Source organism: Oncorhynchus tshawytscha, linkage group LG03 (genome assembly GCF_018296145.1).
Source record: "Oncorhynchus tshawytscha isolate Ot180627B linkage group LG03, Otsh_v2.0, whole genome shotgun sequence".
Taxonomy (NCBI): Eukaryota; Metazoa; Chordata; class Actinopteri; order Salmoniformes; family Salmonidae; genus Oncorhynchus; species Oncorhynchus tshawytscha.
The window spans coordinates 3839449-3961948 of NC_056431.1; the positions used below are offsets into that span (position 1 = coordinate 3839449).

The following is a 122500-nucleotide window of genomic DNA, read 5'->3' on the forward strand; positions in this document are numbered from 1 at the left end:
CTATGACTAAATATGAATGTTTTGACCCTCAGTCCTATAAACAACCTGTCTGTCTGTTCCAAGGAAGTGTCTGTTGTGATAACTAACCAGCAGTCGACGATATCTCAACATTTAAAGTAGACTCAGCGATATGATGTAGATGCAGAAAGTAAACAGCATAGTGGGTCAATTTTCGCAACAACTACTGTCATTGAGCATTGGCTCAACTTCTCTGTTTCGATGCCCTGGCTACCACTCTGTGAACAGCGTGAAGCGAACCCCTGCACATGCGCAGATACTTTGTGTGACTGAGCGAGTGTGAAGTCTTGCATCTTGCTCTTCTCAATATCTCCGGTGTTGCTTGTGGCAAAGTCATTTAGCTCAGTCTGCCTTTAAGCAGCGGGTCTACAGCTATTGCAGATGTCAGAGTGATGGATAGACTTGACACTATTATCATTGTGATCCTCAGCACTCAACAAGCAGTGGGTTAAATCATTGTAATGGCCCTCTCATATCCAACTATCTCCATCAGACTGTCACTGTTATCAGCCATAACTACTAGTACATTAGCATCTCTATGACAACACACTACTGACAGAGCATCCCATTATTCGCTATATATACAAAGGTATGTGGACACCCCTTCAAATGTGGGGATTCGGCTATTTCAGCCACATCCGTTGCTGACAGGTGTATAAAATTGCGCACACAGCCATGCAATCTCCACAGACAAACATTGTCAGTAGAATGGCCTTACTGAAGAGCTCAGTGACTTTCAACATGGCACCGTCATAGGATGCCACTTTTCCATCAAGTCAATTCATCAAATTTCTGCCCTGCTCGAGCTGCCCCGGTCAACTGTAAGTGCTGTTATTGTAAAGTGGGTACATCTAGGAGAAACAACGGCTCAGCCACAAAGTGGTAGGCCACACAAGCTGACAGAATGGGACCTCCGAGTGCTGAAGTGTGTAGCACATAAAAATCATGTCCTCAGCTGCAAAGCTCACTACCGAGTTCCAAACTGCCTCTGAAAGCAACGTCAACACAATAACTGTTCGTCAGGAGCTTCATTAAATGGGTTTCCCTGGCCGAGCAACCAAACACAAGCTGAGCAGCCAAACACAAGTGGTGTCCATACAGAAATGGTTTGTCAAGATCGGTGTGGAAGAACTTGACTGGCCTGCACAGATGGAGTACAGCAAGGATAACATTCATTTTTTGGACCTCGACATTAGTAAAAATGACAACGGTTATTTGCACACATCAATCTTTAGGAAGCCTACAGATGGGAATACCATTCTGAGGGCAGACAGCTTTCACCCCCGAAGGCTAAAAGAGAATATTCCATATGGCCAATTCCAAAGAGTCCGCAGAGTTTGCGATCAGGAAACAGACCACAGTGTCAAATCTGCTGAATTGGAGAATCGCTTCTTGAATCGGGGCTACAGCATTCAGGTCCTGAAAGATGCCAGTATAAGGGCTGGATTACTTGACAGAGAGAACTTGTTGCGAAGGGGAGTGCCTCGTGATACATCGGAGAGAGTGTATTCTGTTACAAAATACAGCACTGAAGCAGAGAACATTAAAAGAATCATTAAAAATAATTGGGGAATCATCCAAAGTTATACGCTACTATGCCAAGTCTTTCCTGAGCCACCAGTCATAAGCTTTAAGAGATGTCCTACCCTAAATGACAAATTAGTCCACAGTTATCTTCCGGGTGACTCTCAAAAAAACTTGTCTTGACCACAAACCCAAGGGCTCCTTTAAATGTAACCATGGCAACCATTGCAGTAATATTGTACAGAAGAAGTATTTTGTTGACACAGCTTCCTAAATGGAGTATTACATCAAGCATTTCATTAACTGTAAAACCACTCATGTCATCTATAGATTGGAATGTCCACAGTGCAAGGTGTTCTACATTGGACGGACAAAGAGACGCCTTCAAGGCCGCTTAGCGGAACACAAGTACGCCATACGGGTAGGCAATGAAGTCTACCCCATGGCAAGGCACTACAAGTCCCTACACCATTGCAACCCTGCCTCCCTACAAGCTATGGGTATTGATCATATTCCGGCCTCTATTAGAAAAGGGGACCGTCTTAAACAGTTAAACCAAAGGGAACGTTTTTGGATTTACAAACTACAGGCCACTAAATACTCTGGTTAAAATGAATATATGGATTTCTCACCCTTCCTGTAGGGTCGTGATAGGTCCATTTGCTGTCATCTAGTGGACATTTTGTTTAGACTGTTGTTGTTCATGTTTTGCTGTGTTCTAGTGTACTATGGAATATATTGCTTTCTTATTCTTGACACTTCTCCCAGTCATATTTAAGGTTAGAACTACCTTTTAATGTTCTGATAATTCTAGCTTGGAGCTGTATTTTTATAATAACATAGCTACAGTATTTCACTTTTTAATGTGTATAGTATTGCTTACTAGATGTGTCCAATCAATTGTGTAACCACTCCCTCTTCCAATTAGGGCTAATTGGAAAAGCTGTTCAAAAGAGGACATTGTATTCCTTTTTTTTGTACTCCCTGATGAAGGCCATGCAGCCGAAACACAACTTTGTTTCTATTGAACATGCCATACTAATAAAGGCATTTTAATTCATTATATGAAGAGTGCCTTGGTCCTCCTTTCTTTTTGATGACCTAGTGAAAAGCCTTCCAGAAGGCTGTTATAGCAGCAAAGGGGGGCGGGGGGGACCAGATCCATATTAATGCCTATGACTTTGGAATGAGATGTTTGACGAGCAGGTGTCCATATACTTTTGGTCATGTAGTGTACATGATAGTGATCGGTTGAGATAGCAGGATACTAAGTGGTACCGCTACTCCATACAAGCTGATGAGACACACACAGAGAAAAGTGGTCATACATCCTTAAAAACATAGGTGCTGGGCTAATAAAAACAGTAGTAAAGAACAAGAAGACCCTCACACTGTTAAAGCTCCCAATTCACAGCTTTATTGACAACGTTTCCATCTGAAACGGATCTCCGTCAGGTCAAACAAACTGAGTGTTCACCTCACATGACCATTACACACATGACACATGATGGGTGCAAAAACTATTTGTGCATCTCTAATAATTTGATATCAATGAGATGGGAACGTGTAGTAGTTACAGAAAATAATATATATTTACAAAATGACCAAGTAGGAGACCTGGAAGGCAAGATAAATCAAAAGTGATATATTCATGTAAGAAATGGTCTGATATCAAACTATTGGATCAAACCTTTTGGAGACACACACAGACGATGAATCCAATACAATTACATTCTCAATAATATATTATCAGTTCCCCCCAGGAGTCTTAACATGTTCGTTACCAATGTATCTCAGAGAGCTAATGTTGTGACACACGCACACTCTCTGCCCTTTTCTTCACAGTTATTACTGGCTGCATCAGGCTCTTGGTCGGTGGGTCGTACATTGTGTACCCTGGTCGCTACACTGGCTGGCTGATCTAGAGCGGAGGGATGTCCAGTACCGGACTCACTTGTGTGCTCTACCCGCGTTCACGGTGTCACTGTCATGTCAACATTACGCACTAGTTAATTTTGCGAATGGCGATGCAATCGTGTGAACTATGGTAGCTTGTAGGCATTACGCACAGTGCACACATAACGTAGGTGATGACATGACACGTGCTATTGTTGTTGTCATTCATATAGCCTATTTCATAGAACATCTGCCAATAAAACATATAATTGCACAACGGTTTGAACCATTAAACTATTACATGTCTGTCAGTTATCACAATTCTCTATGGTGATAGAGTATTTTTTGTGTGATGAGTCCATACCCCTTTCCTCGCCCTCATCTATCCTCTGTCTGCCGTATAATACTTGTGTCAGCAACATTGGCTTAATAAATATAATCACAGTCTGTTCTGGGAAAATTCAACCCTGGTCCCACACCCCCATAATACATGATATGATAGATGCCATATTGTTGCAACGCTGTGATACAGCACGCTAGCATATACTTACTAACTAACATAACGTGATGGTTTGATATGTTACAAAATTAGACAGATTCGTGCTACTTACCGAGCGTGCGCGTCCCAGAACTGCGTTTAGCCTATATTAGACAAGATAAGAGAGATTGGTGATTACTGTCCTATCCTCTCGACAACCGTCAACAATCATGCACTGTATTTAGATATTGGTTTGGTTACATAACTAAAGTCGCTAGGCCTACTCCTTCTAGGAAACCCTACGCATAGGCTGGCTGGATACAGAAGAGAACAACATTTGCGCGGCGGTTTTCATAGCGCTCGGTTGAAGACTCTACAGCAGCATTCACCGTAGGAACTTGTCTCGACAGCTAGGTGGAGAGCTAGTTACAGTACTGCAGGCGAAGGCAACTAGATTCAACCGCGGAGTCGATGGTTATGGGCCGGGACATCATTATAATAATGCTGCAAATTCACTACAACTAATACCAATAATAGATTGGATTTTGAAAATAACAATAATTTCATACCTTGATTACATTGAGACATGATCACATGCAAAAGACGTCTCGTTTTTAATTTGTGGTATACTTGGGAACATATTTTCTAAATTAAACAAATGTGCAGCTGAATTCCTTGTCATTTTATTATTTTTAATTTTTTTACATAAACAAAATCCTATGTTTTATTATAATAAAAAATGGGGGAGATGGGGTATCACTCGCGGGCCAGTTTTGTTTCGTTTATTTTGTAACGGTTTCTCAGCCAGCTAGGAAAAGGGAAAGTTAGGCTACATTGTTTCCTTCAGACTGATCAGATCTTGCACTGTGCTCGAGAACGGTGAACGCCCCCCGCGAGGCTGCGTCATTCTGTGCCAAAACATTGTTGACAGCTAGGCTTTCTATTAGATTGCATCGTTGCGAGCTTCACTCGTAATAAATGATGAGCACATACACAAGCAATCTCTTAGCAAAGGCAACTTTCATTAGAAAATCTATTCAGAAGCTATATGTGCAGTTGGCCGAAATAATAAAATACCTCAACAGTTCAATGTGCATCTAAATTATTTTTAAAAGTAGCTAAAAAACGTATGTTCACAAAATAGACTAAATGATTTACAAATACATAATGATATAAAAAAAAACTAACAAAATGGCGACGACATATCAAGCCTGGCTTTCTCTTGGCCCTTCTTTCCCAAGCAGTTACCTGTTTGCATATCTGAATTCGTTCCTTGCGCTACCCGGGCACGGTTGAAGTCAGAGCGGACTGAAGCCCATTCACAAAACGGGGGCTTCTGAGCAGAAAGCGCCCGTAGTAGAAGCACTGAGTAGAAGGTTACAGCAGTCTCAAACAAGCTGAAAGCAACACACGGCACACTCTTTCAGGAGCTCCAAGAGGCGGGAGAGAAGGGAGGGAGAGAGGGTGATTGATGTGCGCTATGTGAGATCCAGTAGATTGTAAGCCTATACAGCCAAAGCCTACTGTTTTTTTTATTGTTTAGAAATTGTATTTCATTTGAAAAATGATCTCTATCGAGCATTATTGTGGTTGAATGTCAAATATTAGGCCTAAGGCTATAATTATGTTTACTAACGAAAACAATATATTTTTTTGGTTTCATTCCCGCATACTCCACTTTGAAATTTATGGGACCATCTGGCATAGAATCGTCCTGAGAATGTTTATAGAGGTTTTTCCCCCCTCCTGTCATAACCATTGCAAACCTATAGGCCTAAATCCTAGGTCCATTGACTTAAATCTATTTTAGGCCAACTATTCTCATCACCCACCATTCGGTTATCCAACTGTAGACACTTATTTATTTTGTATATATAGATTTTTTTTTTTTTTTTTTTTTTTTTTTTTTTTTTTAAATCAGACTGGTTCTAAATAAGACCACCTAGCTCTAAAAAAAACTGTGGATGACGTCTGGATTTGCGCAAACGATGCGCATATTTGAGCTCTCTACGTAACATCCTTCGTCTACAAACCAAAATGGCGACTACCACGGATTTAGGCACCGTGACAGTTCGACCGAAATTGTGAAACTCTTCAGTGTTTTCAAAATAGACCTGAACCGTCTAAAACTACATGACCTTGCCTGTTTGGATTTTCATTTGGAATTTAATGAATGAATTGGTTGGTAAATTATTGTTGTGTACCTACAGTTGTTGTAGACTTGCTGCAGTGTAACGTTACTGTAAAACAAGGATGCGTGGTGCAGTGTCTTGCTAGCAGATATCTAGCTAGCTAATGCAAGGTTAGCTAGCTATTGAGCTTAGATTACATTGCTAGTCCTAATAACATAGTCATTATTTTACAGTGAAGGTCGCCCCTGCAAGGTCGCCCCTGCAATAGTACTGATGGCACCAGTGTAACTGTGTAAACTGACCTGGGTTTATGTACTTATTCATGTTCCAGACCATGGCCCTTCACAGACTATCCTTGAGATTACGACAAACGGTGAGACAATGGTGCAAGATCCCATGACATTCATAGCTTTATTTATTCTATTTAACTAAGCAAGTCGGTTAAGAACAAATTCTTATTTACAATAACGGCCTACCAAAAGGCAAAAAAGCTTCCTGCGGGGACGGGAATTAAATATATGTATATATAGGACAAAACACACATCACGACGAGAGACAACACTACACAAAGAGAGATTTAAGAAAACAACATAGCAAGGCAGCAACACATGACAAATCAACATGGTAGCAGCACAAAACATGGTACAAACATTTTTGGCACAGACAACAGCACAAATTGTCAAGAATGTAGAGACAACAAAACATCACACAAAGCAGCTACAGCTGTCAGTAAGTGTCTATGATTGATTAATAGAATGAAGAGAGCTTGAGGCTTGCACTAATACTATAGTCCCTTATACCTAATTGTTATGTGCTGACTCAACTCTCATTTCCATTACACATAAGTCATTGGACGAAGGCATCTTCTGTATGGGGATGTTTAGTTAAGAGCCCCGACGCTCAGTCTGAACATTAACCTGCATCACTTCCTTATCTTGCATATCAGCGAGAAACAATAAATAAAAAAATACAGTACCAGTCAAAAGTTTGGACACACCTACTCATTCCAGGGTTTTTCTTTATTTGTACTATTTTCTAAATTGTAGAATAATGGTGATGACATCAAAACAATGAAAAGCTCTGCACACTTGCCATTCTCTCAACCAGCTTCATGACATCGTCACCTGGAATGCATTTCAATCGAGAGGTATACCTTGGTAAGTTTATTTGTGGAATTTATTTCCTTAATGCGTTTGAGCCAATCAGTTGTGTTGTGACAAGGCAGGGGTGGTATATCGAAGATAACCCTATTTGGTAAAAGACCAAGTCGAATTGCTGCAAAGAAACAACCGCTAAAGGACACCAATAAGAAGAAGAGACTTGCTTTTGCCAAGAAACACGAGCAATGGACATTAGACTGGTAGAAATCTGTCCTTTTTGTCTGAGTCCAAATTTGAGATGTTTGGTTGCATCCGCCATGTCTTTGTGAGATGCACAGTAGGTGAACGGATGATCTCCGCATGTGTGGTTCCCACCGTGAAGCATGGAGGTGTGATGGCGTGGGGGTGCTTTGCTGGTGACACTGTCAGTGATTTATTTAAAATTCAAGGCACACTTTACCAGCATGGCTACCACAGCATTCTGCAGCGATACGCCATCTCATCTGGTTTGGGCTTAGTGGGACTATCATTTGTTTTTCAACAGGACAATGACCCAACACACCTTCAGGTTGTGTAAGGGCAATTTGACCAAGAAGGAGAGTGATGGAGTGCTGCATCAGATGACCTGGCCAAAACACAATCACCCGGCCTCAACCCAATTAAGATGGTTTGGGATGAGTTGGACCACAGAGTGAAGGAAAATCAGCCAACAAGTGCTCAGCATATGTGGGAACTCCTTCAAGACTGTTGGAGAAGCATTCCAGGTGAAGCTGTTTGGGAGAATGCCTAGAGTGTGCAAAGCTGTCATCAAGGCAAAGGGTGGCTACTTTGAAGAATCTCAAATATAAAATGTAACACCTTTTTTGGTTGCTACATGATTCCATGTGTTATTTCATAGTTTTGATGTCTTCACTATCATTCTACAATGTAGAAAATAAAGAGCCTTGAATGAGTAATCGTGGCTAAACTCTTCACTTGTACTATATACAGTGGGGCAAAAAAGTATTTAGTCGGCCACCAATTGTGCAAGTTCTCCCACTTAAAAAGATGAGAGGCCTGTAATTTTCATCATAGGTACACTTCAACTATGACAGACAAAATTAGAAGAAAAAAATCCAGAAAATCACATTGTAGGATTTTAATGAATTTATTTGCAAATTATGGTGGAAAATATGTATTTGCTGCGCCTTCTTCACGACGCTGTCTGTGTGGGTGGACTAACTCAGTTTGTCCGTGATGGGTACGCCGAGGAACTTAACTTACTAACCTCTCCACTACTGTCCCTTCGATGTGGATAGGGGGGTGCTCACGCTGCTGTTTCCTGAAGTCCACAATCATCTCCTTTTGTTTTGTTGACGTTGAGTGTGAGGTTATTTTCCTGACACCACACTTCGAGGGCCCTCACCTCCTCCCTGTAGGCCGTCTCGCCGTTGTTGGTAATCCAGCATACCACTGTAGTGTCGTCCGCAAACTTGATGATTGAGTTGGAGGCGTGCATGGCCACACAGTCGTGGGTGAACAGGGAGTACGGGAGAGGTCTCAGAGCGCACCCTTGTGGGGTCCCAGTGTTGAGGATCAGCGGGGTGGAGATGTTACCTACCCTCAACACCTGGGGGCGACCCGTCAGGAAGTCCAGTACCCAGTTGCGCAGGGTCTCGAGCTTGATGACGAGTTTGGAGGGTACTATGGTGTTAAATGCTGAGCTGTAGTCGATGAACAGCATTCTCACATAGGTATTCCTCTTGTCCAGATGGGTTAGGGCAGTGTGGTTGCGTTTGCGTCGTCTGTGGACCTATTTGGGCAGTAAGCAAATTGGAGTGGGTCTAGGGTGTCAGGTAGGGTGGAGGTGATATGGTCCTTGACTAGTCTCTCAAAGCACTTCATGATAACTGAAGTGAGTGCTACGGGGCCGTAGTCGTTTAGTTCAGTTATATTAGCTTTCTTGGGAACAGGGACAATGGTGGCCCTCTTGAAGCATGTGGGAACAGCAGACTGGGATAAGGATTGATTGAATATGAACGTAAACACACCAGCCAACTGGTCTGAGCATGCTCTGAGGACGTAGCTGGGGATGCCGTCTGGTCCTGCAGCCTTGCGAGGGTTAACACGTTTTAATGTTTAACTCACATCGGCTGCAGTGAAGGAGAGTCCGCAGGTTTTGGTTGCGGGCCGTGTCAGTAGCACCGTATTGTCCTCAAAGCGGGCAAAAAAGTTATTTAGTCTGTCTGGGAGCAAGACATCCTGGTCTGCGACGTGGCTGGTTTTCTTTTTGTAATCCATGATTGACTGTAGACCCTGCCACATACTTCTTGTGTCTGAGCTGTTGAATTGCGACTCTACTTTGACTCTATACTGGCGCTTAGCTTGTTTGATTGCCTTGTGGAGGGAATAGCTACACGTTTGTATTCGGTCATGTTTCCGGTCACCTTGCCCTGGTTAAAAGCAGTGGTTCGCGCTTTCAGTTCCACGCGAATGCTGCCATCAATCCACGGTTTCTTTTTTGGGAATGTTTTAATCGTTGCTATGGATACGACATCGTCAATGCACTTTCTAATGAACTCGCTCACCGAATCAGCGTATTCGTCAAAGTTGTTGTTGGACGCAATACGGAACATATCCCAATCCACTCCAGTCTTGAAGCGTGGAATCAGATTGGTCGGACCAGCGTTGAACAGACCTGAGCGCAGGAGCTTCTTGTTTTAGTTTCTGTCTGTAGGCAGGGAGCAACAGAATGGAGTCGTGGTCAGCTTTTCCGAAAGGAGGGCGGGGGAGGGCCTTATATGCATCGCCGAAGTTAGAATAACAATGATCCTGGGTTTTACCAGCCTTGGTTGCGCAATCGATATGCTGATACAATTTAGGGAGTCTTTTCAGATTAGCCTTGTTAAAATCCCCAGCTGCAATGAATGCAGCCTCAGGATATGTGGTTTCCAGTTTGCATAGAGTTAAAGTTCTCTGCTGCCAATGACTGGAATGAACTGCAAAAATCACTGAAGCTGGAGACCCATATCTCCCTCGCTAACTTTAAGCACCAGCTATCAGAGCAGATCACTGCACCTGTATATAGCCCATCTGTAAATAGCCCATCCAACTACCTCATCCCCCATACTGTTATTTATTTTGCTCCTTTGCACCCCAGTATCTCTACTTGCACACTAATTTTCTGCACATTTATCACTCCAGTGTTTAATTGCTATATTATAATTATTTCTCCACTATAGCCTATTTATTGCCTTACCTCCCTTATGCTACCTCATTTGCACACACTGTATATATACTTTTTTCTATTGTATTATTGACTGCATGTTTGTTTATTCCATATGTAACTCTGTTGTTTGTGTGGCACTGCTTGGCTTTATCTTGGCCAGGTCACAGTTGAAAATGAGAACTTCTTCTCAACTAGCCTAACTGGTTAAATAAAAATATACAGCAGTGGAGGCCACTGAGGGGAGGCCGGTTCATAATAATGACTGGAAAGGAGCTAATGGAATGGCATTAAACACATGGAAACCATGTTTTATTTATTTGATACCATTCCACTTATTCCATTCCAGCCATTAACACGAGCCTGTCCTCCCCAATTAAGGTGCCACCATCCTCCTGTGGTGTACAATATGTGTATATTTTGCATTTGTTAAATTATTTTGATGTGATATAAAAGTAAAGGGCTTTATTTTTCTAGTATCGCATTTGAGAATCGATTGGCGTTTAGAGGTTTTGGCTGCCAGAGCCAGTCTACCTCTGAAAATAACATAAGGTCCTTGGACCTTAAGGAGTAACGGGGAGGTTAGGCTCCTTAAGAGTACATCTTGAGCTAGTGCTAGCTATGAATATTTATTAACATTTAAGATGCATTGGGATGTCAGTTTCCATGTGATCAATGCATTTTGAAAAGTCAGCGCTACATATACAGTACATGTCTTTCTGGAGATGTCTTTCTGGTACTAGTAAAAATGTGTTTTGAGCTTCACCACTGTACTGTAGTTCATTCTAACGGTCCTAAATTCTAGAACACTGCTGTGTTTAGGCGTACACGTTTTGGACTATGATAGACGCTCTACACCTGCCTCTTACCTGTGGAATGTGATGATGTCACGGACAGGTAGCGCAGGTGCGGCCGCTCCATGGCAGTGGGTGTGGCCAGCAGCAGGAGGCGGTTGGCATGGAGACGAGACCGGAGACATTCTCCATCTTCAGAACACAGGAGAACAACCCGGTAGATGGAATAATCAACCACACTTTATTCTGTAGCATGTGGTAATAAGTGTGGAGGGTACTGATGTTTCATCTCCCCCTGTCCCCAGGCCTGTCAGTCAGAACAGCACCTAGGGCAGTACTACACTGTGCCCCCCTCCCACTTCCACACTGTCTTCCCCCATGGCCTGCCTCCACGATACCAACAACAGGTATTGTGTGTGTGTGTGTTACAGTATGACTGACTGTCTGTACCCGTGTCCAGGTGAAGACGTTTAATGAGGGCTGTGTGATGGTGAGGCAGCCTGCTCTGGAGCTGATATCTCACCTGAAGAGAGCTGACTACAGCAAGCCCACCCTGCGCTACCTACTCTGTATCCTACCCTACCTAATATACCTAATCACACCTCAGTGTACCTTTACACATTTAATATAGTTGTGGCCAAAACATTTGAGAATGACACAGATATTAATTTCCACAAAGTTTGCTGCTTCAGTGTCTTTCGATATTTTTGTCAGACGTTACTATGGAATACTGAAGTATAATTACAAGCATTTCATAAGTGTCAAAGGCTTTTATTGACAATTACCAGAAGTTGATGCAAAGAGTCAATATTTGCAATATTGACCCTTCTTTTTCAAGACCTCTGCAATCTGCCCTGGCATGCTGTCAATTAACTTCTGGGCCACATCCTGACTGATGGCAGCCCATTCTTGCATAATCAATGCTTGGAGTTTGTCAGAATTTGTGGGGTTTTGTTTGTCCACCTGCCTCTTGAGGATTGACCACAAGTTCTCAATGGAATTAAGGTCCGGGGAGTTTCCTGGCAATGGACCCAAAATATCAATATTTTGTTCCCTGAGCCACTTAGTTATTACTTTTGCCTTGTGGCAAGGTGCTCCATCATGCTGGAAAAGGCATTGTTCTTCACCAAACAGTTCCTGGGTGGTTGGGATAAGTTGCTCTCTGAGGATGTGTTGGTACCATTCTTTATTCATGGCTGTGTTCTTAGGCAAAATTGTGAGTGAGCCCACTCGCCTTGGCTGAGAAGCAACCCCAAACATGAATGGTCTCAGGATGCTTTACTGTTGGCATGACACAGGACTGATGGTAGCGCTCACCTTGTCTTCTCCGGACAAGCTTTTTTTCCGGATGTCCCAAACAATCGGAAAGGGGATTCATCAGAGAAAATGACTTTACCCCAGTCCTCAGCACTCCAAGCCCTGTACCTTTTGCAGAATATCAGTCTGTCCATGATGTTTTTCCTGAAGAGAAGTGGCTTCTTTGCTGCCCTTCTTGACACCAGGCCATCCTCCAAAAGTCTTTGCCTCACTGTGCGTGCAGATGCACACACGCCTGCTGCCATTCCTGAGCAAGCTCTGTACTGGTGGTGCCCCGATCCCGCAGCTGAATCAACTTTAGGAGATGGTCCGGGCGCTTGCTGGACTTTCTTGGGTGCCCAGAAGCCGCCTTCACAACAATTGAACCGCTCTCCTTGAAGTTCTTGATGATCCGATAAATGGTTGATTTAGGTGCAATCTTACTGGCAGCAATATCCTTGCCTGTGAAGCCCTTTTTGTACAAAGCAATGATGACGGAACGTGTTTTCTTGCAGGTAAGCATGGTTGACAGAAGAAGAACAATGATTCCAAGCACCGCCCTCCTTTTGAAGCTTCCAGTCTGTTATTCGAACTCAATCAACATGACAGAGTGATCTCCAGCCTTGTCCTCGTCAACACTCACACCTGTGTTAACGAGAGAATCACTAACATGATGTCAGCTGGTCCTTTTGTGGCAGGGCTGAAATGCAGTGGAAATGTTTTTTGGGGGAATTCAGTTAATTTGCATGGCAAAGAGGGACTTTGCAATTAATTGCACTTCATCTGATCACTCTTCATAACATTCTGGAGTATATGCAAATTGCCATCATGCAAACTTTGTGGAAATGAATGTGTCATTTTCAACTTTTGGCCACGACTGTACACACAGTCATCCCCGTACCTCTCTATGACCTGTGTTGTCTACCTGTATTGTGTTGAATTATGTTGGTGTTGACCTTGACTGGTTGTGTAGATGGGGTGAAGGGCAGTGGGAAGACCATGTCTCTCTGTCATGCTGTCCACTACTTCTCCAAACAGGGATGGCTAGTACTACACATACCAGATGGTGAGTAACACACACACACCCCGACATGGCATACACACAGACACACAAAATAATGATGATGATGATGATAATAATGATTGTGATAATAATCTCCTCTCTATAGCCCACCTTTGGGTGAAGAACTGTAAAGAGCTGTTGCCCTCCTCCTACCACGCCTCCCGCTTTGACCAGCCAATACAGGCCTCCAACTGGCTACGCAACTTCAGAACCACCAATGAACACTTCCTCTCCAAGGTAGCCCCTCCTCCCCAGATAGATAGTGGGCGCCAGGTACATTGCCTGTCAAAAGTTTGGACACACGGTGTGCAAAGCTGTCAAGGCTTTGCACAACGTACAAACCCAAAAAGCTGTAATCACTTTTTGGGTTACTACATGATTCCATATGTTATTACATAGTTTTGATGTCTTCACTATTATTCTACAATGTGGAAAATAGTACAAGAAAGAAACAAAAGAAACCCTGGAATGAGTAGGTGTGTCCAAACTTTTGACTGGCACTGTATGTGTTGCCTGTAGGAACAAATCTAGGATCAGTTTACCATCCCCTAATCCTAACATTAGAAGTAAGATACAGTGCCTTCAGAAACTATTCACACACCTTGACTTTTTCCACATTTTGTTGTTACAAAGCCAGATTAAAATTGATTTAATTGTTGTTTTTTGTCAACGATCTACACAAGTTCTCAAAGTGGAAGAAACATTTTATTTTTTTAATTCATGGAAAATAAAAAAAGTAATATTTTGATTTGAGTTAATACATGTCAATCACATTTGGCAGCAATTACAGCTGTGAGTCTTTCTGGGTAAGTCTCAGAGCTTTGAATACCTGGATTGTACAATATTTGCCTATTATTTTTTATATTTTTTTAACTAGGCCACTCGGGAACATTCAATGTCATCTTGGTAAGCAATTCCAGTGTATATTTGGCTTTGTTTGTTTCCCAGTGTCGGTTTATTTTTATCCTAAAAAAAACTCCAGAGGCCTTGCCGATGACAAGTATACCCATAACATGATGCAGCCCCCACCATTCTTGAAAATATGACATGATACTCAGTGATGTGTTTGTTGTGTTGGATTTACCCCAAACATAACACTTTGTATTCAGGACAAAAAGTTAATTTCATACCACATTTTTTTCAGTATTACTTTAGTGCCTTATTGCAAACAGGATGGCTTCCTTCTTTTCACTCTATCAATTATGTTAGTATTGTGAAATAACTACTATGTTGATCCATCCTCCGTTATCTCCTATCACAGCCTTTAAACTCAAACTTTATTTAAATCACGATTCGTCTCATGGTGAAATCCCTGAGCGGATCCTGCCTCTCTGGAAACTACGTTAGGATTGCCGCCTGTATCGTTGTGGGTTTAATTTTACACTTTGGATGGTGCATCAATAATAGCTCCACCATACTCAAAGGGATATTCAATGTATGTTTTATTTGTATATTTACCCAACTACCAATAGGTGCCCTTTGTGAACCATAGGAAAAGCTCCCTGGCCTTTGGTTGAATCTGTGCTTGAAATTCATTGTTTGACTTAGGAACCTTACTGATAATTGTGTGTGTGGGGTACAGAGATGTCATTTTAAATACTGTTGCACACAGTTGTTAAGCATATTTTTACTCCTTGAGGCATCCTGTATTTGTGACTGTCTCCCCTTGTTGTTTTAGATCAAGTTGAGGCAGCGGTACGTGTGGACTAAGAGAGAGAGCACTGAGGAGGGACGGCCACTAGGGGAGCTGGTGGACATGGTGAGTCCAGTGTCAACGTGCCCTTTATTAAGGCGTCAGCATCCTTCAGTTTGGCCGAACTTGGCTAGGCGAACCGAACGAGTGTGCTCGCATGCTCCCTTAAAAGACCTTCATTTGAAAAATGTTAATAGTGCTGTTTGTCCATTTTTAAGATGCCGTAGTCAGAATTAATCTGTTATGACGTTTTTGCCAAGGAGATCTTAGTCATGCAATTTTATATTTAACTAAGATGTATTGTGCAGTATTTTTCAATTTAAAAATGTGCATGAAAACAAGTAATCTCTTGTTGAATGACAACAAAGACTTTATTGCAGAATCCCTACGAAGGGGTGTAGAGTTCAGCTACCGACTTCGGCTTGCCTCCAGCAAAAAATGAACACAAACATCACAATGTAGTCATAATATATGCACAAACTGTTCCGACCTGGTTTGGCTGGGAATCATGTGGACGCCTTGCGTCTGGGCTCCAGTTCTGAAACATAATTGGTTCAGTGCACTTCTCTTAAGAATCTCATACCACGTATCATTGTTAAGCTGTGTTTTTTTCACCCCAGGGAGTGTCTCATGTGAAGAGCAGCAGTGATGTGGTGGGGGCAGTTCTAAAGGAGCTGAGGCTACAGGCTTGGGGGACAGAGGGGGGCTTCAGGATGGCTGTGGCTGTTGGAGTCAACGGCCTCTGGGGAAGGACTACGCTCAAGAAGGAAGAAAAGAGCCCTGTACTTATACATTCATTCACCTCACTGGATCTATAAAAAAAATGTTGATTTCTATTGCTTCCATTTTTGTCTTTGTAATTTCTGTGTAAAGATTGCTTACTTGACTGACCTTTATCTCCCCTGTCACTTTTCCCTTCTCTCTCTGTGTCTCTCCTCTCTGCCAGGTGGCTCCAGAGGAGTTGACATTGGTTCATAACTTGAGGAAGATGATCAACAATGACTGGGTGAGAACTGCATGGTGGTTATCCTCTGTCTAATAGACATTAGAAAATTACATGATTGTGATTTACGCCCCTCTCCTCAGTGTGGAGGGGCGGTCATCGCCACTCTGTCTCAGACAGGATCTCTCTACGCTCCTAGCTCTGCCTACCTGCCCCAGGAGCTGCTGGGAGAGGTCAGGAGTCATGATTACATCCTGGTTAATGTTATATGTCCAGTCCAAAAACTACCTCTAACCCTTGGTGTCTATTGATCTGGGCTAACAAGGGAATGATCTAGATGTTTTTGGACAAGACCCTTCTGATGTGTTTATATGCATCATCAGTCAAATAGAAACAGAAGTTCACCTATTAAAAACATCCTCAGTGTTCCTCCTACAGGAGGGCTTTGACAGCATGGACCCGTTTGTCCCAGTACCAGTCTCCCTCTACAGTGAGAAGGAGTTTGAGAGCTGTTACCTCTACTACCTGGACCGCCACTGGCTACAACACCCACACAGTAAGAGATATTCACTTTCACCACTGTTTGTGATGGTTTAGATTATGACGTTGAACTGATTGAGAGATTTCTCTATAAAAGGTCAGACAGAGGAAGGGAAGAAAGAACTGATCTTCCTCAGCAACAGAAACCCTTCTGTACTGGAGAGACTGTGTGCCTTCCTGTAACATCACACATGGGCCCACACACCCATAGAGATAGGACTCATCTTTATATCTGTGACAGCATGGGCAGCGCCATTGAGGCTACAACCCATAGGAATCCTCACTCAGTTGACTACTTTGACCACTTTAAAATGGCGGAAGCCCTCGATGGTGCTGCCCATGCGACATCAAGGCCACTAGCATTCTCTATGGGACAAACGCCAATACAGACTCATACATGGATTATAACATTGCAGTTGTGTATGTGTCCCTCCATAAATTATTCTGTTGTGATGCATGATAGTGTCGTTCATAATAAAAATATACATGAAAAACAGTCAGCTCTCATGTTCTCTTTTATATGAGCCAATAAAGCTATTTTCTTCATGAAAAGTTAGTGATGTTTGTCTTTTGAATATAGAGAGTATCTGACACAATGCACTTAATTACAACAAACTACTACTTTAAGTCAATACATTTTTATTTGACCAAATCAAAGGGTTAAAAAGCCTCAAGGCTTTTGAATACAGTTTAGTGGTAGATGTAGACAGGTATGGTAAAGTGAAGATGTTACTCTGCCTCATTACTAGTGTCCTCACGAGAGCACCAGACCACATTTCTGGGACTGTAGAGCATCAGGGCACCTTCGTCAGGGAGGGTGAGGTGACCTCTTTGTGCATTGTTGGGCCGGTCGATTTTACGATGTCCAGATCACCTCTCGGTCTCTGTAGAGCTCCAGGGTACCTTTGTCAGTGAGGGTGAGGTGTTCTTTTTGTGTATTGTTCCCTTGGGCGGTGTTACTTGACCAAATGGGATGGTCCTGTGTGGTGTAGATGACCAGGTTGCCATCCTGTTGGAGGATGAGCCTCTGAGCATCTTTGTTCACAGTGTTTGATGCCCAGACAACCTGACCCCATCCGTAGAGCACAAAGTTGCCATCGGTCTGCAAAGAGAAAATTAATTAGCATATAAAACATGTTAGACAAAGATGATCTCTGTTGTACTGCTGTGCATTCCTTTCATCCACTTCTAAATGATTACTTTAAAAAGTTATAGGGTGAAAAATATTTCCCAAATTATTTTTCAATATTCTCGGCAAGTGTTCGTCAGCTAAATCAAAATATTAGGGGTGTGCATTTATTCCATTCGATACGTATCTAGATGCTTGGTCTGCGATATGATACAGGAATTACGTTGTCATTTGAAACAATTCGATGCGGTTTGATTAGAGAATGGTTTGATGCGATGTAAATCGATGCACTAAGATTTGTTTCATTTCCCATTCTAAATTAAAATCTGCAATTCGTAACATATCAATCGAAATGTATGATGGACATCCACAAATTAATACACACATTAGGAAACGTAACATATCAGTGGTGACCCGTCATTCAGATCAGGTGGGGCAGAACCTGTTTAGCATGTTATTTTGGCATTAATACGTGTCACATATCAGTTTGCAAACAATGTAAAAAATAAAATTAAAAGTTCATAAATCCGCATACAAACATGGTCTCTTTTTTGCTTTCTTGAGTAAGGCAGCTTCAAACTGCAGGTGTTTCAGCATAGCTCATTGCTTTCTGTGGTGGTGGGACAGCTTTGGAAAATACAGAGTTTAGGGGTTGGTAATGTATTCTAGTTGTGCAGTGATTGGCTCAATGTTCTGTCACTCATTGGACACCACATAACCGCAAAATATACATCGAGACCTCAAATTCAAGTCCCATGGGTGCTGCCAAAGTTACATTAGAAGTGCCCATCCAAGAAGGCGCAAGGTCGTTGGCCACAGATAAATTGTTAAATCACGTTATATCTACCGTAGATTTGATTAGACTGATCATGTCAACATCATACTTTCAAAATTTTAGCTAGCAAGCTAGACAAGCAGTCATCTTCATGAATCACGGTGACAGTCTGCTGGCAAATCCTTTTCAATCCTTGTCATATGAAGAGAAATTATAGATAAAATGTATTGCTGCTTATCGACCATAAACATTACACAACAAGTTGGAAATTGCAAATTCAACGATGAGTGGTTTGGAAGGAATCAGTAGCTAACTGCAAGCGTTGCAAAGCAATCATTAGCCTGCTATTCAGTGGAGAGGGTGTGCGGTCCAAGTCTGGGTTTAAGGGTCTCTATTCCAAGCTTAAAAGGATAAACATTCAACACCATGGGCCAGAAAAGTTTGAATATATTGGCCATGCTGTCAATCCAGCATGCCTTCTGCCGCATTCAAAACAACTGGAAACTTGGAAATCTCAGACTTTAATGAGTTCAAGACAACAGGGATCTCTGAAAAAAACAAGCTCAGACTGGGAAAATACATTTTTGAACGGTCATTCAACTCGGAATTCAAAGTTGTGAACTCGGACCTCTTTCTAGAGCTCCGACCTGAAGATCACTGACGTCATGATTCAACCTTGTTTTTTCCCACGAGTTCCCAATTGTCTTGAAAGCACCATAAATCCAGGAAATGCCAGACTGATGAAAAATTTGCCCACAAGGACCGCCGCGCCACCTTCCTGTTCAAGTGCGCACGGCATAACAAGGGGAGTCCAAAAATGTCTTGTTTGCAGCTGCATAAATTATGTAATATGACAGGGAGATATGTATACTGTAGCTAAGAAAGTACTATGTGTATTTTGTGTAGTAAGCTGTTAGTAGCCCATGTGCCTCACCCTAATAATTTGGTCCCTTCCCCCCCCCTACTGTTCTGACTTGGTGGTGCCCATGTAGCCTATTTTAGAGTAATGTAATCCTTGAATATTGTAAGAGCTTTCATTGTCTGCTTATATGCCCCCTTTATCCTATGGTACTGACTTGGTGTACAGGGAGAATGCTGTAAGAACGGCCCCTGTTATGAATTCTGTCGCTGTACATTTCAAAAGTGCTGAACAAATAGCTATATTGACTGCGTCCGCTCATTAATGTTGTACTCGAAATTACAGATGGCCTCTTATCTGCTCGTTGTCCCCTTATGCCATAGTTTGTACAACTCAATTATCAGTAGAAACCACATTTGTTTAAGCAAGTCAGCCATATCAGCTATGTTTTTTTAAAGGGCAGTAAATGAGGATGAATTAACCATTTCGCTGCCAGACAAGGCTCCACTGATAGCCTGGTGTAGCAGTGATAATGATTTACGCAATTGTGCTGAAAAAAAAGCTCCGCTGCTGGGACAGTTTTATGTAGGCCCTAACAGTTTGTGGGCACCGTTTGTCACCATTATAGTGCAATTCGTGTATTGCTTAGTGTTGTATTGGCGTTGCTGTCATGCATCTAAAACATTTTTTGTTCACCCACCAAGATTTACATGCTAAAATCGCCACTGCATATCCATACTAAATGCAGTGTCTTGGATTTACTTACAGAATAATACGAAATGCTCGGAGACCACATTGAGTGGGGTGGTAGATGCCTAGTCTCTATTGCTCAGCTCAGGTGCCTATATAGACATACATCATTTACACGCACGCACACACACAGAACCCAGGTCCTGCGTGTCCCCAGGCATTCATTTGTTGACTTCGAAAAAGCCTTGGTTTCATGCATGTTATCAGAAGTCGCCTCCCTACATTTGTTTTACTCACTGCTTTAGCACACTCCACCAACCCTGATGTCCTTGCCGTGTCTGAATTCTGAGATTTCCACACCAAACTACAACATTTTCCATCAAGATAGAACTGCCAAAGGGGGAGGAGTTGCAATCTATTGCAGAGATAGCTTGCAAAGTTCTGTCATACTTTCCAGGTCGACGCCCGAACAGTTTGAGCTTCTAATTCTAAAAATGAATCCCTTCAGAATTAAGTCTCTCACTGTTGCCGCCTGTTATAGACCCCCCTCAGCTCCCAGCTGTGCCCTGGACACCATATGTGAATTGATTGCCCCTCATCTTCAGAGTTCGTTCTGTTAGGTGACCTAAACTGGGATATGCTTAACATCCCAGCAGTCCTACAATCTAAGCTAGATGCCCTCAATCTCACAAATTATCAAGGAACCCACTAGGTACAACCCTAAATCCAAAAACATGGGCACCCTCATAGACATTATCCTGACCAACTTGCCCTCCAAATACACCTCTGCTGTTTTCAATCAGGATCTCAGCTATCACTGCCTCATTGCCTGTATCTGCTATGGGTCCACAGTCAAATGACCGCCCCTCATCACTGTCAAACGCTCCCTAAAACACTTCTACGAGCAGGTCTTTCTAATCGACCTGGCCAAGGTATCCTGGAAGGATATTGACCTCATCCCGTCAGTTGAGGATGCCTGGTGATGAAATTACTTTTAAAGAACGACCATCTTAAATAAGCATGCCCCTTCCAAAAAAATGTAGAACTCCAGACCTGACTGCCCTCGACCAGCACAAAAACATCCTGTGGCGGACTGCACTAGCATCGAATAGTCCCCGCAATATGCAACTGTTCAGGGAAATCAGGAACCAATACACGCAGTCAGTCAGGAAAGCAAAGGCTAGCTTTTTCAAACAGAAAGTACAAAATGTTTTGGGACACTGTAAAGTCCATGGAAAACGAGAGCACCTCCTCCCAGCTGCCCACTGCTCTGAGGCTAGGTAACACGGTCACCACCGATAAATCCATAATCGAACATTTCAATAAGCATTTCTCTACAGCTGGCCATGCTTTCCTCCTGGCTACCAGCTCCGCAGCCCCGCAGCTACTTGCCCGAGCTTCCCCAGCTTCTCCTTCACCCAAATCCAGATAACAGATGTTCTGAAAGAGCTGCTAAACCTGGACCCGTACAAATCAGCTGGGCTAGACAATCTGGACCCTCTTTCTAAAATGATCTGCCGCCATTGTTACAACCCCTATTACCAGTCTGTTCAACTGCTCTTTCGTATCATCCGAGATCCCTAAATATTGGAAAGCTGCCGTGGTCCTCCCCCTCTTCAAAGGAGGCGACACCCTAGACCAAAACTGTTATAGACCTATATCCATCCTGCCCTGCCTGTTGTCCGGAACTCTGGCAGTCTCTATGGGGGTGCCACAGGGTTCAATTCTCGGGCCGACTCTTTTCTCTGTATATATCAACGATGTCGCTCTTGCTGCGGGTGATTCCCTGATCCACCTCTACGCAGACGACACCATTCTGTATACATCTGGCCCTTCTTTGGACACTTAACTAACCTCCAAACGAGCTTCAATGCCATACAACACTCCTTCCGTGGCCTCCAACTGCTCTTAAACGCTAGTAAAACAAAATGCATGCTTTTCAAACGTTCGCTGCCCGCACCCACCCGCACGACTAGCATCACTACTCTGGACGGTTCTGACTTAGGAAGTTGTAGTTGTCCACATTCTAGGTGTCTGGCTAGACTGTAAACTCTCCTTCCAGACTTATATCAAACATCTCCAATCTAAAATTAAATCTAGAATCAGCTTTATATTTCGCAACAAAGCCGCCTTCACTCACGCCGCCAAACTTACCCTCGTAAAACTGACTATCCAATACTCTACTCAGCAAACTGGATGCAGTCTATCACAGTGCCATCCGTTTTGTTACCAAGGCCCCATATACTACCCACCACTGCAACCTGTATGCTCTAGTCGGCTGGCCCTCGCTACATATTCGTCGCCAGACCCACTGGCTCCAGGTCATCTATAAGTCTATGCTAGGTAATGCTCCGCCTTATCTCAGCTCACTGGTCACGATAACACCCACCCGTAGCATGCGCTCCAGCAGGTATATCTCACTTGTCATCCCCAAAGCCAACACCTACTTTGGCCACTTTTCCTTCCAGTTCTCTGCTGCCAGTGACTGGAATGAATTGCAAAATAAATAAATAATTTAAAAAATATATAATCATTTAAAATTCGCTGGAGACTTATTTCCCTCACTAACTTTAAACATCAGCTAACCTATCGCTGCAGCTGTACATAGTCCATCTGTAAATAGCCCACCCAATCTACCTACCTCATCCCCATATTGTTTTTATTTACTTTTGTGCTCTATTGCACACCGGTATCACTACTTGCACATCATCATCTGCTCGTGTTAATCTGTTAAATTGTAATTACTTCGCTCCTATGGCCTATTTATTGCCTTAACTCCTCACGCCATTTGCATACACTGTATATAGGCTTTTTTTTCTATTGTGTTATTGACTCTATGCTTGTTTATTCCATGTGTAACTCTTTATCTTGGCCAGGTCGCAGTTGTAAAGGAGAGTTCTAAACTAGCCTACCTGGTTAAATAAAGGTGAAATAAAAAATAAAATAAAATCTAGCTCATGATCTACATCAGCAGCAGATATGAATTTAGAATGGGAAATTAATGTGTTCATGCAACAGTGCATAGAATCGCATCGAACTGAATCTCAATTCGTTCTCTAATCAAACCATATCGTTTCCTACGAAAACAGAATTTGTGTCTCATATCGGAGCCCATGTATCTAGTATACACTGATTGTTTAAAGAAAAACTACCAAAACTATTTCTGATCGTGAACCTGGACAATAAAAATGAAATATATTTTAAGTCCATTCAGCAGGTAATTCGATGATAAAGCTATCTATTCCTGGTGCTTTTTCTCAACGCGAATGTTTTAAAAGCATATTTTTCGTCTGCTGATAATTGCTTCAGGGTTGTTGAGTCTAAGGCTATAGGATTCGTCCACCTGTTTAATTCGGATTTATATCCATTTCCATAGGGCTTTTAAACTTGTCATTAATTGCGTTGTTTTTAATTAACATTAATTTGTATATTTTACAATTATAACTGGTTTAGCGTGTATTCGTTTTGTGAGATATTTACCAGGGTTATTTTCCATTAAGTAATATGCTTTATTTGAGTTTAACCTGTAGTTGTTGGCTCTCTTCAAAAGTAAAAGATCATATTCCTGCGTAAATTCAGAAAATGTTATTTTCTTCTTTTTCTTGTAAAGATTTATGGGCTTTCTAAGATTGTGATTTATTTATCTTGCATTTTAATTTCTAAATCAGATGTAACTTTTTGCAGAGTATGAGATTATCATTCCCCTAATGTTTTTAAAAATGGTATTTAACTAGACAAGTCAGAACACATTCTTATTTACAATGACGGCCTAGGAACAGTTGGTTAACTGCCTTGTTTGGGGGCAGAACGACAGATTCTTTCCTTGTCAGCTCAGGGATTCAATCTAGCAACCTTTCGGTTACTGGCCCAACGCTTTAACCACTGGGCTACTTGCCGCCCCAATGTACACCTTAAAGGCATACCAAATGCCTTTAAGGTGTCTACATCTCTGTCTACATTTGTAATGGTAAATATTTTAATTTACGTATTTAATACATTTCGGATCCAGAAGATGCTCGCTGATGATTCTCCTACTACAGTTGCTGTGTAGGAGAAAAAATGAAAAAGTGTATTTTTCTGTTGGTGTAATTAATCAGAATGATCATTATCATTTTTTTTATCCAGTAAATTGTTGAATGCATTTTTGGAGAGAAAGAAATGTAGTCAAATCTTCAATAGCTTTTCTTACTTGGAGAAAAAACAGATGCCTCGATCTTTAGTTTCTTGGCAATTTCTCACATGGAATAGCCTTCATTTCTCAGAATAATAATAGACTGACGAGTTTCAGAAGAAAGTTCTTTGTTGCTGGTCATTTTGAGCCTGTAATCGAACCTATTTCTGATCAATTTGATGTTGTTATTTTAATGTACTTATCTTTCAAAAACAATGACATTTCTAAGTGGCCCCAAACTTTTGAAAGGTAGTGTGTGTGTATATATAGATATAGATATAGATATATATATGAGAATAAAAATAATGTTTCAAGATTAAGGTTCAGCTGAAGGCACCAGAGTTAAATCCTCTCACTTTGCCAGTAACTTTTTCTGCTACCATTAATGTCAAGCCGTCTACACGTACAGTTTGATGCATACGTTTGATAAATCCAACATATGCAACATAATTTCCAATTGAACGCTGCGTTTGCCTTGCAGCATTGCGTTGCAGAGCCAGTTGCAGTGAGTTTTGTGTGGTGCATATGTTGGATTTATCGAATGCATCAAACTGTATGCTAGATGGCTTGACGTTAATGGTAGCAGAAGGTGAATGTTGAACTTTTGTTGTACACATATGCATTAAACATTTTTTAAATATATAAAGTTTGACTACATAATGTATTACACAGCATTGATTTAATGACACTGTCTGTCTGATCACAGCTTGAATCGTTACATCCCTACAAAAAAAATTCTAAGGTCAAAATAAGTTGCAGAGCAGATATCTAATGTTAATATAATTGAAATGTAAGTGTTTCACTAACTATTGTACCTGAAAGATAGCTTTAAATTGTCCATTGTTGGAGAGGAGGTAGTCCCCTTTCAGCAGAATCCTCTCGGTGCTCATGTAGTTCTTACTCATGATTCTGAAAGAGAGAATTTATATTGTTTATTTGCTGCAGTTTATTATAGTAAACACCCACACAAACAGGAAGGAGCAAAACACATTTAGACAAAAGGAAGAGAGAAAATGTGCCTAAACACATTTTATGTATGTAAAATGTAAAAAAACAACTAAATAATACACAAAAGTAATAGAAATGCATCTCATTAAGACCTAATTTAACTGGCTATTCCCTGTACATAAATAAAAAAACACACGTTAAAATAGGAGTTACCTCAAATTCTTAAATGAACTTACAAGTATTTAGGAGCAGTCGATTGAAGAGGTGAATTGCCGGTTGCAGTTGTGCGGTGATGAAGCAGCTCTGGCCTTATATCCCTGCTCAGGTAAAGGGGGTGGAGTAATAAGGATGAGGAAATGGGTGGTGTCCACTGTACATTAAATTTGAAGCCAAATGCGGGGGGCTGTTGGCCGAGGTTGGAGTAGCCAGGAGGAAGGCATGGCCAGCCGTTGAGAAATGCTTGTTGAAGTTTTCGATAATCATGGATTTATCGGTGGTGACCGTGTTACCTAGCCTCAGTGCATTGGGCAGCTGGGAGGAGGTGCTCTTGTTCTCCATGGACTTTACAGTGTCCCAGAACTTTTTTGGAGTTAGAGCTACAGGATGCAAATTTCTGCCTGAAGAATCTGGCCTTGGCTTTCCTGACTGACTGCGTGTATTGGTTCCTGATTTCCCTGAACAGTTGCATATTGCGGGGACTATTCGATGCCATTGCAGTCCGCCACAGGATGTTTTTGTGCTGGTCGAGGGCAGTCAGGTCTGGAGTGAACCAAGGGCTATATCTGTTCTTAGTTCTGCATTTTTTGAACGGAGCATGCTTATCTAAAATGGTGAGGAAGTTACTTTTAAAGAATGACCAGGCATCCTCATCTGACGGGATGAGGTCAATATCCTTCCAGGATACCCGGGCCAGGTCGATTAGAAAGGCCTGCTCGCAGAAGTGTTTTAGGGAGCGTTTGACAGTGATGAGGGGTGGTCGTTTGACTGCGGATCCGTAGCGGATACAGGCAATGAGGCAGTGATCGCTGAGATCCTGGTTGAAGACAGCGGAGGTGTATTTGGAGGGCCAGTTGGTCAGGATGACGTCTATGAGGGTGCCCTTGTTTACAGATTTAGCGTTGTACCTGGTGGGTTCCTTGATGATTTGTGTGAGATTGAGGGCATCTAGCTTAGATTGTAGGACTGCCGGGGTGTTAAGCATATCCCAGTTTAGGTCACCTAACAGACTCCTCTAACACCTCTAGTCAGGTGATGAAAACTAGTATGAGCTATACACTATGGTGCAATACATCAGATTATTGTTTATTAAATGTGTTAATGTGTTTGTACCTGTCGCTATTCAAATAAACCAGAAAATACCACATTCACCACTATAAAGCAGTTCATTTCTGCCACGGTTTGAGGAAAGAAAGATAGTTGGTGAAATCCCATGTCTAGAGAATCCTGTGGTAGCCTATCAGTTTTTCTGTGATGAAAATAAATCTGTTATTGAATGTTTTCCTGCAATGTTTCCTCATTCTCAAAGTGTCACTTTCTCCTCAACATGCCACAGCATTACTTTAGGACTCAGGAGTGAGGAAAGGACTTGGTAAGAAAGGGCCTTAAACCTACCATTTCTAGAACAGACGCTTAAAACTAGCGTGTGTTAATTGATAGAATGCTTCAGATTGTTTATTCAATGTGTCGATGTTTGAAGAATAGGCATGACTCCCACCCACAATGGTTCTCTGGAAAGTGTTTACTCAACACCCCTCTATGCAAGTCTCATTAGGATTCTGTGGCAAGTTAAAGGAGGATGTTCCTCAGTAATCGCCCACATTTCTTTATCATTCCATAACATCAGGTAGTAGTCATTTCCATAGAATAACAGAAGACGAGTAGGCGGCCAGTATGTTGCAATAAGCCTTGGGGAACAATTAACAGAAAAGTGTTTCTGAAGAATTTATGTGTTATTCCCCACCCATCTTAAAGTGTCAATCCGCAGTTGAAACAACCAAACGTCATCCCTGGCCCTGTTTTGGTAAAAAGCTGAGGGATAGGGCTGGATAAATGTAACCACTCTTAATTTTTTTTTGAGGAAAGAAAGATAGTTGGTGAAATCCCATGTCTAGAGAATCCTGTGGTAGCCTATCAGTTTTTCTGTGATGAAAATAAATCTGTTATTGAATGTTTTCCTGCAATGTTTCCTCATTCTCAAAGTGTCACTTTTTCATCAAAATGCTTAGTCAGGCTGGTCCGTCTTACTGACTGGTCTGGCTGGTCCGTCTCCTGGTTGTCTGCATGGGATGTTGTTTTACCCCAACCCGGCTTAGTTTCCCAGATGCCAGGAAGATGAGACAATGAGGCATTGTTCTAAACTCTTCAGGCTATCTCTATCTCGGGTCACACATACCACATCTTGTCTATGGAATGCCAGCTTTAGGTTTTAAATCATTGTCAGCTCAATCTATCTCTAGCAAAATCTAATTTCCTTGAACATATGCCCAGACAAACTGCAGGAAGCTAGAGTGGAAACCATCTCTTTATAGAAACGCATAATTTAACAGAACATAAATGTCCTACTTTTTGTTAAGTATATAACCGTTAACTATTAATATCAAACAAATCAGGTAAATATGTATTTTTTCTATCACAAGAGACATGGACTCAAGGCTCAAGAGAGACAAGGACACAAGGCTCAAGAGAGACCTCGATACAAGGCTCAAGAGAGACCTGGACACAAGGCTCAAGAGAGACAAGGACACAAGGCTCAAGAGAGACAAGGACACAAGGCTCAAGAGAGACCTGGACACAAGGCTCAAGAGAGACCTCGACACAAGGCTCAAGAGAGACCTCGATACAAGGCTCAAGAGAGACAAGGACACAAGGCTCAAGAGAGACCTCGATACAAGGCTCAAGAGAGACAAGGACACAAGGCTCAAGAGAGACCTGGACACAAGGCTCAAGAGAGACCTCGATACAAGGCTCAAGAGAGACAAGGACACAAGGCTCAAGAGAGACAAGGACACAAGGCTCAAGAGAGACCTGGACACAAGGCTCAAGAGAGACATGGACACAAGGCTCAAGAGAGACATGGACACAAGGCTCAAGAGAGACCTCGATACAAGGCTCAAGAGAGACCTCGATACAAGGCTCAAGAGAGACCTCGATACAAGGCTCAAGAGAGACCAGGACACAAGGCTCAAGAGAGACCAGGACACAAGGCCCAAGAGAGACCAGGACACAAGGCCCAAGAGAGACCAGGACACAAGGCCCAAGAGAGATCTGAACACAAGGCTCAAGAGACCTGGATACAAGGCTAAAGAGAGACCTGGACACAAGGCTCAAGAGAGACCTGGACACAAGTCATCTTAAATGTATCTACCCACAACACTTCCTGTTGTTGGTCCAATCCCAGATCCCCTTGCTGCAGCGAGCCTAGGTCCTGTCACTCCGCCCCCTGTCTCTGCTGGCCAATTCCTGGAGCGTCCCCGCATGGTTGCAGACCAACAGTGGTCTCTCTAGCAAGGGTTCTTTGAAGGGCCAGCCTGGGGGCAAGGAGCACAAGACCTGGGCTAAATACTATGTCAGGTATCATACAGTATACACACCTTAACCTGGACTAAATACTATGTCAGGATTCATACAGTATACACATCTTAACCTGGGCTAAACACTATGTCAGGTATCATACAGTATACACACCTTAACCTGGGCTAAATACTATGTTAGTTATCATACAGTATACACACCTTAACCTGGGCTAAATACTATGTCAGGTATCATACTGTATACACACCTTAACCTGGGCTAAATACTATGTCAGGTATCATACTGTATACACACCTTAACCTGGGCTAAATACTATGTCCACTCACACAGACAGCATCGTGAGGAAGGCGCAGCAGCGCCTCTTCAACCTCAGGAGGCTGAAGAAATTCGGCTTGTCACCAAAAGCACTCACAAACTTCTACAGATGCACAATCGAGAGCATCCTGGCGGGCTGTATCACCGCCTGGTATGGCAACTGCACCGCCCTCAACCGTAAGGCTCTCCAGAGGGTAGTGAGGTCTGCACAACGCATCACCGGGGGCAAACTACCTGCCCTCCAGGACACCTACACAACCCGATGCTACAGGAAGGCCATAAAGATCATCAAGGACATCAACCACCCGAGCCACTGCCTGTTCACCCCGCTGTCATCCAGAAGGCGAGGTCAGTACAGGTGCATCAAAGCTGGGACCGAGAGACTGAAAAACAGCTTCTATCTCAAGGCCATCAGACTGTTAAACAGCCACCACCAACATTGAGTGGCTACTGCCAACACACTGTCAATGACACTGACTCTACTCCAGCCACTTTAATCATGGGAATTGATGGGAAATTATGTAAATATATCACTAGCCACTTTAAACAATGCTACCTTATATAATGTTACTTACCCTACATTGTTCATCTCATATGCATACGTTGATACTGTACTCTATATCATCGACTGCATCCTTATGTAATACATGTATCACTAGCCACTTTAACTATGCCACTTGGTTTACATACTTATCTCATATGTATATACTGTACTCGATATCATCTACTGTATCTTGCCTATGCTGCTCTGTACCATCACTCATTTATATATCCTTATGTACATATTCTTTATCCCCTTACACTGTGTATAAGACAGTAGTTTTTTTTTGGAATTGTTAGTTAGATTACTTGCTCGTTATTACTGCATTGTCGGAACTAGAAGCACAAGCATTTCGCTACACTCGCATTAACATCTGCTAACCATGTGTATGTGACAAATAAAATTTGATTTGATTTTGATGTCAGGTATCATACTGTATACACACCTTAACCTGGGCTAAATACTATGTCAGGTAGCATACAGTATACACACCTTAACCTGGGCTAAATACTATGTCAGGTATCATACAGTATACACACCTTAACCTGGGCTAAATACTATGTCTGGTGTCATACTGTATACACACCTTAACCTGGGCTAAATACTATGTCAGGTATCATACTGGGCACATCGAGCCTTAGAGGAGTTGGACTTTTCCCCCTCTCTCTGAGTATTCATTCTACTTCCTCCCCCTCAGGTTCCTGGAGGAGTATGCCAAATACAACCTATCATTCTGGGCTGTGACCACAGGCAATGAGCCCTCTGCTGGACAGATGACCAACTACAGGCCACATCTCACTTTATATTACATGTGTATCTAAGACAGGTACATAATTTACAACAGGAAAAAGTGATATTTAGTTAGTAGTTGCATTCTGGTAATGAAGTTGGTTATAGAGGAAGTCCATGTTACAGGTTCTTTTATCTCAGTTGGTAATGTATGGAGCTTGTAACGCAGGGTAGTGGGTGAGATTCCCGGAACCACCAAAATACCTCAAATCTATGAAGGCTTTGGATAAAAATGTCTGCTAAATGGCATATATTATAACAGTAATCTATTTTCTCTGCTCTAGTTTCCAGGCTCTGGGCTTCACAGCAGAGGAGCAGAGGGATTGGGTGGGCCTGGACCTTGGCCCCGCCCTGCACACCTCCACACACACCTCTGCTACTGCCACACTGGGCTAGAGTGGTGAGAGAGAGGCACTCTGAAAGAAGAGGGGGGGCTTTGAGAGAGGGAGGAAAGGAATTAGAGATGATGGGGTAAGGTAGGGTCAAAGGACAGAGAGAGAGAGAGAGAGAGAGAGTCAAAAAAAGAAGGATGCATGGGAAAAGGGGAGAAGTCCATAAAGAAATAGTGAAATGTTGAAATTGTACATTTGGACAATATTGAAGTATGCTCCTCCTCCCCCCCAGGTCCTCAGTGATGTGCGTGCTGGCAGGTATATCCATGGTGTTGGAGTCCACTGGTACCTGGACACCCTGGTGCCGGCAGAGCTCTCCCTGGGCACTACCCACCACCTGTACCCAGAATACTACCTGTTTGGAACGGAGGCCTGCGCTGGCTGGAGCCCCTCAGACAGAGGAGTACGGTTGGACAGCTGGGAGAGAGCGGAGCAGTACGCACACAGCATCATACAGGTAAGACATATGACCTAGAATGAGGATCGTCAATACTCTTTCTTAGTCGTATGGCTAACGGGTGAGAATGACATCGTACAGGTGTACAAGTGAATGTGTTACTGTAGCAGTTAATTGAACAGGTCAGAATCAGACAAATAGAAGTTGAGTGTGACCTCAATGTTTTGTCAGGTTCCTGTGTATGATCTAGTTAGTAGCTTAGGTGCTGGTTGTGAAATGTTACAGGGGCCAACTGATGAATTGAAGGTGTGTCTGTGAGCTTTCATAGCATGGCCCACTTTAGGTACTGTACTGTCCTTCCTTATTTAGCATTGCCAACTTTAGGTACTTTACTGTCCCATGTTCTATAGCATGGCCCACTTCAGGTACTGTCCCATGTTCTATAGCATGGCCCACTTCAGGTACTGTCCCATGTTCTATAGCATGGCCCACTTCAGGTACTGTCCCATGTTCTATAGCATGGCCCACTTCAGGTACTGTCCCATGTTCTATAGCATGGCCCACTTCAGGTACTGTTCCACCTTCTATAGAATGGCCCACTTCAGGTACTGTCCCACCTTCTATAGCATGGCCCACTTCAGGTACTGTCCCACCTTCTATAGAATGGCCCAATTCAGGTACTGTCCCACCTTCTATAGTATGGCCCACTTCAGGTACTGTCCCACCTTCTATAGAATGGCCCACTTCAGGTACTGTCCCACCTTCTATAGCATGGCCCAATTCAGGTACTGTCCCACCTTCTATACCATGGCCCACTTAAGGTACTGTACTGTCCCACCTTCTATAGCATGGCACACTTCTATGGTACTGTACTGTCCCACCTTCTATAGCATGGCCCACTTCAGGTACTGTCCCACCTTCTATAGCATGGCCCACTTCAATTACTGTACCACCTTCTGTAGCATGGCCCACTTCAGGTACTGCACTGTCCCACCTTCTATAGCATGGCCCACTTCAGGTATTGTCCCACCTTCTATAGCATGGCCCACTTCAGGTACTGTCCCACCTTCAATAGCATGGCCCACTTCAGGTACTGTACCACCTTCAATAGCATGGCCCACTTCAGGTACTGTCCCACCTTCAATAGCATAGCTCACTTCAGGTACTGTACCACCTTCTATAGCATGGCCCATTTCAGGTACTGTACAACTTTGTATAGCATGGCCCACTTCAAGTACTGTACCACCTTCTATAGCATGGCCCACTTCAGGTACTGCACTGTCCCACCTTCTCCTTCTATAGCATGGCCCACTTCCGGTACTGTACCACCTTCTATAGCACGGCCCATTTCAGGTACTGTACAACTTTGTATAGCATGGCCCACTTCAAGTACTGTACCACCTTCTATAGCATGGCCCACTTCAGGTACTGTCCCACCTTCTATAGCATGGCCCACTTCAATTACTGTACCACCTTCTATAGCATGGCCCATTTTAGGTACTGTCCCACCTTCTATAGCATGGCCCATTTCAGGTACTGTACCACCTTCTATAGCATGGCCCACTTCAGGTACTGTACCACCTTCTATAGCATGGCCCATTTCAATTACTGTACCACCTTCTATAGCATGGCCCATTTCAGGTACTGTACCACCTTCTATAGCATGGCCCACTTTGGGTACTGTACCACCTTCTGTAGCATGGCCCACTTCAGGTACTGCACTGTCCCACCTTCTATAGCATGGCCCACTTCAGGTATTGTCCCACCTTCTATAGCATGGCCCACTTCAGGTACTGCCCCACCTTCAATAGCATGGCCCACTTCAGGTACTGTCCCACCTTCTATAGCATAGCTCACTTCAGGTACTGCACCACCTTCTATAGCATGGCCCATTTCAGGTACTGTACAACTTTGTATAGCATGGCCCACTTCAAGTACTGTACCACCTTCTATAGCATGGCCCACTTCAGGTACTGCACTGTCCCACCTTCTATAGCATGGCCCACTTCAGGTACTGTACCACCTTCTATAGCATGGCCCATTTCAGGTACTGTACAACTTTGTATAGCATGGCCCACTTCAAGTACTGTACCACCTTCTATAGCATGGCCCATTTCAGGTACTGCACTGTCCCACCTTCTATAGCATGGCCCACTTCAGGTACTGTCCCACCTTCTATAGCATGGCCCACTTCAATTACTGTACCACCTTCTCTAGCATGGCCCACTTCAGGTACTGTACCACCATCTATAGCATGGCCCACTTCAGGTACTGTACCACCTTCTATAGCATGGCCCACTTCAGGTACTGTACCACTTTCTATAGCATGGCCCATTTCAGGTACTGTACCACCTTCTATAGCATGGCCCACTTCAAGTACTGTACCACCTTCTATAGTATGGCCCACTTCAGGTACTGCACCGTCCCACCTTCTATAGCATGGCCTATTTCAGGTACTGTACCACCTTCTATAGCATGGCCCACTTCAGGTACTGTACCACCTTCAATAGCATGGCCCACTTCAGGTACTGTCCCACCTTCTATAGCATAGCTCACTTCAGGTACTGTACCACCTTCTATAGCATGGCCCACTTCAGGTACTGCACTGTCCCACCTTCTATAGCATGGCCCACTTCCGGTACTGTACCACCTTCTATAGCATGGCCCACTTCAGGTACTGTCCCACCTTCTATAGCATGGCCCACTTCAATTACTGTCCCACCTTCTATTGCTTGGCCCACTTCAGGTACTGCACCGTCCCACCTTCTATAGCATGGCCCACTTCAGGTACTGTCCCACCTTCTATAGCATGGCCCACTTCAGATACTGTCCCACTTTCTATACCATGGCCCACTTCAGGTACTGTACTGCCCCACCTTCTATAGCATGGCCCACTTCAGGTACTGTACCACCTTCTATAGCATGGCCCACTTCAGGTACTGTACTGCCCCACCTTCTATAGCATGGTCCACTTCAGGTACTGTCCCAACTTCTATAGCATGGTTCACTTCAGATACTGTCCCACCTTCTATAGCATTGCCCACTTCAGGTACTGTACCTTCCATAGCATGGCCCACTTCAGGTACTGTACCACCTTCTATAGCATGGCCCACTTCAGGTACTGTACCACCTTCTATAGCATGGCCCACTTTAGGTACTGTACTGTCCTTCCTTATTTAGCATTGCCAACTTTAGGTACTTTACTGTCCCATGTTCTATAGCATGGCCCACTTCAGGTACTGTCCCATGTTCTATAGCATGGCCCACTTCAGGTACTGTCCCATGTTCTATAGCATGGCCCACTTCAGGTACTGTCCCATGTTCTATAGCATGGCCCACTTCAGGTACTGTCCCATGTTCTATAGAATGGCCCAATTCAGGTACTGTCCCATGTTCTATAGCATGGCCCACTTCAGGTACTGTCCCATGTTCTATAGCATGGCCCACTTCAGGTACTGTTCCACCTTCTATAGCATGGCCCACTTCAGGTACTGTCCCACCTTCTATAGCATGGCCCACTTCAGGTACTGTCCCACCTTCTATAGAATGGCCCAATTCAGGTACTGTCCCACCTTCTATAGTATGGCCCACTTCAGGTACTGTCCCACCTTCTATAGAATGGCCCAATTCAGGTACTGTCCCACCTTCTATAGTATGGCCCACTTCAGGTACTGTCCCACCTTTTATAGTATGGCCCACTTCAGGTACTGTCCCACCTTCTATAGCATGGCCCACTTCAGGTACTGTCCCACCTTCTATAGCATGGCCCAATTCAGGTACTGTCCCACCTTCTATACCATGGCCCACTTAAGGTACTGTACTGTCCCACCTTCTATAGCATGGCACACTTCTCTGGTACTGTACTGTCCCACCTTCTATAGCATGGCCCACTTCAGGTACTGTCCCACCTTCTATAGCATGGCCCACTTCAATTACTGTACCACCTTCTGTAGCATGGTCCACTTCAGGTACTGCACTGTCCCACCTTCTATAGCATGGCCCACTTCAGGTATTGTCCCACCTTCTATAGCATGGCCCACTTCAGGTACTGTACCACCTTCAATAGCATGGCCCACTTCAGGTACTGTCCCACCTTCTATAGCATAGCTCACTTCAGGTACTGTACCACCTTCTATAGCATGGCCCATTTCAGGTACTGTACAACTTTGTATAGCATGGCCCACTTCAAGTACTGTACCACCTTCTATAGCATGGCCCACTTCAGGTACTGCACTGTCCCACCTTCTATAGCATGGCCCACTTCCGGTACTGTACCACCTTCTATAGCACGGCCCATTTCAGGTACTGTACAACTTTGTATAGCATGGCCCACTTCAAGTACTGTACCACCTTCTATAGCATGGCCCACTTCAGGTACTGTCCCACCTTCTATAGCATGGCCCACTTCAATTACTGTACCACCTTCTATAGCATGGCCCATTTCAGGTACTGTACCACCTTCTATAGCATGGCCCACTTCAGGTACTGTACCACCTTCTATAGCATGGCCCATTTCAATTACTGTACCACCTTCTATAGCATGGCCCATTTCAGGTACTGTACCACCTTCTATAGCATGGCCCACTTTGGGTACTGTACCACCTTCTGTAGCATGGCCCACTTCAGGTACTGCACTGTCCCACCTTCTATAGCATGGCCCACTTCAGGTATTGTCCCACCTTCTATAGCATGGCCCACTTCAGGTACTGTCCCACTTTCAATAGCATGGCCCACTTCAGGTACTGTCCCACCTTCTATAGCATAGCTCACTTCAGGTACTGCACCACCTTCTATAGCATGGCCCATTTCAGGTACTGTACAACTTTGTATAGCATGGCCCACTTCAAGTACTGTACCACCTTCTATAGCATGGCCCACTTCAGGTACTGCACTGTCCCACCTTCTATAGCATGGCCCACTTCAGGTACTGTACCACCTTCTATAGCATGGCCCATTTCAGGTACTGTACAACTTTGTATAGCATGGCCCACTTCAAGTACTGTACCACCTTCTATAGCATGGCCCATTTCAGGTACTGCACTGTCCCACCTTCTATAGCATGGCCCACTTCAGGTACTGTCCCACCTTCTATAGCATGGCCCACTTCAATTACTGTACCACCTTCTCTAGCATGGCCCACTTCAGGTACTGTACCACCTTCTATAGCATGGCCCACTTCAGGTACTGTACCACCTTCTATAGCATGGCCCACTTCAGGTACTGTACCACTTTCTATAGCATGGCCCATTTCAGGTACTGTACCACCTTCTATAGCATGGCCCACTTCAAGTACTGTACCACCTTCTATAGTATGGCCCACTTCAGGTACTGCACCGTCCCACCTTCTATAGCATGGCCTATTTCAGGTACTGTACCACCTTCTATAGCATGGCCCACTTCAGGTACTGTACCACCTTCAATAGCATGGCCCACTTCAGGTACTGTCCCACCTTCTATAGCATAGCTCACTTCAGGTACTGTACCACCTTCTATAGCATGGCCCACTTCAGGTACTGCACTGTCCCACCTTCTATAGCATGGCCCACTTCCGGTACTGTACCACCTTCTATAGCATGGCCCATTTCAGGTACTGTACAACTTTGTATAGCATGGCCCACTTCAAGTACTGTACCACCTTCTATAGCATGGCCCACTTCAGGTACTGTCCCACCTTCTATAGCATGGCCCACTTCAGATACTGTCCCACTTTCTATACCATGGCCCACTTCAGGTACTGTACTGCCCCACCTTCTATAGCATGGCCCACTTCAGGTACTGTACCACCTTCTATAGCATGGCCCACTTCAGGTACTGTACTGCCCCACCTTCTATAGCATGGTCCACTTCAGGTACTGTCCCAACTTCTATAGCATGGTTCACTTCAGATACTGTCCCACCTTCTATAGCATTGCCCACTTCAGGTACTGTACCTTCCCACCTTCTATAGCATGGCCCACTTCAGGTACTGTACCACCTTCTATAGAATGGCCCAATTCAGGTACTGTCCCACCTTCTAGAGTATGGCCCACTTCAGGTACTGTCCCACCTTCTATAGTATGGCCCACTTCAGGTACTGTCCCACCTTCTACAGTGGGGCAAAAAAGTATTTAGTCAGCCACCAATTGTGCAAGTTCTCCCACTTAAAAAGATGAGAGAGGCCTGTAATTTTCATCATAGGTACACTTCAACTATGACAGACAAAATGTTTTTAAAAATCCAGAAAATCACATTGTTGGATTTTTAAAGAATTTATTTGCAAATTATGGTGGAAAATAAGTATTTGGTCACCTACAAAAGCAAGATTTCTGGCTCTCACAGACCTGTAACTTCTTCTTTAAGAGGCTCCTCTGTCCTCCACTCATTACCTGTATTAATGGCACCTGTTTGAACTTATTATCAGTATAAAAGACACCTGTCCACAACCTCAAACAGTCACACTCCAAACTCCACTATGGCAAAGACCAAAGAGCTGTCAAAAAACACCAGAAACAAAATTGTAGACCTGCACCAGGCTGGGAAGACTGAATCTGCAATAGGTAAGCAGCTTGGTTTGAAGAAATCAACTGTGGGAGCAATTATTAGGAAATGGAAGACATACAAGACCACTGATAATCTCCCTCGATCTGGGGCTCCACGCAAGATCTCAACCCGTGGGGTCAAAATGATCACAAGAACAGTGAGCAAAAATCCCAGAACCACACGGGGGGACCTAGTGAATGACATGCAGAGAGCTGGGACCAAAGTAACAAAGCCTACCATCAGGAACACACTACGCCGCCAGGGACTCAAATCCTGCAGTGCCAGACGTGTCCCCCTGCTTAAACCAGTACATGTCCAGGCCCGTCTGAAGTTTGCTAGAGAGCATTTGGATGATCCAGAAGAAGATTGGGAGAATGTCATATGGTCAGATTAAACCAAAATATAACTTTTTGGTAAAAACTCAACTCGTCGTACCAAAGAATGCTGATTTGCATCCAAAGAACACCATACCTACTGTGAAGCATGGGGGTGGAAACATCATGCTTTGGGGCTGTTTTTCTGCAAAGGGACCAGGACGACTGATCTGTGTAAAGGAAAGAATGAATGGGGCCATGTATCGTGAAATTTTGAGTGAAAACCTCCTTCCATCAGCAAGGGCATTGACGATGAAACGTGGCTGGGTCTTTCAGCATGACAATGATCCCAAACACACCGCCTGGGCAACGAAGGAGTGGCTTCATAAGAAGCATTTCAAGGTCCTGGAGTGGCCTAGCCAGTCTCCAGATCTCAACCCCATAGAAAATCTTTGGAGGGAGATGAAAGTCCATGTTGCCCAGCAACAGCCCCAAAACATTACTGCTCTAGAGGAGATCTGCATGGAGGAATGGGCCAAAATACCAGCAACAGTGTGTGAAAACTTTGTGAAGACTTACAGAAAACGTTTGACCTCTGTCATTGCCAACAAAGGGTATATAACAAAGTATTGAGAAACTTTTGTTATTGACCAAATACTTATTTTCCACCATAATTTGCAAATGAATTCATTAAAAATCCTACAATGTGATTTTCAGTATTTTTTTTCTCATATTGTCTGTCATAGTTTAAATGTACCTACGATGAAAATTACAGGCCTCTCTCATCTTTTTAAGTGGGAGAACTTGCACAATTGGTGGCTGACTAAATACTTTTTTGCCCCACTGTATAGCATGGCCCACTTCAGGTACTGTCCCACCTTCTATAGCATTGCCAACTTCAGGTACTGTACTCTCCCACCTTCTATAGCATGGCCCACTTCAGGTACTGTACCACCTTCTATAGCATGGCCCACTTCAGGTACTGTACCACCTTCTATAGCATGTCCCATTTCAGGTACTGTACCACCTTCTATAACATGGTCCACTTCAGGTACTGTACCACCTTCTATAGCATGTCTCACTTCAGGTACTGTACCACCTTCTATAGCATGGCCCACTTCAGGTACTATCCCACCTTATATAGCATGGCCCACTTCAGGTACTGTACCACCTTCTATAGCATGGCCCATTTCAGGTACTGTACCACCTTCTATAGCATGGCCCATTTTAGGTACTGTACCACCTTCTATAGCATGGCCCATTTCAGGTACTGTACTGTACCACCTATAGCATGGCCCATTTCAGGTACTGTACCATCTTCTATAGCATGGCCCATTTCAGGTACTGTACCACCTTCTATAGCATGGCCCATTTCAGGTACTGTACCACCTTCTATAGCATGGCCCATTTCAGGTACAGTTCCACATTCTATAGCATGGCCCACATCAGGTACTGTACCACCTTCTATAACATGGCCCATTTTAGGTACTGTACTGCCCCACCTTCTATAGCATGGCCCATTTCAGGTACTGTACTGTACCACCTTCTCTAGCATGGCCCACTTCAGGTACTGTACCACCTTCTAAAGCATGGCCCACTTCAGGTACTGTACTGTCCCACCTGGACAGGTCTGACACCCTGTACCAATACTTTATAAAATTAACCCTTCTTTCCTAACTTACTTGTTGATCACTCATCTGTATGTGTTTTGAAGTAAATTAACTCTGCTACACAGTAAGTTCCTGTGGGAGGGGTCTCAGAGTGGGTGTGTCCTTCAGTCAGGAAACAAAACTGGAAAGCTCTGCCTTCATCAGGCCAGACGGGTCAGTGGTGCTTACCATCCTCAACAGGTGGGTGAAAGTGTGTGTGTTGACACTTGATATGTGTGTTTGCGTGTGTGTTACCTTGATGTGAGACTGTGTGTGTTGCAGGTCGTCGTCAGAGGTCCAGTTTGAGGTGTATGATCCTGCTGTGGGTTTCATCTCCTCCAGTGCTCCAGCTCACTCCCTGCTCACACTCGCTTGGAACACACTCTGACCGCACTGGAATGGAACACACACCTTTAACTGCCAGGGCCAAAGCATTGTCACAGTCCCCACTACCAGGTCTGCTACATTTCCACCACTACACACTCAACTCCCACCACCATCCGAAGCCCAATGTGCTGCCTTCTCAGAACAGCATATCTAATAGATAACCTGCAGCATCGGGGGCTCTGGCATTTCTGGGATCAGAGCTTGAAATGTGTGTGTGGTTTAGCCAATACAGCCAAATATGTTGCGTGTTCCTATGTATGCTGTGACTATCTGCACTGATCTTTATCACGCTGGGAGAAGCTCTGGAATGTGTGAATATAGCATGTGATCAAACCAGGACCAGGTACACTAACTACTATGATCAGACACTGCTGCTGTTTGAGACGGTCTGACCATTACACTGCTAACAACCGTTTCTAAACTGAAATCTGGTTTAGAAAAGAGATCATGTTCCGAATCTATTAATGCCGTTTAAACCATTTGCCTTTTGAATAAATGATTTCTCTATAACGTCGTCACACAAGTATCGGGACGTTTTAATGGACAGACGGACCCGATAAAAATCAATGTTAATGGTTTTTAATATTTTTGTTGAATTATTAATACATCATATATATATAATAATATACACAGACTAATACCCAGGGATTCACATTTGTCTCCATTCTCAATATGCTTTGTTGTTCTCTTCTCAAACCAGAAGTTGCTGGACTAAAAGTATTTACATTAAAAAAATAGTGATAGAAATGTGAAACAAAAGACAAGTCATCAACGGAGGAGTAAAATGACAGAGCGATGCAATCTGTTTAATATATACACCAGAATGACAGCGAAAGACAGTAGATTGTGGAGGGCCCCGTCTCAATAGTCAAAATGATGTCTCCTTTCTGCACTGATGTGACAGAGCTAGAAAAGCTAAATCAAATTCCTGGTGAGCATCCGCCATGTTCAGTGATGAGGAGAGGAAGCCACTAGACTATTGAGATGCATCCCAGGAGTAGAGAGGTAGGGAGAGACATTGTTTTACAGCAGTGCTTTTCAGAAGGATGGAAAAAGAGGAATATGGAGAAAAGAGTAGAAAAAGCGAGATGTGGTTGATGTTTGAAGCGAGGTAAAGGCAAGTGCTTGGTCATGATGAGGCAGCTAATGGATCATGATGTGTGCGTGTGTGTGGGGTTCTACCGAATCATGATGTGTGTGTGTGTGTGTACTCTGTGTGAACATGGTTCCAGGGGCATTGAGACAGGAACAGCCATACTGAGATGACCATCCTATGACTGTAGATGAAGAGATGATTCAGAGAGGAGGAGTGAGATGAAGGAATGACACGGAGGAATGAGGCAGAGATGGAGGTCTATCCTTCAGAAAGTCCTTATCTCCTGTGTGCAGTAGTTCGTAGAGAAGGGGGGGTGAGGGTCAAAAAAGTGGAATGAAGGACAGATGAGAGATTAAAAGGAGGTCAGAGAGGTGCGATAAGGGGATGAAGGGATGAGGGGGAGGTGTATTTCAGAAGGACCATCTCTCCTGTGTGCGGGGTCCGTGTTTAGAGAGGGGGATTCTGGGGGGTTCTGGGTGTTGCTGTCTTCTCCATTCAACCCCTTCCTACACACAGGACACGTATCATGCTGCAGAAAGAGAGAGAGGAGAAAATCAGTTACAAATGTCTTCAAAACATTCCTCCTACTAAATATTACCCCACCCTCCTCACCATTTCCAGCCAGGGTACTATACAGTCTGAGTGGAAGAAGTGGTTGCAGGGTAGCTGTCTGACGGGCTCTCCCACTGCAAAGTCCTCCTTGCACACCGGACACTCCATACTGCAGTCTGGAGACACACACACCCCTTTTTATTATCTAGTATTACATTCCTGTTATAAATGATCATACATAACTATCTTACACGCAGGAGAAATACTCCATATTACAGTATACAGAGAACAGGGGAGGAGAGGGAGAGATGGGAAGACTGAAGGGATGATGAAGCTGGGGCTACATTAGATGTTTTTATTGAACCTTTACGGAACTAGGCAAGTCAGTAAAGAACAAATTCTTATTTACAATGACGGACTATCAGACATTAAAATAACTGAAGCCTAGCATCTGATGCCAAATTCCTGAGTGGCTGGTTGAGATGTTGTAAGAGTAATAAGTAGCACTCTTAATGACAAGAGATAGTGAGACAACAGCTATGTGGGCCCTGAGCCAGGGGAGACAGAGAGAGGGACAACAGCTATGTGGGCCCTGAGCCAGGGGAGACAGAGAGGGAGAGAGAGAGACAACAGCTATGTGGGCCCTGAGCCAGGGGAGACCGAGAGAGGGAGGGAGGGAGAGAGAACAGCTATGTGGGCCCTGAGCCAGGGGAGACAAAGAGAGACAGCTGTTGTCTCACTCTCTCTGTCTGACCCAGGGCCCACATAGCGATTGTCTCACTCTCTCTATGTGGGCCCTGGGCCAGGGGGAATAGAGAGTGACAGAGAGAGAGACAACAGCTATGTGGGTCTTGGGCCAGGGGGAGACAGAGACAGACCAAAAGAGAGAGACAGAGTGAGACAGAGAGAGGAAGAGAGAGTGAAACAGAGGACAGATGTATGTATGTGAGAAAGATGAGGACAGGAGACAGCAGCTAGGAGTCCTCATTTACCCCAATGAGTCAGCTGTCAGCAGCACAGCTATACTAGCTTATTTACAGTACCAGTCAAAAGTTTGGACACACCTACTCATTCAAGGGTTTTTCTTTATCTTCACAATTGTCTACATTGTAGAATAATAGTGAAGACATCAAAACTATGAAATAACACATATGGAATCATGTAGTAACCAAAAAAGTGTTAAACAAATCAAAATGTATATTTTATATGAGATTCTTCAAAGTAGTCACCCTTTGCCTTGATGACAACTTTGCACACTTTTGGCATTCTCTCAATCAGCTTCATGAGGTAGTGACCTGGAATGCATTTCAATTAACCGTTGTGCCTTGTTAAAAGTTAATTTGTGGAATGCATTTCCTTAATGTGTTAATGAGCCAATCAGTTGTGTTGTGACAAGGTAGGGGTGGTATTCAGAAGATAGCCCTATTTAGTTAAAGACCAAGTCCATATTATGGCAAGAACAGCTCAAATAAGCAAAGAGAAACAACATTCTATCATTACTTTAAGACATGAAGGTCAGTCAACCTGGAACATTTGCTGTGCTGTGATGAAACTGGCTCTGAGGACTGCCATAATGCCACTTTCATAATGTTTACATATCTTGCCTCACTCATATGTATATACTGTATTTTATTGCATCTTGCCTATGTCGCTCTGTCGTTGCTCATCCATTATATATTCTTATTCCATTCCTTTTTGTGTGTATTAGGTATGAAATTGTTAGATTACTTGTTAGATATTGCTGCACTGTCGGAACTAGAAGCACAAGCATTTCGCTACACTCGCATTAACATCTGCTAACCATGTGTATGTGACCAATAAAATGTAATTTGATGGGAAAGGAAGACCCAGAGTTACCTGCTGCAGAGGATAAATTCATTAGAGTTAAATGCTTCAGAGTTCAAGTCACAGACATCTCAACATCAGCTGTTCAGAGGAGACTGTGTGAATCAGGCCTTCATGGTCGAATTGCTGCAAAAGATACCACTACTAGAGGACACCAATAAGAAGAAGAGACTTGCTTGGGCCAACAAACACGAGCAATGGACAAATCTGATTTTTGTATCCAACCGCCGTGTCTTTGTGAGACGCTGAGTAGGTGATGGGATAATCTCAGCATGTGTGGTTCCCACCGTGAAGCATGGAGGAGGTGTGATGGTGCTTTGCTGGTGACACTGTCTGATTTATTTAGAATTCCAAGGCACAGTTAACCAGCATGGCTACCACAGCATTCTGCAGCGATACCCGATGGTTTGAGCTTAGTGGGACTATCATTTGTTTTTCAACAGAACAATGACCCAACACACCTCCAGGCTGTATAAGGGCTATTTGACCAAGAAGGAGTGATGAAGGGCTGCATCAGATGACCTGGCCTCCACAATTATTTGTATTTGATTTATTTTTAGTTAAGAACAAATTCTTATTTTACAGTGACGGCCTACCCCGGGCGACGCAGGGCCAATTGTGCACCGCCCGATGGGAATCCCAATCACAGCCAGATGTAATTCAGCCTGGATTTGAACCAGGGACTGTAGTGACGCCTCATGCACTGAGATGCAGTGCCTTAGACCGTTGCGCCACTTGGGAGCACAATCACCCGACCTCAACCCAATTGAGATGGTTTGGGATGAGTTGGATCGCAGAGCGAAGGAAAATCAGCCAACAAGTACTCAGCATATGTGGGAACTCAAGATTGTTGGAAAAGCATTCCAGGTAAAGCTGGTTGAGAGAATGCCAAGAGTATGCAAAGCTGTCAAGGCAAAGGGTGGCTACTTAGAATCTAAAACTTTAAATATATTTTGATTTGTTTTGGTTGTAACCAAAAAAGTGTTATTTCATAGTTTTGATGTTTTCACTACTTTTCTACAATGTATAACATTTAAAAAAATAAAGAAAAACCCTTGAATGAATAAGCGTGTCCAAACTTTTGATTGGTAGTGTATAGGCCACGGCACTATGGAGAAACTGGAGAGGAGGTAAAGGACTGACCTGCTTGATCCTGAGACACGTTGACTGTAGGTATGGAGGAGATCTTCTCTTTCTCTGCAGGAGGAGGGCCCGTGTTCTCAAACTGACCTAACAACTACACACAGGTAGACAGAGAAGATACATCACAATGGTTGCTGCAGGAACTATAAGAACAGCTTTACAATTCAGCTTTGTGCTGTAAACTGTGTGCTAACCTAGCATGATACAACAAGAGTAAAACCATCAGAAACATCCTGGAAAAGATAGAGAGAAAATAACAAGAGAACTGCTAAACCTTCATTAGCATTCTGGGTCTACCAACATCCATATAGCATACTACGTAGTATGAAGTAATAGTTGGTTAGTGGCCATCCATACCAAATCAAGTGAATGGGGTCCCTGTCCGGGGGTGTCCTCGGATGGGGCCACAGTGTCTCCTGACCCCTCCTGTCTCAGCCTCCAGTATTTATGCTGCAGTAGTTTATGTGTCGGGGGGCTAGGGTCAGTTTGTTATATCTGGAGTACTTCTCCTGTCCTATTCGGTGTCCTGTGTGAATCTAAGTGTGCGTTCTCTAATTCTCTCCTTCTCTCTTTCTTTCTCTCGGAGGACCTGAGCCCTAGGACCATGCCCCAGGACTACCTGACATGATGACTCCTTGCTGTCCCCAGTCCACCTGGCCGTGCTGCTGCTCCAGTTTCAACTGTTCTGCCTTATTATTTGACCATGCTGGTCATTTATGAACATTTGAACATCTTGGCCATGTTCTGTTAAAATCTCCACCTGGCACAGCCAGAAGAGGACTGGCCACCCCACATATGCTCTCTCTAATTCTCTCTTTCTTTCTCGGAGGACCTGAGCCCTAGGACCATGCCCCAGGACTACCTGACATGATGACTCCTTGCTGTCCCCAGTCCATTTGACCGTGCTGCTGCTCCAGTTTCAACTGTTCTGCCTTATTATTATATGACCATGCTGGTCATTTATGAACATTTGAACATCTTGGCCATGTTCTGTTATAATCTCCACCCGGCACAGCCAGAAGAGGACTGGCCACCCCACATAGCCTGGTTCCTCTCTAGGTTTCTTCCTAGGTTTTGGCCTTTCTAGGGAGTTTTTCCTAGCCACCGTGCTTCTACACCTGCATTGCCTGCTGTTTGGGGTTTTAGGCTGAGTTTCTGTACAGCACTTTGATATATCAGCTGATGTACGAAGGGCTATATAAATAAATTTGATTTGGGTTTGTGCGTGCGTACCTGTGTGATGACTGCATCCAGTCCCCCCTGTCCCCAAGCATAGTCCCCTGGGTTAGAGTGTAGCATCCCCGTCCTAACACACAGAGAGGAGGTCAATTACAGTTAAAGATGAAACATTCAGGAAATATCCTGTTTCACACATGATGAACAGCAACAATATGGGTTGTGATTTAGTTTGGGTTTAAATTACAGGGTCCCAGGGGTGCTGGCTGAGGCACACCCATAACAAGTCAGGGAACCTTCAAATATTCATGTTGATCCACCTCACTATTTGTAAGGAATCCACAAGAGAAAGTGTGTAAGTCAAACTATGGACTTACATACTGTATAACCACTGCTTACATGGCAGTAAGAAGGTTCTTACCAAGAGAGGGGAGGTGAGCCAGGAACTCCAGAGTTGGCAAATAGACCAGCCAGAAACTGTTGTACTATCCTACAGAGAGAGAAGGCACACACATCAGTCAGGAATGAGATCAGCAGAACACTGAAAACTTTTAAAAAAAAGACTACATTTAGAACCTGCAAATCCTGACTGATTAAAACAGCCATATGAATATCAACATGGCATCATAAGGAGAGGAGTCTCACCCCTCTACGGCAGGTGAGCGGTCAGGTCTGCTGCTCCCTCTGGAGCGGTACCTCCGCTGACTGTGCAGGCGAGGGGGGCGACCGGGCCCCCAGTGTTCCCCCCCTCCCAGAGGACCCCCCAGGGGTCCTCCTAGGCCAGCAGGGACTGACCCTCCGATAGGACCTCCTCCCAGGCCTCCTAGCCCTCCTAGCCCCCCAGACCTAACCCCCGATCCTACCCCAGCCCCTCCACCAGGGACCCGGGGCTCTGAGTCTGGACTGTCACCATCCACTGTGAAAGGCCTCTCTACAAACAACAGGTGCCACAGCTGCTGAGAGAGAAATGAGGGGTGAGGGTGAAAACAGAGAGGGTGGGAGAAGGGGGAATGGAGAGAGGGACAGTGGAAGGGAGAGAGAGATAGAGAAAGCATGTGAAAGAAAGATGGGATCACAAAAGGTACATTTAGTACAGATGAGATCACAGTACACATTTGCATCCCCCCACCCCTGTACCCTCCAGGCCACAGTGCACTGCATATCATACCTCTGCAAACTGTGTGGCTGTGTCATCTGTCCCGTTAGTGCCACCCTCTAGCAGACTGAGGGAAACAGCACACAGAACACAGCATTAGTAACATCCAACATCTATACACAGTCATTCTCCACCACCTTCCATTCACTCTGCCTAGCCTATGTCTGGTAAATTCATTAAAGCTACAGACATAAGAAACAAGATCTTCTCACCTGGAATCTTCTGTTACCTCTTCTATAAAGCCAGACTCACACCTGGGACAGATGTACTCCTGCAAACACACACAACACCACAAACTCAGAGAGTACATGAGTCACACTGTGTTCTATACAGGGCTGCTGAGGCAGCTATGCAGGGGTTTCTGTCTGTAGAATGGGGAAATGTCTAGTAGAGATCTGTGGCAGAGTCAGGATATAGCCTATTTGAACATAGCATTAGGCAGGAACATAAACATGTAAAGTGGAAGTTGTCATCGAGAATTATTCTTCCCTGGCACCAGTGTTGAGTTCACTCACAATGGGATTAGGCCTATGACACAGACATGTTCTTTATTCCACAGAACAAAAAGGACACTTAAACATGAAGTGAACCTCATTCCAAAATTGTTAAAAACCTGTATTGCTGTATGCAATATTGTGTGCAGGCTTAGGATATGCCTCAGCCATTGGCATCTGGTGAAAACATACAGACACTATGCCTGAAAGAAGAATGCTTCACATGGACAAGCACAGGGTTCTGTATATTCGAGGCATGCGCGCTCTCTCTTTCAGTATATGTCTTGGGGAGGTGAGACAGATGAACTGCTTATATGCAGTCAGTGAGTGGGCATGGCTGAAACATGCCTCAGCAGCACAGAGAGAGAGTGTGAGACAGTGAGACCAGCAGGCAGGGTTAGCCTGTACGCAGGCTAGATCAGACCCATCAGACCCGAGTTTGGGAAACCCTGGGCTAGATGGATCAGACCCATAGGCACAGATCTATTTCCCAATAAGAGGGAAATCTCAAAACTGGCCTTAGGTCCGTTTCTATGCCTACTTCAGCCTCCTCCCAGATGTAGCTTCAATGGCAGGTAGGGAATAAACAGGGGATTACCAGCCTGCCTCTCACTGACCAGCCTAACATACACAAATGTATCCTAGCGAACGTTGGTTTAGACAGGCAGACTGAATGACTTACTGACATATTGACTGACTGCCAGAGACTGCGAGTCAATAACAAACAGATAGCTACACGACTGGCTAGCTAAATGTTAACGTTAAGTGTCATAACTTTGTAGGCCTAGAAGTAGCCAGACTGGCCTAGTTACGTTTAAATATCCATCAGATTTCCATATAGCTACCTCCTCGAGGAATTCAGGAAAAGCACACAAGACCCATCTCGAATAAGGTTAACATCACATCAAATAACACCAGCTACTCAGTAACTACAGGTACGGTTATTCAACCATGCCAGTATAATCTTTAACAATTACTGTACATAATGTCTTTGTTAAAGAAATTAGTTGACAAATCCTATTGTAAAAGCGAGCAACAACAAATATCAACATTGTATGCTAGCTAGTTAGAGCCAGTGCCGAGGGCCCTACTGGCTATCCGTCTACAGTTAGCAGCTAGCTAGTTAAACAACTTCTGCTATTTGCTGGACTCCGATTCGGTTGTCAACCGACGGAAAAGAACAAGACCTGCTTTGAACAGACATGATCGGGACACGGTGAAACGACTGACTTACCGGGAGCTTGGGGCTTACTTCTCCCTTACAACAATGACAGAAGAACCGATGCGGGGGAACCGCCGCAGCTTCCGCCATCTTCCCCAGAATAGCACAAACAGTGACGTCGGTCCTCCTGCATACCAAAGAGGGTGGTCCGCCAACATCCCTTCATGCAAAGCGCAACTCTTTGGGAAAATTAGCTTACTTGTGAGGGCGGAAATTCGTTGTGTTGTGGCGCTGGCAATCATATGTGTTTGGGATTCTGAAGTTGTTTTGCGAGGATTCTCCCGAAACTCATTTCATGATCTGAAAGGGGTGTTTTGCAAAGGTTTGTGAGCATGGCAGTTAAGTTATAAAATTAAAGTTGTTAGTAAACGTTGTTGAATAGCCGTGATTTGGTTACTGGTTGTGAGTGTCATCATACTTCTCAGCATAAGTATGATGAACAGTCCAAAAACGTGTTGTTGACCTGTTCCGCGGTTCTTCCTGTCTCAGCATATGACTGCCCAGGAGGTGCGGCTGTGTGGCCTGCTGCTACAGGAGCACTTTGGAGAGGATAGGCACTCACCTGCTCAGAGGAGGGGCACAGAACCTCAGGACCATCGCCAATGAGACCAACACACCACTGGACCTGGTACTAAACAAACGCACACACATAAAACATTGTTCAACCTAGGTGGTGACCCTGTCTCTTCTGCAGGTGAAGAAGTCTCTGTGTTTGTTGGTACAGCACGGTGCTTGTGAGTTCGGGCCGGCGAGGCCCCGGGAGCCCAGTGGAGTACCGGGCCAGCTGTGAGCGTGTTCTAAGGGTTCTGCGGTACCCGCGGTACATCTACACAGCTAAGACCCTGTATGGAGACACAGGAGAACTCATCGTGGAGGAGGTCCTACAACGAGGCCATATGACCTTGAGCAACACAGTCAAGACTGTAGCTGACCGACTCACTCATAACATGGAGGGTGTGTGAGAGAGCGATTACAAGATTTATGATTGTTCTATATTTTCTTCTCCTTCTATCCTCATGATTTTTCTCTCTGTAAGAGGGTCATAGTATGGAGTACAGTGAGGTGGTCTCAGCCTTCTCCATGTCACACTCATAGGTACCGCAAACACTTTGTCTCATATAACACGTAGTACCTTTTCACCTGTGTGCATACCCACATGTAAACCTCCTGCTATATGTAATTCAGTAAATAGTTGCTATACACTCACTTGTTGTGTTTGTGTGGCAGGTCGTGGGAAGCGCAGACGCTCCAGTGACGATAGTGAGGAGCAGAGAGGAGGGAAGAAAGCCAAGATGGACTCAGAGGTCAGACCCTCTACTCTTGACACTCAGAGATAATGGGCTGCCATAGAGAATCAGAGAACCTTGTTCTGTTTTTCTTTTACTCCTCTCAATAAGGAATGGAACCGTTTTGAATGACTTGTGCCTCCTATCTCCTCCCTCCCTCTCTTTCCAGTCATGTGGTGATGAGGGGATCTACTGTCTGGTGAACTTTGAGAGGTTCCATCAGCACTTCAGAGACCAGGCCATCATTAGTGCTGTGGCCAGCAAACTGGACCAGGTCAGTGTCACAGACCCCTACAGACCACCTCCGTATGCTTGTAGACCAGGAGAGATGTAATTGGGGGGTCTAAGTCAGTGATTCCCAACCTGAGGGGTTAGCAGGGAGGGCGTGGCCTAGTTAAATAAAATAAAAAATGGCAACATTTTCTCTGCACTTCAAGACAAAATGTGTAGAATTGCAGGAAAGCTTTAAACCTACCAGATGTTTTCTCCACCAACAAGACGGGTGTGAACTAGAGGTCGACCGATTATGATTTTTTTTCAACGCCGATACCGATTATTGGAGGACCAAAAAGCCGATGCCGATTTAAAAAAAAAAAAAAAAAAAAAAAAAAAATGTATTTGTAATAATGACAATTACAACAATACTGAATTAACACTTATTTTAACTTAATATAATACATCAATAAAATCAATTTAGCCTCAAGTAGATAATGAAACGTGTTCAATTTGGTTTAAATAATGCAAAAACAAAGTGTTGGAGAAGAACGTAAAAGAGCAATATGTGTTATGTAAGAAAGCTAATGTTTCAGTTCTTTGCTCAGAACAAGAGAACATATGAAAGCTGGTGGTTCCTTTTAACATGAGTCTTCAATATTCCCAGGTAAGAAGTTTTAGGTTGTAGTTATTATAGGACTATTTCCCTCTATACCATGTGTATTTCATTAACCTTTGACTAGTAGATGTTCTTATAGGCACTTTAATATTGCCAGTGTAACAGTATAGCTTCCGTCCCTCTCCTCGCTCCTCCCTGGGCTCGAACCATCAACACAACGACAACAGCCACCACATCTAACCAGCAAACACAACGACAACAGCCACCACATCGAAGCAGCGTTACCCATGCAGAGCAAGGGAAACAACCACCCCAAGGCTCAGAGCGACTGAAGTTTGAAACGCTAACTAGCCAGCCATTTCACTTCGGTTACACCAGCCTCATCTCGGGAGTTGATAGGCTTGAAGTCATAAACAGCTCAATGCTTGACGCACAACGAAGAGCTGCTGGCAAAACGCATGAAAGTGCTGTTTGAATGAATGTTTACCCGCTTGCTTCTGCTATCATCGCTCAGTCAGATACTTAGATACTTGTATGCTCAGTCAGATTATATGCAACGCAGGACACGCTAGGTAATATCTAGTAATATCATCAACCATGTGTAGTTAACAAGTGATTATGACTGATTGTTTTTTTATAAGATAAGTTTAATGCTAGCTAGCAACTTACCTTGGCTTACTGCATTTGCGTAACAGGCAGTCTCCTTGTGGAGTGCAACGAGAGAGAGGCAGGTCGTTATTGCGTTGGACTAGTTAACTGTAAGGTTGCAAGATTGCATCCCCCGAGCTGACAAGGTGAAAATCTGTCTTTCTCCCCCTGAACGAGGCAGTTAACCCACCGTTCCTAGGCCGTCATTGAAAATAAGAATGTGTTCCTAACTGACTTGCCTAGTTAAATAAAGGTGTAAAAAAATATAATTTTTAAATCGGCGCCCAAAAATACCGATTTCCGATTGCTATGAAAACTTGAAATCAGCCCTAATTAATCGGCCATTCCGATTAATCGGTCGACCTCTAGTGTGAACTGTTTGTATCATGAACAGTGCTTGTGCCCATAGAAATAGATGTGTCATATGGGATGTTCCCCAATGCTGGAAGGGGGGCCTGAGTGAAAAAGACCGCTATCTTCCCCCCCCCCACAGACCAGTGGTGAGATGGTGAGGACTATGTTAAGGATGAGTAAGGTTACCACCACACAGACTGCCGCCGACACTCAGCCTCTCTCAGCCAATGAGATCTTCCGCTCCCTCCCACCCAACTACAGCATCAGCAGACCAATCCTAGACCAGTACCTCTCCCTTCTGGTGGATGACCAGGTAGGAGCAAATCAAGGATCAGATTCCCTTCCCCATATCCCAACCGTAACGATTGGGAGGTCAATTGCAGAACTGACCTTGGATCAGTGCCTAGGGGGCTGGTAAACTGATGTTTCTCCCTCCCTCTGTTCCTCAGATGGAGTTTGTGGGGAAATCAGGTGACAGTGGAGGAGGAATGTACCTGGTCAGTATCCTTTTACAACCCTGATGAAACCTGTTTTGAGTTTCTCATCCACACACCACACACTATTGTATAATAGGTCATTTCCAATATTTCATGATACACTTGTAAGTGGTCATTTCTTGACTGACCACTCAGATCTCCAAAGAGCCCTGGCCAACCTGGCGAGAGCCACACTGGAGTCTGCGGTACAGGAGAGGTCGGTGTGTCTGTGTTTGTCAGAGTTGGTCTGTGTCCATTTACTGTGTTTAGCCCACGGTGGCTACATAACTTGTAGGGTGTCATTCATTCATTGTCAGGTTTGGCTCGCGGTCGGCTAGGATCTTCCGTCTGTTGCTAAGGAAACGTCACCTGGAGCAAAAGCAGGTGGAGGACTTTGCTATGATCCCTGCCAAGGAGGCCAAAGACATGTTGTACACACTGCTGTCAGAGAACCTGGTACAGCTACAGGTAACACACACATTATACAAACCATACATTATCATGCTCACCTGTGTTTTTCCACCCTAGGAAATCCCTAAGACTCCTGACCACGTACCTTCTACCTGTACACTGTCAACCAGCTGCCTACTGCCTGCCTACTGCTACAAGGTACACATTCAAACTAAGCTATACTATGAGCAGCAGGATGAAACGCTGATATTGCAGATGAGTGTGATGCAAGATGTCGCACTCGGGCCAAAATATTTGCAAACCTACACTGGAGTCACAGCGGTAGTGCTGTAGTTTACTGAACACATATTGTCCACATTGACACATTAAATCCCCAGCCTCTTTCTGCCGTTCTCTCTTCTACAACTGTACCTTTACATCTACATTTTAAACTGTCTAAATAAAGAGGAAATACGGAAGGAGAACGAGTCAAAAATCTACTTTCAGTTTATTAGGTACACCTGTCTAGTACCAGGTCGGACCCCCCCTTTGCCTCCAGAACAGCCTGAATTTTTCGCGGCATGGACTCTAAAAGTCGGAAAGGTTCCACTGGGATGTTAGTCCATGCTGATGCGATGGCATCACACGGTTGCTGCAGATTGGACAGAGGTACAGCACCACCACCAGCCTGTACCGTTGACACCAGGCAGGATGGGTCCACGGACACATGCTGCTTACGGCAAATCCTGACTCTTCCATCAGCATGACGCAACAGGAAATGATTTGTGGATGTTTTTACACTCATCAATTGTTCACTGTTGGTGATCTTGAGCCTACTGGAGCCACTTCTTCTTGTTTTTAGCTGATAGGAGTGGAACCCTATGTGGTCGTCTGCTGCAATAGCCCATCTGTGACTGGGACCGACGAGATGTGCATTCCGAGATGCCGTTCTGCACACCATTGTTGTACTGTGCCGCTTTTTGCCTGTTTGTGGCCCGTCTGTTAGTTTGCATGATTCTTGCTAATCTCTTTCGACCTCTCATCAACAAGCTGTTTTCGCCCACAGGACTGCCGCTGACTGGATGGTTTTTGTTTGTCCATTCCTGGGAAACCGTAGACACTGCTGTGTGTGAAAAGCCCAGGCCAGCGGCCGTTTCTGAGATCTGGCATGCCTGACACCGATGATCATATCACTCTCAAAATTGCTTAGGTCACTGGCTTTGCCCATTCTAACATTCAATCAAACAGTAGTAACTGAATGCCTCAATGCCTGCCTGCCTGCTTTATATAGCAAGCCACGGTCACGTGACTCAGTCTGTAGGAGCGCTATATTTTGGTGAATGTGGTGGTGTACCTAATAACCTGGCCGGTGAGTGTATATGTCTGCATGTGTACTTTACGGTGCTGCAACTTGAGCTTCAGGACCACAACAGCAGAGACCTTTAGTGTCGCAATTCACACTCCATTGTTGCGGGAGCCCACCTGATATTGCTTCTACATCTGCATTGCTTGCTGTTTGGGGTTTCAGGCTGCGTTTCTGTACAAGCCCTCTGTGACATCATTACTTCGTGCATCGCTGACTTGACAATTAATGGTGGACGTCTGACTTGCAGATAGGGCTGGGAATTGTCAAGGACCTCATGATATTATCACAATACTTAGGTGCTGATACGATATGTATTGCGATTCTCACGTTTCTATATGCAATGCGATTTGATGTTCCAAACATATTGCTCGCTATATGTCTGCTGCAGAGAGACGAGAGCGCATGAGAACGTTTGTTTTGATCAGTCATGGAAATAAAAGTGCAGAAAATCTGTTGGCTTAGAAGATGGAGAACAAGTCCAAAACAATATTGTGATATGTAACTGTATACATTTTTCCCCCATCACTACATGCAGACAGTGGCTAATCTGATTGAGAGGCGCCTCTTCGAGACCAAAGAGAACGAGTTTATTGATTGATTCCTGAGTGGATGGATGGATAGATTCTCTTTTATTCTCTAAGTCTCCTGCTAAGGTCTCTTTAGGTCTGCATATAGACTTTTAGAGGACAATAGAGGACCACAATGGAAACAAGTCTGACTTTTTGTGTATATAATCCTCAGCAATTTTGGTACATGTACAATACTTCCTGTGTTTGACAGGCGTCTGCTGGAGAAGTCACAGCGAATTGAGGCGATCCTGGCATCGCTGCAGGCCAGTGGGGCGGAGCCTGAACAGCTGACAGAGGTGGAGGAGATGATCACTGCCCCCGAGAGACAGCAGCTAGAAGCCCTGCGACATCACATCAACAAGTACTGCATTACCACTGCGCCTTAATTACCACTGCGCCTTAATTACCACTGTGCCTTAATTACCACTGTGCCTTAATTACCACTGCGCCTTAATTACCACTGCGCCTTAATTACCACTGCGCCTTAATTACCACTGCGCCTTAATTACCACTGTGCCTTAATTACCACTGTGCCTTAATTACCACTGTGCCTTAATTACCACTGCGCCTTAATTACCACTGCCCTGCAACATCACATCAACAAATACTGCATTACTACTAATACACACATACTATAGATCAGGGGTGGGCAACTTTGATGGGGGGGCCACAAAAAATATGAGCATCGCGGGTCTGCGCACCACATCCATACCCACTCATGCAGTCAGAGCCGACCCTTTTAGGGGCCCTAAGCTAGGAGACAATACATTTACTTTTTAGAGTACATTTCCTGCAATCCTACACATTTTGCCTTACAACAAGAGAAATGTTTTCTGTTTTTAATATGCTATCTGAGTGAGAGTGATTTAATTCGACCATGATTACTGCTAGTTTAGATAAGACTAACAATCTACAGAATGTTAGCTGACATGGGTGAGTGACTGACATAACGAGAAACTGCTGATGCACAACAAATGTCAAAATTGCAACTTGTGTATTCTACTATTGTAACTCTCAACAGTAAGTTGAGACCTCCAACTAGAAGACCTACGACGTCACATCAACAAGTACTACTACTAAATCAAATCAAAGTTTATTTGTCATGTGTGCCGAATACAACAGGTATGACAGTGAAATGCTTACTTACCAACGGTGTGATTAGGTAAACAATGGATAAGTAAAATAAAATAAAAACAACAGTAAAAAGAGTGAAAAATAGCAGTAGCGAGGCTATATACAGGCACAGGTTAGTCGGGCTGATTGAGGTAGTATGTACATGTAGGTATGGTTAAAGTGACTATGCATATATGATGAACAGAGAGTAGCAGTAGCGTAAAAGAGGGGTTGGTGGGTGGTGGGACACAATGCAGATAGTCCTGGTAGCCAATGTCTGGGGGCACCGGTTAGTCGAGCTAATTGAGGTAGTATGTACATGAATGTATAGTTTGAAGTGACTATGCATTATTGATAAACAGAGAGTAGCAGCAGCGTAAAAGAGAAGTTGGGGGGGTAGCCATTTGTTTACCTGTTCAGGAGTCGTATGGCGGTAAAAGCTGTTGAGAAGCCTTTTGGTCCTAGACTTGGCACTCCAGTACCACTTGCCATGCGGTAGTAGAGAGAACAGTCTATGACTGGAGTGGCTGGGGTCTTTGACAATTTTTAGGTCCATCCTCTGACACCGCCAGGTGTAGAGGTCCTGGATGGCAGAAAGCTTGGCACCAGTGATGTACTGGGCCGTACGCACTACCCTCTGAAGTGCCTTGCGGTCGGAGGCCGAGCACTTGCCATACCAGGCGGTGATGCAACCAGTCAGGATGCTACTGCTACGACACCCATACTATATATCTATAGACAACAGCTAGAGGCCTACGACATCACATCAAGTACTACTACATACTTGTTATTACTAATACTGCTACATTACTGTAGCTTTATTACCTCTTTCTTTTACTCGTTTCTTTTCTCCCTGAAGGTTGGACTCTACAGAGAACCAGGTGGATGAGACTGTCTTTCTCCTGGAGTCCTACATCTTCTCTACCAAGACCAAGTGAGAGGGAGGGAGGGAGGAGAACCAGGTGGATGAGACTGTCTTTCTCCTGGAGTCCTACATCTTCTCTACCAAGACCAAGTGAGAGGGAGGGAGGGAGGAGGGAGGGAGGGAGGAGAACCAGGTGGATGAGACTGTCTTTCTCCTGGAGTCCTACATCTTCTCTACCAAGACCAAGTGAGAGGGAGGGAGGGAGAGGGAGGGAGGGAGGAGAACCAGGTGGATGAGACTGTCTTTCTACTGGAGTCCTACATCTTCTCTACCAAGACCAAGTGAGAGGGAGGGAGAGAGGGAGGGAGGAGGGAGGAGAGAGGGATGAGACTGTCTTTCTACTGGAGTCCTACATCTTCTCTACCAAGACCAAGTGAGAAGGAGGGAGAGAGGGAGGGGAACCAGGTGGATGAGACTGTCTTTCTCCTGAGTCCAGGACCAAGTGAGAAGGAGGGAGAGAGGGAGGGAGGGAGGAGAACCAGGTGGATGAGACTGTCTTTCTCCTGGAGTCCTACATCTTCTCTACCAAGACCAAGTGAGAGGGAGGGAGGGAGAGAGGGAGGGAGGGAGGGAGGAGAACCAGGTGGATGAGACTGTCTTTCTACTGGAGTCCTACATCTTCTCTACCAAGACCAAGTGAGAGGAGAGGGAGGGAGAGAGACTGTCTTTCTACTGGAGGGAGGAGAACCAGGTGGATGAGACTGTCTTTCTACTGGAGTCCTACATCTTCTCTACCAAGACCAAGTGGGAGAGGGAGGGAGGGAACCAGGTGGATGAGACTGTCTTTCTAGGGAGGACCAAGAGGGAGGGAGGGAGGGAGGGAGGGAGGGAGGGGAGAAACACAATGGACATAAAGTTGCATCAATAAAATGTTTTCATATACCTGACTCACTTGGTGCTTTTTTTGCCTGACATACAGATGTGGTTATTTCGGTTATATGTTCAAAAATGTCTGCTAGTGTGAAAGTGTTTTTTCTTTTATAGAATGAAGTCTGAAATGCCAGATTTAAAAATAAAAAAATGTTATGTAATAAGATATTTGGTTTAAGTGTATTTAGTTAATGTGTATAAATGAACATGAAAGAAACTAAAATAACATTTACAAAAACCTTAATTATCAACAGTTTTAATTTGACTCAAAAAATGAACTGTACTGTAGAGAAAATGGGTGAAAAATCTAAAGTCATGATGACTTCTGAATATTAAATAGACAGTTTGGTTTGTAACAGCGTTTCATAGACATACAAATATATTCACATGATTATAAGTGGCCCCCATTATCAGGTAGTGCATTTTCATTCAAGCTTCCTTGAAGGATGGAACTGCTTTTCATATAGCACAACATGGTACTAATTACAGGTTGATACCTGTACGGTATCTACTTATACAACATGGTACTAATTACAGGTTGATACCTGTACGGTATCTACTTATACAACATGGTACTAATTACAGGTTGATACCTGTACGGTATCTACTTATACAACATGGTACTAATTACAGGTTGATGCCTGTACGGTATCTACTTATACAACATGGTACTAACTACAGGTTGATACCTGTACGGTATCTACTTATACAACATGGTACTAATTACAGGTTGATACCTGTACGGTATCTACTTATACAACATGGTACTAACTACAGGTCGATGCCTGTACTATATCTACTTATACAACATGGTACTAACTACAGGTCGATGCCTGTACTATATCTACTTATACAACATGGTACTAACTACAGGTTGATGCTTGTACTATATCTACTTATACAACATGGTACTAACTACAGGTCGATGCCTGTACTATATCTACTTATACAACATGGTACTAACTACAGGTCGATGCCTGTACTATATCTACTTATACAACATGGTACTAACTACAGGTCGATGCCTGTACTATATCTACTTATACAACATGGTACTAACTACAGGTCGATGCCTGTACTATATCTACTTATACAACATGGTACTAACTACAGGTCGATGCCTGTACTATATCTACTTATACAGATCTACGCTGTTTGAAGTCTGCAGTCATTGAACATCATACCAAGTCACATTGCACCAGGAGTGTCAAACTCATTCCACAGAGGGCTGTGTGTCTGTAGGTTTTTGTTTTGTCCGTTCAATTAAGACCTAGACAACCAGTTGAGGGGAGTCCCTCACTAAGTCGTGACCTTAATTCATCCATCGAGTACAAGGGTGGAGTGAACCTGCAGACACTCGGCCCTCCGTGGAATGAGTTTGACACGTAGTGTACAGCATTATTTCCTGTCTGGGACATCTCTGAAGAAAACTCATGTACACGTCCTTCCTGCTGTACGTTTCTAAACAGGTGTGTAACTACAGCCCTACAGCCATGGGTTCACCTGTAGAAACAGACAAGATGTTGGGGTGTCTGATGATAGATGCAGTCTGTGCCATGTGGTGTTAGGTGTTTTGACAGTTCAGACACACACTGGGCAACGCTCATCTATACCGGCTGTGCGTTCTTTATGGGGGGTGGTGGGGCACGATTTAGAAGAGAGGGAAGGCATCTGTTTTTATTGCTGGGGGGGGGCGGAGCAGTCTCTGTGCAGGTCGTTGCCATGGGGATGGGCACGAAGTGGACTGTTTCTGTGGTTCTCTGGTTGTTACAGATACTGTATCCATTGACTGACATCATGGCGGCGAGGGGCGGGCTCAGTCCTCGAGTTCCTCGTCCTTTATCTGTTTACGAGTGAAGAACCCCAGCTGGAGAAAGGAGGGATGAGAAGGAAGAAGTGAAATCCAAAGTGTTGATCTTTACCACAAAGGCAGAGGAGAAACAAGTTGTTGCAGAGTGTGAGGCACAGAGGTACTGTATGGTGAGGTGTGATTGGTGTACCTTCCACATTGCGAAGATGATGAGGGCCAATAGCAGAAGCCCTCCAATGATGCTACCTATCAGAATCCAGAGAGAAATAGGGATGGCCCGCCCCTTTAGTACCTCCAACACCGTCTGATGGAGAGAAAGAGAAAAAAGGCTGATAGTAGAGACAGTCTGACAGATATCATTACCCTATACCAGCTTCCTACTCTATCTGGATGTAAACAACAGACAGACAGACATCATCACCCTATACCAGCTTCCTACTCTATCTGGATGTAAACAACAGACAGACAGATATTCATCACCCTATACCAGCTTCCTACTCTATCTGGATGTAAACAACAGACAGACAGACATCATCACCCTATACCAGCTTCCAACTCTATCTGGATGTAAACAACAGACAGACAGATATTCATCACCCTATACCAGCCTCCTACTCTATCTGGATGTAAACAACAGACAGACAGCATCACCCTATACCAGCTTCCAACTCTATCTGGATGTAAACAACAGACAGACAGATATCATCACCCTATACCAGCTTCCTACTCTATCTGGATGTAAACAACTGACATATATCATCACCATATACCAGCTTCCAACTCTATCTGGATGTAAACAACAGACAGACAGATATTAATCACCCTATACCAGCTTTCTACTCTATCTGGATGTAAACAACAGACAGACATCACCCTATACCAGCTTCCTACTCTATCTGGATGTAAACAAGAGACAGACAGACAGATATCATCACCTTATACCAGCTTCCTACTCTATCTGGATGTAAACAACAGACAGACAGCTATCATCACCCTATACCAGCTTCCTACTCTATCTGGATGTAAACAACAGACAGACATCATCATCCTATACCAGCTTCCTACTCTATCTGGATGTAAACAACAGACAGACATCATCACCCTATACCAGCTTTCTACTCTATCTGGATGTAAACAACAGACAGACAGATATTCATCACCCTATACAAGCTTCCTACTCTGTCTGGGTGTAAACAACAGACAGACATCATCACCCTATACCAGCTTCCTACTCTATCTGGATGTAAACAACAGACAGATATCATCACCCTATACCAGCTTCCTACTCTATCTGGCTGTAAACAACAGACAGACAGATATCATCACCCTATACCAGCTTCCTACTCTATCTGGATGTAAACAACAGACAGACAGATATCATCACCCTATACCAGCTTCCTACTCTATCTGGATGTAAACAACAGACAGACAGATATCATCACCCTATACCAGCTTCCTACTCTATCTGGATGTAAACAACAGACAGACAGATATCATCACCCTATACCAGCTTCCTACTCTATCTGGATGTAAACAACAGACAGACATCATCACCCTATACCAGCTTCCTACTCTATCTGGATGTAAACAACAGACAGACAGATATCATCACCCTATACCAGCTTCCTACTCTATCTGGATGTAAACAACAGACAGACAGCATCACCCTATACCAGCTTCCAACTCTATCTGGATGTAAACAACAGACAGACAGATATCATCACCCTATACCAGCTTCCAACTCTATCTGGATGTAAACAACAGACAGACAGATATCATCACCCTATACCAGCTTCCTACTCTATCTGGATGTAAACAACTGACATACATCATCACCATATACCAGCTTCCAACTCTATCTGGATGTAAACAGACAGACAGATATTAATCACCCTATACCAGCTTTCTACTCTATCTGGATGTAAACAACAGACAGACATCATCACCCTATACCAGCTTCCTACTCTACCTGGATGTAAACAACAGACAGACAGATATTAATCACCCTATTCCAGCTTGCTACTCTATCTGGGTGTAAACGAGTCAGGCACAGACAAGGCTAAACCAGTCCTCCACTATTAGTGTTAATCCTGCTCTTCTCTCACCTCCCTCCAGATGGCGCCACTCCCCAGAGTGACCAGGTTAGATTCCTGAGCAGCCAGACGATAGGCACTCACTATCCTCACCACCTTAAACTTAGCCTGGTGACAGAGACAAAGTCAGAGTGAGTGTTTTTATAGTTAGAGCTGTGTGTGTGTGTGTGTGTGTGTGAGAGAGAAACTTAGTACCTGTCTGAAGAAGTTGTCGTGGACCCTGCGGCTGACTCGTATGAGAGCAGTCTGTCCTCGATGCAGCTGCTGTACCTCACACACCACCTCCACACACCACGACCTGCTGCAGTTCTACACACCGCACACAGAAATATGTTACAACTGAAAATATACTATATAGCTAGTTAGGATTGTGAATGTGATCATCTTGTGTGTGGGTATTTGTGTGTGTGTGCGTGCATCAGTGTATGTGTGTGTGTGTCTGTTCTCACCAGTAGGTCAGTCTGTTGCATGTCTTCAGGATGTAGTGGTCGTACATCTCTCTGTCTGTCCTTCTGCTGGGACACGTCACTGTCTACACTGCAGTTCACCCCTGTCACCTGACATCACAAAGGTCACAGTTCAGAACCAGAGAGAAATGACAATAACTGTTTATTCCAACAGTAGTGGGAGAGGGTTAGTACTCACGTTGTAAGAGAAGACCTCAGTAACAGCCATGAAGACTCTGTCTCCAGCTGCTACAGAGGGCAGGCTCAGCCTCAACTCCAGGTTACTCACACTGTAACAGCCCAGGTTCTGCAGCTACACACAGAACACATTAGTCTGACGTGTGTGTGTGTGTGTGTGTGTGTGTGTGTGTGTGTGTGTGTGTGTGTGTAAAGACAGTATGTATGGTTATGTGTGTGATTGTGCAGTAAGGATATTAAGGAAACAGATATATTGTGTGTGTACTGCTTACCCTGAAGTGTGTGTAGAACTCTGGTCCTATTGCCTCTGATATGGTTCTGGTTGGGTGGACCTCATAACGGTTCAGATTGGAGTCACTACAAAGAAAGGTAGAGATACAGGGAATGAGAGAGAGAGAGAGAGAGACAGAGAGACCGAGAGAGAGAGAGAGAGAGAGAGAGAGAGAGAGAGAGAGACTAACCTGGTGATGAAGAGGTCAGGTTCGTACTGAACCACAGTCTGGAGCTGAACACTGTTGTCTCCCAACGTAGCCTCTCTCTCCACACTGTCACTATGGGAACCAGGAACACAGAGATGTATGTGACAGACACATGAGAAGACAAACACACAGTACTTCTGTCTCTACTGTAGGATTATGACTAGGGTTAGACGGAATCAGTGGAGGCTGAATTTCAGGTTAATTTCTAGAAGCTCCCAATAGGAATCCCTTTACATTCCTCCATAGGATTATAATGAGTTACCTGGCAACTGCGAGTTTCATCTGGACTTCACTGAGCAGAGACGTACAGCTGAACTCAAACTCTAACATGAAGTTCACCTGACAGAGAGAAGATAAGAGGTGGTGGGGATTGAGTTTGTGGTATCAGAACTACACTGATCCTTGTGACATGGGGCTGTGCATTATCATGCTGAAACATGAGGTGATGGGGATTGAGTTTGTGGTATCAGAACTACACTGATCCTTGTGACATGGGGCCGTGCATTATCATGCTGAAACATGAGGTGATGGGGATTGAGTTTGTGGTATCAGAACTACACTGATCCTTGTGACATGGGGCTGTGCATTATCATGCTGAAACATGAGGTGATGGGGATTGAGTTTGTGGTATCAGAACTACACCGATCCTTGTGACATGGGGCCGTGCATTATCATGCTGAAACATGAGGTGATGGGGATTGAGTTTGTGGTATCAGAACTACACTGATCCTTGTGACATGGGGCCGTGCATTATCATGCTGAAACATGAGGTGATGGGGATTGAGTTTGTGGTATCAGAACTACACCGATCCTTGTGACATGGGGCCGTGCATTATCATGCTGAAACATGAGGTGATGGGGATTGAGTTTGTGGTATCAGAACTACACTGATCCTTGTGACATGGGGCCGTGCATTATCATGCTGAAACATGAGGTGATGGGGATTGAGTTTGTGGTATCAGAACTACACTGATCCTTGTGGCATGGGGCCGTGCATTATCATGCTGAAACATGAGGTGATGGGGATTGAGTTTGTGGTATCAGAACTACACTGATCCTTGTGGCATGGGGCCGTGCATTATCATGCTGAAACATGAGGTGATGGGGATTGAGTTTGTGGTATCAGAACTACACTGATCCTTGTGGCATGGGGCCGTGCATTATCATGCTGAAACATGAGGTGATGGCGGTGGATGGCAAGACAATGGGCCTCAGGATCTCATCACAGTATCTCTGTGCATTCAAATTATCATCCATAAAATGCAATTGTATTTGTTGTCCGTAGCTTATGCCTGCCCATACCATAACCCTACCCCCACTATGGGGCACTCTGTTCACAACGTTGACGTCAGCAAACCACTCACCCACCCGACGCCATATGTCTGACATCTGCCCGGTACAGCTGAAACCGGGATTCATCTGTGAAGAGAACACTTCTCCAGCGTGCCAGTGGCCAGGAAGGTGAGCATTTGCCCACTGAAGTCAATTACAATGTCGAACTGCAATCAGGTCAAGACCCTGGTGAGGACGGCGAGCACACAAATGAGCTTCCCTGAGACGGTTTCTAACAGTTTGTGTAGAAAATCTTCAGTTGTGCAAACCCACAGTTTCATCAGCTGTCTGGGTGGCTGGTCTCAGACGATCCCGCTGGTGAAGAGGCCAGATGTGGAGCTGGTGTGGTTACACGTAGTCTGCGATTGTGAGGCCGGTTGGACATACTGCCAAATTCTCTAAAACGACGTTGGAGGCAGCTTATGGTAGAGAAATTAACATTCAATTCTTTGGCAACAGCTCTGGTGGACATTCCTGCAGTCAGCATGACAACGCTCCCTCCAAACCTGAGACATCTGTGGCATTGTGTTGTTTGACAAAACTGCACATTTTAGAGTGGCCTTTTATTGTCCCCAGCACCTGTGTAATGATCATGCCGTTTAATCATCTTTTTGATATGCCTCACCTGTCAGGTGGATGGATTATCTTGGCAAAGGAGAAATGCTCACTAACAGGGATGTAAACAACATTTGAGAAAAATACGATTTTTGTGCGTATGGAACATTTCTGGGATCTTATATTTCAGCTCATGAAACATGGGACCAACACTTAACATGTTGTGTTTATATTTCTGGTCATTGTATTTGATGCCAGACAGACAGACCTTGGAGTGGGAGCGGAACACAGGATAGCTGACATTACAGGAATGACTGTTGGAACTGAGAGATGTACACTCAATTTTCAACTGGGTATCCTCCTAGAGAGAGAGAAGGAGAGAGAGATAGGGATGGAGACATCGAAAGGGAGGGAGGAAGAGAGACAAGGGGGAGGAGACAGAATAAAATTGTCAGGTTCATGTTGTAAATCTGTGTGTGTGTGTGTGTCTGTGTGGTGTGTGGTGTGTGTGTGTGTTTCATACCCGTATACTGAGACTAGAGAAGTGGAGGTTGCGTGAGTAGTGCAGTGTCAGGCTGGTGTTGTAGGCGTTCTCCAGTCTGTTCTGCAGCTGGACTTCTACAGCCAGACGTCTGCGAGGGCTACGGATCACATAGGGCTGCTGTCTGCAGAGAGGAGTTACATTCAGACATTCATACAACTACTACACAACATTAATACAACAACTACAAACATTAATACATGAATACAACAGGAACGCTTGACTTAGTAATTGTTTGGCTGATTGAGTGTTGACTGGACACAAAAAAGAGAGGAACATTTTTGATCAGGTGTGTGTGTCTATACGTGTGTGTCCATGCATGTGTGTGTGCACATGTGTTCGTGTGTGTTTGTGTGTGTGAGATGTACCTTGTCCCAGAGATGTCCATATGAGCCTGCAGCACCAGATCAGTGACACACACATCATCCTCACCACAGTCTTTGAAGAACGCAATCTGGAGACATCAAGGTACAGTATTTGAAATGGAGGTGCCAGAGTAATACTGTAGATAACGTACAATAACAGTACATTCCATCATACAATTTGGCCAGGATGCTACGAGCACCCCACACACACCCCACACACTGACCGATCTCTTGAAGGTGGTGGGCCAGCCTTCGTCCAGCACTGGGCCGCTCTCTGTGTCGTTGATCTTAAAGCGCAGGGAGAAGCTGATTGGACGGATGTAGTCTGCTGTGTCCTATCACAGACAGAGACAAAGGGTTAGAGGTCAATATCATGTTTCAGCATGTAGATTGTGTGTGTCGGTCGGGGTGAAGGATGTGTGCAGATGTGTGTTTTGGCATTGTGTGTGACATATGGAAGGGCAGGTTGTGGCAGTAGCGTGTACATGTTGGTTGTGTGTTTGTGTCACGGCATGTGTGTATGTTAGTTGTGTAGTGTGTGTGTGTGTATGTTAGTTGTGTAGTTTGTGTGTGTGTGTTGTGTGTGTGTGTGTGTGTGTGTGTGTGTGTGTGTGTGTGTCTGTGTGTGTGTGTGTGTGTGTGTGTGTGTATATGCCATTTAGCAGAGGCTTTTATCCAAAGCGGCTTACAGTCATGCGTGCATACTTTTTTTTTAAAGTATGTGTGGTCGCTGTTTGGTCCTAGGAATTGAACTCACTATCCTGGTGTTGCAAGTACCATACCAGCTGAGCTCTGGTGTGTGTCATACTCACAAACACATGGAAGGGCAGGTTGTGGCAGACGGTCTGTCCTGTGTGAACTCTGACCCCCAGCTGTGTCTGTCTCTGGTTGCTGTCGTCAAACAACGCCCTCGCTGTCAACTTTCTCTCATCCAACATGGCCACCACCGACAGATCTGAGGAGGAGGGAGAAGGGGATGTTAGTGTTGATAACAAATCTATCAAATCTAACAGGCGGACTCCCTCCCTCCCTCTCTCCCCTCCCTCTCCCTTACTCTCTCCAGTCCCTGCCCCTCCCTCTCTCCCCTCCCTCCCCCTTACTCTCTCCAGTCCCTGCCCCTCCCTCTCTCCCCTCCCTCTCCCTTACCGAAGCTGCTGCTGTGAGTTCCAGGGGAACGGGACAGAGCCAGGAAGCAGGCTGTAGTGTTGAGACAGGCAGACTCCCTCCCTCCTCTCTGACACGTCTTCTGGATGACGTTGATGGAGTGGGGCTGGAAGGACAGACTCATGTTGATCTGGACTATACTACGAGAACTGGAGAGAGGGAGGGAGAATTGATCATTCAATGATGACGATCATCATCACATTTTAAAAAAACACTCCACAGCCAAGTCTGACAATTTATCCCTCCCCTCCCCTCCTCTTCATTCCTCCACCTCCCCTCATCCCTCCTTTCTTACCTGAGTAGTACAGCACTGCCCTGGGCCCCCACAGCCAGGTCTAACAGACCATCTCCATCCAGGTCTAATCTGGCACTCACACTGCGCCCAAAATACTGCAGAGAGGGGGACAGGGACGACCCTGCGATACGCTACAAGGAGAAGGAGAGGTGAGCAAGGAGGTGGAGAGATGAGGGTAGAGAAGTGGTGGAGAGAGACATAGAATGAGGTCAATGTAAATACTATAGCTAAGAATGATATCACTTTAAAAACAAATCTTCACTTTCCTTTTCACAGAGATGGACTCCACCTATACTTCTGGTGACACTTCTTTCTCTACCCGTTTGTAGTTGTGGATGATGTGTATGTCTACCTGTTTGTAGTTGTGGATGATGTGTATGTCTACCTGTTTGTAGTTGTGGATGATGTGTATGTCTACCTGTTTGTAGTTGTGGATGATGTGTATGTCTACCTGTTTGTAGTTGTGGATGATGTGTATGTCTACCTGTTTGTAGTTGTGGATGATGTGTATATCTACCTGTTTGTAGTTGTGGATGATGTGTATGTCTACCTGTTTGTAGTTGTGGATGATGTGTATGTCTACCTGTTTGTAGTTGTGGATGATGTGTATGTCTACCTGTTTGTAGTTGTGGATGATGTGTATGTCTACCTGTTTGTAGTTGTGGATGATGTGTATATCTACCCGTTTGTAGTTGTGGATGATGTGTATGTCTACCCGTTTGTAGTTGTGGATGATGTGTATGTCTACCCGTTTGTAGTTGTGGATGATGTGTATGTCTACCCGTTTGTAGTTGTGGATGATGTGTATGTCTACCCGTTTGTAGTTGTGGATGATGTGTATGTCTACCCGTTTGTAGTTGTGGATGATGTGTATGTCTACCCGTTTGTAGTTGTGGATGATGTGTATGTCTACCCGTTTGTAGTTGTGGATGATGTGTATGTCTACCCGTTTGTAGTTGTGGATGATGTGTATGTCTACCCGTTTGTAGTTGTGGATGATGTGTATGTCTACCCGTTTGTAGTTGTGGATGATGTGTATGTCTACCTGTTTGTAGTTGTGGATGATGTGTATGTCTACCTGTTTGTAGTTGTGGATGATGTGTATGCCCTGGCCGTGGTAGACGTATATGGCCCCATTGTGTCCGTCCTCTAGGGGTGCCCCCACCAGCAGGTCAGTGTACCCGTCATGGTTGAGGTCTGGGGCGGAGGCCAGGGCGTAGCCAAACCTAGCATCCTGGAACCTATCCTCTGCCTTCAGAGTACCGTTAGACACAAACACCTCCTCCTGAGAGAGAGAGAGAGAGAGAGAGAGAGAGAGAGAGAGACCACTTTACCCTCCCTTAACTCTATCTCCCCCTTCACCCATCTCTCACTGACACCAGCTCAGTCCTTCCCCACGACTCCCCCCTGTCTCACCCCACTGAGGGAGTAGATGTAGACTCTGCCTGCTTCCTTGTTGCCAGGGCCCAGGTACATGGGTGCTGCCACCAGCAGAACATCAGTAATGCCATCCTGGTCCACGTCCAACCCACACACCTCACTGCCATAGTACGACCCAATCTACAGACAGAGAGAGAGAGAGAGAGAGACAGGGACAGATAGAGACAGAGAGAGAGACAGGGACAGATAGAGACAGAGAGAGAGAGAGACAGAGAGAGAGAGAGAGAGACAGAGAGAGAGACAGAGAGAGAGAGCGAGAGACAGAGAGAGAGAGAGAGAGAGACAGAGAGAGAGAGAGGTATGGTGGTGGTGAGGAGAAGGGGTGTGGGGGGTTGGGGTGAGTGAGAGTTTGATTGATAGATACAGTGCCTTGCGAAAGTATTCGCCCCCCTTGAACTTTGCGACCTTTTGCCACATTTCAGGCTTCAAACATAAAGATATAAAACTGTATTTTTTTGTGAAGAATCAACAAGTGGGACACAATCATGAAGTGGAACGACATTTATTGAATATTTCAAACTTTTTTAACAAATCAAAAACTGAAAAATTGGGCGTGCAAAATTATTCAGCCCCCTTAAGTTAATACTTTGTAGCGCCACCTTTTGCTGCGATTACAGCTGTAAGTCGCTTGGGGTATGTCTCTATCAGTTTTGCACATCGAGAGACTGAAATTTTTTCCCATTCCTCCTTGCAAAACAGCTCGAGCTCAGTGAGGTTGGATGGAGAGCATTTGTGAACAGCAGTTTTCAGTTCTTTCCACAGATTCTCGATTGGATTCAGGTCTGGACTTTGACTTGGCCATTCTAACACCTGGATATGTTTATTTTTGAACAATTCCATTGTAGATTTTGCTTTATGTTTTGGATCATTGTCTTGTTGGAAGACAAATCTCCGTCCCAGTCTCAGGTCTTTTGCAGACTCCATCAGGTTTTCTTCCAGAATGGTCCTGTATTTGGCTCCATCCATCTTCCCATCAATTTTAACCATCTTCCCTGTCCCTGCTGAAGAAAAGCAGGCCCAAACCATGATGCTGCCACCACCATATTTGACAGTGGGGATGGTGTGGTCAGGGTGATGAGCTGTGTTGCTTTTACGCCAAACATAACGTTTTGCATTGTTGCCAAAAAGTTCAATTTTGGTTTCATCTGACCAGAGCACCTTCTTCCACATGTTTGGTGTGTCTCCCAGGTGGCTTGTGGCAACCTTTAAACAACACTTTTTATGGATATCTTTAAGAAATGGCTTTCTTCTTGCCACTTCCATAAAGGCCAGATTTGTGCAATATACGACTGATTGTTGTCCTATGGACAGAGTCTCCCACCTCAGCTGTAGATCTCTGCAGTTCATCCAGAGTGATCATGGGCCTCTTGGCTGCATCTCTGATCAGTCTTCTCCTTGTATGAGCTGAAAGTTTAGAGGGACGGCCAGGTCTTGGTAGATTTGCAGTGGTCTGATACTCCTTCCATTTCAATATTATTGCTTGCACAGTGCTCCTTGGGATGGTTAAAGCTTGGGAAATCTTTTTGTATCCAAATCCGGCTTTAAACTTCTTCACAACAGTATCTCGGACCTGCCTGGTGTGTTCCTTGTTCTTCATGATGCTCTCTGCGCTTTTAACGGACCTCTGAGACTATCACAGTGCAGGTGCATTTATACGGAGACTTGATTACACACAGGTGGATTGTATTTATCATCATTAGTCATTTAGGTCAACATTGGATCATTCAGAGATCCTCACTGAACTTCTGGAGAGAGTTTGCTGCACTGAAAGTAAAGGGGCTGAATAATTTTGCACGCCCAATTTTTCAGTTTTTGATTTGTTAAAAAAGTTTGAAATATCCAATAAATGTCGTTCCACTTCATGATTGTGTCCCACTTGTTGTTGATTCTTCACAAAAAAATACAGTTTTATATCTTTATGTTTGAAGCCTGAAATGTGGCAAAAGGTCGCAAAGTTCAAGGGGGCCGAATACTTTCGCAAGGCACTGTACATCCAATGAGGTATAGGCAATTATAGTCAATGAACTAATCACTGATCATAATCTTGATGTGATTGGCCTGACTGAAACATGGCTTAAGCCTGATGAATTTACTGTGTTAAATGAGGCCTCACCTCCAGACCATATCCCCCGTGCATCCCGCAAAGGTGGAGGTGTTGCTAACATTTACGATAGCAAATTTCAATTTACAAAAAAAAAAAAGACGTTTTCGTCTTTTGAGCTTCTAGTCATGAAATCTATGCAGCGTACTCAATCACTTTTTATAGCTACTGTTTACAGGCCTCCTGGGCCATATACAGCGTTCCTCACTGAGTTCCCTGAATTCCTATCGGACCTTGTAGTGGGGTGGGGTGTCCTCGGATGGGTCCACAGTGTCTCCTGACCCCTCCTGTCTCAGCCTCCAGTATTTATGCTGCAGTAGTTTATGTGTCGGGGGGCTAGGGTCAGTTTGTTATATCTGGAGTACTTCTCTTGTCCTATTCGGTGTCCTGTGTGAATCTAAGTGTGCGTTCTCTAATTCTCTCCTTCTCTCTCTCGGAGGACCTGAGCCCTAGGACCATGCCCCAGGATTACCTGACATGATGACTCCTTGCTGTCCCCAGTCCACCTGGCCGTGCTGCTGCTCCAGTTTCAACTGTTCTGCCTTCTTATTATTCGAACATGCTGATCATTTATGAACATTTGAACATCTTGGCCATGTTCTGTTATAATCTCCACCCGGCACAGCCAGAAGAGGACTGGCCACCCCACATATGCTCTCTCTAATTCTCTCTTTTTTTCTCTCTCTCGGAGGACTAGAGCCCTAGGACCATGCCCCAGGACTACCTGACATGATGACTCCTTGCTGTCCCCAGTCCATCTGACCGTGCTGCTGCTCCAGTTTCAACTGTTCTGCCTTATTATTATACGGCCATGCTGGTCATTTATGAACATTTGAACATCTTGGCCATGTTCTGTTATAATCTCCACCCGGCACAGCCAGAAGAGGACTGGCCACCCCACATAGCCTGATTCCTCTCTAGGTTTCTTCCTAGGTTTTGGTCTTTCTAGGGAGTTTTTCCTAGCCACCGTGCTTCTACACCTGCATTGCTTGCTGTTTGGGGTTTTAGGCTGGGTTTCTGTACAGCACTTTGAGATATCAGCTGATGTACGAAGGGCTATATAAATAAATTTGATTTGATTTTGATTTGATTTGAGGTATATACACACACACACTAGCTACCTGTTCTCCATTGAGGGCCTGTGCAATGTTGACATCTCCATTGTCGCTCAGTTCAAACAGAATGACCTTTCCTTTGTGTTTGAACCTGGGAGCTCCAGCCACATACAGCCTCCTCCAGTCTCCCACTATCACTGACGACACTGTGTAGCCTAAACACACACACACACACACACACACACAAATACTTTAATTAGATCCACAAATTACATAATATTTGCATAGGATTCAAATATCTCACAGGTCATACAGATGCCTGGAGACACATTAGGTATGGAAACAAAAATGTAAAACGGTGATACGTTTAGTAGGATTATGTGTAAAACAGTGATAAGTTTAGTAGTATTATGTGTAAAACAGTGATAAGTTTAGTAGTATTATGTGTAAAACAGTGATACATTTAGTAGTATTATGTGTAAAATGGTGATAGGTTTAGTAGTATTATGTGTAAAATGGTGATAGGTTTAGTAGTATTATGTGTAAAACAGTGATAAGTTTAGTAGTATTATGTGTAAAATGGTGATAAGTTTAGTAGTATTATGTGTAAAACGGTGTAAGGTAAAGTGTACATAGTGTAATGTAAGTAAGTTAAGTCACCCAGATAGGCAGCATGGTTCTTGAGCTCCTGGGGGAACTCTGACTCAAAGGCCTCTCTGGTGGGCATGATGCGGCCCTTAGCACCCTCCTTCAGCACCCCTCCGTCCCAGTCATACGCCCCCACCATCCCAAACAGGATGCCATCCTGAAACACACGCATGGGAGAGGGGGGATAAACATACAGTACAATGACAGATCAGAAATGCAAGACAATGACATGACACACGCGCTCGCATGCTTGCACACTACACACACACACACATGGTGGACTCACATCGAGAACGTGTGTGGAGAAGCCAATCTGGGACATCTCAAACTTGAAGGAGCTCTCGTTGTACCCCAGCGTCCCTGTGACGAAACAGAAACATCAAAACAACGTTTAACAAACCTTTCTAGCACATTTTCTGTAGTATCCAACACAAAAATCTAGTTGAGCAGATCTCTCTGTCTCCAAGCTATTATTTCGTGTCATGTCATTCAAAAATTATTTTATTAAAGTCATGAGTCTCACCCTCTCATGTATCTGTGCCCAACCACATATCTGTGTGGCGTGGGGGTTCAGTGACGGAGTGAGGGGCTAATGGGACCTCTGCTGAGGTGAAAGCGGAACAGGTTTACCCTAACCCTAACTCTCAGAGGAAGTTTAGTTGAATGTTTGGTTAATGTTTGTTCTGCCAGTGCCAGGTGGCATGGGACTAAACATGGCATCCTGTGCTGCCCACTCTGACACATGAATACCGTGATGGGACTAAACATGGCATCCTGTGCTGCCCACTCTGACACATGAATACCGTGATGGGACTAAACATGGCATCCTGTGCTGCCCACTCTGACACATGAATACCGTGATGGGACTAAACATGGCATCCTGTGCTGCCCACTCTGACACATGAATACCGTGATGAGACTAAACGTGGCATCCTGTGCTGCCCACTCTGACACATGAATACCGTGATGGGACTAAACGTGGCATCCTGTGCTGCCCACTCTGACACATGAATACCGTGATGAGACAAAATGTGGCATCCTGTGCTGCCCACTCTGACACATGAATACCGTGATGGGACTAAACGTGGCATCCTGTGCTGCCCACTCTGACACATGAATACCGTGATGAGACTAAACGTGGCATCCTGTGCTGCCCACTCTGACACATGAATACCGTGATGGGACTAAACGTGGCATCCTGTGCTGCCCACTGACACATGAATACCATGATGGGACTAAACATGGCATCCTGTGCTGCCCACTCTGACACATGAATACCGTGATGAGACTAAATGTGGCATCCTGTGAATACCGTGATGAGACTAAACGTGGCATCCTGTGCTGCCCACTCTGACACATGAATACCGTGATGGGACTAAACGTGGCATCCTGTGCTGCCCACTCTGACACATGAATACCGTGATGGGACTAAACATGGCATACTGTGCTGCCCACTCTGACACATGAATACTTTGATGAGACTAAACGTGGCATCCTGTGCTGCCCACTCTGACACATGAATACCGTGATGGGACTAAACGTGGCATCCTGTGCTGCCCACTCTGAAACATGAATACCGTAATGGGACTAAACGTGGCATCCTGTGCTGCCCACTCTGACACATGAATACCGTGATGGGACTAAACGTGGCATCCTGTGCTGCCCACTCTGACACATGAATACTGTGATGGGACTAAACGTGGCATCCTGTGCTGCCCACTCTGACACATGAATACCGTGATGGGACTAAACGTGGCATCCTGTGCTGCCCACTCTGACACATGAATACCGTGATGGGACTAAACGTGGCATCCTGTGCTGCCCACTCTGACACATGAATACCGTGATGGGACTAAACGTGTCATCCTGTGCTGCCCACTCTGACACATGAATACCGTGATGGGACTAAACGTGGCATCCTGTGCTGCCCACTCTGACACATGAATACCGTGATGGGACTAAACGTGGCATCCTGTGCTGCCCACTCTGACACATGAATACCGTGATGGGACTAAATGTGGCATCCTGTGCTGCCCCCTCTGACACATGAATACCGTGATGGGACTAAACGTGGCATCCTGTGCTGCAAACTCTGACACATGAATACCGTGATGGGACTAAACGTGGCATCCTGTGCTGCCCACTCTGACACATGAATACCGTGATGGGACTAAACGTGGCATCCTGTGCTGCCCACTCTGACACGTGAATACCGTGATGGGACTAAACGTGGCATCCTGTGCTGCCCACTCTGACACATGAATACCGTGATGGGACTAAACGTGGCATCCTGTGCTGCAAACTCTGACACATGAATACCGTGATGGGACTAAACGTGGCATCCTGTGCTGCCCACTCTGACACATGAATACCGTGATGGGACTAAACGTGGCATCCTGTGCTGCCCACTCTGACACATGAATACCGTGATGGGACTAAACGTGGCATCCTGTGCTGCCCACTCTGACACATGAATACCGTGATGGGACTAAACGTGGCATCCTGTGCTGCCCACTCTGACACATGAATACCGATGATGGGACTAAACGTGGCATCCTGTGCTGCCCACTCTGACACATGAATACCGTGATGGGACTAAACGTGGCATCCTGTGCTGCCCACTCTGACACATGAATACCGTGATGGGACTAAACGTGGCATCCTGTGCTGCCCACTCTGACACATGAATACCGTGATGGGACTAAACGTGGCATCCTGTGCTGCCCACTCTGACACATGAATACCGTGATGAGACTAAACGTGGCATCCTGTGCTGCCCACTCTGACACATGAATACCGTGATGAGACTAAACGTGGCATCCTGTGCTGCCCACTCTGACACATGAATACCGTGATGAGACTAAACGTGGCATCCTGTGCTGCCCACTCTGACACATGAATACCGTGATGAGACTAAACGTGGCATCCTGTGCTGCCCACTCTGACACATGAATACCGTGATGAGACTAAACGTGGCATCCTGTGCTGCCCACTCTGACACATGAATACCGTGATGGGACTAAACGTGGCATCCTGTGCTGCCCACTCTGACACATGAATACCGTGATGAGACTAAACGTGGCATCCTGTGCTGCCCACTCTGACACATGAATACCGTGATGGGACTAAACGTGGCATCCTGTGCTGCCCACTCTGACACATGAATACCGTGATGAGACTAAACGTGGCATCCTGTGCTGCCCACTCTGACACATGAATACCGTGATGGGACTAAACATGGCATCCTGTGCTGCCCACTCTGACACATGAATACCGTGATGGGACTAAACATGGCATCCTGTGCTGCCCACTCTGACACATGAATACCGTGATGGGACTAAACATGGCATCCTGTGCTGCCCACTCTGACACATGAATACCGTGATGAGACTAAATGTGGCATCCTGTGAATACCGTGATGAGACTAAACGTGGCATCCTGTGCTGCCCACTCTGACACATGAATACCATGATGGGACTAAACATGGCATCCTGTGCTGCCCACTCTGACACCGGAATACTGTGATGAGACTAAACGTGGCATCCTGTGCTGCCCACTCTGACACATGAATACCGTGATGGGACTAAACGTGGCATCCTGTGCTGTCCACTCTGACACATGAATATCGTGATGGGACTAAACGTGGCATCCTGTGCTGCCCACTCTGACACATGAATACCGTGATGAGACTAAACGTGGCATCCTGTGCTGCCCACTCTGACACATGAATATCGTGATGGGACTAAACGTGGCATCCTGTGCTGCCCACTCTGACACATGAATACTGTGATGATGACTAAACGTGGCATCCTGTGCTGCCCACTCTGACACATGAATACCGTGATGGGACTAAACATGGCATCCTGTGCTGCCCACTCTGACACATGAATACTGATGAGACTAAACGTGGCATCCTGTGCTGCCCACTCTGACACATGAATACCGTGATGGGACTAAACGTGGCATCCTGTGCTGCCCACTCTGAAACATGAATACCGTGATGGGACTAAACGTGGCATCCTGTGCTGCCCACTCTGACACATGAATACCGTGATGGGACTAAACGTGGCATCCTGTGCTGCCCACTCTGACACATGAATACCGTGATGGGACTAAACGTGGCATCCTGTGCTGCCCACTCTGACACATGAATACCGTGATGGGACTAAACGTGGCATCCTGTGCTGCCCACTCTGACACATGAATACCGATATGGGACTAAACGTGGCATCCTGTGCTGCCCACTCTGACACATGAATACCATGATGGGACTAAACGTGTCATCCTGTGCTGCCTACTCTGACACATGAATACCGTGATGGGACTAAACGTGGCATCCTGTGCTGCCCACTCTGACACATGAATACCGTGATGGGACTAAACGTGGCATCCTGTGCTGCCCACTCTGACACATGAATACCGTGATGGGACTAAACGTGGCATCCTGTGCTGCCCCTCTGACACATGAATACCGTGATGAGACTAAACGTGGCATCCTGTGCTGCCCACTCTGACACATGAATACCGTGATGAGACTAAACGTGGCATCCTGTGCTGCCCACTCTGACACATGAATACCGTGATGAGACTAAACGTGGCATCCTATGCTGCCCACTCTGACACTTGAATACTTTGATGAGACTAAACATGGCATCCTGTGCTGCCCACTCTGACACTTGAATACTTTGATGAGACTAAACGTGGCATCCTGTGCTGCCCACTCTGACACATGAATACCGTGATGGGACTAAACATGGCATCCTGTGCTGCCCACTCTGACACATGAATACCGTGATGAGACTAAACGGGGCATCCTGTGCTGCCCACTCTGACACATGAATACCGTGATGAGACTAAACGTGGCATCCTATGCTGCCCACTCTGACACATGAATACCGTGATGGGACTAAACGTGGCATCCTGTGCTGCCCACTCTTGACACATGAATACCGTGATGAGACTAAACGTGGCATCCTGTGCTGCCCACTCTGATACATGAATACCGTGATGGGACTAAACATGGCATCCTGTGCTGCCCACTCTGACACATGAATACCGTGATGGGACTAAACATGGCATCCTGTGCTGCCCACTCTGACACATGAATACCGTGATGGGACTAAACATGGCATCCTGTGCTGCCCACTCTGACACATGAATACCGTGATGAGACTAAATGTGGCATCCTGTGAATACCGTGATGAGACTAAACGTGGCATCCTGTGCTGCCCACTCTGACACATGAATACCGTGATGGGACTAAACGTGGCATCCTGTGCTGCCCACTCTGACACATGAATACTTTGATGAGACTAAACGTGGCATCCTGTGCTGCCCACTCTGACACATGAATACCGTGATGGGACTAAACGTGGCATCCTGTGCTGCCCACTCTGACACATGAATACCGTGATGGGACTAAACGTGGCATCCTGTGCTGCCCACTCTGACACATGAATACCGTGATGAGACTAAACGTGGCATCCTGTGCTGCCCACTCTGACACATGAATACCGTGATGGGACTAAACGTGGCATCCTGTGCTGCCCACTCTGACACATGAATACCGTGATGGGACTAAACGTGGCATCCTGTGCTGCCCACTCTGACACATGAATACCGTGATGGGACTAAACGTGGCATCCTGTGCTGCCCACTCTGACACATGAATACGTGATGGGACTAAACGTGGCATCCTGTGCTGCCCACTCTGACACATGAATACCGTGATGGGACTAAACGTGGCATCCTGTGCTGCCCACTCTGACACATGAATACCGTGATGGGACTAAACATGGCATCCTGTGCTGCCCACTCTGACACATGAATACCGTGATGAGACTAAACGTGGCATCCTGTGCTGCCCACTCTGACACATGAATACCGTGATGGGACTAAACGTGGCATCCTGTGCTGCCCACTCTGACACATGAATACCGTGATGGGACTAAACGTGGCATCCTGTGCTGCCCACTCTGACACATGAATACTGTGATGGGACTAAACGTGGCATCCTGTGCTGCCCACTCTGACACATGAATACCGTGATGGGACTAAACGTGGCATCCTGTGCTGCCCACTCTGACACATGAATACCGATGATGGGACTAAACGTGGCATCCTGTGCTGCCCACTCTGACACATGAATACCATGATGGGACTAAACGTGGCATCCTGTGCTGCCCACTCTGACACATGAATACCGTGATGGGACTAAACGTGGCATCCTGTGCTGCCCACTCTGACACATGAATACCGTGATGGGACTAAACGTGGCATCCTGTGCTGCCCACTCTGACACATGAATACCGTGATGGGACTAAACGTGGCATCCTGTGCTGCCTACTCTGACACATGAATACCGTGATGGGACTAAACGTGGCATCCTGTGCTGCCCACTCTGACACATGAATACCGTGATGGGACTAAACGTGGCATCCTGTGCTGCCCACTCTGACACATGAATACCGTGATGGGACTAAACGTGGCATCCTGTGCTGCCCACTCTGACACATGAATACCGTGATGGGACTAAACGTGGCATCCTGTGCTGCCCAAACTCTGACACATGAATACCGTGATGGGACTAAACGTGGCATCCTGTGCTGCCCACTCTGACACATGAATACCGTGATGGGACTAAACGTGGCATCCTGTGCTGCCCACTCTGACACATGAATACCGTGATGGGACTAAACGTGGCATCCTGTGCTGCCCACTCTGACACATGAATACCGTGATGGGACTAAACGTGGCATCCTGTGCTGCCCACTCTGACACATGAATACCGTGATGGGACTAAACGTGGCATCCTGTGCTGCCCACTCTGACACATGAATACCGTGATGGGACTAAACGTGGCATCCTGTGCTGCCCACTCTGACACATGAATACCGTGATGGGACTAAACGTGGCATCCTGTGCTGCCCACTCTGACACATGAATACCGTGATGGGACTAAACGTGGCATCCTGTGCTGCCCACTCTGACACATGAATACCGTGATGGGACTAAACGTGGCATCCTGTGCTGCCCACTCTGACACATGAATACCGTGATGAGACTAAACGTGGCATCCTGTGCTGCCCACTCTGACACATGAATACCGTGATGAGACTAAACGTGGCATCCTGTGCTGCCCACTCTGACACATGAATACCGTGATGAGACTAAACGTGGCATCCTGTGCTGCCCACTCTGACACATGAATACCGTGATGAGACTAAACGTGGCATCCTGTGCTGCCCACTCTGACACATGAATACCGTGATGGGACTAAACGTGGCATCCTGTGCTGCCCACTCTGACACATGAATACCGTGATGAGACTAAACGTGGCATCCTGTGCTGCCCACTCTGACACATGAATACCGTGATGGGACTAAACGTGGCATCCTGTGCTGCCCACTCTGACACATGAATACCATGATGGGACTAAACGTGGCATCCTGTGCTGCCCACTCTGACACATGAATACTTTGATGGGACTAAACGTGGCATCCTGTGCTGCCCACTCTGACACATGAATACCGTGATGGGACTAAACATGGCATCCTGTGCTGCCCACTCTGACACATGAATACCGTGATGAGACTAAACGTGGCATCCTGTGCTGCCCACTCTGACACATGAATACCGTGATGAGACTAAACGTGGCATCCTGTGCTGCCCACTCTGACACATGAATACCGTGATGGGACTAAACGTGGCATCCTGTGCTGCCCACTCTGACACATGAATACCGTGATGAGACTAAACGTGGCATCCTGTGCTGCCCACTCTGACACATGAATACCGTGATGGGACTAAACATGGCATCCTGTGCTGCCCACTCTGACACATGAATACCGTGATGGGACTAAACATGGCATCCTGTGCTGCCCACTCTGACACATGAATACCGTGATGGGACTAAACATGGCATCCTGTGCTGCCCACTCTGACACATGAATACCGTGATGAGACTAAATGTGGCATCCTGTGAATACCGTGATGAGACTAAACGTGGCATCCTGTGCTGCCCACTCTGACACATGAATACCATGATGGGACTAAACATGGCATCCTGTGCTGCCCACTCTGACACTTGAATACTTTGATGAGACTAAACGTGGCATCCTGTGCTGCCCACTCTGACACATGAATACCGTGATGGGACTAAACATGGCATCCTGTGCTGCCCACTCTGACACATGAATACCGTGATGAGACTAAACGTGGCATCCTGTGCTGCCCACTCTGACACATGAATACCGTGATGGGACTAAACGTGGCATCCTGTGCTGCCCACTCTGACACATGAATACCGTGATGAGACTAAACGTGGCATCCTGTGCTGCCCACTCTGATACATGAATACCGTGATGGGACTAAACATGGCATCCTGTGCTGCCCACTCTGACACATGAATACCGTGATGGGACTAAACATGGCATCCTGTGCTGCCCACTCTGACACATGAATACCGTGATGGGACTAAACATGGCATCCTGTGCTGCCCACTCTGACACATGAATACCGTGATGAGACTAAATGTGGCATCCTGTGAATACCGTGATGAGACTAAACATGGCATCCTGTGCTGCCCACTCTGACACATGAATACCATGATGGGACTAAACATGGCATCCTGTGCTGCCCACTCTGACACATGAATACTTTGATGAGACTAAACGTGGCATCCTGTGCTGCCCACTCTGACACATGAATACCGTGATGGGACTAAACGTGGCATCCTGTGCTGCCCACTCTGACACATGAATACCGTGATGGGACTAAACGTGGCATCCTGTGCTGCCCACTCTGACACATGAATACCGTGATGAGACTAAACGTGGCATCCTGTGCTGCCCACTCTGACACATGAATACCGTGATGAGACTAAACGTGGCATCCTGTGCTGCCCACTCTGACACGTGAATACCGTGATGAGACTAAACGTGGCATCCTGTGCTGCCCACTCTGACACATGAATACCGTGATGAGACTAAACGTGGCATCCTGTGCTGCCCACTCTGACACATGAATACCGTGATGGGACTAAACGTGGCATCCTGTGCTGCCCACTCTGACACATGAATACCGTGATGGGACTAAACGTGGCATCCTGTGCTGCCCACTCTGAAACATGAATACCGTGATGGGACTAAACGTGGCATCCTGTGCTGCCCACTCTGACACATGAATACCGTGATGGGACTAAACGTGGCATCCTGTGCTGCCCACTCTGACACATGAATACTGTGATGGGACTAAACGTGGCATCCTGTGCTGCCCACTCTGACACATAAGAATACCGTGATGGGACTAAACGTGGCATCCTGTGCTGCCCACTCTGACACATGAATACCGATGATGGGACTAAACGTGGCATCCTGTGCTGCCCACTCTGACACATGAATACCGTGATGGGACTAAACGTGTCATCCTGTGCTGCCCACTCTGACACATGAATACCGTGATGGGACTAAACGTGGCATCCTGTGCTGCCCACTCTGACACATGAATACCGTGATGGGACTAAACGTGGCATCCTGTGCTGCCCACTCTGACACATGAATACCGTGATGAGACTAAACGTGGCATCCTGTGCTGCCACTCTGACACATGAATACCGTGATGAGACTAAACGTGGCATCCTGTGCTGCCCACTCTGACACATGAATACCGTGATGAGACTAAACGTGGCATCCTGTGCTGCCCACTCTGACACATGAATACCGTGATGAGACTAAACGTGGCATCCTGTGCTGCCCACTCTGACACATGAATACCGTGATGAGACTAAACGTGGCATCCTGTGCTGCCCACTCTGACACATGAAAACCGTGATGAGACTAAACGTGGCATCCTATGCTGCCCACTCTGACACATGAATACCGTGATGGGACTAAACGTGGCATCCTGTGCTGCCCACTCTTGACACATGAATACCGTGATGAGACTAAACGTGGCATCCTGTGCTGCCCACTCTGATACATGAATACCGTGATGGGACTAAACGTGGCATCCTGTGCTGCCCACTCTGACACATGAATACCATGATGGGACTAAACATGGCATCCTGTGCTGCCCACTCTGACACTTGAATACTTTGATGAGACTAAACGTGGCATCCTGTGCTGCCCACTCTGACACATGAATACCGTGATGGGACTAAACGTGGCATCCTGTGCTGCCCACTCTGACACATGAATACCGTGATGAGACTAAACGTGGCATCCTGTGCTGCCCACTCTGACACATGAATACCGTGATGAGACTAAACGTGGCATCCTGTGCTGCCCACTCTGACACATGAATACCGTGATGAGACTAAACATGGCATCCTGTGCTGCCCACTCTGACACATGAATACCGTGATGAGACTAAACGTGGCATCCTGTGCTGCCCACTCTGACACATGAATACCGTGATGAGACTAAACGTGGCATCCTGTGCTGCCCACTCTGACACATGAATACCGTGATGAGACTAAACGTGGCATCCTGTGCTGCCCACTCTGACACATGAATACCGTGATGAGACTAAACGTGGCATCCTGTGCTGCCCACTCTGACACATGAATACCGTGATGAGACTAAACGTGGCATCCTATGCTGCCCACTCTGACACATGAATACCGTGATGGGACTAAACGTGGCATCCTGTGCTGCCCACTCTGACACATGAATACCGTGATGAGACTAAACATGGCATCCTGTGCTGCCCACTCTGATACATGAATACCGTGATGGGACTAAACGTGGCATCCTGTGCTGCCCACTCTGACACATGAATACCATGATGGGACTAAACATGGCATCCTGTGCTGCCCACTCTGACACTTGAATACTTTGATGAGACTAAACGTGGCATCCTGTGCTGCCCACTCTGACACATGAATACCGTGATGGGACTAAACGTGGCATCCTGTGCTGCCCACTCTGACACATGAATACCGTGATGAGACTAAACGTGGCATCCTGTGCTGCCCACTCTGACACATGAATACCGTGATGAGACTAAACGTGGCATCCTATGCTGCCCACTCTGACACATGAATACCGTGATGGGACTAAACGTGGCATCCTGTGCTGCCCACTCTGACACATGAATACCGTGATGGGACTAAACGTGGCATCCTGTGCTGCCCACTCTGATACATGAATACCGTGATGGGACTAAACGTGGCATCCTGTGCTGCCCACTCTGACACATGAATACCGTGATGGGACTAAACATGGCATCCTGTGCTGCCCACTCTGACACATGAATACTTTGATGAGACTAAACGTGGCATCCTGTGCTGCACACTCTGACACATGAATAACGTGATGGGACTAAACGTGGCATCCTGTGCTGCCCACTCTGACACATGAATACCGTGATGGGACTAAACGTGGCATCCTGTGCTGCCCACTCTGACACATGAATACCGTGATGAGACTAAACGTGGCATCCTGTGCTGCCCACTCTGACACATGAATACCGTGATGGGACTAAACATGGCATCCTGTGCTGCCCACTCTGACACATGAATACCGTGATGAGACTAAACGTGGCATCCTGTGCTGCCCACTCTGACACATGAATACCGTGATGAGACTAAACGTGGCATCCTGTGCTGCCCACTCTGACACATGAATACCGTGATGAGACTAAACATGGCATCCTGTGCTGCCCACTCTGACACATGAATACCGTGATGGGACTAAACGTGGCATCCTGTGCTGCCCACTCTGACACATGAATACCATGATGGGACTAAACATGGCATCCTGTGCTGCCCACTCTGACACTGAATACTTTGATGAGACTAAACGTGGCATCCTGTGCTGCCCACTCTGACACATGAATACCGTGATGGGACTAAACGTGGCATCCTGTGCTGCCCACTCTGACACATGAATACCGTGATGAGACTAAACGTGGCATCCTGTGCTGCCCACTCTGACACATGAATACCGTGATGGGACTAAACGTGGCATCCTGTGCTGCCCACTCTGACACATGAATACCGTGATGAGACTAAACGTGGCATCCTGTGCTGCCCACTCTGACACATGAATACCGTGATGAGACTAAACATGGCATCCTGTGCTGCCCACTCTGATACATGAATACCGTGATGGGACTAAACGTGGCATCCTGTGCTGCCCACTCTGACACATGAATACCATGATGGGACTAAACATGGCATCCTGTGCTGCCCACTCTGACACATGAATACTTTGATGAGACTAAACGTGGCATCCTGTGCTGCCCACTCTGACACATGAATACCGTGATGGGACTAAACATGGCATCCTGTGCTGCCCACTCTGACACATGAATACCGTGATGAGACTAAACGGGGCATCCTGTGCTGCCCACTCTGACACATGAATACCGTGATGGGACTAAACGTGGCATCCTGTGCTGCCCACTCTTGACACATGAATACCGTGATGAGACTAAACGTGGCATCCTGTGCTGCCCACTCTGATACATGAATACCGTGATGGGACTAAACGTGGCATCCTGTGCTGCCCACTCTGACACATGAATACCGTGATGGGACTAAACATGGCATCCTGTGCTGCCCACTCTGACACATGAATACCGTGATGGGACTAAACGTGGCATCCTGTGCTGCCCACTCTGACACATGAATACCGTGATGAGACTAAACGTGGCATCCTGTGCTGCCCACTCTGACACATGAATACCGTGATGGGACTAAACATGGCATCCTGTGCTGCCCACTCTGACACATGAATACCGTGATGAAACTAAACGTGGCATCCTGTGTTGCCCACTCTGATACATGAATACCGTGATGGGACTAAACGTGGCATCCTGTGCTGCCCACTCTGACACATGAATACCGTGATGGGACTAAACATGACATCCTGTGCTGCCCACTCTGACACATGAATACCGTGATGGGACTAAACATGACATCCTGTGCTGCCCACTCTGACACATGAATACCGTGATGAGACTAAACGTGGCATCCTGTGCTGCCCACTCTGACACATGAATACCGTGATGGGACTAAACATGGCATCCTGTGCTGCCCACTCTGACACATGAATACCGTGATGAGACTAAACATGGCATCCTGTGCTGCCCACTCTGACACATGAATACCGTGATGGGACTAAACGTGGCATCCTGTGCTGCCCACTCTGACACATGAATACTCACTCTCAATTCAAATACTGTTATTTTACTTCTATCTCCCTTTCACCTTTACTCCATACATTCCCTCCCTTCCTTCCCCTCCCCAATCTGCCACTATCTAGATGCCACAGGTTAGTGCCCTCTCTCTCCCTCCTCACTCAAGAACCCAGGTGGTATACAGAGTCTACCTCCCTCATCCTCCTCTCATATCCTCCACTCCCTTCCTCCCTCGCTCCCTACAGACTTCAGGGTGGCATAATTTCTCAGTCTTCCTCCCTTGTTCCTGTAAGTGTTGTGATAGCTGCTCGCGCCCTTCTTTCCTTTTCAAGGTAGTGGCATCTATCCATCCCTTCCTCTTTCATTCCGTCTGGGATTAAATGTGGCACCATTCCCCCTTTTTTGCCTCTTTCTCAATTGTAAGAGAGTAACATCACTCTCTCTTCTAACTTTCTCCCTGGTTAAATAAGAAAGCAGTTCCTCCCTGTCTCCAGAACACAGACACCCTTTCCCCTCCTTTCTCTTTCCAGCACTTTCACCTCCCTCCCTCCTCTCCTCCCTCTCCCTCCCCCTTCCTCTTCCTCTCTCCATCTCACCCTCTAGAGTGAAGATGCGATCTCCTAGTGCATCTACGATGTCGTTGAGCGCCGCCTCGTCAGTCACGTTGAAAAAGTATTTGTCGTCAGGGTCGCTGGCAATGTACTTGATCTCACTGATAAACGTCTCTGGGTCCTGTTGCCTGCGGATATAGTGACCCAATACCTGGAGGGAGAGAGAAAGGGATGAGAAAAGAGAGGGGGAGAGATAAAGGGGAGGGAGAGAGAAAGGGATGAGGAAAGAGAGGGGGAGAGATAAAGGGGAGGGAGAGTGAAAGGGATGAGGAAAGAGAGGGGGAGAGATAAAGGGGAGGGAGAGAGAAAGGGATGAGGAAAGAGGGGGAGAGAGATAAAGGGAGAGGGAGAGAGAAAGGGATGAGGAAAGAGAGGGGGAGAGATAAAGAGGGAGGGAGAGAGAAAGGGATGAGGAAAGAGAGGGGAGAGAGAAAGGGGGAGGGAGAGAGAAAGGGATGAGATAAGAGAGGGGGAGAGAGAGAGAGAAAGGGATGAGGAAAGAGAGGGGGGAGAGATAAAGGGCGAGGGAGAGAGAAAGGGATGAGAAAAGAGAGGGGGAGAGATAAAGGGGGAGGCAGAGAGAGAGAAAGGGGTTAAAGGGAAGGGTAGAAAAACAAAAGGGAGAGAAAAAAGGGGTTAAATGTAAGGGACAGAAAAAGTGAAAGGTAGAGCGAGAGATAACATTAACAGACATATTCTCTATGTCTTCCGCCAATAACTCCTCCATGTTTCACAGGGACAGAGAACATTTATATAGAGGGAGAGATATTACTGAGTCAGGACAATCTGAGAGGACCGAGAGAGAGCTGCCAACACCAACCCCGTACAGTACAGTATAGTAGAGGACATAACCTGAATCAAGGACAACCACAGAGAGACAACCCTTAAAAGACAAAAAACAGATAATGTACGTAGGGTTCTAACTAAGGGGGTCTCTAAAAACAGATACTGTCCGTAGGGTTCTAACTAAGAGGGTGTCTTAAAACAGATTACCGTCCATAGAGTTCTAACTAAGGGGTTGTCTAAAAATGGAGTCAGCTAAAATGTTTGGGAAATACTGCTCTAGCAAACCGTGAAATGAAAGAATTGGTCCAGACAGGGGGAGAGAGATGACTGGTATAGTATGGCTCTCTAGTGTAAGGAGGCTATAGTAACAGCTACAGTTAGTAGTCTGTAATACAGAATAGCCTAAACACTGCAGTAAGGAGCACATTCCTCCCCAGAAACCCAATGCCAACAATCCTTCCCTGTCACTCTTAAATACGGAAATTCTCTGTATTCAAAGGGGACAGAGGGAGGGGGGAGGAAGGGAGGGAGGGAGGGAGAGCGGGATGGAGGAAGGGAGGGATGGAGGGAGATATAGAGGAAGGGAGGGATGAAGGGAGGGAGGGACGAAGGGATGGAGGGAGGGATAGATGAAGGAAGGGAGGGAGGGAGAGAGGGAAGGAGGAAGGGAGGGATGGAGGGATGAAGGGAGGGAGAGAGGGAAGGAGGAAGGGAGGGATGGAGGATGAAGGGAGGGAGAGAGGGAAGGAGGAAGGGAGGGATGGAGGGATGGATGAAGGGAGGGAGAGAGGGAAGGAGGAAGGGAGGGAGTGAGAGAGAGAGGGAGGGAGGGATGGATGAAGGGATGGAAGGAAGGAAGGAAGGAAGGAAGGAAGGAAGGAAGGAAGGAAGGAAGGAAGGAAGGAAGGAAGGAAGGAAGGAAGGAAGGAAGGAAGGAAGGAAGGAAGGAAGGAAGGAAGGAAGGAAGGAAGGAAGGAAGGAAGAGAGAGATGGAGGGAGGGAGGGAGGGTTTAATGTGAAGGAATCCTACACTATAAATGTATACATGGAGATATTATAGAAGCAGAGAAATTCCGTTGGTCTTGCCAGCTGCTGCTGGTTTGTCCTCAGAGTCACGAACGGAGAGAGAAGACAGAAATACAGACAGTGGGAGGTAGCTTGTTAAGTATTCAAAACATACACTGAAGTTATAGCTACTGCAAATGTATATTCACATGTATACACACAGTTGCACAGGCACATGCACACAAACAAACTCGCAAACAGGCACACACACACCCTTTGACCCCTCTCCTTGTTGACTGTAAATTCTGTGTGAGTCGGCAGGCAGGCAGGCTGATGTATAAAACACGACTCTGGCTGGCTGTTATTATAGAGATCTTGTTGCTCTGCTCTCCCCAAAGGGCTGTTTTCTGTCCTACACACACTGGCAGCAGGACAGAGAGCAACACATCAAAACATTGTAGCCGTCACAGTGAAACCACGTTTCAGCATCAAGACCCTGGAGATTCTCTCTCTCTCTCTCTCTCTCTCTTTCTCACTCTCTAATTTAATTTAAGGGTTTTATTGGTGTGCGAAACATATGTTTACAGGAAAATAAATAAACATAAATATGGGTTGTATTTACAATGGTTTTGTTCTTCACTGGTTGCCTTTCTCTTGTGGCAACAGGTCACAAATCTTGCTACTGTGATGGTACACTGTGGTATTTCACCAAACATATATGGGAGTTTGTCTAAATGCTATGCTCACTGAGTCTGGACATAGTCAAAGCTTTCCTTAATTTTGGGTCAGTCACAGTGGTCAGGTATTCTGCCGCTGTGTACTCTCTGTTTAGGGCCAAATAGCATTCTAGTTTGCTCTGATTTTTGTTAATTCTTTCCAATGTGTCAAGTAATTATCTTTTTGTTTTCTCATGATTTGATTGGGTCTAACTGTGTTGCAGTCCTGGGGCTTTGTGGGGTGTGTTTGTGTTTGTGAACAGAGTCCCTGGACTCTTCTCCAGGTTCAACTCTCTGTAGGTGATGTCTTTGTTATGGAAGGTTTGGGAATCGCTTCCTTTTAGGTGGTTGTAGAATTTAACGGCTCTTTTCTGGATTTTGATAATTAGTGGGTATCGGCCTAATTCTGCTCTGCATGCATTATTTGGTGTTCTACGTTGTACACGGAGGATATTTTTGAAGAATTCTGCATGCAGAGTCTCAATTTGGTGTTTGTCCCATTTTGTGAAGTCTTGGATGGTGAGCGGACCCCAGACCTCACAACCATAAAGGGCAATGGGCTCTATGACTGATTCAAGTATTTTTAGCCAAATCCTAATTGGTATGTTGAAATGTATGTTCCTTTTGATGGCATAGAATGCCCTTCTTGCCTTGTCTCTCAGATCGTTCACAGCTTTGTGGAAGTTACCTGTGGCGCTGATGTTTAGGCCAAGGTATGTATAGTTTTGTGTGCTCTAGGGCAACAGTGTCGAGATGGAATTTGTATTTGTGGTCCTGGTGACTGGACCTTTTTTGGAACACCATTATTTTGGTCTTACTGAGATTTCACTCTCTCTTCTCTCTCAGTCCCCCTGTCTCTCTCTCTCTCTCCGTCCACCCGTCTCTCTCTCTCTCTCTCTCAGTCCCCCCGTCTCTCTCTCACTCTCAGTCCCTCCGTCTCTCTCTGTCTCTCTCATCTTTCTCTCTCTGTCCACCCGTCTCTCTCTCTCTCAGTCCCCCTGTCTCTCTCTCACTCTCAGTCCCTCCGTCTCTCTCTCTCTCTCTCTCTCAGTCCACCCGTCTGTCTCTCTCTCTCTCTCTTTCTCTCTCTCTCTCTCTCTCAGTCCCCCCGTCTCTCTCTCTCTCTCTCTCAGTCCCCCCGTCTCTCTCTCTCTCTCAGTCCCCCCGTCTCTCTCTCTCTCTCTCTCTCAGTCCACCCGTCTCTCTCTCTCTCTCTCTCTCTCTCTCTCTCTCTGTCCACCCGTCTCTCTCTCTTTCTCTCTCTCTCAGTCCACCCGTCTCTCTCTCTCTCTCTCTCTCTCTCTCTCCACCACCCTCGTCTCTCTCTCTTTCTCTCTCATCTTTCTCTCTCAGTCCACCTGTCTCTCTCTCTCTCTCTCTCTCTCTCTCTCTCTGTCCCCCTGTCTCTCTCTCTCTCTCTCTGTCCACCCGTCTCTCTCTCTCTCTCTGTCCACCCGTCTCTCTCACTTTCTCTCTCATCTTTCTCTCTCAGTCCCCCCGTCTCTCTCTCTCTCTCTCTGTCCCCCGGTCTCTCTCTCTCTCTCTCTCTCTCTCAGTCCCCCATCTCTCTCTCTCTCTCAGTCCCCCGTCTCTCTCTCTCAGTCCCCCTGTCTCTCTCTCTCTCTCTCTCTCTCAGTCCCCCTGTCTCTCTCTCTCTCTCTCTCAGTCCCCCGGTCTCTCTCTCTCTCTCTCTCAGTCCCCGGTCTCTCTCTCTCTCTCTCTCACTCTCAGTCCCCCCCGTCTCTCTCTCTCTCTCTCAGTCCCCCTGTCTCTCTCTCTCTCTCAGTCCCCCGGTCTCTCTCTCTCTCTCTCTCTGTCCCCCTGTCACTCTCTATCTCTCTCTCTCACTCTCAGTCCCCCCGTCTCTCTCTCTCTCTCTCAGTCCCCCTGTCTCTCTCTCTCAGTCCCCCGGTCTCTCTCTCTCTCTCTCTCTCTGTCCCCCTGTCACTCTCTATCTCTCTCTCTCAGTCCCCCCCCCCGTGTCTCTCTCTCTCTCAGTCCCCCCGTCTCTCTCTCTCTCAGTCCCCCCGTCTCTCTCTCTCTCTCTCTCTCTCTCTCTCTCTCTCTCTCTCTCTCTCTCTCTCTCTCAGTCCCCCCGGTCTCTCTCTCTCTCTCTCTCTCTCCCTCCCCCTGTCTCTCTCTCTCTCTCTCTCTCCCCCCGGTCTCTCTCTCTCTCTCTCTCTCTCTCTCTCTCTCTCTCTCTCTCTCTCTCTCTCTCTGTCCACCCGTGTCTCTCTCTCTCTCTCTCTCCCCCCCCCGTCTGTCTCTCTCTCTCTCTCTCTCAGTCCCCCCGTCTCTCTCTCTCTCTCTCTCTCTCTCTCTCTCTCTCTCTCTCTCTCTCTGTCCACCCGTGTCTCTCTCTCTCTCTCAGTCCCCCTCTCTCTCTCTCTCTCTCTCTGTCCACCCGTCTCTCTCTCTCTCTCTCTCTCTCTCTCTCTCTCTCTCTCTCTCCCCTCTCTCTCTCTCTCTCTCTCAGTCCCCCTGTCTCTCTCTCAGTCCCCCGTCTCTTTCTCTCTCAGTCCCCCCTCTCTCTCTCTCTCAGTCTCTCTCTCTCTCTCAGTCCCCCCTGTCCCTGTCTCTCTCTCTCTCTCTCAGTCCCCCCTGTCTCTCTCTCTCTCTCAGTCCCCCGGTCTCTCTCTCTCTCTCTCTCTCTCTCTCTCTCTCACCCGTCTCTCTCTCTCTCTCTCTCTCTCTCAGTCCCCCTGTCTCTCTCTATCTCTCTCTCTCTCACTCCACCCATCTCTCTCTCTCTCTCTCTCTCAGTCCCCCGTCTCTTTCTCTCTCAGTCCCCCTGTCTCTCTCTCTCTCTCTCAGTCCCCCCGTCTCTCTCTCTCTCTCTGTCCCCCCGTCTCTCTCTCTCTCTCTCAGTCCCCCGTCTCTCTCTCTCAGTCCCCCCCTCTCTATGACAGTGGCTCTGCAGGTCACAGTGTTTATATTGTGGTTCCTCTGGTGACAGTGGCCCTGCAGGTCCCAGTGTTTATATTGTGGTTCCTCTGGTGACAGTGGCCCTGCAGGTCCCAGTGTTTATATTGTGGGCTGGGGAAGAGTCTCCGACTACTCAGCCGCTGAAGTCTGTTCCACCACACCACCAAAACCACATCACTCGAGACACTGATGGTGTGTGTGCATGTGTGTGTCTGTGTGTGTGTTAGGGGGGTGGGGTGGGGCAGGAAGACATAGCTGTTGTTACCCACTGGGTTATTTTAAGGAGCCAGAGGGGTTCAGTTAGTGATTTGCTGGGGCTATTTTAAAGACAACAGGCATTATTTCAGGCCAGTTTGAGGCTGAATGGGCAGGATGGCTAGCTCTCACGTTATGCAGGGTATGTGAGGTGGTATGGTGGAAAAGCTGTTTCAATACAGCTATTTCAGGAGTGGGGTTGGTTGGTGAGACTGTCTGCCATATTGGTTAGCGAGTTTGTGGTGTAGCAGGCATGTTGCATTCATGTGCTCTATGGAACAGTGTGTGTGTGTGTGCGTGCATGCATCTCTGTGTGTGCGTATGTGTGTGTGTGTGTGTGTGTGTGTATACTCACAGCGATGGCATATCTGGTGATGTTTCTCTTCTCACACTCCTCCAGAGCGTCCGGTAGCTCCTCCCCATCATGTGACTCTCCGTCCGTCACCACGATCATGACCTTGGTGGCCCCCTCCCTCGCCCCCCGCTCAGGGCTGAATGCCTCCGTACTGGACAAAGACAGATATAAAGAACTTTATTAGGTAAATATCACAATGCTGTTGTCAGCATGTTAAAACAGCACATACTGGTTCAAGACCCAAACTGCTTACATGTACATTCTTGTTCTGTTGCCCTGAACCAAACCACAATAAAACACAAATATTGTTCTAGAGTTGGATCTGAAACATCATGGCCTGAAGTAGAGTATCTCATGACAAGCTGTAGACCACACTATTTGCCAGGAGAGTTTTCATTTTTTTCGTGGCTGTTTATTTACCACCACAGACAGATGCTGGCACTAAGACCTCACTCAGTCAGCTGTATAAGGAAATAAGCAAACAGGAAACCGCTCACCCAGAGGCAGCGCTCCTAGTGGCCTGGGACTTTAATGCAGGGAAACTTAAATCAGTTTTACCTAATTTCTATCAGCATGTTAAATGCACAACCAGAGGGGAAAAAAATCTAGACCACCTTTACTCCACAAACAGAGACAAGTACAAAGCTCTCCCTTGCCCTCCATTTGATAAATCTGACCATAATTCTATCCTCCTGATTCCTGCTTACAAGCTAAAATTAAAGTAGGAAGCACCAGTGACTCAGTCTATAAAAAAAGTGGTCAGATGAAGCAGATGCTGAACTACAGGACAGTTTTGCTAGCACAGACTGGAATATGTTCTGCGATTCTTCCAATGGCCTTGAGGAGTAACGCCACATCAGTCACTGGCTTTATCAATAAGTGCATCGAGGACATTGTCCCCACAGTGACTGTACGTACATACCCCAACCAGAAGCCATGGATTACAGGCAACATTCGCACTGAGCGAAAGGTTAGAGCTGCCGCTTTCAAGGTGCGGGACTCTAACCCGGAAGGTTATAAGAAATCCTGCTATACCCTCAGACGAACCATCAAACAAGCAAAGTGCCAATATAGGACTAAGATTGAATCATACTACACCGGCTCCGACGCTCGTCAGATGTGGCAGGGCTTGCAAACTATTACAGACTACAAAGGGAAGCACAGCCGCGAGCTGCCCAGTGACACGAGCCTACCAGACGAGCTAAATCACTTCTATGTTTGCTTCGAGGCAAGCAACACTGACGCATGCATGAGAGCATCAGCTGTTCCGGGCGACTGTGTGATCACACTCTCCGTAGCCAACGTGAGTAAGACCTTTAAACAGGTCAACATTAACAAGGCCACTGGGCCAGACGGATTACCAGGAAGTGTGCTCCGGGTATGTGCTGACCAACTGGCAGGTGTCTCACTGACATTTTCAACATGTCCCTGATTGAGTCTGTAATACCAACATGTTTCAAGCAGACCACCATAGTCCCTGTGCCCAAGAGCACTAAGGCGACAGACCTAAATGACTACAGACCCGTAGCACTCACGTCTGTAGCCATGAAGTGCTTTGAAAGGCTGATAATGGCTCACATTAACCCAGAAACCCTAGACCCACTCCAATTTGCATACTGCTCAAACAGATCCACAGGTGATGCAATCTCTATTGCACTCCACACTGCCCTTCCCCACCTGGACAAAAGGAACACCTCAGTGAGAATACTATTAATTGACTACAGCTCAGTGTTCAAAACCATTGTGCCCTCAAAGCTCATCACTAAGCTAAGGACCCTGGGACTAAACACCTCCCTCTGCAACTGGATCCTGGACTACCTGACGGGCCGCCCCCAGGTGGTGAGGGTAGGTAGCAACACTGGCGCCCATCAGGGGTACGTGCTCAGTCCCCTCCTATACTCCCTGTTCACCCACGACTGCATGGCCAGGCACAACTCCAACACCATCATTAAGTTTGCAGACGACACAACAGTGGTAGGCCTGATCACCGACAATGACGAGACAGCCTATAGGGAGGAGGTCAGAGACCTAGCCGGGTGGTGCCAGAATAACAACCTATCCCTCAACATAATCAAGACAAAGGAGATGATTGTGGACTACAGGAAAAGGAGTTCGAGCACGCCCCATTCTCATCGACGGGGCTGTAAATCAAAATCAAATCAAATTCTATTAGTCACATGCGCCAAATACAACAGGTGTAGACCTTACAGTAAAATGCTTCCTTACGAGACCCAAACCAACAATGCAGTTTCAAAAAGATACGGATAAGAAAGTGGAGCAGGTTGAGAGCTTCAAGAGGGTAGTGTACAGAGGGTAGTGTACAGAGGGTAGTGTACAGAGGGTAGTGTACAGAGGGTAGTGCGTATGGTCCAGTACATCATTGGGGCCAAGCTCCCTGCCATCCAGGACCTACAGTGGGGAGAACAAGTATTTGATACACTGCCGATTTTGCAGGTTTTCCTACTTACAAAGCATGTAGAGGGCTGTAATTTTTTAGCATAGGTACACTTCAACTGTGAGAGTTGGAATCGAAAACAAAAATCCAGAAAATCCCATTGTATGATTTTTAAGTAATGAATTTGCATTTTATTGCATGACATAAGTATTTGATACATCAGAAAAGCAGAACTTAATATTTGGTACAGAAACCTTTGTTTGCAATTACAGAGATCATACGTTTCCTGTAGTTCTTGACCAGGTTTGCACACACAGCAGCAGGGATTTTGGCCCACTCCTCCATACAGACCTTCTCCAGATACTTCAGGTTTCGGGGCTGTCGCTGGGCAATACGGACTTTCAGCTCCCTCCAAAGATTTTCTATTGGGTTCAGGTCTGGAGACTGGCTAGGCCACTACAGGACCTTGAGATGCTTCTTACGGAGCCACTCCTTAGTTGCCCTGGCTGTGTGTTTCAGGTCGTTGTCATGCTGGAAGACCCAGCCACGACACATCTTCAATGCTCTTACTGAGGGAAGGAGGTTGTTGGCCAAGATCTCGCGATACATGGCCCCATAACATCCTCCCCTCAATACGGTGCAGTCGTCCTGTCCCCTTTGCACAAAAGCATCCCCAAAGAATGATGTTTCCACCTCCATGCTTCATGGTTTGGATGGTGTTCTTGGGGTTGTACTCATCCTTCTTCTTCCTCCAAACACGGCGAGTGGAGTTTAGACCATAAGGCTCTATTTTTGTCTCATCAGACCACATGACCTTCTCCCATTCCTCCTCTGGATCATCCAGATGGTCATTGGCAAACTTCAGACGGGCCTGGACATGCGCTGGCTTGAGCAGGGGGACCTTGCGTGCGCTGCAGGATTTCAATCCACGACGGCGTAGTGTGTTACTAATGGTTTTCTTTGAGACTGTGGTCCCAGCTCTCTTCAGGTCATTGACCAGGTCCTGCCGTGTAGTTCTGGGCTGATCCCTCACCTTCCTCATGATCATTGATGCCCCACGAAGTGAGATCTTGCATGGAGCCCCAGACACGGGGTGATTGACTGTCATCTTGAACTTCTTCCATTTTCTAATAATTGTGCCAACAGTTGTTGCCTTCTCACCAAGCTACTTGCCTATTGTCCTGTAGCCCATCCCAGCCTTGTGCAGGTCTACAATTGTATCCCTGATGTCCTTACACAGCTCTCTGGTCTTAGCCATTGTGGAGAGGTTGGAGTCTGTTTGATTGAGTGTGTGGACAGGTGTCTTTTATACAGGTAACGAGTTCAAACAGGTGCAGTTAATACAGGTAATGAGTGGAGAACAGGGGGCTTCTTAAAGAAAAACAAACAGGTCCGTGAGAGCCGGAATTCTTACTGGTTGGTAGGTGATCAAATACTTATGTCATGCAATAAAATGCAAATTAATTACTTAAAAATCATACAATGTGATTTTCTGGATTTTTGTTTTAGATTCCGCCTCTCACAGTTGAAGTGTACCTATGATAAAAATTACAGACCTCTACATGCTTTGTAAGTAGGAAAACCTGCAAAATCATCAGTGTATTAAATACTTGTTCTCCCCACTGTATATACCAGGCGATGTCAAAGGAAGGCCCTAAAAATTGTCAAAGACCCCAGCCACCCCAGTCACAGACTGTTCTCTCTGCTACCACATGGCAAGTGTAGGACCAAAAGGCTTCTCAACAGCTTTTACCTCCAAGCCATAAGACTCCTGAACAGGTAATCAAATGGCTACCCGGAATATTTGCATTGTCCCCCCACGCTGCTACTACTCTCTGTTTATTATCTATACATAGTCACTTTAACTATACATTCACGTACATATTATCTCAATTAGCCTGACTAACTGGTGCTCCCGCACATTGATTCTGTACCGGTACCACCTGTCCTGTATACAACCTCGCTACTGTTATTTTCACTGTCATTTTACTGTTTTATTTTGTATTTCTTTACTTATCTATTGTTTACCTAATACCTATTTTTTACTTAAAAATGGCACTGTTGGTTAGAGCCTGTAAGTAAGCATTTTACTGTAAGGTCTACACCTGTTGTATTCGGCGCACATGACAAATAGACGTTGATTTGATTTGACTCATCGTCCACACTACGTAAAGTGCTTCACAGACCTTGACTACTACAGAGAGAGCGGGAGAGAGAAGGAAGAAAGAGAGAGGGAAGAGAAAGGTGGGAGAAGGAGAGGAGAGGGAAGAGAAAGAGAGAGATGAGAGAACAAGTGAATGAGCAGGAAAGACAGAACAGAGAAAGAGAAAAAGAGAGATGTGTCATGCCCTGATCTGTTTCACCTGTCCTTGTGCTTGTCTCCACCTCCTCCAGATGTCGCCCATCTTTCTCATTATCCCCTGGGTACTTATACCTGTGTTTTCTGTCTGTCTGTGCCAGTTCATTTTGTCTGTTTAAACCCACCAGCATTGTCCTTTGCTCCTGTCTTTGCTATAGTCCCTGTTTTCTAGTTTCCTGGTTTCGACCTTTCCTGCCTGACTTGACCCTGAGCCTGCCTGCCGTCCTGTACCTTTACCTCTACTCTGAATTACCAACCTCTGCCTGACCTAACCCTGAGCCTGCCTGCCGTCCCGTACCTTTGCCTCTACTCTGGATTACTGACCTCTGCCTGACCTGACCCCGAGCCTGCCTGCTGGTCCGCTACCTTACACCCTCTCTGTATTACTGACCTCTGCCTGACCTGACCCCGAGCCCGCTGTTCTGCTGCCTTACACCCTCTCTGGATTACCGACCTCTGGCTGACCTGACCCTGAGCCTGCTGTTCTGCTGCTTTACACCTCCTCTGGATTATTGAGCCCTGCCTGCCTTGACCTGTCGTTTGCCTGCCTTGACCTGTCATTTGCCTGCCTTGACCTGTCGTTTGCCTGCCTTGACCTGTCGTTTGCCTGCCTTGACCTGTCGTTTGCCTGCCTTGACCTGTCGTTTGCCTGCCTTGACCTGTCGTTTGCCTGCCTTGACCTGTCGTTTGCCTGCCTTGACCTGTCGTTTGCCTGCCTTGACCTGTCGTTTGCCTGCCTTGACCTGTCGTTTGCCTGCCTTGACCTGTCGTTTGCCTGCCTTGACCTGTCGTTTGAAGGCCTTGACCTTCGTTTGCCTGCCTTGACCTGTCGTTTGCCTGCCTTGACCTGTCGTTTGCCTGCCTTGACCTGTCGATTGCCTGATTGACCTGTCGTTTGCCTGCCTTGACCTGTCGTTTGCCTGCCTTGACCTGTCGTTTGCCTGCCTTGACCTGTCGTTTGCCTGCCTTGACCTGTCGTTTGCCTGCCTTGACCTGTCGTTTGCCTGCCCCTGTTGAAGGAATACACTTTTGTTTCTTCAACACTGTCTGCACCTGGGTCATACTTTGAACCATGATAAGATGAGAGATGAGAGAACAAGTGAGTGAGCAGGAAAGACAGAACAGAGAAAGAGAGGAGCAAAGGAATGTGGGTACAAAAGGAAGACAGAAAGGTAGAGAAGAAAAAGAGAAAGGGAGGATAGAGGAGAGAGAGAAAGAGGGAGAGGATAGATGAGAGAAAGAGATGGAGGGGAGGATAGAGGAGAGAAAGAGAGGGAGGGAGAGGATAGATGAGAGAAAGAGGGAGAGGATAGATGAGAGAAAGAGAGGGAGAGGGAGGATAGAGGAGAGAAAAGAGAGGGAGGGAGAGAATAGATGAGAGAAAGAGATGGAGGGAGGGATAGATGAGAGAAAGAGATGGAGGGAGAGGATAGATGAGAGAAAGAGGGAGAGGATAGATGAGAGAAAGAGAGGGAGAGGGAGGATAGAGGAGAAAAAGAGAGGGAGGGAGAGGATAGATGAGAGAAAGAGGGAGAGGATAGATGAGAGAAAGAGAGGGAGAGGGAGGATAGAGGAGAAAAGAGAGGGAGGGAGAGAATAGAGGAGAGAAAGAGAGGGAGGGAGATAGAGGAGAGAAAGAGAGGGAGGGAGAGGATAGATGAGAGAAAGAGAGGGAGGGAGAGGATAGAGGAGAGAAAGAGAGGGAGGGAGAGGATAGATGAGAGAAAGAGAGGGAGGGAGAGGATAGAGGAGAGAAAGAGAGGGAGGGAGAGGATAGAGGAGAGAAAGAGAGGGAGGGAGAGGATAGAGGAGAGAAAGAGAGGGAGGGAGAGGATAGAGGAGAGAAAGAGAGGGAGGGAGAGGATAGATGAGAGAGAAAGAGAGGGAGGGAGAGGATAGAGGAGAGAAAGAGAGGGAGGGAGAGGATAGAGGAGAGAAAGAGAGGGAGGGAGAGGATAGATGAGAGAAAGAGAGGGAGGGAGAGGATAGAGGAGAGAAAGAGAGAGAGGTAAGATTAGGGTAGAGCTAGTATACACAGAGTTTCCCTACATCTAAAATAAACAGCCACTAGAAGAAGATAATATATCATGTAGAGTGATCCTCAGAGTTAAATAACACAGTTGGGAAAAACAGAAATTGGGTGTGAGAGGGAGAGTGACAAAGACGTGTGTGTGTGTGTGTGAACTGTTTATGAAACAGATTGGGTGCGATACGGATAGTGACACACACCCTGAAAAATCCCCCTAAAATGACAAATAACCATAGGCGTAATCAGGCCAGACTTGACCATATATGAGTTAGACAGACAGGCAGTCAAACAGTCAGACAGTCAGTCCGACAGTCAGACAGTCAGTCAGATAGGCAGTCCGACAATCAGTCAGACAGGTAGTCCGACAGTCGGTACGACAGGCAGTCAGACAGACAGGCAGTCCGACAGACAGGCAGTCAGTCAGACAGTCAGTCAGACAGTCAGTCAGATAGGCAGTCTGACAATCAGTCAGACAGGTAGTCCGACAGTCAGTCAGTCAGTCAGTCTAGTCATTAAATACAGCTGGTAATTTCCTTTTAAAGTACAGCTCTACCACATCACTGGTGTTACCATGACACACAACCTATCCTAAACACAAAGGTTGTGCAGCAACAACACACACACACACACACACACACACACACGCTTGTACACATACAAGGACACACATGCACACAATCATATAACCACACCCTGTTTGTCTGGTGGTGACCTGTTTTGACCACTGGACACTTAGTGGGTAGAGTCTGCTAGCACTTACACACACACACACAATGCCTAGTGCAGCCAGTGTTAGTGAACTCAGTCATTTTCAGGCGTAACTCTGGCCCAAGCTAAATATAAAGTATGTGGTGAACCCGCAAGAAACGCTCTGGTTAAAAACAACCGTTTCGCTGCACAGCCTGCTAATTATACAGCCAGCCAGAGACAACAGGAGAGAGGGAGGAGAGAGAGAGGAGAGGGAGAGAGAAAGGGTGGAGATGAGAGAGGAGAAGAGAGAGGAGAAGAGAGGGAGGAGAGAGAGATGAGAAGGAAGAGAGGAGAGAGAGAGGAGAGGGAGAGGAGATGAGAGCGAGGAGAGAGAGAGGAGAGGGAGAGAGAAAGGGTGGAGATGAGAGAGGAGAAGTGAGGGAGGAGAGAGAAGAGAGGGAGGAGAGAGAGGAGAAGAGAGGGAGGAGAGAGAGATGTGAGAAGAGAGGGAGAAGAGAGAGATGAGAAGAGAGGGATGAGAGAGAGATGAGAGGGAGAGGAGATGAGAGGGAGGAGAGAGAGAGGAGAGAGAGAGGTGAGAAGAGAGGAGAGAAGAGAGGAGAGAGAGAGAGAGGAGAAGAGAGAGAGAGAGAGAGAGAGGTGAGAAGAGAGGGAGAAGAGAGAGATGAGAAGAGAGGGAGGAGAGAGGAGGAGATGAGAGGAAGGAGAGAGAGAGGGAGGAGAGAGGAGATGAGAGGAGAAGAGAGGGAGAAGAGAGAGATGAGAAGAGAGGGAGGAGAGAGGAGATGAGAGGGAGGAGAGAGAGAGGAGATGAGAGGGGAGAGAGAGGAGGTGAGAAGAGAGGGAGGAGAGAGGAGATGAGAGGGAGGAGAGAGAGAGGAGATGAGAGGGAGAAGAGAGAGATGAGAAGAGAGGGAGGAGAGAGGAGATGAGAGGGAGGAGAGAGAGAGGAGAGAGAGAGGAGAGAGAGAGAGGCGAGAAGAGAGGGAGAAGAGAGAGAGAGAGAAGAGAGGGAGGAGAGAGAGGAGATGAGAGGGAGGAGAGAGAGAAAGAGATGAGAGGGATGAGAGAGAGAGGTGAGGGGATAGAGGAGAAGAGAGGGAGGGGAGAGGGAGAGGAGATGAGAGGGAGGAGAGAGAGAGAGAGAGAGGAGAGGGGAGAGAGGAGAAGAGAGGGAGGAGAGAGAGAAGAAAGCACAAGAGGATAGATGGAGGATGTAGTAGAAGAAAGGAAAAAGAGAGGGAAGGAAAAGTAACATAAGGAGAGGTTGTGAAGAGGAGAGATGACTGAAGATAAACATTCTAGAACACTAGTGGAGCAAGAGAGAAAACACTTTTAAAAACAGTTCATTACAAACACACATAAAGCAGGAATAAACCAGCAATTACTGTGCTGCCACTTGACCAATTAAAGAGAGCAGAGAGACCAGGGCCTATGGACATACAGCGAGAAAGAGACACAGAGAAAGACAAAAATAAAAGAATAGTGTGAAATCCACTAGTAAAAAGAGGTGGGTAAGAGCCCAGCTCTGATGTGGCTGAGAGACTGTGTGAAATACAGGGGGATAAAACTGGGGGAAAGAGAAAGTGAAGGAGGGGGAGAAATAAGAGAAAGAAAGGGACATATGTGAGAACAGAATGTGGAAGGGGAGAAGAGAGAATTAGAGAAATAGATGAAGGGAAGAGAAAGGAGGGGGAGGAGCTAGATGAAAGAGTGGTGTTAATTGGGAGGTCTGGTTGTAGTTACACTTTTATAGTCAGGAGTGTGGTCATGACACAACGTGTGTGTGTGTGTGTGTGGTCATGACACAGCATGTGTGTGCGTGTGTGTCACATGGTAAAATGTGTATGACACAGTGAGAGGCAGTAGCTCATACCCTTTTAATAGACTGCTTTACTCTCCTATATCACTCATTTAGCCTCTATGTGTCTTATACTGCTCCCTGTGTGTGTGTGTGTGTGTGTTTGTGTGTGTGTGTGTGTGTGTGTGTGTGTGTGTGTGTGTGTGTGTGTGTGTGTGTGTGTGTGTGTGTGTTTGTACAGCTGCAGTGGCTGTAGGAGCTAACCAGGCTGTAATACAGTGGCCACACCTGCAGCTCTGCTGACCCAGCAACAGCCAACCCCATCAGTCTTCCTACCAATGCCAGCTCTGGTATCTTTTCATCTGTGTGTGTTTGATTCGTACAAGAAGTCCAAGAAACGAAACAAAACAGCACAGACAGGCAGGCAGGCAGACAGACAGACAGACAGACAGGCAGACAGGCAGACAGGCAGAAAAAGAGAGAGACAGACAGACAGAGAGAGAGAGAGAGACAGACAGACAGAGAGAGAGAGAGAGACAGACAGACAGACAGACAGACAGACAGACAGACAGACAGACAGACAGACAGACATGTTCTATGACCGTTTCGACCCAGCACTCATAAACAAGGGTTAATACCAATGTCCCCTCTAAACTGCGTGCAGTGCGCATGCGCAGCTCCCCCTGGACTGCCGTGCAGAATAAATATCAGAGCACGCAGAGAGGCATGAGATTGAACTTCAATCAACCTTCTAGAGTTTTCCGTTAGTTAACACTATCAACGTTTCCCTTTACTGTGGAAATTGTGATCGAATCAACACAATATTAGCCACTTTCAATACAACATACCAAAACAAATCTAACTCTGCAAGAGATGTTGTTGTATTCAGAATGCATCAGAGTAGGATTCTATTGCATTAACAGGCACGACTCAGGCCCGTACTCTACACAGACCGGTGCGCTATAACCAATCAGAGCTGCAGTAGGCCTATATGCAAATAGACCATTGCCATATATGGGTCTGTGCCATTCACTTTGAACTGGACTGTTTGTACAGCATGAGCAGTCGTTAGTAGATGTTCTTGTTTTGAGATCAAAGTGAGAGCTACACGTAGCAAAGTGTGCACATTTCTACATTTGTTCATATCCTTCGCTAGTTACTGAGTTATTAGCTCAGTTATATAGAATCTGTTGTCAGCAGTAGGGGAGTGGTTGCTTCCTACAAGAGCACAAAACGTGTGCATTTCTAGACATTGAAAATCTGTGTTGTATTTTTAAATAGTCTTGAATAAGCTAAGTAGCCAATAGGCAGAGGGTAGCATCATGTGTCTGATTCTCTGTAATAATGGTGTGGGAATAATAATACATTTTATTTTGTAAAGTGGTTTCTTGCTTCAAACAACACAACAACATTTTCAGTCACCTCCTTGTCTGAAGGACAAGTGGATAAACAGATTCATGTCAAGCCCTGCAGGTTTTTTCAAAAGTCTCATGGAATGTAGGCCTACATTGAACACCACACATTGGCTGCTACTGTAAGCTGAATTATAGAACAGCAATTTCCATGTTAAAATGTTATGGGATGCATTTTCTCCATTGTTTTTGATGGTAGACCACTCTGATAGGCCGACATTAGGATCAAATAGTCACAGTAGCCTACTTGACCACTGTTAAAACGAACTTAAAACGGGTACAGCCTCAGTGTTCACAGTAAACGCATGCCGGAAGTTGCACAGAATTTTCCCATTCAACTTTGCGCTCAGCTGACCTGAAATTTGCTCAGTGATGAAAAACATTGGAGGGAACATTGGTTAATAGTATTAGTAAAAGAAAGCTGTCTGTTTTACTTAGGTGTATTTCCAGTCACCGCCTTTAAACTGCCTTTATACTGATTTTATACTGATTTTATACTGCTTTTAAAATTTCCATTGACTTCTCACATCCTGACCATTTACCTTTAAATGTGCTGGAAAACAGGAACTCTCCAATTACCTGCCTTGCTTATGTGTGTATGTGTGTGTGTGTGTGTGTGTGTGTGTGTGTGTGCGTGCGTGCGTGAGAAATGAAAGCTGTGGTGTGTAGAGTACGGGTGTGTGTGAGTGAGAATGAAAGCCGTGGTATGTAGAGTATGGGTGTGTGTGAGTGAGAATGAAAGCCATTATGTGTAGAGTACGGGAGTGTGTGAGTGAGAATGAAAGCCGTGGTGTGTAGAGTATGGGTGTGTGTGAGTGAGAATGAAAGCCGTGGTGTGTAGAGTACGGGTGTGTGTGTGTGAGAATGAAAGCCTTGGTGTGTAGAGTACGGGTGTGGTACACTATATGTGTATGAGTTTAATAAAGGAGGAATGTAATTTTCAAAGGATAACTTTTATGGTGTGAGATATCAGGTGTCCATATTAGACAGCTGTTTGTTATGTTTTGACCTATGACCCCTCTATACCCCTCAGCCTCAGCTGGATTCCATATTCCACAGAGAAGAAAAGAAGAAGGAAATATTTGACATTGTTAAAGGGCAGAGTGAGTTATGATTGAGACATTGACCAGCCAATGAGAATGGCTTATGATTGATTGACAGACGTACCAGCCCATGTGGATGGCGTATGCTGTGCGTGTCTCCCGCCCCTCCTGTCGGCTGATGTTCTTAGCCGCTTCAACCACCTCCTGTGTTGTCTGGTAGTCTCTCAGTGACCACTCATGGACCGCAACCTCACCGTACTGCAAAACCCCCACCTGAACACAACCATACAAGGTCATGGTAGAAACAAAACCACACACATAATTATGTCTGACTGTCTTTCCAATGTAGTTGAGCATACAGTGGGATATCCACAGATAGAACATGACCCCATGTTGCCCTGTCCTCTATTGTCCCCATCTCCCTCTCCAATCCTCAACCTAAACCTCTACCCCTCTGCTACTAACCCCCTCCAAATCCCTTATTCCCACTCTCCTCTAATCTTCCCCTTCTCCCCCTCCTCTTCTCCCTTTCCTTCTCATCTCCCATCCCCCCCTAACTTCTACCCCACTGCTACTTCTTCTCCCCTCATGTTTCCTACCCCACTGCTAATTCTTCTCCCCTCATGTTCCCTCTCCCCTCATGTTCCCTCTCCCCTCATGTTCCCTCTCCCCTCATGTTCCCTCTCCCCTCATGTTCCCTCTCCCTCATGTTCCCTCTCCCCTCATGTTTATTCTACCCTCATGTTCCCTCTCCCCTCATGTTTCTTCTCCCCTCATGTTTCCTCTCCCCTCATGTTTCCTCTCCCCTCATGTTCCCTCTCCCCTCATGTTCCCTCTCCCCTCATGTTCCCTCTCCCCTCATGTTTCCTACCCCACTGCTACTTCTTCTCCCCTCATGTTCCCTCTCCCCTCATGTTCCCTCTCCCCTCATGTTCCCTCTCCCCTCATGTTCCCTCTCCCCTCATGTTCCCTCTCCCTTCATGTTCCCTCTCCCCTCATGTTCCCTCTCCCCTCATGTTTCCTACCCCACTGCTACTTCCTCTCCCCTCATGTTCCCTCTCCCCTCATGTTTCCTACCCCACTGCTACTTCTTCTACCCTCATGTTCCCTCTCCCCTCATGTTTCCTACCCCACTGCTACTTCTTCTACCCTCATGTTCCCTCTCCCCTCATGTTTCCTCTCCCATCATGTTCCCTCTCCCCTCATGTTTCCTCTCCCCTCATGTTCCCTCTCCCCTCATGTTTCTTCTCCCCTCATGTTCCCTCTCCCCTCATGTGCCCTCTCCCCTCATGTGCCCTCTCCCACTCATGTTCCCTCTCCCCTCATGTTCCCTCTCCCCTCATGTGCCCTCTCCCCCATGTGCCCTCTCCCCTCATGTGCCCTCTCCCCTCATGTTCCCTCTCCCCTCATGTTTCCCCCTACCTACCCCACTGCTACTTCTTCTCCCCTCATGTTCCCTCTCCCCTCATGTTCCCTCTCCCCTCATGTTCCCTCTCCCCTCATGTTCCCTCTCCCCTCATGTTCCCTCTCCCCTCATGTTCCCTCTCCCCTCATGTTCCCTCTCCCCTCATGTTTCCTCTCCCCTCATGTTTCCTCTCCCCTCATGTTCCCTCTCCCCTCATGTTCCCTCTCCCCTCATGTTTCCTCTCCCCTCATGTTTCCTACCCCACTGATACTTCTTCTCCCCTCATGTTCCCTCTCCCCTCATGTTCCCTCTCCCCTCATGTTCCCTCTCCCCTCGTGTTCCCTCTCCCCTCATGTTCCCTCTCCCCTCATGTTCCCTCTCCCCTCATGTTCCCTCTCCCCTCATGTTTCCCTCTCCCCTCATGTTCCCTCTCCCCTCATGTTCCCTCTCCCCTCATGTTCCCTCTCCCCTCATGTTCCCTCTCCCCTCATGTTCCCTTCTCCCCTCATGTTCCCTCTCCCCTCGTGTTCCCTCTCCCTCGTGTTCCCTCTCCCCTCGTGTTCCCTCCCCCTCATGTTCCCTCTCCCCTCATGTTCCCTCTCCCCTCATGTTCCCTCTCCCCTCATGTTCCCTCTCCCCTCATGTTCCCTCTCCCCTCTGTTCCCTCTCCCCTCGTGTTCCCTCTCCCCTCGTGTTCCCTCTCCCCTCGTGTTCCCTCTCCCCTCATGTTCCCTCTCCCCTCATGTTCCCTCTCCCCTCATGTTCCCTCTCCCCTCATGTTCCCTCTCCCCTCATGTTTCCTACCCCACTGCTACTTCTTCTCCCCTCATGTTCCCTCTCCCCTCATGTTCCCTCTCCCTCATGTTCCCTCTCCCCATGTTCCCTCTCCCCTCATGTTCCCTCTCCCCTCATGTTCCCTCTCCCCTCATGTTCCCTATCCCCTCATGTTTCTTCTCCCCCCATGTTTCTGAGAGTACTACGGACCCCCAAAACCCCATGAAATGAACTCTACTCATGTTTCCCCTCCCCTATGTTTAGGCCAGCTCTTGTGCCATTGAGGATTTCATCACAGAAATGTATAGACACACACACACACACACACAATCTTACCTGCATCTGTTCTGGGCTGATATGGAACTTGCTGAGGATGTTACTGAGGAAGTTCTGGACTTCATACCAGGGATAGATACTATTGGAGCCATCCAGAACGATCACTATGTCCATGTATGTTGCACATCCTGGACAGAAAACACATATTATTGGATCCATAAGGGAACGCTGAGAGTACTACGGACCCCCAAAACCCCATGAAATGAACTCTACTGAGTCATTACCATTCAGCTGTGATGTGTGTGTGTGCTCGGGTTTATAAATGCAACCCACTCTTTGTGTGTGTGTGTGTGTGTGTGTGTGTGTGTGTGTGTGTGTGCAATTACTCTGTGCTGTAGGGGCGATGGTCTCTCTAGGTTCCAGGTCGTTGCTGACAGAAACACAGATCCCCGTACTGAAGACTGAGGTACCACACTCCTGAGACCACAGGGGCGCACACGCCTGGAACACACACACACACACACACACACACACACACACACACACACACACACACACACACACACACATACACACACATGTGATTATTATTTTAGCTTTAAGTGAACCTGTAAAGGTAACATACCGTACACAAGTGTCATATGGTCCTAGCTAGCACTGATTTATTGGTGAGAGTGAGAGGCACAAGACAAGGACAGAGTTGACTTCTCCATTGGGCTGTTGGTCAGGTCTGCTACTGAACACACCAATAAACACCAGCAGGCTGAGTGAAGGGGAGGCAGACCCAGATAGAGAAAGAGGGTGGGAGACTGAGAGAGAAGGGCGCGGGGGTTGCCATACGACAGACCACGTATTCACCCTGCACACCCTAAATGTCAAACAAACAAAGGCAAAGTCTTCTCATGCTTTGTTGATGTCAAAAAAGCTTTTGACTCAATTTTTCACGAGGGTCTGCTATATAAATTGATGGAATGCTGTTTTGGGGGGAAAACATACGACATTATAAAATCCATGTACACAAACAACAAGGGTGCTGTTAATAGAAGCAATAAAACTGGACTTGTTTAGACTGGTTGAGTATCTGGAGCATCAGCATTTGTGGGTTTGATTACAGGCTCAAAATGGCTAGAAACAAAGACTTGTCTTCTGAAACTCGTCAGTCTATTCTTGTTCAGAGAAATGAAGGCTATTCCATGTGATAAATTGCCAGGAAATTGAAGATCTCGTACAACACTGTTTACTACTCCCTTCACAGAACAGCGCAAACTGGCTCTAACCAGAATAGAAAGAGGAGTGGGAGGCCCCGGTGCACAACTGAGCAAGAGGACAAGTACATTAGATTGTCTAATTTGAGAAACAGATGCCTCACAAGACCTCAACTGGCAGCTTCCTTAAATAGTACCCGCAAAACACCCACTTCAAAGTCAACAGGGAAGAGACGACTGGGTATCGGCGTAATTTTTCCTTGATGCTGACCTTCAAGGAAAAATTACGCCGATACCCAATAACTCTCAAAATCAAGAAATTAGCCGTTAAATTCTACAACCACCTAAAAGGAAGTGATTCCCAAACCTTTGATTACAAAGCCACCGCCAACAGAGAAGAGTCCCCTAAGCAAGCTGGTCCTGGGGCTCTGTTCACAAACACAGACCCCACAAAGCCCCAGGACAGCAACACAATTAGACCAAACCAAATCATGAGAAAACAAAAAGATAATTACTTGATACATTGGAAAGAATCAACAAAAAAACAGAGCAAACTAGAATGCTATTTAGTCCTAAACAGAGAGTACACAGTGGCAGAATAACTGACCAATGTGACTGACCCAACCTTAAGGAAAGCTTTGACTATGTACAGACTCAGTGAGCATAGCTTTGCTATTGAGAAAGGCCACCGTAGGCAGACCTGGCTGTCAAGAGAAGACAGGCTATGTGCTCACTGCCCACAAAATGAGGTGGAAACTGAGCTGCACTTCCAAACCTCATGCCAAATGTATGACCATAGAGAGACATATTTGACTCATATTACAGAGACCCACAAAGAATTTGAAAACAACTCCAATTTTGATAAACTTCCATATCTATTGGGTGAAATACCACAGTCTGCCATCACAGCAGAAAGATGTGTGACCTGTTGGCACAAGAAAAGGGCTACCAATGAAAAACAAACACCATCGTAAATACAACTCATATTTAAGTTGATTTAAAAAAAAAAATCTTTTGTACTTGAACTATTTGCCCATCGCTACAACACGGTATATAGCCATGGGAACTTTTGTGAGTGTAATTTTTGATTGTTTATTTCACTTTTGTTTATTATATATTTCACTTGCTTTGGCAATGTAAACATATGTTTCCCATACAAATAAAGCCCTTTGAAATGAAATTTAATTGAGGAGGGGCTGAGACAAAAGGGAGGGACTGAGAGAGAGAGGGGGGACTGAGAAAGAGAAAGAAAGAGAGAGGGGGGAACTGAGAGTGAGAGAGATAGAGAGAGAAAGAGAAAGGGGGAACTGAGAGCGAGAGAGATAGAGAGAGAGAAAAAGAAAGAGAGAGAGAGAAAGACAGAGAACCAGAGAGAGAGAGACGGGGGCCTGAGAGAGAAAGAGAGAGTCAGAGAGAGAGAGAAGGGAGACAGAGAGAGAAATAGAGAGAGATGTGGGGAGAGGGAGAGCGAGAGAATGAAAGAGAGATGAGGAGAAGAATTGGGTATAAGCGAGGGGCCGGTATGTCATGGAAAAGCATATAATTGTGGTTTGAGAACATGTGAAATGAAAGAGAGGGAGAAGAGAGAGAGAGCGAGGGATGGGGTGAAGAAGTTGTTGACATGGTGGCAGTTTTCATGAGTATTGTACCAGAGCTGGAACACACCAGACCAATAAAGCCATTTAATCCCAATTGTAGTGAATGGGGTGAGGCAGAACAGTCACATAACAATATTGATGTCTTCAAAGCATACTATTTATTTGGCTTAAAACCAAAGAGAGCGGAAGGGAAAGGAGGAGTGTGGGGAGAGAGGAGAGCTAGGATAAAAGGAACAACATTCATACACACTAGGAGGCAAAATAAAAATGAAAAGAGTGAAGGAGGGAGGGAGGAAAGAGAAAACATGACCCTGTCATTACCAAAGGCCCCAGCACAGCTCCAGTACAGACACAGAGACAGAGAGAGACAGGGGGAGGGATGGTGAGAGAGGGATGAGAGAAAGGAAAGAAGGAGAGGAGGGCGAGAGCTGCTATGGCTTTTGGTAGGCCTGTCATTACAAAGGGCCGGAGCTGCATTCCGATCCTGTTTTAGACCCTACCACAGGGGTTCAAATACACACACGCGCAAAAACAGGGTGCGCTGGCCCTGGCATTAGTGAACTGTGTTTGACTCTGCACCTAGAGTAGCTGCAAACTGCTGGCAGACACACACACACACAGGAGTGGCTGCTTGCTGGCACAGCCACCCAGTAATTCCTCTGTAACCATAGAGATCTGGAGATACCTGGATCAGAAGACTCTGCTAGGACAACGTGGCCCAGAGTGTGTGTGTGTGTGTATGTGTGCGCTTGAATGTATGGTAAGAAAAGCTGCCCTATAATGAGGGGGGATTCTGAACACACACAGACATGGCATCTAATGTTAATTCCTTCTAAACATGGCCACCCCCAGCTGACTCATTGAAAAGTCCATACCAAACAAACACACCACCTCCTCCTCTGACCCCCACCACATCCCTCCAGGACTGACTCAGTTCCTACAGCCATATGTAACCCAGGATCAAACACATGTTGTCTGCAAGACGCAAGACCATGTTAGCCCACTGACTCAATCAATTCATCAATCAATCAGTCAACCAGTCAGCCAATGGGACAGAGAACGTACCAAGAATCCATCAGGTGAGTCTGGACTGAGGGTCATTCCTAGATGAGAGTTCTTCAGGTTTCTAGATACATTCTGTAATGTGCTCTCACCTGAGACAGAGAGGGAGGAGAAAGATGGTTAATGACATTCCCTAGAGGCTGAGCTATGGTCAGTTTAGTGTTTCTCCTCCTAATGGTTAAGATTAGGATCAGCGGAGGGTAAGCTGATCCTAGATCTGTAGTTGTCTCTCACCTAGGTTGGTTTTGGTGCAGTTGGAGCTCCTCTCCTCTCCCACGATGCATTTGTACACGTCTCCTCTCCTGGTATTGGAAGGTCCATCCCAAGGAGCACCAACCAGCATCCTGCATCACAATCACACACACAGCCAATCAGGTTGTGAGGATTTTATCAATGCATCCTACTACAGATACACTAATTGATAGCCTGGAGGATGGCAGGTAGCCTGGAGGACGGTAGGTAGCCTGGAGGGTGGCAGGTAGCCTGGAGAGCGGCAGGTAGCCTGGAGGACAGGTAGCCTGGAGGATGGCAGGTAGCCTGGAGGACGGCAGGTAGCCTGGAGGACGGCAGGTAGCCTGGAGGACGGTAGGTAGCCTGGAGGGTGGCAGGTAGCCTGGAGAGCGGCGGGTAGCCTGGAGGACGGCGGGTAGCCTGGAGGACGGCAGGTAGCCTGGAGGACGGCAGGTAGCCTGGAGGACGGCGGAGGATGGCAGGTAGCCTGAAGGGCGGCAGGTAGCCTGGAGGACGGCGGGTAGCCTGGAGGGCGGCGGGTAGCCTGGAGGGCGGCGGGTAGCCTGGAGGACGGCGGGTAGCCTGGAGGACGGCGGGTAGCCTGGAGGGCGGCGGGTAGCCTGGAGGACGGCGGGTAGCCTGGAGGGCGGCAGGTAGCCTGGAGGGCGGCGGGTAGCCTGGAGGACGGCGGGTAGCCTGGAGGGCAGCAGGTAGCCTGGAGGACGGCAGGTAGCCTGGAGGGCGGCAGGTAGCCTGGAGGGCGGCAGGTAGCCTGGAGGGCGGCGGGTAGCCTGGAGGACGGCGGGTAGCCTGGAGGGCAGCAGGTAGCCTGGAGGACGGCAGGTAGCCTGGAGGACGGCAGGTAGCCTGGAGGGCGGCAGGTAGCCTGCCATTGAACAAGGCAGTGAACCCTAATCGCTCCAGGGTCGCCATTAATAACCTGTACACTCATACAGGTTACCCACTTGTACATGCAGTGAAACAGGACAAATATAAGCACCCCCTTTTTGACCTTTGACAAACACACACACATACAGACGTTGGTACTCACGATTTGTCCCCCGCATTGTCATGCTGTAGCACAGAGAAACCAAATAGGGCCTCCTCTGGACCAGTGTAGATACGAGGCCGCTTAACATCGATGTTGAAACACTCACACAACCCTGAGGGAACATTACAACAGAGAGAAGGTTATAGAAAGGGGTTGTGAGGAGAGAGTGACTGGGGTTGTGAGGAGAGAGGGGCTGGGGTTGTGAGGAGAGAGGGGGTTGTGAGGAGAGAGGGGCTGGGGTTGTGAGGAGAGGGGGGTTGTGAGGAGGGGGGGCTGGGGTTGTGAGGAGAGAGGACTGGGGTTGTGAGGAGAGAGGGGCTGGGGTTGTGAGGAGAGAGGGGGTTGTGAGGGGGGACTGGGGTTGTGAGGAGAGAGGGGCTGGGGTTGTGAGGAGAGAGGGACTGGGGTTGTGAGGAGAGAGGGACTGGGGTTGTGAGGAGAGAGGGACTGGGGTTGTGAGGAGAGAGGGACTGGGGTTGTGAGGAGAGAGGGAGGGACTGGGGTTGTGAGGAGAGAGGGGGTTGTGAGGAGAGAGGGACTGGGGTTGTGAGGAGAGAGGGACTGGGGTTGTGAGGAGAGAGGGACTGGGGTTGTGAGGAGAGAGGGACTGGGGTTGTGAGGAGAGAGGGAGCTGGGGTTGTGAGGAGAGAGGGACTGGGGTTGTGAGGAGAGAGGGGGTGGGGTTGTGAGGAGAGAGGGGCTGGGGTTGTGAGGAGAGGGGACTGGGTTCAGAGGAAAGGGGTTGTGAGGGGGGGCTGGGGTTGAGGAGAGAGGGGCTGGGGTTGTGAGGAGAGAGGGACTGGGGTTGAGAGGAGAGAGGGACTGGGTTGAGAGGAAAGAGGGGCTGGGGTTGTGAGGAGAGAGGGGCTGAGGTTGAGAGGAAAGAGGGGCTGGGGTTGTGAGGAGAGAGGGGCTGAGGTTGTGAGGAGAGAGGGGCTGGGGTTGTGAGGAAAGAGGGGCTGGGGTTGTGAGGAGAGAGGGGGTGGGGTTGAGAGGAAAGGGGGCTGGGGTTGTGAGGAGAGAGGGGCTGGGGTTGTGAGGAGAGAGGGGCTGGGGTTGAGAGGAAAGAGGGGCTGGGGTTGTGAGGAGAGAGAGGGGTTGTGAGAGGGGGACTGGGGTTGTGAGGAGAGGGGTTGTGAGGGGAGAGGGACTGGGGTTGTGAGGAGAGTGGAGAGAGGGGGCTGGGGTTGAGAGGAAAGAGGGGCTGGGGTTGAGAGGAGAGAGGGGCTGGTGTTGTTGTGAGGAGAGAGGGGGCTGGGGTTGTGAGGAGAGAGGGGCTGAGGTTGAGAGGAAAGAGGGGCTGGGGTTGTGAGGAGAGAGGGGCTGAGAGGAGAGAGGGGCTGGGGTTGTGAGGAGAGAGGGGCTGGGGTTGAGAGGAAAGAGGGGCTGGGGTTGTGAGGAAAGAGGGGCTGGGGTTGTGAGAGAGAGGGGCTGGTGTTGTGAGGAGAGAGGGGCTGGGGTTGTGAGGAGAGAGGGGCTGGGGTTGTGAGGAGAGAGGAGAGAGGTGCTGGGGTTGAGAGGAAAGAGGGGCTGTTGCAAGGAGGGAGGGGTTTGTGGGGAGAGAGGGGCTGGGTTGAAAGGGGGTTGTGGGGAAGAGGGGCTGGGGTTAGAGAGAGGGGGCTTGGGGTGAGGGAAATGAAGCTGAGGTGAAAGAGAGAGGGGCTGGGGTTTACATTTGGGCTTTGGCAATGTAAACATATGTTTCCCATTCCAATGAAGCCCTTAAATTGAATTGAATTGAGATGGGGGGGGGGAAGAAGGATAAACAGGGGCTGAGTGACCAAAGATGACCTTTGCAGAAAAAGAGAGTTCAGTCTGGGGGGAGGAGAAAGGGGCTGGGGTTGAGGGAGGGGGGGTTGTGGGTTATGAAAACTATGTAGTATAGTAGCTCCCTGTTATACCATACAAACCTGCCCTTTATACAGAGAGAGAGAGGGGCTGAGGTTGAGAGGAGAGAGGGGCTGGGGTTGTGAGGAGAGAGGAGAGAGGTGCTGGGGTTGAGAGGAAAGAGGGGCGAGAAGGAGGGAGGGGTTTTGGGGAGAGAGGGGCTGGGAGAGAGAGGGGTTGAGGGGAGAGAGAGGGGTTAGAGAGGGGGTTTGGGGTGAGGGAAAGAAGAGAGTGAACGAGAGAAAGAGAAGAACGAGAGTAGTTTACATTTGCGACGGTGCAAGCAAAGGAATGGAAATGAAGGATAAATTCAATTGAATTGCCCAGGGGAGGGAGGTAAACAGAGTGACCAAAGATGACTGAGAAAAAGAGACATGGGGGGAAACACACAGGCCAACTGTCAAAATAAAAGCCACACTACACTCTTTATGATGATGTAATTTAAAGAGAGCAGACCTGTGGAGTGCCACACTAAAATAGACCAAACAGTTACCCAGGGTAGAACCCCAAACATAGGGTACATACAGGCCTAACCCAGGCTAGAACCCCAAACATAGGGTACATACAGGCCTAACCCAGGGTAGAACCCCAAACAAAGGAATAGAAGGATAGTTCATTGGCCTAACCCAGGCTAGAACCCCAAACATGGAAACACACAGGCCAACTGTCAGGCTAGAACCCCAAACATATGATGATGTAATTTAAGGCCAGACCTGTGGGTAGAACCCCAAACATAGACCAAACAGGCCCAACCCAGGCTAGAACCCCAAACATAGGGTACATACAGGCCTAACCCAGGCTAGAACCCCAAACATAGGATACATACAGGCCTAACCCAGGCTAGAACCCCAAACATAGGGTACATACAGGCCTAACCCAGGCTAGAACCCCAAACATAGGGTACATACAGGCCTAACCCAGGCTAGAACCCCAAACATAGGGTACATACAGGCCTAACCCAGGCTAGAACCCCAAACATAGGGTACATACAGGCCTAACCCAGGCTAGAACCCCAAACATAGGATACATACAGGCCTAACCCAGGCTAGAACCCCAAACATAGGGTACATACAGGCCTAACCCAGGGTAGAACCCCAAACATAGGGTACATACAGGCCTAACCCAGGGTAGCACCCCAAACATAGGGTACATACAGGCCTAACCCAGGGTAGAACCCCAAACATAGGGTACATACAGGCCTAACCCAGGGTAGAACCCCAAACATAGGGTACATACAGGCCTAACCCAGGGTAGAACCCCAAACATAGGGTACATACAGGCCTAACCAACACACTGTAAAAAATGCTTATAGCTGCAATATGCTACAGTGCATCTTTAAGTAACTGGTTCTACAGCCTTTTTAAGTTTACTCAACTTTTCGATCAAGGTGCTACCTGATCTTAACATTTTTTGTTGGCCAAAACATAGCTCCAACTTCTGAAAATGTACACAAAAATGTAGTTAACTTAAAATGATGTGTTTGCTCAACTTACCTCACATGTTCATTCATCTAGATATTATTATTTGGACTTAACTAAAAAAGGCTTTGAAACTAGTTACACCTTCATAAATGATGCTTTTGACATACAATACTTTCAACTGACACACATGATTACATTGTGCATAATCATTTCTACAGAAATGATTATTCAACACATCCTCACCTGGACTTTGAACTCTCAACCTCTTGGGACTGAGGACACAAAGCTTCCTGCTATGTCACAGTGTCTATGTCAATTACTGTATTGCTACACTTTGCTCTTCAAAGTAAATCTCAGCTCTGTTAAAAGTACCCAAGTAAAATGATTTTATTTATCATAGCGACTAAGGAGAAACATAAAAATGAGTACTATGCAGGCCAACATTAGACTATTACTGAAATAAGTAACTCAAATCAATGATGAGAGAGTAGTCAGGTTAACTGATCACTGACACAGACATGGTGGAGTAGCAGGAAAATGGAATGCTGTGAACCAGAAGGTTGTGAGTTCAACCCCCAGTTGAGGACATGTTAAATATGAATTACTGTATAAATGAACAGGCACAAAGTAATCATGTAAGTTTAAAACATTGTATGTTAAATGTAACCAGTTGCACAGACCTTCTTAATTAAGATGCCCAAATAATCATTTCTAGTTGAATGAACATGCAAAATTTTGAGCAAACACATCATTTTAAGTTGACTGAATGTTTGCGCAAGTTTTTGCGTAAATTGGAGCTAAGTTTGGGCCAGCTAAAAATGTTAATTTCGGGTAACACTTTGATCGAAAAGTGTATTAAACTTAAAAAGGCTGTGGAACCAGTTACTTCATAATAATTAGATGAAACAACTAGACTTTTTTACAGTGCAGAACTCACCAGCAGACTGGTGAACAACACACGCTACCAAAAACCACCAGCACACAAAGTCTTGCATACACACACACACACACACACACCCACGTACACACGTACACACACACACACACACACACACACACACACACACTCTCTCATATGTTTCAAAGACTGTCCGTCGCATCACCAAGACCACTTCACCCCTCTCTCCTACTCCCCCCCCGCCGCCGCCGCCGCCGCCGCCTTAACCCCCACTCTCCACTCAAATCATCCCATTTTCATCCTCTTCCTCCTGTACCCCCTCCCCGGGTCTTCACCCTCACCACCACACCACCCTCCCCTCCTCCTCTCCTGCTCCTCCACTCCCATTTTCAGCTGGTTTATATGGGTCTGTACCACAGCCTGTCTGACCATGGATCATCATGACAACTGACTGTAAACATTTATGCAGCCAAACCCCGTCTAGATTCAGATTCCGCTCTCTATTCAACCACACTATCGGCTCGCAATGCTCTTGCTGCTATGTGTGTGTGTGTGTGTGTGCGTTTGTGTGTACTGCTACTGAATGATGTATGTATTCGGGGATGACAGGTCAGTGGAGTTGACAGCACAGTGTTACGTGTGTTACAGATGAATGGCAGCCTGACCACAGACGTGTGTTAAGTATGGAGACTACATGTGGCTCTGATTTATGGCATTTCAAATGGACCACTGTCTCTCTATCACAGCTTCTCTCTCTCACCCACACACACACGTTTTCTACTTATACTATCTACCAATCTTTCTACCACTCACTCCCATCATTTTATTTGGTCCACTTCTTTATCTGCTCTCCTCTTCATCTCTTGTTGTCTTCACATGTCTGCAGTGGCCTCTTGGCTTATACTTTGGTCGTCTCTGGTAGTCCGTGCAATGATGACCACAGTAGGTGTCTGCCTCGCTGTTTCTCTAGTATTCATTGAATTACAAGGCTTCTCGCTCTACCCCCTCCCCATTTCTCTTGCTCTCTGACTCACCTCCATCATGTTCTGTTCCCATCTCTATCTGTCCCTAGTGCGGTATGGGGGTGGAAGAGAGTGGGAGTGGGAAAGGAAGACAGAGAAGGAAAGAGATATAATGGACAGCAAGAGGGAGGGTAAGAGAGAGGGACCAATGAGAGAAACAGAAAGAGACATTGGGAGAAGAGAAAGTGTGCAGGAGAAGGACTGGGAAGAAATTGGTAGAGGAGAGAGAAGAGAGAGACAGAGAGATTGTGTAGGAGAAGGACTGGGGAGAGGATAGGAGAGGAGAGAGAGAGACTGGGAGAAGAGAGATTGTGTAGGAGAAGGACTTGGAAGAAGAGAATGACTGGGAAGAGGATAGGAGAGGAGAGAGAGAGATTGGGAGAAGATATATTGTGTAGGAGAAGGACTGGGGAGAGGATAGGAGAGAGAGAAGAGAAGGAATTCCCCAGCTTTCCCCCCATACACACACCTGTGTTCTACATCTCAGTAAAACATAACAGAGCAACTAACAGTACTGGTATGCCTGGTTACCACACTGGGGAGGCCTGCTCAAACCATCAACATCACACACACACAGTCAATACATGCATGTCTCAAACAGGTAATGAAGTGTAGTACAGACTAACCACATACAGCGTCTGACTACGGTGACTTCAATGCATTCCTTCCTCATTCATTCCTGAGGATCAGCAGGAGGAGACAGACGTGGCCTGAACAGACAGCAGTATGGTGTTGTACTGGACTGGTACATGGCCTGAACAGACAGCAGTGTTGTGTTGTGCTGGACTGGTACATGGCCTGAACAGACAGCAGTGTTGTGTTGTATTGGACTGGTACATGGCCTGAACAGACAACAGTGTTGTGTTGTATTGGACTGGTACATGGCCTGAACAGACAGCAGTGTTGTGTTGTGCTGGACTGGTACACTCTCCTCTCCTGCCGTCTAACAGGAGTCAGTGAGTGAGGTGTGTTATGGTACAGGTAACATGCAGGGGTTGGGAGAGATGGATATTACTGATAGAATTTAGGTCTAACCCTCCCACTGGTACCAGTGTAGCAATTCAGGGGAGGGGGTGGGGTTTGATCCAGCAACCAGCAGGAGAGAAGATAGCCCTACACATTGAGGAAGTTATGTAAGTTAATTACCATACTGTACAGTTAAACCTCGCAGGAGGGCAAAAAAGGCCAGACTGCAGAATCCCACTTCTGCCACCAATGTAGTGATTATGGTGGCAGTCAAAATGGGGTTTGAACCAGTAACCCTGTGGTTAGAGGTGAAAGTGGAAAACCTCTTGTGCCATAAAGGTCTAGACCCCATGGCAGTGGCTGGGCATTATCTCTCACATGATGTAGGCCTACAGGGAGGCTATATGTAGCTTTCTAAATATCCCTGCCTCAGACTTTGTACCTTAGAGAATGATGCCTGCAGTTGTTTAGGTGAATCACTTAAACTTCAAGTTCTTTGAGCTTTGAGACCTGGAGAAAAGCCATATTGTGTATAAATATAACACATTATTCATTATTCATGGTTGTTTGAAGATAAGGAGTGAGTCCACTGAGGGAGCTCCAGTAGGTAACCTGATTACCATATCATACAATTGGACAGGGGAGCAGCAGCAGGGGGGAACCAGGGAAACAGCTGTATGCCTACACAGTAAATAGCTGGGCCAAGTCTCAGCATAGAGAATGACCCTGCACACTGTAGTGGTTATAGAGGTCGTTCAACTGGTTTACAGGATCGGTGTTTATGTTCTAGGACCTATGATGTACTGTAGGTGCATTAGCTGGCTGTGCCATAAAGGTCCAGACTTCTCTGCAGAGGTTGTCGGTCCTACAATGCCATTGGGATAACGAATACACTGATGAATCTCGAACTAGAAAATGCCTAATTTTAATGAACATGTATAGGCTACTTAAACTTTCAAAATGCTGTCATTGAAGTGACTTTGTAACGGGTCATGGTCGGGGTCAAGGATTTAAAGGTATTCGTGAGAAAAAAAAACAGCTCTAGAGAGGTTGAGATGATAGACAACGTGACAACTCTGGTTACAAACTTACCTTTGAGGAGAACTATGAACTTGAGGAGTAGCAGGTATTTGTGCAGCTCCATGTTGTAAAGGATGGAAGGGCTTCGTGTTATCTCTCTTTCTGTTCCGGACTTGGGCTTTAATTTCCCTAGAGTTCGTTTAAATTCAGTGCTCCGGCACGAGTCTTTCAACTCGATGTGTTCCCCAGAGATCCGTGAAAACCATAAAACCACAGTCCCAGTGGTATTGCTTGGGCGCGTTGTAATGTAACCGTGTTGTGTTGCTTCCGACAACCCTGCTTCACATATTATTCAGGGAAAAACAGACTACTTAGTTATTGTCTGTTGCTGTAACCACTATCAGGTTGAACGACATGTTGACAGCTTTTTAATGAATTAAACAGAGGTTGTTCTAGGTTTATTTTATTTTTGACAAACAGTAGCCTAAACTATCTAAATATTTTGGGGCTGGAATATGTGCCATAAATTATTACCTTAACCTGTGCGCAACTAACACCTCAAATGTCTAAACAACTAGTCAAAAACAACTAAACAACTGATTCAAGCTCAAAACCAACACCTGTCCCGAAGAAATGTTCAATTTAGTGTCGTTAAACCTTCACTAAAGCGTAACAGATTCTCAAATGCATGTTTAATTGCTTCCAATAAAGAAAAACCCATAGGACTAACTATCAGTCAGATAGTCTACTTTTCTATTGCTGAATGTTCCTCCTGGCTCGACGCTCCAAAAATTATCTGAAAAAAGTACCCATATTCATCTTTCAACCAAACAGTTTGAGGTAAATTAATGTTTGGGTTTTCTTGACAACTTTTCTGTTTCAATTTTCACACTTCTGGTTGGTTATATCCATCTTTTTCGTCGTTTCCCCTCATTTATAGCGATTGTATCCCTCTCTGAATAGTGGAGTTTTACTCCAAAGCAACAATCAATAGCGCATTTATTCCAGCGCGAAGAGACCTTCCTTCCCTCGCGCGTCCCTCAACTCGACTTCTCTCTCAGCGCGCGCCTGGTTCGCATTTTGAAAACCCCAAACGACTTTCTCTCTCTCTCTCTTTCTCTCTCTCTCTCTCTCTCTCAATTCACTTTTTTCTCTCTCTCTCTCAATTAAATCTCCCTCTCAATTATATATCTGTCTCTTTCTTTCTCTCAATTCAATTTAAGGGCTTTATTGGCATGGGAAACATATGTTTACATTGCCAAAACAAGTGTAATAGATAATAAACAAAAGTGAAATAAACAATAAAAAATCAACAGTAAACATTAAACTCACAGAAGTTCCAAAAGAAAAAAAACGTTTCAAATGTCATATTATGTCTATATACAGTGTTGTAACAATGGTGTAATTGTGTAATCTGAGGGAAATATGTGTCTCTAATATGGTCATATATTTGGCAGGAGGTTAGGAAGCGAAGCTCAGTTACCACATCATTTTGTGGGCAGTGTGCACATAGCCTGTCTTCTCTTGAGAGCCAGGTCTGCCAGGTCTGCCTATGCCAGGTCTGCCTATGGCGGCCTTTCTCAATAGCAATATGCTCACTGTGTCTGTTACACCCCCCCCACACACACACACACACACACACACACACACACTGTGTCTCCGTCAGTCTGTCTGTCTCCATCTAACTGTCATAAATACGTTCAACTTCGGAATGATACTGAATCAGTACTGGAGACCACTTTAAAGCTCACTGAGGCCACCTAGTGGTCTCTGGTCACCTGGTTGAGAGTTGTGGATGTAGTTCACTCAAGATCCACAGGATTGCGCCAGTGCGTCATTAATTCAGTCTTCCAAATACTGTGGGTCAGCTAGCCAATTCGTTAGACTATTGAGATACACTCTAGGTTTGACACAACTGTTCACACTTAAAAGTGCTTTACTCAAATATTTATCAAATTCCTTGATCCTCATGGTTTGTGAAATTAAATTTTTTGTTTATGGAATTGTATTCCGTTACAGCTACGGACAAAGACATGAAGGCCTCTGCAGGTGGAACTGTTGCATACATAGGCAGAGCCCCTATAATAAAACAGTACAACTGTTGCACTAGTGGATGTCGCTGTTCTCTAATAGTTCCTAATTCTGGGACTAGTGTGAATGTTGAGCCCTCACACTGGTCTAAGGCCAGATTAGCATTTTCCCCTTATAGCTAAAGATAAGATTTGGTGAGGGTAAACTGATCCTACATCTGTGACCAAGGGCAACTTCTACTGTTGTTTGTGTCTTCTGTGGCGTGGTTGGTGGTAATTAAGCATCTTTGTTTTTTCTCATAAATCAACTCTGTCAACCAAGTGGTTCCTACAGTAGTAGAAGCTGCCCAGGTCTAGGATCAGTTTATCCTCCCCAAATCCTAACTCTACCATATGGCAGATCACAAATCTGTGTTTAGTGCAATTTCATCCTACTGTAGTTATTAGGTAGATCAACTTCATCCTACTGTAGTGTTGGTGGATCAACTTCATCCTACTATAGTTGTTAGGTAGATAAACATCATTCTACTCTAGTTGTTAGGTAGATCACCTTCATCCTACTGTAGTTGCTAGGTAGATCAACTTCAACTTACTCTAGTTGTTAGGTAGATCAACTTCATCCTACTGTAGTTGTTAGGTAGATCAACTTCATCCTACTGTAGTTGTTAGGTAGATCAACTTCATCCTACTCTAGTTGTTAGGTAGATCAACGTCATCCTACTCTAGTTGTTAGGAAGATCAACGTCATACTACTCTTGTTGTTAGGTAGATCAACATCAATCTACACTAGTTGTTAGGTAGATCTACTTCATCCTACTGTAGTTGTTAGGAAGATCAAATTCAAACTACTGTTGTTGTCAGGTAGATCAACTTCACCCTACTGTAGTTTTTAGGTAGATCAAATTCAAACTACTGTAGTTGTTAGGTAGGTTAACTTCATCCTACTGTAGTTGTTAGGTAAATGAACTTCATCCTACTCTAGTTGTGAGGTACATCAAATTCAAACTACTGTAGTTGTTAGGTAGATTAACTTCATACTACTCTAGTTGTTAGGTAGATCAACGTCATCCTACTCTAGTTGTTGCTGGATCAACATCATTCTACTCTAGTTGTTAGGTAGATAAACATCATTCTACTCCAGTTGTTAGGTAGATCACCTTCATCCTACTGTAGTTGCTAGGTAGATCAACTTCATCCTTCTCTAGTTGTTAGGTAGATCAACATCAATCTACACTAGTTGTTAGGTAGATCAACTTCATTCTACTGTGGTTGTTAGGTAGATCAACATCAATCTACACTAGTTGTTAGGTAGATCAACTTCATTCTACTGTGGTTGTTAGGTAGATCAACATCAATCTACACTAGTTGTTAGGTAGATCTACTTCATCCTACTGTAGTTGTTAGGTAGTTCAAATTTATCCCAGTGTAGTTGTCAGGTAGATCAACTTCATCCTACTCTAGTTGTTAAGAAGATCAACTTCATACTACTCTAGTTGTTAGGGAGAGCAACTTCATCCTACTCTAGTTGTTAGGGAGAGCAACTTCATCCTACTCTAGTTGTTAGGAAGATCAACTTCATACTACTCTAGTTGTTAGGGAGAGCAACTTCATCCTACTCTAGTTGTTAGGGAGAGCAACTTCATCCTACTCTAGTTGTTAGGAAGATCAACTTCATACTACTCTAGTTGTTAGGGAGAGCAACTTCATCCTACTCTAGTTGTTAGGGAGAGCAACTTCATCCTACTCTAGTTGTTAGGAAGATCAACTTCATACTACTCTAGTTGTTCGGTAGATCAACTTCATCCTACTCTAGTTGTTAGGTAGATAAACTTCACCCTACTGTAGTTGTTAGGTAGATCAACTTCATCCTACTCTAGTTGTTAGGTAGATCAACATCAATCTACACTAGTTGTTAGGTAGATCAACTTCATTCTACTGTGGTTGTCAGGTAGATCAACATCAATCTACACTAGTTGTTAGGTAGA

General features: G+C 46.0%; 5 protein-coding genes, 1 long non-coding RNA gene and 2 pseudogenes across 15 annotated transcripts in view; 4 read left to right on the forward strand and 4 right to left on the reverse strand.

Annotated features, from left to right (window-relative positions):
- Nucleotides 1–5391, reverse strand: part of LOC121841166 (mucin-5AC-like) — a 14461-nt gene extending 9070 nt beyond the window's left edge. Inside the window, exons 1-2 of one of the 3 annotated variants that reach the window (XM_042307730.1) lie at nt 5165–5391; nt 4050–4080 (exon numbers count right to left, since the gene is read on the reverse strand). The gene's annotated coding sequence lies outside the window, so the exon portion shown is untranslated. The remainder of the gene's footprint in view (nt 1–4049; nt 4081–5164) is intronic. The other 2 variants (XM_042307722.1, XM_042307726.1) reach the window with 2 other exon arrangements.
- A 538-nt stretch (nt 5392–5929) lies between these two features.
- On the forward strand, nt 5930–17178 carry LOC112255016 (28S ribosomal protein S29, mitochondrial). 7 transcript variants are annotated; one of them, XM_042307788.1, is made up of 13 exons: nt 5930–6097; nt 6380–6421; nt 11176–11364; nt 11453–11554; nt 11608–11716; nt 13417–13509; nt 13613–13743; nt 15185–15265; nt 15820–15981; nt 16146–16205; nt 16286–16375; nt 16581–16698; nt 16780–17178. In XM_042307788.1, exons 3-13 carry the CDS (start codon nt 11311–11313, stop codon nt 16863–16865), a joined length of 1086 nt encoding a protein of 361 aa, XP_042163722.1. In that variant the 5' UTR covers nt 5930–6097; nt 6380–6421; nt 11176–11310; the 3' UTR covers nt 16866–17178. The 7 variants fall into 7 exon arrangements, with proteins under 7 accessions (XP_042163722.1, XP_024283809.1, XP_024283816.1 ...); XM_024428041.2 differs by having other exon boundaries at nt 11251–11364; nt 16567–16698; XM_024428048.2 differs by having other exon boundaries at nt 11251–11364.
- A 126-nt stretch (nt 17179–17304) lies between these two features.
- Nucleotides 17305–25587, reverse strand: LOC112255017 (mannose-specific lectin). 2 transcript variants are annotated; one of them, XM_024428049.2, is made up of 3 exons: nt 25491–25587; nt 25122–25215; nt 17305–17784 (listed from the first exon to the last, which is right to left on the reverse strand). In XM_024428049.2, the coding sequence occupies exons 2-3, from the start codon at nt 25209–25211 to the stop codon at nt 17539–17541; spliced, it is 336 nt and encodes a 111-aa protein (XP_024283817.1). In that variant the 5' UTR covers nt 25212–25215; nt 25491–25587; the 3' UTR covers nt 17305–17538. The 2 variants fall into 2 exon arrangements, with proteins under 2 accessions (XP_024283817.1, XP_024283818.1); XM_024428050.2 differs by having other exon boundaries at nt 25468–25539.
- A 3512-nt stretch (nt 25588–29099) lies between these two features.
- On the forward strand, nt 29100–31412 carry LOC121840984 (annotated as a pseudogene).
- Nucleotides 31413–39619: 8207 nt separating this feature from the next.
- Nucleotides 39620–40606, forward strand: LOC121841170. The gene is made up of 2 exons (XR_006080171.1): nt 39620–39902; nt 40044–40606. It is a non-coding gene; the product is annotated as an uncharacterized LOC121841170 (long non-coding RNA).
- A 45-nt stretch (nt 40607–40651) lies between these two features.
- LOC112255021 (E3 ubiquitin-protein ligase RNF115-like) lies at nt 40652–48925 on the reverse strand. The gene is given in 10 exon segments (XM_042307790.1): nt 40652–41620; nt 41623–41713; nt 41797–41912; nt 44725–44818; nt 45958–46030; nt 46322–46390; nt 46546–46853; nt 47069–47123; nt 47269–47327; nt 48785–48925. Coding segments are annotated over 10 exon segments (969 nt in total). The 5' UTR covers nt 48863–48925; the 3' UTR covers nt 40652–41594.
- A 339-nt stretch (nt 48926–49264) lies between these two features.
- On the forward strand, nt 49265–57008 carry LOC112255019 (annotated as a pseudogene).
- Nucleotides 57009–57841: 833 nt separating this feature from the next.
- Nucleotides 57842–119540, reverse strand: LOC112255022 (integrin alpha-10-like). Its single transcript, XM_042307809.1, has 30 exons — nt 118558–119540; nt 111272–111383; nt 110224–110333; nt 109993–110081; nt 106511–106625; nt 106185–106312; nt 103794–103942; nt 91920–92070; nt 85863–86028; nt 72410–72483; nt 72136–72280; nt 71542–71690; nt 68296–68439; nt 67958–68164; nt 66880–67010; nt 66567–66733; nt 66233–66375; nt 65645–65755; nt 65424–65509; nt 65038–65179; nt 64783–64875; nt 62890–62966; nt 62610–62699; nt 62421–62505; nt 62150–62263; nt 61954–62061; nt 61700–61813; nt 61517–61612; nt 59602–59715; nt 57842–59468 (listed from the first exon to the last, which is right to left on the reverse strand). Exons 1-30 carry the CDS (start codon nt 118607–118609, stop codon nt 59418–59420), a joined length of 3513 nt encoding a protein of 1170 aa, XP_042163743.1. The 5' UTR covers nt 118610–119540; the 3' UTR covers nt 57842–59417.
- Between the last annotated feature and the right edge of the window lie 2960 nt (nt 119541–122500).

Bases quoted from the DNA above. Each gene is read 5' to 3' on its own strand.
- LOC112255016 (XM_024428048.2), top strand. From the start codon at position 6,050: ATGACCTTGCCTGTTTGGATTTTCATTTGGAATTTAATGAATGAATTG. The intron at 6,422-11,250 runs GTGAGACAATGG...TGTCACGGACAG, and splicing joins CCTTGAGATTACGACAAACG to GTAGCGCAGGTGCGGCCGCT. The intron at 11,555-11,607 runs GTATTGTGTGTG...ACCCGTGTCCAG, and splicing joins CTCCACGATACCAACAACAG to GTGAAGACGTTTAATGAGGG.
- LOC112255017 (XM_024428049.2), bottom strand. From the start codon at position 25,211: ATGAGTAAGAACTACATGAGCACCGAGAGGATTCTGCTGAAAGGGGAC. The intron at 17,785-25,121 runs GTACAATAGTTA...TTCTCTTTGCAG, and splicing joins AATTTAAAGCTATCTTTCAG to ACCGATGGCAACTTTGTGCT.
- LOC112255022 (XM_042307809.1), bottom strand. From the start codon at position 118,609: ATGGAGCTGCACAAATACCTGCTACTCCTCAAGTTCATAGTTCTCCTC. The intron at 111,384-118,557 runs GTAAGTTTGTAA...ATGTTCCCTCAG, and splicing joins GTTCATAGTTCTCCTCAAAG to GGTTGTGTGAGTGTTTCAAC. The intron at 106,626-109,992 runs GTACGTTCTCTG...TGTGTGTTCCAG, and splicing joins ACTCACCTGATGGATTCTTG to GCGTGTGCGCCCCTGTGGTC.